The 144,179-nt window shown below is 33.5% G+C and overlaps 1 protein-coding gene across 2 annotated transcripts; it reads left to right on the top strand.

Annotated features, from left to right (window-relative positions):
• The first annotated feature begins 36,740 nt into the window (after positions 1 to 36,740).
• Klhl4 (kelch like family member 4) lies at positions 36,741 to 131,228 on the top strand. 2 transcript variants are annotated; one of them, XM_077106561.1, is made up of 11 exons: positions 36,741 to 37,305; positions 92,593 to 92,760; positions 93,149 to 93,285; positions 95,570 to 95,766; positions 99,882 to 100,094; positions 102,232 to 102,418; positions 116,335 to 116,559; positions 118,002 to 118,164; positions 120,248 to 120,460; positions 128,049 to 128,220; positions 129,870 to 131,228. In XM_077106561.1, exons 1-11 carry the CDS (start codon positions 36,884 to 36,886, stop codon positions 129,927 to 129,929), a joined length of 2,157 nt encoding a protein of 718 aa, XP_076962676.1. In that variant the 5' UTR covers positions 36,741 to 36,883; the 3' UTR covers positions 129,930 to 131,228. The 2 variants fall into 2 exon arrangements, with proteins under 2 accessions (XP_076962676.1, XP_076962677.1); XM_077106562.1 differs by lacking the exon at positions 128,049 to 128,220.
• Positions 131,229 to 144,179: the final 12,951 nt, after the last annotated feature.

Below are 144,179 nucleotides of genomic sequence, written 5' to 3'. Positions count from 1 at the left end.
GTCTGCCTTTAATACTGGGACATGTAATTCTATTGGGATATGTGGGATGTGTTTGTGGAATTCCCTGAGGAAGTGTTAGATGGAACTGTTTTGAATGGTGTCAGTTTGAAAGATTCATAAAAATTAATTTTCTGTTAATAATAGGCTTAAGTAATAAAAATATAACTCACTAAAGAGTTCTACTATTAGCTGAGATGATGATTGCATTATTGAAGCAAATCTAAAAAGTTGACCTAAAATATTTCAAAACCTAAATTTTGCACTATTTTAGGTTTTTCATTATTGTAAAATATTGTGTAATTTTAATGATAATATTCTTTACAATGGGCTTAGTGGACATTTACGATGATATACACACACAAGAGCAGTGTTACCATTTAATGCAAGTGGGTCCAAAGATCAATCAACTATGTCCTAAGCAAGTACTGTTGGTAAGGGACTTTGTGTTGTGCAGGAACCTAATAAGATACTTATGATCTAATTGAAATGATGAGAATAATACACTGTAACAGAACACTAGCAATGAAAGAGATCACAACTGTGCTAAAGAGAACCCTTTAGACAGTGGGTCTGGAACAATTTACCTAGTTTATATCTTTGAAAATGTCATCAAAGCTTTCTGAAGCACAGAAAATTGCTTAAAGCTTTTACTCATATCAGAATTTAAATCTTAGTTTACTGTATTTTGAGTTCAATTTGTCTCCTAATAAGAATGAAAGAAATGTCTTATAGACCAATAACCTCCTGAAACTCATTCATGAATCTTATAAGGATTAAAAATCTGGATATAAGAAAAGGAGGGATCACTGAATATGGATTAGATAGGATTTGAGTTGAGTCTTGAAAGATAAGTAGGCTGTGAATAATCAGAAAAGAAATGGGGCTTTTCAAATCATGGAGAATGGTGTGAGCAAAGGTAAAGAGGTAATAATGAACTGTTCAACAATTTCACAGAAATAAGCGGTCTCATTTGGGGAAATTGTAAACAATGTAAGTGGATTACTATGTTTAGAACATTGGTGGCTTGTTACACCAGGAAGTAAGATGACCAAAATAATCTTCACATCACCATGGAGAGCTAGGTCACATACTTTCTTCAAAACATTTACAGGCACTCTCTTCTTTCATTAATCAATGTCACTTTAAAAGTGAAGCAAGTACCATAAACTTTAAGAATTGGAGAAGAACAATCCCAACTGGATACTATTTTCACTTTCAATACAAAAGAAGTTTCTTGTCCCACATTTCCACCCACTTAAGTCTAACTTTTTACAAGCAGGGCCTGAGATATTACTCTTTTATAGTGTACTGTGAAAGATATATGCAATAATACACTTGGCATTCACAGAAATGACTCTTTTAGAAGCACAGAAAATTGCTCATGGTTTTTACTTATGTTAGAATTTACTGTGTTTTCAGTTGATATTGGATAGTTACATTTTAGTGTGCATGCAAATGGACAGTTTGTTCTCTGGGAGAATTGAGAATTATAAACATGTTGAATCATCATAATACCTGGAAATTATAGTGGTCCTATTACACTGCATCAAGTAATTATAATAGAACTAAATAATAATTTATTACATTAATTGAGAGGTGGGGTAGATGGAAAACCTATGGTATATAATCTCAGAAATTACTTTGAGTTTGTTTCCACTATTGTCAGACATTGATGCAGGTTGATTCAGTTTCTTAAGAGATTCTCTCTCTTCCCCCAGTCCCAAACATACAGAGTGTGAGTGAGGGGATCTGAGAATTTTGATGAGTTAGTCTTTTGAATTACTTCCACTCTTCTTGCAGCAACATACCTCCTGCCTTTATTCCTTCTCTATAAACCCAGGCTTTGGGTTTTTAAACCCCTCAAACAGTGTCAAAACCGTATACATTGGTATACTTGTTTTCCCTGAATACCTATCTCTATTGCAGACCTTACATCTTCATTTACCCACTGGGTACCACTAGTATATACTATACAAAGCCAAAATTCCACTAATTTCCTCATCAAATCATTTTTTTTTCCTGTGATTACAACTTGGTTGGTGAAACATCAAAGATTAATAAAATAGGATTCTGCAAAGTAGGATATCTACTCTCTTACATCACATATAAATTATAAGTGTTAAAGTCTTATTATCTTAGAAATGTGTTAGGTATATTTTCCTCACCTTTCTTTTTATACTGCTACTACCCTAGTCCAGGACAATGTCATCTCTTAAAATGATTAATATTTTTCCACCATCTTTATCAGATAAAACAGTCCTCATTTATCAAATCTCAATTCAACTGAATCAATAAATTATTTTTGTATAATTTTGTAAGACTTTACCAAAATGTGTATGGATGGGGCTATGATTTTATCTCAGTAGTAGAGTGCTTGCCTAGCATTTGTGAGGCACTGGGTTCTATCCTCAGCACCACATAAAAATAAATAAATAAAATAAAGGTTTTATGTCCATCTACAACTAAAAAAATTTAAAAATATGTGTAAATATAATTTGTGTTGCATTCTACTTGGTTTCAAATCTTTTTTAATCTATAGTAGATTACAGGATCTCAAAAACCAGTTGTCAAATATATATTTGATGAAATAAATTGAGTTTCATTTGTCACCTATGTGAGATCATAATCTCATATTATAGCAGTTTATATACATGACTTGTTTACCCAATTAGACTACATTTTTAAAAGCATAATTTTGTTAAAATTAGGTTGAAAACTAGATAATGGAACTTATCTAGTACTATTAAGAATGGACTATATGATAGAGGAAATGGGAAGTCATTGCAGGTTTTGAAGAAAGACTAGGACATGTTTTAATCTGTGTTTTTGGAAAATAAATATGATAAAGAATGAAACATGTATTAAAATAGTGAAGACTGAAGCTGAAGATTAGATGGAAGGCTTTTACTGTAGCCCAGGCTTGGGATACATTATAGGTAAAAACATAAGAATGCTATAATTTTTCCTGACTTTGGGGTGACTGGTAACATTGCTATGTCAAAATAAATAAAGTTCTTTAAGTTATATTCAATTTGTTTATATGAGTTTGTGTTATGAAACAATTACCAACTACTATTAATATTATTGAATTCTAGATTGTTTTTTTTCAGCCTTTAAATAACCCTTGTGTGTTCTTCAAAAATTTATCCTAAATTGTGGGTTATATATAAGAGTAGCATTCCTTGTTTGATTGTCTATCTGTGTGAAAATTCCAGAGGTGACTGGAAGATCCTCTGTACATGTGAGTGTACACACACATATATACATGGGATTAAATCTTTCAATATAGTTGTTACTTATTGCTTTCATTCTGTCAATTTTATTTCAATTTTCATCTTCTATCCAGAAACAAATATTCTTAAAAGTAATAAAACCAGCTGTAAAACTTCCTGTTGATACAGAGAGAAGTGAAAAAAAAATGTGGACTCTGATTAGTGCATAAGAAGAGTGCGAAGAGTTATTTGGAGACAATCTGGGTGACCTAGCTCACAAGAGAATGACACATATAAACTGATGACTAAAAAGCAAATGAAAAGAATGCACCAAAGACAAAAAATTGCCTACATCAAAATTCTCACTGGATCTATCTCTAACAAAGAGCATCTCTGTACTTGCTTATTTTGAGAACAATATCCATAACTCTCTTCCACCTTTTCTTGGGGGCCCAGACAAATACATTTCCACCAAATAAGGGAGAAAGAATCATGTTTCAGGACAATACATGATACTTACCCTTAATTGTGGTTTACTATATATTTACTTGTTTTGGATTCAAACTTCATACATTCCACAATGAACAACAACAACAACAAAAAAAAAAAAAAAAAACAAGATTTGGGTTGCTGATTTTATTTGAATTTCATAACCAATCTTTTTGAGATGATATGAACAAAGATAATTGTATTCTTTTTTTTCAATTCAGATTGTAATGATCTGGAACTGACTTTCACTGTGAAAATTTACAACTTTTTAGAGTCTAAAATTGAACCTATTGTATACAAAGTAAAAACCTACTTGCAAAGTAACTTCAAGAAATCATTTATTTTCTGAAGTGAATTGCATCCTATAGCAACAAGTGGAAGCAAGAAGAGAAAATTTCAAAGATGACAAATACACATAATACAGAATTTATATTTAGGAAAAATTAAAATATAAAGATTTATCTACCATCTTAAAAAACTATTGGGTATAATTGATCTCTAATGCACTCAGATTACACAAGCAGAAATATGGCTCCTATGTAAGGTGAGAGAATGGTCTTGAAACTTTTTAGATCATCATCAATCAGTAATTAATTTTAAACATGCACCCACAAAATATGTGTATTTCTTTTCATGTAATCATAAAACATATACACATAGTTATATTCATAATTAAACCTCTAAGAACTAGATGAAGATGAAATGAGAAATATTTTGAATGTCTTGACAGTTTAATGATTCCACACTTTTATTTTATTTCATGTATTTTTTTGTACTGGGGATTTAGTCGGAGGGTGGTTTACCCTTGAACTTGTATTCCCAGCACTTTTTATTTTTATTTTTTATTTTTGTTTTGAGCCAGAGTCTTGATAAGTTGCTGAAATTTGGCTGGAACTTGAGAACCTCCTGCCTCACCCTCCCAAGTTGCTGGGATTATAGAGTGGGTCACCCTACCTGACAACTCCACACTTTTAGCACATATGTTAAGTTATAATATACACTGAAGGTGAGGTTGATTGTTAATGATAGTTGGCATAAATTCATACTTAATATAGTCTTCATAATTTAGAATTTTTGGCTGATTTCCTGTTATATTGAAACCGATTAAAATTAAGGGCAACTTTCTCATACCGAGTGTAACAACTGAAGGTATGTCTATGTGTCTTCCTTCACCCCTGGCACCTGCCCCAGCCTAATGAGGGAAGCCACTGAAGCTAAGACTGACAAGTTTCTGATTCAAAGAGCCTGGCTAAATCTACATAAGTTATATTACCTGGCTTTTTTTTTTCTTTAATTTGTAACTGCTCCTGAGGGACTAGTGGGAAAAGTAATCGAGCTCCATATCCCCAATTTGAACAAACTGCATAAAATTTTATTTTTAGTTTTTTCTATTGTTTGCCTATTTCTTATGGTGATGGGCAGTCAAATATAGCCAATGAAGTTGCAGGCATAGTCCCTGGCTTAAGATGTCAGTAACAACATCTGATTAGTTAAGCTTTTTTTTTTTTTTCCTTAACCTTCTGATTTGGATATTCTCATCTGTTTTTATGTTGTTTGCATTTGTAATATCATTCTCATTGTCTCATTCTTCAATGCACATAAACTTTTGAAAAGCATGTTTATATTTAGAGATGCCTTATTTAATATCTATTGTTGATTTATTAACACTGAATTCATGGACAATAACACTATTACTCATACACAAAGTAAGTTTATTTAAGACATATTTTCCTGTAAGATGATCACAATTTTCTTGTATTTATCAAAATTAGACAGTACTTCAGCACTATACTATTTGAGGTCATTTAAAAAAGTAAATTCTCAGAGGGCACGGTGGTGCATGCCTGTAATCCCAGTAGCACAGGAGGCTGAGGCAGGAGGATGGTGAGCAACTCAGTGAGACCCTGTCTATAAATAAAATATGAAATAGTGGTGGAGATGTGGCTAAATGGTCGTGTGCCCCTGAATTCAATCCCCAGTACCAAAAAAAAGGTAAATTATCAATGAAAGAGCCAAAATGTAATACATAAAGCATTAAATAGACTGCAGAAAGGCATTCATTTAAAACATGAGAGCCAAAACAAGAAAGCAGAGCATGAACTTGTTTGAATTTAGCTGGGAGTATGTATATGCATTAAGCAACTAATTTTTCCATTCTGTACATGGTTGCAAATGATCATAAACACAAATATCAGTCTTGGTGTTACAAATAAATTTTGGATAGTAGACAAATGTGAAATTTGCTAGTGAGAAGAATCAACTGTGTTTGTATGTATATATATATATATATATATATATATATATATATATACACACACTCCTGTATATATGTGCCTCAAATATGATTGATTTTAAAATCTTTTCCATGGTTAAATTCTGATTTCATCTGCAACACTTTTGATTCTGACACATATATATTAATATATATCTATACAAACACTATGTATACAGTGTTACATGTACTATATATATTTTATACTGTATTCATTAATGTACATATTTTCACCACAAAGTCACTGAAACACTATAACATTGTTACAGAAATATCAGAAGTGAAAAAGCTTAGGTATTGCCAATTTTTCTGATCTTACTTTTAATGAAATGTATAAAGTGAAAATAACAGTTCCTGGTGTGAAACAAATGCATTTTGCCAAAAAAACTTCTCTGAATGTGTTGAAAGTGTGACTTTATTTTGCATGCATGTATAACATTTTATTAAGTTAAAATAATTATTCTTGATAATACAAAATTCCTTGGGCTAGTAAAGTAGCATATTTTAAAAGTCCACAAGAGTATAAAATCTTGCTGTAAGTAAATGGAATTTTTTTGTCCTCTTACTCACAAGCTTTCCATCTCTACCTAGTCTTTATGCTACTCATAATCAGTTTTGATTTGCAGTATTAAGTGTAGAGGTGAAAATTGTGTGTTACTGTAAACTCTGGAGGGGAAAAGAAGGGGATATATAATAGATGGGAAGATGAAAACAGATGAGGTTTTTCTGAAGTGTTTCAACCTGAGGAAAAACAGCTTGTTTTTTAGATAGTTTACAATAGATACTAGATTTTAACTTCTGAAGAGATAAAAAAAAAATGACATACATTTGAGAGACTGAAGTTGAAATTCATCACAATAAGACAAGGTGCCTCAAAGTGTTGAAGTACAGAGCAAATAATTTAACTTAGTGCTATGGTTTGTTATGGTCTGTTACCAAATTCAGTCCTCAATGTAACAGTGCTGAGAGATGGTGGGATTTTAAGAGGTGTTTGAGTTATAAAGATTTTACTCTCATGAAGATTTAATAGTACTCTCATAAGACTAGATCAATTATCATGGGAATAAGTTCTCACTCTTGGGGTACTATATTAGTCACCATAAGAGTGAGTTTTTATAAAAATAGGTGGTCCTTTTTATTTTGGTCTCTTCCATACATGCCCCCTTGCTATTCTGCTATTTCATCATGTTATGAGGCAGTAGAGCAGCCCTCAGCAAAAGCTTACTTGGAAATAGACTAATATAAGAAATCACACAGACTTTGGGCTAGAGAGATCTGGTGCTTTGCTTCTTATTTCCACCATTTAATATATGAACCTTGCATAAGTTAATTTTGATGATTGATAATCTCAATCATTAGAATGAAGATAACCATACTTGTTTTGAAAGACTATATTGAATATTAAATTATGTATATAAATTATTTGGTATCTTTAATACAGTCAGAAAAATATAATTCCTTATAGTGGGTTATCTTCCATGTATGAGAGAAAACATTGTACCTTTGGTTTTGGCCAGTCCCAAAAAACCAAAGGCCCAATGTTTTCTGTCAAACATGGAAGCTAACCCACTATAAGGGTTGGGGGAAAAATAGAAGTTCAGTGTATTAGACAAAGGGAAATAAGGGGAAGGAAGGGGTTATAGGAAAAGGAAAGCCAGTAGAATGAATCTTATATATGAATATATAACAGTGAATCTCACCATTGTGTATATCCACAAGAAATTAATTTTTTAAAAAATAAAATATATAAATTTTAAAAAGATGAAAGACACTGTTCATTACCTTAAAGCTTGTGGTAGATAGTAGATATCCAATGAAATATAACATTTGAAATTAGGAATGAAAAGAGTAACTGTTATGATTTGGATATGAGTTGTTCCTTAAAAGCTCACATGTGAGACAATGCAAGAAGCTTCAGAGGAGAAATGATTGGGTTGTGAGAGTCTTAACCATATCAGTTAATTAATCCTTAATGGGATTGACTGAGTGGTAACTGGAGGTACGTGGTATGTAGCTGGAGGAAGTGGTTAATTAGGAGTGTGGCTATGGAGTATATATTTTGTATCTGGAGAGTGAACTCTTTCTCTCTGCTTCCTGATTGCATTGTGAGCTGCTTCCCTCTCCCACACTTTTCCCATAATGTCCTGCCTCACCTGGAGCCCCGAGGAATGGAGCCAGCCAACTATGGACTAGGACCTGTGAAACTGTAAGCCCTCAAATAAACTTTTCCTACTCTACAGTTGTTTCTGGTTTGGTCACAGCAGTGAAATAGCTGACTAAAACAGTAATGTTGAGCATATGGCCTTCCTTTGTCAAGTCTCTGACATAGTTTTCATGGAAGACGTCCATGACTGAGATAATCGTGCTGTCCATGATAACATTTGTTCTCTTCTCTGCAGCTTCGTAACTATAATGTCCATTTAGTTAAATGACCTAAGTCCTCTATGCAATTATTCATAATATTGGTGGACAATACTGTAAATAATTACTGAATTTCTATAAGGTTTACATTATTTGAAATGACTTCTGTGACTTATTTTGCTTTTTTATGTTGCATGCTTTAAAAAAAGTTTATTGCTACAATTCAGATACCATAAAACTAATGAATTTAAAGTGTATAATTCAATAATATTAGTATATTTAAAATATATATGACATCTTCCAAAGATAGTCAATATAATTTTTACTTCATTCTATGTACATTTAATAGATAGCATAAGATGATAGAATACAACAATTTTGCTCTAAAATAGAGTACCTAAAATTTTTGCTTTTATTAATACTCCCTTTCCTGGAGGTATGTTTTTTTAGCATCTTACCTTTTACTCCATGTATAGCATCTGTCAGACTGCTGAATTTTTAGATTTAACTTTTACTTTGTGCATATTGGCAAATAAGGCTTTCCACCACACTTTGCTTTGTTTCATATGTTGATAAATTGTATAGTGAAATATTACTAGCTCATTTCAAAATGGATAATCAACATCTGTCATACATATAGAAACATATATTATAGTACACTCAAATTTGATTTGGATCAGTGACCTAGAGAAGCAATGGGGCCTACTACCAAGGGTGTGAATCATTTATGTTCCTATAGACAGATGTATACCCAAATCATGATGGATTGACTTATGAGACTTTTTTTTTGACTTTACAGTTGATCAAAAGTAATACCCAGGGCTGGGTTTGTAGCTCCGTGGTAGAGTGCTTGTCTGGCATGTTGAGGCATTGGATTCAGTCCTCAGCACCACAAAAAATAAATAGATAAAATAAAGGCATTGTGTTAATCTAAAACTAAAAAATATTTAAAAAATGATACCCATTCTATGAAAAACATATTTTTAATTTTGAACTTTTACCATCTGAGTTTTATGCATGCATGATATACTCTTATGACAAGGGGCAATGGCAGTGAACCACAGCTTCCAGTCAGCCATGTGATCACAAGAGTAAACAACCAATATGCTACAGTATACTGTGTAGTTAAGCTATAACGCTCAGTAGATTAGATATTGGATGCATTCTAAACTTAAAATATTTTCACCTTATAATGGGTTTATTGGGATGTAACCCTATTTTAAGTCAAGGAGCATCTATAGTTATGGTGTTTGAATAATAAGTTTATTTCTGAGCAACCTATAATTTACTATTAATTCAGCAATTCCAACATTTTTGAAATTATCATGTCCTATATTTAATTCCTTAATGCTCACTGCCTCCTCCTAAGAAGTGCTCTACAATATATGTGTTATTTTTAGGTGGAAGGAAATGCAAATTCACTTTATTTTGAGAACTTCAATATATTCCTTGAGAAAAAATCAGAAGCATAGGATTGTTCTATCCCCAGTAGCACACAAAAAAGGACAAATTAGGTTATGTCACTATTTATTTCACAGAATGAGAAGGTTTATTTTTTTGTTTATAAAATTAAGTTCTTGAAATCTATAGTATATCTGAATGATATTTGTTCAGAGTTTGGCATTGTCTCAAAAATAAACATATACACACATATAACAAGCACATTTGTAAAAATTTTTGTCAGGACAGAAAAAAGTTCTAAATTAAAAAATGCTCAATGATGGGAGAAATTTCCACAAACATTCTGATGAGAGCACAGTGCAACAAAAGGATAAATATTAATTCAATCAAAACAATAATGAGAGTCAAGTAGGCAGGAAGGAGAAGATAAGGGGAAGAGAGCAGGAGAACAAAGGAAGCCTATGACATTATAAAAAAGGCTTCATGCTTCAATTCTTGGGATACCAGGATACCAACTATGCCCCCCTTCTTCCTCCTGGGAGAAGTCTATGTTACCCCCTTTTAAGTAAACCCTGCTTTATATGCTAAAAAATGTGCTTTATAGGAGTGGGGCTGTCGCTCAGTGGTAGAGCACTTGCTTTGCATGCGTGAGGCACTGGGCTCCATCCTTAGCACCACATAAAATATAAATAAATAAATATATTGTGTCCATCTATAAGTAAAGAAATATTTTAAAAAATGTGTTTGATAACATTTACCACCCCCTCCTCTTCTATGCCAAATAAAGAAATAATTAACTCAATTTAGTATTATATAGTATTATATCAATCATAATTCCTACTATTTAAGCAGAGTCACTTAGTGTGAATAGATTTTTTTTGAGAAAATAACAATCCATAAGTATTTTTTACTAATACTAAATACTAAATACACATATGATTGTGTGCATATATTTGAAATATTATGAAATTTGCTAAAATGAGACATAGAAATATGAGTTGAGCACCAGCCATTGGGAATATGTCTCCAATAGAATTGCTTGATATAGAATTGCAACAAACATTCAGTTTGTTAAAATGTAGTATCTGTGAAGTGTGATAAAGTGAAGTTCAGTATGCCTATATTCTCTATCCAAATGTGAACTTAGTTAAAAAGAAAAACAATCTCTTCTTTGATCTAGTTTTTCTCATCTTCAAGATTATTGATGTCTTGGGCTGGGGTTATTGTAGTGATTGTCCTGTGTATTTGTATGGTGCTTAGCAGAATATCTGATCTCAATCTTATAGTTGCCTTGTAGTTACCAGTACCAATCTCTTTTCATTTGTCTACAAAATATGTCTTCAGAAACTATCAAAATGTACTAGGTTGTCAAAGATACCCCAGTTGAGCACCATTTATTAGAGTAACCATTAGGAAGTGGGAAACTAGGTCAAGATGACTGGTGACACTGTATTAGAACTGTAACTATCATTTTAAATCAGCCATTCAACATACATTTATGATCCAGGAGGCATTTTAGTGAATTTTGGGGCTACAGTGATGAACAAATAAACAGGGTCACTGTTCACATAAAGTGGATGATACAACATTAAATAATTATAATATTATGTAGCAATGATTCCCGCTAAGTGCTATGAAGGAAGTACCATGTGGAGAAATATTTTAAAACTACCTCCCCTTTTCTCTGATGCTATAGATTGCTTCCCTGAGGAAGTTATATTGAAGGAGAGAACTGAAACATTGATATGTATTAACTGAGAAGGTGGGTAGAATTTATTCTTGCCTTTAAAAAGGCATTTATATTATTGGGACACTTTTCTTAGATCATTTAACATATATAGCATGAAGTTTCCAAATTAATGGGGAACCCAGTTATTTCTCTTTAAATATTACATGTTGTAACTTTGAGAGAGTTTAATTTTTCATAATATATTATTTACTATTCATTTTGTTAGAATATTTTCTCTGGATATATATTTCTGTATTAATTTTTCTTAGCATTTCAAGGATGTTTTCCCACCGTCTTTGGTCCTTTATTGTTTTTCTAATGAGAGCTTAGTGATCAAGATTCTCTGTGTTTCCTTATCTTTCACTCTTTCTCTTGTTTTAGCAACTTAAGTTTTATAGGCCTGGGGATGGTTGTAATTGTATTTATTCTGCTTGGCATTACTGAGCTGCTTGAATTTGTAACTTTATGTCTCTAGTCAAATTTAGAAAATGTTTGTGTATTGACCCTTTAAATATTTTTGTTGGCCTACTTCCTTCTTCTATACCTTTGTAATTCTAATTATGCATTTATTAGACAATTTCATATCATCACACAGATACACATACACAGCCCAGTGTAGTTTTCAAAGTTTTTCTTTCTCACTGTTCTTCATATTGAATATTTTCTATGTTTCTCTTTTGAAATTACCTCTTTCTTCTCTTATCCCTTTTCATTGACAATCCCATCCAGGGAACTTTTATTTTAGATACTGTATTCTTTCCAACTCTAGAATTCCTTAGTTTGTTGTTGTTGTTTGTTTGAACTCAAGGGTGCTCTATCACTGAGATATATTCCATGACTTTTGTATTTTGAGACAGGGTCTCACTAAGTAGCCTGGGCTGGCCTCAAACTTGCAATCCTCCTGCCTCAATCTCCTGAGTAGCTGAGATTACAGGCATACATTACCATTCCCAGAGACTTTCCATTTAGTTCCATTTTACGGCTGTTTTTCTTCTAAGATTTCCCACATTTATTTACATCCTTGAAAATAGTTACATACCTGCTTTAAATTCTGATCTGATAATTCAAACATCTGGTTCATGTCTGCATTGATATTCCACAGAATATCTTTTCTGTTAAATATGTGTCATGTTTTTGTTTTTCATATGTCCAGTAAATTGAATTTTTATCTTGCACATTGTGATTTTATATATATATATGCATAGATTATAATTTTTTTATATTACTTCAAAAGTATTGATTTTTCATGTTTTTTTTTTTTGTAGGCTGAAATCAAACTTTGTCTCATTTCCAGCAGTAAAGAGCTTAAATCTTTGTTCAGTTTCTTTAGTCTTAACTGGGCTGCTAGATTCAACACCACACATGTATAGTTAAGCAAAATCTTTGGGTATGATAAAATTTCTATTTAGAATAATAGACCATTCTTTATGTCTACCTTATTGGGATTTTTCTCTACTTCTGGCCGTATTATGAAGTTAATATATACCCTATTCTCAACTTCTTTAAGGCAATAAGACTTATATACAAGTTGTAGTTAACCAGTAGATTTTATCTATTAAAAAAAACTGTTTGTCTCATTGATCTTTTGTATTTTTTAAATTTTTAATTTCATTGATTTCAGCTCTAATTCTAATAGTTTCCTGTCTTCTTCTAATTTTGGTGTTGGTTTGTTCCTTTTTTTTATAGGACCTTCATATTTAATTTTAGATTATTTATTTGTTATCTTTCTATTCTTTTGAAGTATGAATTCAATGGTATAAACTTTCCTCTTAGAACATCCTTCATAGAATCCTAGGAAATTTGATGTTGTATCAATATTTTCATTTACTTGTAAGATTTTTAAAATTCTGTCCTTCTCGTCTATTATGCACTCATTACTAAAATCTATATTATTTAATCTCCATGTGTTAGAGTGGTTTCTGTTTTTTATCTTATCATTGATTTCTAATTTCATCTCATCATGATCTGGTAGAATGCAAGGTGTAATCTCTATTTTTTTTTTTTATTTGCTAAGATTTGCTTTGTGGCCTAAAACATGGTCTATTTTAGGAAATATTCCATGTGCTTCTGAAAAGAAAGAGAATTCAGTTGTTGATGGATGAAATATTCTATAGATGTTGTTAGGTCCATATTATTAATTATATTTTTTAGTTCTGTAGAATCTTTACTTTGTTGATACCTGAATGATTTAACTAGTGGTGATCAATTCACCCAGTATTATTATATTGTAGTCTATTGGATTCTTAAATTTGTAAAGGGTGTTTTTTATGTATGCTGATGCATCATTGTTTGAGGCACAAATATTTACAATCATTATATCTTGTTGATATATGATTTCCTTAAGCAATAAAAAGTGACCTTGTTGTCTCTTCTGATTAATATTGGCTTGAAGTCAACTTTTTCTTGTATGAGAATAATAACCCCTGCTTGTTTACAAGTCCAGTTTGCAGGTATGTCTTTTCCCATATTTTCACCTTCAGTCAGTGAATGTACTTGCCTGTGAGGTGACTCTCTTGCACAGAGAATATTATTGTCTTGCTTTTTAATCCAATTTGCCAATCTGTGTCATTGGGTTGTAGAGATTAAACCATTTACATTCAATGTTTTTATGGAGGTAATTTTATTTTCTGCCATTTTTGATTTGTTTCTAATGTTTAAGTTGGACTTCATTCTCCTTTAATTCACTATTCTTCTAATGTAATTCCTTTCCAAGCTGTTGTTTTCATTTCTTCTTCATGAAATGTTGAGTATGTTTTATAATGTAGGCTTTCTAGTTATGAATTCTTTTATCTTCTGTTTATCATGGAAGGCTTTTATTTCATTTTCAATCCTGAAGCATAATTTTGCTGTGTACAGTATTCTTTGTTGGTACCCATTTTCTTTCAGAGCTTGGTATATATTATTCCAAGTCCCAGCTTTTAGGATCTGGGTTGACGAGTCAGTGGAAATCCAGGTTGATTTACCTCTAAATTTGATAATCCATTTTTTCTTATAGCATTTAAAACTTTATCTTCATTCAGTATTTTAGGCATTTCCATTATAATGTTTCTTACAGTGGATCTATTATCATTTTTTATATTTAGAATATTATATGTCTCTTGTTTTTGAATTTCAATCTCCTTCAGTTTTGAAAATTTTTCTCATATTATTTCATTGAAAAGATTGTGCATACTTTTTTCTTGTATTTCAAAGCCAAATCTATTACAGTCATTCTTAAATTTGGCTTCTTGATGTTATATCCAAATTTATGGAATATGCTCTTCATGTTTTCTTAACAACTTTTCTTTATGGCCAACCTTATTTTTAAGATTATATACTTGTCTTAAAAGCCTGAAAATCCGTCTTCAAAGTGGTCTAATCTATCAGTGGTGCTTTCTGTTGAATTTATAATTTTGTTTATTGAGTCATTTCCAGGATTTCTGTTTGGTTCTATTTCATAATCTCTACCTCTTTATTAAAGTGATCTTTCACTCCCTGTATTTTCTCTCTTATTTGACTTTTTACATCTTCTTTTAGGTCATTGAACATTTTAACTATGAACATTCTAGATTGTTTCTCTTACATTTGCTTAACTGTGGTGTTGATGGATCCAGCAATTTAAGTACTATGGGCTCTTTGAGGTGATTTGTTCCCTTGCATTTTCATATTGTTTGTATGTAAATCTATCTTTTGGGATAGTCATCACTTCTTTTATGCAAAGGACTACTTCATGAGCTTAAGAACACTGGGTTGGGTGACTATTCAGATATTGATATTTTAAGTCAATATGTGATCTCTGATGTTCTCAGTATCAACACCACTTTGAGAGATTCCACTGAACCCTATTTACTCTAATCACTTCAGAGCCAAGCCACATCCTATTCAACCTTACGAGAAACAATAAGCTTCTTGATATTGTTCTCCAAAGTTCTTCAAATAAAGACATAAACTTGTAGAGAAGTTCTGGTATAGGTAAAAAAGTAGTTATTAAATTTAGTAAAATTGCTATAACCTTAAAAAAGGAATAAAAGGGGAAAAGAAGAAATATTGGGCAAAAAGGAGAGGGAGCAAGAAAAAAGAAAAGAAAAGCAAGCAAGCAAGCAAGCAAGCAAGCAAGAAAGAAAGACTGATGGATTGATTGACACCAAGGTAGAAAGGAGAAATGGATGGGAAGTATTTGAGGTAATAGCAGATAGTGCAAGAGGATGAGTAGGCAGTAAGAGGAGTAGGTATAAACTAGAGGAAAACAAAGATAGGAAGATTGATTCCAATTAATGCTTTCAAGCATTAGATGCAATATATTCAAAAGGATTGAAGGTACAATTTTGGCTATTAGTGTAACAAATGTCTATCAAGTTAAAGAGTGATTTATATGATAAAAACTGACATTAGAATCATTTATAGTAAATCATGCTCAGGTGAAGAAAATTCTTGTTGAATTTTGGTTTGGATTTCATTAGGGTTTGGGACATTTATCAGATATCCATCATTCTTCTACTGAGGATCCCTTCAAAGTTGCTGGGGCATAAGAGCCACTTCACTTGTTGCCATTGACCTACCACTGGCCAGTTCTGGTTTGTCAGCACAGAGGCTTGCAACTCACTGCTTTGAGGATACAGGGTTGTGGCTTTGTTGTTTCTATTGTGTGCAGAAGTTCAGAATGCAGGCTCTGGAGTGTCTCATACTTGCTGTGGTCACTGTGTACTTGTTCCTTTCTACAGGATCCTTTTAATGGTAATGTAGATCCCGGTGGTTGTCTGTGAGTACAGGATTTCTAGTTGTGGATTTTCTGAAGGTGTTTTGTTTTGCAGAATTGATAACTGCACTCTGGAGTACTGTAGCAGAGGAATTCAGGTAATTTACCTGGGTTCTAGTTTCCACTGCCCCACGTTGTGAATGGCAGACATTGACTCCCTCTGTTGATTATGGCTGATACAAGGTCCAGCTATTGTCCAAACAATGCCCTTTCACTTGCCAGTTGTGACTACAAGGTAAGGCTTGGAGCAGTCACTTCCTATTGTTTTGGATCAAGAATTTTTCTGCCTTAACTGATCACATTCTGGCTATGTTTATGGGTGCCTTCTGCTTCAGTTTCCTGGGTGTCTTCAGGGAATTTCACTTAGCAGACTTCTGCCAGCAGCTGCTACCATCCAGGAACTGGATGTCTATGTCACTGCATATTCAGAGAACTTCCTTCCAGTATAGCTCTATGATTGAGGGGACAGTCCCTGAGCTTCCCAAGGTGCCTCCCTCCAGTGTCAGTGGTCAGAGCTGGCACAGTCCCGACGGATCCACTTTCTCCTGTTTGGAGTCAAAGTGTAAGGGTCCGGCGAACGTCGGAGGAAGAGACCACCAAGTGACCAACTCATGCAATAGCAAAAGGGGTTTATTGAGGATCCAATCCAGCGCGCTGGGGCTCCGTGCTCACTCAAGAAGGGAGAGCAGCCCAGAGCCCCGGGCAGGGCTTGAGCAGTGTTTAAGTACACTTTTTGGGGAGGGCGGGGGCTTTGCATACATCACAGTCTCCTTTAACAAATCATTATACACCGCGGGAAAATCAAACAACAATTCTTAGACATGATTAGTACATTTATTGGCGGGAACAGGTTGGGCGGGGGTGATTGGTCACTCCTAAGCGGGGTACACATTCAAACTGATTGGTTTTGGGCCCTGAATGCCTATGTGCCAGGCTACACAGGATCCTAGGTTATTAAACAACCAGAGGGTCAGTGGGAATATTTACTGGGCAGTTCGGGTATTGTCCTAACAGCTACAGGAATTTCAGGTTTTGGGGGTAGCAGAAGAACTTAACAATACCTGGTCCTTTACTTTTTAACTCAGGCCTTGCAGCTTAGAAACTTTACAATGCCCGGTCTTTTACACTTTAACTTTTACACTTTAACTTCATTTTTTTTTTTACCCTTACAAAAGCTGCTTTACTGCTCTATGACTATTTGTCTTGTTTAAGCTGTCTGTTGCTTTCTGCCTTTGTAAGGGATATTATAGAGCCTGTATCCTGAAGTCCTACACAGAACAGTCTGAGCAAAGTGCTAGGTTAGGTGCACATTCCTGACAGATCCACTCTACTGCAATCCCAGTGCTTGTGGTGAGATGGGGGGAGGTTTTCAGAAATTTTTGGCAAGTATCGCACCCTCTAGAAGGTTTTTTCTAGCTGGATTCTTAAGAGGTTCCAATTTAAGGGTCTTCCCACTGGTTTAATTTGCAGCTCTCTGGATGTGGGAACATGCTATGTTGAATTAAGAGGTGACTGGTTGGGAGAGACCTCCACAAAATGGCTGTGGATCCCCCAGCTCAGGTTTCCTGTCATGATTTGGTATTTAGCTGTTTGATCTACTTTGGAGACATTGCTATTCCTGCCATGCGTTCATGTGGGGTCTCTGACCCAGGAAACAAGGCTTGAAGATCCTGCAGTCAAAAGAAAATGTGAAGCATGGTGGGAATACTGGTCATCCTTTATTTGGAGGTGGCCACAGCCATTAGCCAGCCCCCTGAGCTGTTTTCATAGGTCCTTTTTATATACAGTCCAAAGAAATCACATTGCCAACAGGTTACGTAAGAGGAGGGGTGCATACTCACAAGTTAATGTTTATGACCTTGAGTCTGTACACTGAATCAGAGTGTTTCTTGCCTTGACTAACCATAACGTAGCTAGTTACCAGCCTTGTCTGCACACTAAACACATAACTGCCCACTGGAAGTCTTGGTGAGGGAGCCTAACTACAGCCATTTTGGGGCCTGCCCCAACAATCCACCTATTTTAGGTGCCGCAGTCTGGCTGGGCACAATTCAGGAGCCACTTGTCAAAAGAAACGAACTTTACTTTTAGAACCACACACCACACCACAAAGCTCCTCAGGAAAAACCTTCAGAGCCCAACTGCCACCACCGGCTTCCCACAAGCCTCTCAACCTCCCCCACTCCTTCTGCTCTTGAGGCTGATTGGCTGGGTCGCATGGGCAGAGCCAAAAAGTCCCCCAGTGAGAAGCTCCGTGGTCTGAAAGGGTGGGGAAACAGCCCAATGAGCATCACCGCAGAGGAGCCAATCAGTTGGCAGCTAGAAGTTTGCTGGGGCCTCTGTGAGCCAATCATCAGCTGGCAGCTGGAAGTTTGCTGGCAGCTGGAAGTTTGCTGGGGCCCCTTTCAGCTGTGGCTCTCAACATCTCCCCCTCTCTGTTTAAACAACAAGCATGTGGCTTAGGGACCGTGCCTGCTTTAGGTTGTCCCAATAGTACATATGGTCCTTACCCATTATCGGATGAGCTGACCTCAAGGTGTCAGCCTCCTGTCTTAGGTTGGTACCATTGCAATTGGATCTTACCTGTCACTGACTACCGGTCCAGTATACAGCCACACCTGTGCATAGGTCTTTGTACCAGCGGGGGGGGTGAGGTTCTTTGCCTCACCTCTGTTGGCCCCCAAATTTTAGCTGAACGACCATGACAAGCAGAAGGGAGGAAGATACACCAAGCCAATTGATGGCTCCTTTTGGAAAAATTGTACCACCGATGACATCATCAGCAAAAATACCCCAACACTACCACAAGTCGCTGCACCAATAGATAGTTCACAATGCATACAAGTGAATTCACAATGCATACAAGTGATACATAGTCCAGGCAAGTTCTGCAAGCAGTTCAGTGATGGCTATTGCAGAAGCTGTAGATTGGTTTTATCTTTGTCTTCACCGGCACTGGGATGAAGATAGGAATTCTGGCAATAATGGCTAAAGAAAAAATTATATAACATTCCAGAAGGCACTAAAAGACAACAATTTTCTTAACAATTTACATTATCTTGAACAGAATTATTAAATATAATGAAAAGGAAAGGTGAAAGTAAACAAACAGATCTGTTAACCTCCTTTTTTGTTCACATATTAAAAATATGTTCACAATCCTCAACAGTTGTTTACCCAGTTTAAATTAAACCATTTAAATCACGTGAATAAAAAAAAAATATTTGGATCCATTTTTTCATGAGTGCTCAAAATGACAAGAAAAACACCTATCATGAATGCTCCAAATATATTCACTGATGGGTCAAATAATGGTACAGCAGCAATAGTTACACCTGATCAAACTTTTACATTTTTAGTACCCAAACAATCAGCTCAAAAGGTAGAGCTTAATGCAGTACTACAAGCTTTTGTGATGTTTAAAGATTCTGTATTTAATTTATTTTCCGATAGTCAGTATATAGTTAATGCTATAATATGCCTTGAAGATGCTGGTAGGATTTCCCCTTCCTCTACTGTTTTCTCTTTGCTTTCCACTATACAAAGTCTAATCTGGGACAGAAAAGATCCATTCTTTATAGGACATATCAGGGCATATACAGGATTGCCTGGAGCCCTTAGTTTGGGCAATGATTTAGCAGATAAAACTACACATGACATACATATTTTCTCTACACTAGAAGAAGCTACAAATTTTCATAAAAAGTTCCATGTCAATGCTAATACTTTACAAAAGCATTTTAAAATAACTAAGGAACAAGCTAGACAAATAATAAAACAATGTCAAACTTGTGTGACCTTTTTACCACAAGTTAATATTGGAATAGATCCTAGAGGACTGATACCTAACCATATTTGGCAGATGGATGTCACACACTTTCCAGAATTTGGAAAATTAAAATATTTGCATGTTACAGTTGATACTTCTTCTGCATTTTTGATGGGCTCCCTTCATGCGGGAGAAAAAACTAAAGATATTATAGTTCATTGCTTACAAAATTTTGCCACTGTGGGCGTTCCAAAACAGTTAAAAACAGATAATGCCCCTGGTTATACTTCTACCTCTTTTAAACAATTTTGCTCATCATTTGGCATTACTCATATAACAGGAATCCCATACAATCCACAAGGGCAAGGCATAGTTGAAAGAGCTTATCAAACTATTAAAATGTACTTATTAAAGCAAAAAGAAGGAATTGGGAAGGGGTATATATTCCCCAAAGATAAAATTAAAATAACCCTTTTTACTTTAAACTTTTTAAATTTGGATTCATCAGGACTTAGTGCTGCAGAAAGGCATATGTGTCCAAAAAATGTACATAAGCCCAAAGTACTTTGGAGGATATTTCTAACAGGACAATGGAAAGTCCTGACCCAGTAATTGTCTGGAGTTGGGGTTCTGTTTGTGTGTTTCCACAGGGAGAACAGCAGCCGATTTGGATTCCAGAGAGATTAACTAAAGCGATTTCTACAGACCAAAAAGAAGATGATTTGGCTCAAATCCATAACAACTGATATCCAAAACTCCAGTTTGGCTATTCTTACATCTGTGACAGAACCAGGATGCTTTTTTCAATATCTATGTTATTATTACCCTTTCCCACATCATGAAGTTCTATTTTGTTTTTTGAGCTCATACAGACCTAGATTAATGTTTTGCTGATCAGTCCTATTTTTTGACTCTAGAGTTTTTAAACATTGCAATGAAGATTTCACCTGTAAAAAGTTATAAAGCCTTTACTATTATGTTATGTGTTGTGTGCAAACTTGTGTTTTAATTTGTATATTTGTATGTACATGTGTCCATATATCATATATGATGAGCGCTCATGAAAAAATGGATCCAAATATATTTTTTTTATTCACGTGATTTAAATGGTTTAATTTAAATTGGGTAAACAGCTGTTGAGGATTGTTTTAATATGTGAACAAAAAAAGTCCCCCAATGAGCAGCTCTGTGGTCTGAAAGGGCGGGGAAACAGCCCAATGAGCATCACCGCAGAGGAGCCAATCAGTTGGCAGCTAGAAGTTTGCTGGGGCCGCTGTGAGCCAATCATCAGCTGGCAGCTGGAAGTTTGCTGGCAGCTGGAAGTTTGCTGGGGCCCCTTCAGCTGTGGCTCTCAACATTAGGACTCCTCACTATACAATCTAGGCATCTGAAACTTTCCATAATGTTCCCTTAGCAAGGAGGGCAAGTCCTGTATCCAAAGACCGGAACGATATAAGCTGCAACATCCTACAACCAGGAAGCAAGCACTACCACCTAATATTACCAGGAGCCCCCTCCACATGGTGCTTAAACTAGCTTACCATTCCTGCAAAGGATCACTAGTTAGCTCCTGTATGGCTTCTACTTCAGAAGTCTTATATGCTAATGCCTTTCTAATGTTTCTGCAGTGATCTGGAAGGTATAAACAGCATTCAGTACTAAGCATGGCACATACCCCTCCCTGAGATGCTGTTAACAAATCAAGTGTCATATGATTTTGCAGCACAACTTTACATATTTGATACATTTTTTTTAAAAAAACAGAGACAGAGACTGTATTGTATGATTTATGTCTCAGGCTGTGTGCTCAGCTAAGGCAGTTATCTGCATCTTAGCCCCCAAAGACACCCCTTGTGGGAAGAACAAAGCCAAAGGATAATACCACTATAGCATCCAGAACAATCTGTAACTTGTTCTTAAAGTCTCCCATTTAGTAGATCTCTGAGGCAATGTTTGGTGTATGGATGCTGCAGGGTATGGATGACCCCATGTGCAGTGCCATAATTCAGTGGGAAGTATGGCCATCCATGAGTGCCACAAACCTACAAGGTGCCATGGGGCACTGGAATAACAATGATACCTGTTCTATGACATCAGATTGGATAGCCTGATAAAAGCCTCTAGGGATCCAATCCCTAGAAGATTCTGTACCTTTCATTTTCTCCAAACATCAGGGTACCAGGCTCCTTAATTCTACATTTTCAGCAGGGAGCCAGGCTATTCCATCCCAAATACAGTACCCCAACCATGGGAGGGAAGGATTAAGTTGTGTCCAGGCTGCTGTCATATGGTTGCCTTAGTTTCATCCAACATTGGAGCATTAGCAAAAGTCTTTTCCAGCCATGTCCACTAGTGACATAGTCTGAATTTTCCAGGGCAGTCTAGCAGCAGAACTCACAGGCACTTCAGTGCATACCCAGCAGGTAGAAGTGTTTGCTATTCTGATGTAGGTGTGTGCCCAGTCCACGATGGTATTGGAGGGAACACATCTAAGGACAAAAGGACAAGATAGTTACTGACACTAGCACAGGTAAATCATGTCTGTCTGAGATAATGCATCACAGCTTTGAATCTCTAGAAAGCACAACGACCACCTGTAGTGGCTTTCCTGGGTGGTGATACCACATTCATAAAGGTTGTTCCTGAACTATGGGCTCAGTGTACACCAGCACCAGGGAACTCATAATTGGGCAAAAGGAAATAACAAATGTGCCCTTTATAATCTGTGTCCCACTTGAGGGATCTGACCCAGTCATATGTACTCAGGAGGACATTCACTAGTTACCCATGGCATTATAGGGAGATCACATTCCAAGCCTCTTCCCCATGTGTTAACGGGGCTACTCAATGAAGGTAGGGGACCTTTATTGTCCAGGGCCATGTCTAATCCAAAATTCACCCCTTATTTAATCTAGTGGGAGCTGCAAAAGAAAATTCCCTTGCTTCCCAGACCCAGGCTTAAGTATGACATCTTGTTGTCATCTGGAACTGTATTGGTGCTACTGTGCCTTGCAGCAAATCTCTCACAGGAGTTGGTACCCCTTACCAGGTACATTCATTTAGAGCTCTCACAACTGCCCATAGGCTCTGTGCCCACCCCTTCATAGAAGATGGGTTGACTGCACTCCTAAACCCTTGCTTAAGCAGGCCATCCTATCCCTGTATCATGCCTGCAGCCTGTGGGTGATATGGAACATGAAGCTTCCACTGAATCTGTAACTGATTTGTCCATAGCTGCATATCCTGACCTGTGAAATGGGTATCTGTGAAATGGCTGTACAAGGCCATCAACATGGTCAGGGCATGAATCATATAACACGCTGATTCGCTTGACCACTAGGTCAGGCAAATAACAAGTCTGTAGCCATATCAAGTGCTATCAAGGCAAACGTGATTCCTTCTGATCTCAGTAAAGGGCCAGTGTAGTAAACCTACCATCTTGTCAAAGGGATGCATTCCTGCATTACCTGGCCATCTGTGGCTCCAAGGTTTTGGGGGTGTGGATATTCTTGAATGCAGACCAAAAACGCCTGGCAAGCCTCTACCAGGACATCCCAAATTAAAGACAGACCCCACTGTTTCACTACATTCTACAGTCTTCACACCTGCATATTGTAGCTGGCAGTGCTACCAAGCTGCCAAGTTGGTTGGGGGGGGCACCTTCTCTAACCACCACATCCTAGCCAAAGCATCTGCTTCATCATTCCCTGGGCTAGTCAGCAGTGCATGGCCAGTAACATTCCCTATATTAACCTGTTCCTGGTGGCTTAGCTCCCAAAGCTCTTGCCACAAAACCTCTCCTATTACATAGCACAATTGTCAGTAGATATTACTATGGGGAATGCTTCATTTGCTATCAACATTCAGCTCAGTTTGCTAGCTTCCTTGTCTTATACATGTATCAAACCAGATAATGTCTGTTTCTGACTCCATAGCCACTGCCATCCACACAGGCAGCTGTCCATGACTGGAGTCATGAGTGCACCAAACACTGAACAGTATAGGTGCCTTTTCTCCAAGGTGTGGGTTTATTTCTTGTTTACCTACATAGGTAATAGGCCCTAGCACTTCTCTCTTTTTTGGCCCCTGCTGGGTCTTAATACACTTGGGCTTTCTCCTGGCCTCAACTAGACTCTAGCATATCTGAGCTGTCTTGGCCCTCGCCAGCTTTTATACACTAGGCTTTCCTGGTCCCTCCTGGCCTCCATCACATCTGGGCTCTCTTGGCCCCTTGTGGATCTTAGCACACTTGGGCTCTCTCTTGTCCCTTGCTGGCTCCTAGCATACTTGAGTTCTGTTGGTCCCTACTAGCTCCTGGCACATCTGGACTTTCTGGTGCTTTCCAGCTTCTAGTGTACTGAACTCTCTTGGCACCTACTGGCCTCCAGCACATGTAAGTCACAAGGTTATGCAGGATCAGTAACAGAGCATATAGAGGGTCTTGCTTCTGTCAGTTAACAGTACCCCTAAATCTCACAGGCACAACAGAAAAGCAGCCAGAGATCTCTTGGCCTCTGTTCAAATTATTTTTTCAAGTCCTCCAACTCTCCTTGACAGGCAGAATATGGTGATCTTTGTTACCCAGGTGGGCCTTTCTGGCAGCTGTCCATTGGAATCAGCAGCTGCTACTGATTCATTTTCTGTGTTACTACTGGCTGGGCTTGCAGGCATTAATCTTCCTCCTCCTCCTGGGACTCCATCTGCACTATCAGGGAGGCAAAGGTACAGAGATCTTCCTCCAGTGACTGTACTCTGGCTCTCAAGTCCTCTTCCTTGTAACCCCCTCATCTTGGCAGTCTCTGGTAAAGCTGCATCAACTTTTACTCTCAGAGCTCTAAGAAACACTCATTCCATGTCCCCAGCAGCTATGTGTGCAGCTTCTCAGTCCATTTCTCTGTCTTATTAGCAACCCTGTTGCCATCTTGGTTGTTGGCTCCATGGTGGTGCATGGGCTTCCCTGCTAAGTTAACAATCTGCTCTGGCGGGTCCATGTTCACCACAGGGAAATCAGAGATCTTCTCTATGCTCACAGGGCACCCATCCATCATATCCCAACTCTACACAGGCATTCATGCTAATAGGAGCTTGGCAAATGAGTGCTACATGCTGCTTGGTGGTCACAGGTCCCTCCCATTCACTAAGGTTAAGGCATCTCTCACCTGTGGAATATCCTGCCAACTACACCAACTGTAATGTGGGTGCTCTGACCCAGGAAACAAGGCTTGAGGATCTAGCAGTTGAAAGGAGATGTGAGGCACAGTGGGAATATTGCTCACATTTTATTCAGAGGTGGCCATAGCCATTAGCCAACCCCTGAGTCTTTTTTACAGGACCTTTTTTTTTTTTTAAAATATATATATATTTTTATAACTTTGTTATTTACTTTTTATGTGGTGCTGAGGATCAAACCCAGTGCCTCACATGTAGAAGGCAAGCGCTCAACCACTGAGCTACAGTTTCAATCCCTTCATAGGACATTTTTACATACAGTTCAAAAAAATCACATTGCAAACAGGTTACATACGGGAGGGATGCATGCTCACAAGTTAATGTTTGAGTCTATACACTGAATCAGAGTGAGTTTCTGGCCTTGAGTAACTATGTTACATTTTGGTCAGGTCCCCCCCTCCCAATGGATGTCTAGTTGTTGTGGTTTTATTTTTTGAAAGGATTGTCCTTTCTCCATTAGAATGCTTTTTAATTTGTGTGTGTGCGTGTGTTGCTGTGGATTGAACCCAGGGCCTTGTACATGCAAAGCAAGGACTCTACTATCTGAGCTATAACCCCAGCCCTTAAAATTATTAAATTTTTTTAATTTTATTAGATGAAGGCAATATTATTTATTTTTATGTGGTTCTGAGGGACAAATCCAATCCCTCACACCTGCTAGCTAAGTGCTCTACCACTGAGCTACAACCCCTGCCCTATTTCCAAAAATTAGTTGTACATGCTTGTGTAGGTCAATTTCTAGGTTCCCTATATAGGTATTTTTTTTTTCATTTATACATTTGTAATCCTGATTACTTGATTACTGTAGCTATATAGGAAGCCTTACTGTTAGAAATCAAGTAGCCTGATTTCTCCCACTGTGTTCTTATTTTCAATGTTTCTTTTCATTCATTTTTTAAAATATGTTTTTTTAGTTATCCATGGAAACAATATATTTTGTTTATTTATTTTTATGTGGTGTTGAGGATCAAACCCAGTGCCTCACATGTGAGAGGCAAGTGCTCTGCCACTGAGCCACAACCCCAGCCCTCTTTTATCTATTCTTTGGTCTGAGTCTTTCCTACAGAATTTAGAAAAAAGTTTGTCTATAACTACAAAATTTTTGTTGGAGTTTATAATGATTTCAATTAAACTATGTAGCATTAGTGCATGTGTATATCCAAAATATATGTATATCATAAACATATTTCCTAATTATACACATGTGTCAATTATATACATATATATCAATTACATACATATATATCCCAAGTGTACATATATATACTTGTATATACATTGGGTATGTGAAATTTAAATTTTATTCACATATATACTATTCACATATATACTAGTATTTTTTCTAGTTTCATTCAATTAAAAATAATTCTGCAGTAAATATTTTTTTGTGTGTATTTTCATATGTAAGTGTGAAAATTTCTCATGGTCATATTGTCAGTGAAATACCTAGTCATTGGGTATGTGCAATTTCAATTTTATTCCCTTTTGCCCAAATTTTCTTAATGTATACCCCTAGTATAAATGGGAGTAACTTTCTGTTACTCCCATGTATAAAAAGCCATATTCTAGCCACTGTTCCACATTTTAAAGCAATTTAATGTGTTTCAGTTTAATGAACATGAAATTATATTTAGCTATTATTTTTATTTTCATTTTTGATCACTCATTTTTTTTTCATTTTATATTGGACATTCAGTTTTTATCTTCTGTGGATTATCTCTTCACATACATTACCCACGTTTCAAATGGTTCTTTAATCTATATTTTGTAAAGCAATTGTAAATAGTGTAGATTACCAAAATAGAAAAAAAAAACTGTGTATTTTTTTATGGGGAGGTAAAAGAGAGAGCAGATTTATGAGACTAAAGTTAACATTAAAATGAAGTTTAGTGAAGATTTTGATAAAACAAATATTTTTTTCTAACAGAAAAATTCTAAGTATCAATTATAGTTCCAAGTATCAGAAATAAAATGCTAACCTTTCATGTTTATGACTATGAAAAACTAGTATTTTTTTTTCACAGCAGAAATACTGCACTTCTCTACATTTTTTGTTACTTGCTTTGATCACTCTAAACTGGCAACCGTGCTTATGGGATTAGTTAGAATAGATAAATGACCTTACTTCCCTGAACTCTTAACTCTAGGAAGAATATTTATCATATTTTTTGTAGAAGTGCAACAATTTTTAACTATTACAATTCTTAACAATCCTTCCAATCATCCCAATATTTCTGTTCATCCCATAATATAGTAATCTTGTTAACATAGTAGCCTGTGAATTTTCTTGGTTTCTCATCACAGTACATGAAACAAGGATGCATCAAAAGAAATCTTTCTAACAATAAAAAAGCTCTGAAGTAATATTTTTGCAATGAGAAAATTTACTTCTACATTGTCTATTTCTAGCTGGCTATAAAAACCCTATAGATTAAATTGTCTTTCTTCCCATCTCATAAACTAATTAATAGGCATTTATTTACCTTTATAAAAGGGAAATCTGAGGCACAAAACAGCTTTTATGACTTTTCTCATACACGAAATCAGTAAGGGAACAGAGATAATAAGATCAGTTCAAAGATTTCCCTTTAGATATCATTTTGGCTTAGATATGAGTTGTCCCCCCACCCCACCAAGCCAAATTCATATGAAACAATGCAAGGAAGTTTAGAGGTGAGAAGATTGGATTAGGATAGTTTTAACCTAATCAGTGCATTCCTTCCTAGATAGGGATTAACTGGGTGGTAACTGTAGGCCAGTGGAATATGACTGGAGGAGGTAGGTCCCTAGGGGTATCCCTTGGAAGTATATATTTTGTCCTTGTTGATTCCTTGTTGAGTGGTGTTGTCTGTCTGCTTCTTGATCATCACCTCTTGCTGCTTTCCTTATCCACACACTTCTGCCATGATGTTCTGCCTTATATCAGGCCCCATTTATGGACTGAGACTTCTGCACTTGTGAGCCCCTGGGTCCCTGGGGCATGCCTTCAGGGAATGTATGTTTTCCTTGTTGGATTGAGCCTTCTTTTTGCTTCCTGGTGCCATGTTCCCAGCTGTGTTCCTCTGCCACACCGTTTTATCTTGATATTCTGCCTCCCCCTCTAGCTAAGAGCAACAGACTATCTATGGACTGAGATCTCTGAAACCCTAAGCTAGCCCCAAAATACACTTTTCCCACTCTAATTGTTCTTGTTGGGTCTTTTGAACACAGCAGTGAAAAACTAGCAGAAGTCTAGGATTATTCTAATTCTAGAATTGATCCAGCAACCAGGTGCCCTCATGAACCTAGGCTGTTCTTTTCAAATATAATTTTATTCCAAATATCTCAAGTAGAATCTATAAGCCTTTCATGGGACTCATCATTTCTACATGACCAAGGGTGTACTAATCAGATTTGAAAGAAATAAAATTTTAAATTTAGCTCTTAAATTACTTCAATATATACTTGTTCACTCAATCTTGCTATTAATTGAGATTTCAAGTTAACCTGTGGAAAGTGTCAGTTAAGCATATGTATTTTGTGAGCAGTTTCACCTGTTGTCACAATTCATATCTCCAGGACATCTAGAAATTCTGACTAATGCTTATCTTTTAAATTTCTTCATCTTGCACTCTGCATTAATAAGTAATTAGTATAAAATGATTTGAGATATACTCTACCTGTAACTATTTAGATGAAACAATGTGATATCTAAGCAGATACTGAACAGAATGGTCTTTAAAGCCTCTGACCTGATAACCATGAGCTCATTTCTGTCCTATATAGCATTATAATTTTAAATTATGCTAAAATTATTTGGAGTTTTATTATATTTAGTTCATCTAGGTTTTGATGTAACAACTTTATTTTGTTGTGTTCTTAATTTTGTTTTCATTTAACAACATAACCTAAAAACCTTTCCTTAACTCATACCTCTCTGTACCTCAATTTTCTCTTTGCCCTGTTACAGCCAAGTCTATTTGAGCTGATCAATGATCAACTCATAAAGTTTTTTATAAACTTTTATTTTGCTTTCAATTGACAGTATATATATATATATATATATATATATATATATATATATATATATATTTACAATGTGGTGCTGTGATACATGTTTACATTGTAGAATGAGCAAATTAGGCTAATTAGCATATCCATAACTTCAACCATTTAACATTTATTTCTGAGGAGAACATTTACAATCTTCTTTTTAACTATTTTGAAATATACAATGCATTATTTATAGACACCATACCATGCAATAGAACACCAACATTTATCCCTCTTATCTAACTGAATTTTTGTACCCAATTACCCATCTCCCCTTTCCCAGTTGACCCACTATTTCGAGTCCCTGTTAGTCACTTTATTCTGTACCTCTATTAGTTCAACATTTATTGATTTCACATATGAGTCAATACTGTATTTGTCTCTCTTGCCTAACCAATTCCATTTAATGTAACACCCTCTAGATTCATACATGTTGTCACAAATTGCAGAATTCTTATTTTTTTTCCACATTTTTGATGACTGAATAGTATTCCATTGAGAATATATTCCACATTTTAAATTCAATTATCTACTGATAAATTTATAGGTTATTTACATATCCTGGCTATTGTGAATAATGCTACAATGAACATGGGAGTGCAGAGGTTCTTTCAACACTCTGATTTCAATTCTTTTGTGTATATTGCCAGTAGTAGGAGTGCTAGATACATGTGATGCTGAGTTCAATTTTAATTTTTGAGGAATCTTCCTACTGGTTTCTGTAATGGATATACCAGTATATTCCTAACAACAGTGTTTAAAGGATCTTTTTTCTCCACATCCTAATCAACACTTGCTATTTTATCATTTTTATAAATAATAAGTTTGAAGTGATATCACATTGTGGTTTTAATTTCATTTCTCTGAAGATTGGAAATGTTGAACCTTTTCTCATATATCTGATTACAATGCTACATTGCAAATTCCCAGGTCTTCATCTCTAAACTCGATCTCAGAATTGAGATTTAGATATAAATTTGTGAAAACAAGCTCAACTTATCCGTGCCAGTATTTCATTATGATATCAAAACAAAACCTATTTCAAATTGAAATAATCATTACACCTCTACTCTTCCATTTAACCTGAAAATTTGTTCCTATTTTTCTGTTTCCCACTTCCTCATCAACCTTTTAGTTAAGTTCAGAGGTCAAATATTTATTTGTGATTCATGTCTTTGTGTCAGCATTCATGTTTAATTAGTCATCAGATTTTGTCCATGCTATCTTATGATTTCCTTCATGTTTTTCTCCAACTTCTATTTCCATCAATCTGTCCCAGGCCCCATCATCTCTTATCTACATTATTGCAGCAATCTCCTGATTTTCAGTTTTCCTCTCTTTTCTCTGTAATTCATCCTCTACATAATTGCTGTATATATTCTGCTAAAATTCAAATTCAAGCCTTTCTAAAATTTTATTCAAAGTTTTACTATAGTTCTTATTTCATCTTGCCTTTTATTACAGCTATTGTTCATGTATCTTTTTGCATACAGATCATAAACCTTTTGAAGTAAATGAAGTATAAATGTCTGCCATTATGTAGCAATACTTTGTTCATAGTAGGTAGGTAATATTTCCTGACTTGAATGGTCTTTGCAATTCTATATGTAGTAACTTCTGAAAATTCATGGAATGGAAATATTTACATAGTGAATAGATTTATATTGAAAACTTTTTCTGAAGTTGTTTTTGGTAAACATTTATTCTTAATACAACTAGAAAATCTAAATCAAGTCATTATAGCCAGAATATATTTTGAGGAAGTACTTGCAAAAAACTGATTACCTACCAGAGAGAAGTGGCATATTAAGTTGCTTCTATGTGTATTCTTATAAGAATGTAGTGCATGTGCATATGTATATAAACATTCTTTTGAATAAATTTCTGAGCCCAAAACCAAAGTATGTTGCTCATCAGATAAGTGCAATTTTATAGTCTAATTTTCATGTTCATACACTTGAGATTGATTTAATAGAAGTTGTAGTGAGTTCTTTACTTTGTGAGACTTCTAACAATGTGAAATCAGTGTGTGTATCTGAGAATATATGCATGACCATCAGCATAGTAATGTGCCTGTGTACCTCTGTCAGGTTCCATGTGCTTATCTGAGTACTATTGTATTGATGGGAAATGGACAAACTATCTTACTGCTTGAAGTTTTTAATTCTGTGAGACATGATTTAGATCATGATGTGTGTGTGTGTGTGTGTGTGTGTGTGTGTGTGTGTGTATGTATGTATGTATTAGGGTTCTCTAGAGGAACTAACAGGAGTTGTGATTATAAAAATGGGATTTATTAGATTGGGGCTCACAACCAGAAGGTAGATAGTCCACAATGGCTGTCTGCAGGATAGAGAGCTGGAGGAAAACAATAACTGTGCAGTCCAAGATGCTGAAGCCTCAAGACAAGAAGGATAAATGATGCTATCCCAGTTCAAGACCAAAAGCTCCTGGAAACTCCCTGGAGAATCACTGGCTGAGTCCACAGTGAAAGAGTGAAGATGCGAGAGTCTGAGAAACTAAGATGATCATAGCAGCAATCAAGAACCTGTTCAAGAAGAATCAAGATGGCATCTGCTGCTGCTTACTTGCTTTTCCAATTTTTATTCCATCCAAGCCTCTAACCTACTGGATGGTGCCATCCATGCTTAGGGAGGGTCTCTAGTTTATTTTCCCACATGCCAGTCATTCCTAGACACACCCTCATTGGCACACCCTCATTGACACACACAGAAGCCTCTTAATCTTCAGTATATCTTAATTCAATCAGGTTGACAGTTGAAATTAACCATTACATGTCTACTTCTTGTCAACTTGATATCCAAACATGACTCCTTACATCATACTTAATATCCAAGTAAACACAGTAACAAGGTCATAATTCCACCTCGTGTAACTATCCTTTGTACAATTGAAAACACAATAGTTCTTTCCCTAGAATGTAAGGAAAATCAAAAGCATTTTAGGCATCTCTTAATCCAATCAAGTCGAAAGTTCAAATTGACCATTACACTCTCTCTCTCTCTCTCTCTCTCTGTGTGTATATACACACACATATATATATACACACATATATATGTCTGATATATACATATATATGTCTGATTCTCTGCAGTTTTACAAACACAATCTGCATTGTACAATTCATGTTTATGAAACACTATACTATCCTATACTCAAAATTGTATTTTGTTTTTATGTTGAAATTTCTGAACTGTTTTTTCCAGGTATTTTTTACTAAAATTTTAGAAATTAAATTTAATTAAAAATCCTCATGGAAATTAAATTTTTATATTGGTACCTATACACATACATGTTATTGTTAATTCAGTCTAGCCTTTGCCTGCTTCTATTAGATCACATCTTATTTCTTCACCATTAATGAAGTATCTGATATTTGTAATTGAACTTCTAAATGGGGAAAGAAAGTGTTCTGTTGAAAATACCATATGACCACACACACAAACCAAGACTCTTCTGCTACTGTATTCTCTTTTTTAAGTTTATTATTGTGAAGTGAGGAAATAGACTTCAGCTTAAAATTTTAACAGTTGCCAAGGTTTAATTACATATCATTGAGTATAGTTTGTACAGTTAAATTTTTAATGAATTCATTCATGATGATAACTAATTTTGCATAATTTTGATATTCTTTCCTCCATATTGGGGAAGTCTAATAGTTCTTCATTCTGTTCTTGGTTTATAATGTCATTTGATCTTGCAAATGAATTTAAATAACTTAATATGAATTTTTATCTCAGCAAATCAAAATTTTCATACTTTAGTTCCTTAAAACCAAGTAAGAATTATTTTTGTGTATTTAATATTTAGGCACTTAGAAAGGTTAGAAATAAAGGATTAATTTTACAAAATTTTAGAACAATGTATGAGCACATATACAAATATTTATGATATTGTAAATATTTATGTTGGTAAACATTAACATGTCTTAATTTCATATAATTAAAGATTAGTTTCAGTCAGGATCACTCTGCCAAAAACAAAATAATTTTTAAAACACTTTTTTTAGGGGTAATATCTTGATCCTCAAAACACTAAAGCCAGTTTTGTTCAATTGAAAGACAGAAAAAAAATTTAACTCAGGGTAATCAGCTTGTAAAATAACCAACACTTTTTTCTCTTATACACTGCATAATGACAGAGATAAACACTTCTTTGTATAGTAAGATTTTATAGGCAGCTAGAGATCTGGAACTGAAGTAGAATTGAGAGAATTTTGTAGGAGAAAGATTTAGAAATCACTGATGTAGACATCACTGCTCAAACCTAGGAGCAAATAAAGTTTATATGAGAGCTAATATAAATGAACAAATGTAGTGAAACAAGACTGAAACCTGGTGCCTGCTCATATGTAGATGCCTGGCTGGAAAGGTGAGAGTGATGGATATAAAGGCATAGACAGGAAGAGAGAGATGGCAGATTATATTAGATAAAGAGGAGACTTCAAAAAAGAATGGGATTGTTAAGAGTTTATAAAAGATATGACTTTTGTGGACAAAGCAATGCAATTTTGCATCCTCATAGCCTGCACATAGTAGGTACTCAATGTTTTTGTCATATAAATTAATGAAAAACTTGTCAAAAGAAAGTTATATTTAACACCAAGAAACACATCATTAGTTACTTAAAAACACTGTTTCTTAAATTGTCTCTTGCCTTCCTACAGTTGTCATTTAAAGGCAGATTTAAATGACAAACTCCTGTTTGTCTCCAAACTGCTGAATTAGAAAATACATTTGTAATAAGTAACAGATGTAAATTCTCGTCTCAGGGAAGTTTGAGAACAGTTGCATTTGAATTTGTATAAAGGGTGAGTGATGGCAGTTACTTGTACGGGGATTAAGGGGGGAATATATGCAGAGGATGTATAAAATGCTTCTGTAGGTTGCCTTTAATTAGCTAATAGATAGAGGGAAGGAGGGACTAAAATCAAGTGGTGATCTTTCAAAGATGTGTATTAGCATACAAACTTGAATTCAGACACCACACATATTTTGATCATTTTAGTGCAGCCTAGTATATCTCATAGCAAGTGAATAGTTCCATATTGGGACCATAATAGGTTGTTGACATGCAGCTTTTATTTCCTGGAAGTCTGTGACTATGTTATTTTTATTTAAATTGTGTAATCAGTTAATTATGGGAAAGAAATCCAGTATTCCCAAGTACATTTGACTAATGTTAATTATTCTGGTGTCTTGGGAGCTAATTTCCTGAATAGGTTTGTTCTCAGAGTACTATAGCAAGACAGCTCATGGTTAAGTTGTGCAGAATAATCAACTGTCTTGCAGTCTTATTTCTTCACCTCTATAATCAGTAATTATTTAGACAGGTATTTTTGCTCCCTGAATATCCCTGTACTAAATCACTGCACAGATCCTAACTCTGAGGATCTTTACTTAGAATGCTACCTGCTAGATAGCAAGAAGATAATTCACGTTTACTTGCCAGTACTGATATGCCTTGAGTTTATCAAAAGAACTATTTGATATTTTCTACAATTATTTAAATGCTGAATGCTGGTAATAAACCAAAGAGAGATGATGATACTAACACTGGAGTTAAGAAATTGGTTGGAAAATAGATCAGAAAGGTAGAAATGAAAATAACTTGTTGATAATTCACGTTAAACTAAAGTATGTATCTTATCAGTGTCTATTTAATAACTTCCAAGTATGAGAAAAAAAAGAACAACTGTACAGAACCAAGAGGATGGCTGTGGGTTTGTGGAGAGAGAAATCCAGAGAGGAAAAGAGAGAAGGAGGAAGGGTTGGGGGGGAGGGGGAGGGAGAAAGAGAAGGAGGGGGGAGAGAGGAGGAGGAAGAAGAGGAAGAAGAAGGAGGTGGAGGAAGAAGAGAAAGAACAAGAAAAAGGAGGAGGAGTTGGAGGAGGAGGAGGAGGAGGAGGAAAGAAGAAAAGGGAAGAGAGAGAAAAGAGGGAAAGATTTATTACAAGAAATTAATTCACAGGATTACAAAGGCTGGCAGACTTCAAAATCTGCTGTTGGCAAGCTACAGACCCAGATGAGCCAATGGTATATAGTGCCAACCTAAATGCCATCAAACTTTAGACACACAAAAAGCCAATGTTTCAATTCAAGTTTGAATATGGGAAAATAGAATCCTTGTTCCAGTTTAAAGGCAGTCCAGCAAAAGAAGGAATAGTTTTACTCAGTGGAGAGTCAGTGATTTCTTCTATTTAGGTCTTCAGATCAGATTAGTCACATAATCAGATGAATCCCACCAAATTAGAGAGAACATTCTACTTTTCTCAGTCTGTCAATTTAAATGCTTAACTCATCCAAAAACATTCTTACAGAAATAATTAAATTAATGGTTAATCAACTACCTGGGCACCTCATATAACCCACACAAATTGACACATAAGTTAACCATCACACCTAAAAAACAAGAGGGGAAAAAAGGGAAAGATATAGTTGGATTTATGAACAACTCAAGGAAAAATGCCAGCCAAAAAGAAGAGTTCATTTCTCATTCTCTAAGTTCTTTTAAAATCTATTGTATGTTGATGCTAGTGGAAATAATTAACACTGCACAGATTAGTGATTCTGATTCAGATTTCAATGCACTTTGGCACACTATAGAGCAGTGTGGTGATACTGAATTAATGCAAAACATACCCTATTACATCCGTTCATACAGGCTTCTGAACAAAGAAAATTAAACATTAGGGTTGCCTGTAAAAGTAAAGGATATGATAAGGAGGTGTTTACATAGGATGAAACCAGAATGTACTATTCATTTTCAACCTTTGGTCACTGAAAGAAAACATCTCTTTAATATAACCCATTTAGAAAAGCACATGTAAGCTTAAAATTCCTACATCCCATAGTGGGGTGTGTATGAGTGTATAGGTGTTTATTAGTTTTTGTGTGTGTAGTAATGGGTAATCAACACTTTCTTAGGTTTCTATAATGGTTCAAAATTTCAAGTAAATGTTTATATAGAAACATTCACATTTTTCGATGAACTTTGGATATACCTACAAATATGCCTGAGAGAATTTGTGACATGATGCTTTTCCTTAATGAACTACTTTTTCAAAACTTTCACAAGAGGAATTCAAAATAGATTATAATTAATTCCCCTGTCACATATTCTCCTAGGATAAAGTGACATTTTCAGAAGTGGGCTACCCAAAAATTAGTCTGGCAGGGGGATGGGTGAGGAAATACAGAAGGAAGTGTGTTTTAAATACTTTGCTGTAATTCACTTGCTTAGGTGTAGGCTGCAGCTACTGGGCTTTGGTAGGAAAGAAGCTGGGCTAGACATTTGCAAGTCCAGACAGAGGGCTTGTGAGCTTGAAAATCTAGCAGCTGGGGTGTGTTGTGGTAGCTGCTTTCCTGTGCTAAGCTGATTTACTTGTTTAAGGTCTGACCTCATCATCCTGTCAGTATGGGTTCCCACCTACACTGTTAGCAGCAGCTTTCTGCTTCAGCTAGAAGGCTACAAGTATTCACAGTGTATTACAGGCAGAGGGGGAGGGGAGAGAAAGCAAGAAAGACTGCTCTCTTGTGCTTTTGTTAGTTTTGCAGAAGAGGCAGAGAAACAAGAGATAACAAAGGCTCGGTTTCCTTTCTGTTAGAGAAGGCTTTGTCTTTCCTTTTGCAACAATGTCTGTGTCCGGCAAGAAAGAATTTGATGTGAAACAAATCTTAAGGCTGCGTTGGAGGTGGTTCAGTCACCCTTCTCAAGGTTCGCCTAACACTGGAAGCTGCCTTCAGCAGGAAGGATATGAGCATAGAGGGACCCCGGTTCAGGGCAGGTTGAAGAATCACTCTCGGGACAGAAACGGACTGAAGAAAGGCAACAGTCCTGTCCACTACAATATACTGACACCAGTGTCCGGACCGGCCGCTGCTCATCAAAGAGCCCTTCAGAATTGGCACCAGCAAAACCTAATAGAACACCTTCAATCAAATAAAAATAGTCCTAAAGGAGGATCAGAGGAGAATTTGATCAAAGAAGATAGTGATAAACATTCACAAAATTTGAAGATGAAGCCTGATAACCACAAAGAAGATTCTAAAGCAAGGTAGGAGTTTTGGGTTATATAAGGGAAAGTCAGACTATTTTAACTTATTCTCTAAAACTTTCAGGTTTAAATAGAAGGTGTTATAATAATCTCTGAGTTTTTATGCAGCCAATCAAGGTCTCCAAGAAACTCCCTCCTCTAAGTTTATAAAGGAAAACTATAATAACGCATCTATTTTGATAATTAATAAAATTAATTTTAGGGTAGTGAGTTTATTTCTCCGGTTCCATCCCCACTCCATTAAGAATTGTTCCAGTTCTAAGAGATATTTTTGTAATTTTTAATTTTTAAAAAATACCTCTATGGTTCAGATGTTCAAATAGTTGTGATTCTTTGAGCAAGTGTGATAAATTATGAGAATTCTTCCTGATTTTGTGAGTTAGACTAACTTTGACAAAATAAAGGTTCTGGCTGCTCAGCATATTCTTATCTATTGCTTAATACACAGTAATAATAAGGACTTAAAAAATTATGTTATTGTATATGAGGATATGAAAACTTTCTTTGGCATTTGACATTCAAGTTATGCTACTTTCACAACTAGTTTGCAATCATGAAAATATTCTGCATAAAGCAAGTAACAAGATGTTGCTTACAGGGCTGAGGCTGTAGCTCAGTGGCAGAGTGTCTCCCTTGCACTTATGAGGTACTGGGTTTGATCCTCAGCACCACATAAAAAATAAATAAAGATAGTGTGTCTACCTACAACTAAAAAAAATTAAAAAACAAGATGTTGCTTACAACAATGCGATCTTAAAGTAGGAAATGGAATATGTCAGCTATTTAGGACATTAAAATGAAAGAAGAAATAATATATTGTGTTTGGGCACAGTCCAGAAACAAATTGATTTTTTGTTTACTTTTGGGTCCATTGGTCCTATTTGAGTTGAAAAAAATATACCCTCTAATATTGTCAAATATAATTTAATATAGTGAATTTTTATGTTTCTATTTCTTATTCATTATCAGAAATTTTTATATTAATATATTTTAGACACAGATGAAGACCCTTGCAATGTAATTAAGTTTTGAAAATGCTATAGAGCAAGACATATTTTGATCTGCTTAAAATAACAGTTCAGGACTAGGGTTGTGACTCAGTGGTAGAATGCTTACCTAGCATGTTTGAGGTACTGGGTTAAATTCTCAGCACCACATAAAAATAAATAAAGGTCCACCAACAACTAATAAAATATTTAAAAAAATAACAGTTTAACAAAAAGCTATGCAATTTTATTTGGAAATCTGGAAACTTGGCATACTGTGTCTCTGTGGAGGATGCAGAATTACTTCTTTTTTTTATTTATTGGTTGTTCAAAACCTTACAAATCTCTTGACATATCATATTCATACATTAGCATACATTAGCTTCAAGTGATTTATGAGCTCCCATTTTTACCCCAGATAGAGTTACTTCTTGATAAAAGTTGTCCCAAATGTGTTTTAAGAACACTGTCTTGCTTCCATAAATTGAAAAGAGAAACTCTAAAAATAACGTAACATTATGACAAAAGACAAATCAAATGTGCCAACTGACACCTTTATAAGAACTAAGTTTTGTTGAAATGTAAACACATAGAAGATTTTTTGAAATGACTTTAGTTTACTGTGATATAGGCTTCTTAAGAAATGAAGCGTGCACGTGTGTATTTTCTAATGTATTTTGTGTTTACCCGAGGAAATGCTATGTAAATACTCAGATTGAAAGTTGCATTTGGTACACCTAACAGGACTTTCACAATAATATAAAGCCTATATTATTAGACTTAACAATTTCTCAAATTATGTCTCCTTACTGTGAACAACATTTTTAAAAATGTTGAATTTGGAGATTAATGAAAGCATTTAACACACAGTAGACAAACTGAAAATGTTCACTGTGCTCCCCTGACAAAATTCTCTGAGTACTCATGAATTGATTTTACCTCATGGAAATGTTTACAAAAAATTAGATGCTAGAAGAAAATGCTGGCTAAGGTGTTGAATGCAAAGTATTACCATGTGATATATTTTAAAAAATAGTCTCTCTTTTGATTTTTCTGACTGTTTTTTTTTTATTATCTTTTAAAAATTATTCTGTTGGGGCTGGGGTTGTGGCTCAGTGGCAGAGTGCTTGCCTCACACATGTGGGTTACTGAATTCAATCCTTAGCACCACATAAAAATAAATAAACAAAATAAAGATATGTCCATGTGTAACTAAAAAAAAGTAAAAAAAAATATTCTGTTAATTATCCAGTGGTTTCAGAGGAAAACAAATATTTTCTTAAAAGAGGAAGTGGTTTTGTAAATATGCTAAGTATATCTTAGGCAGAAGGGAAGGACTAAGTTAAATGAAATATGATGCTTTATTACTCTCTCATTACCCAATTTGAATCTCTATGTCTTGCCCCAGGAAAGACTAAGAAGCAGTTGTCTGATGTCTTGAATCTCTAATGCCTTTATTCTTCAGCAAGATTGGGGAGCAGGATAAAAGGATTGTGGCAGTAGCCTGTATCCCCAAAATATAATGCCTCTGATTTTAAAAAGAAAACAGTAATAAGTATGTAGAATTATCACATTAGTTTGAGATGAGCTCTGACACTTATGCAAAGTAAGGATCTTTAACTATTCTATATTCTATAAATATTACAGGGAATGAATAAAGAATGGGATAAGTTTGAAATACACAATATTATATAATAACCCACAGTTAGTATCTCAAGATGTATTAAATCTAACATATTAAAATTATATATTGTTTTTGAAATTTAAAAATTCAGGAACATTTCTGTAGCATTGTATTATAAATATGTAGTGTATATGAGAAAAGCTCTACATCCTGATTCAGCATTGTTAAGTATGCTTTACTATTAGAGACCTAGGTTCAATTATCATTTTCTTTTTGTCCTAGTTATCTACAGACTCTGCATCTTTTCTTCTCTGTAACTACCTTGCTCAAGTGTTCTTTTTTTAGTTTAACTATAACTTCCAGCAAAACATTTTAGTAGTACATTATGATTATACTTTCTGTGATACAATATATGGTTATGAATCCATATATTTATATATATTTTTTATTTTTTTTCATTTTTTGAAGTTGTTAATAAACGATTGCTTAAGTACTCAGGTAGATGCCACAATGTTAACACTAGGCAACATTTTTCAAAACTGAATTGGCTAAGTCAAATGTGTGATGATATTGACTAAAATGCAACTGACCTATTTATGGTTCAAGAACATGTCTTAGTACAAAATTTGAGGTTCTCAAAACTGCTTATTTGAAAAGAATTGGCAGAAATGGGGATCATGATCTCATTCTATCTGTTAAGGATTCAGGCTTTTGCATACCCTGCCAACTTTACTGATATATTAGTTTATATATCTTTACCAGTGCTGCACTTTTAGAAAAGACTCCAAATTCCCCCTCCACTTGAGCTCTTTTGAATTTTCAAGTGAAGATTTCCTAGAAAAAAGAGCAAGTATCACTGTTTATGTTGATATCCCAAAGAAAGGAGGATTAGATGATACCCCAAAGGAAGGTGGCAAGATATAGAATTCATTAGTAATTCATTCCACATCTATTGAGCACCCTTTTTGTCAGGTGCTCTTCTAGTTTCCAGGAATAAAATCAGATTAAATCAGTTGTTTTCATGGAATAAACATTTTAATTGAGAGGGGCATTAACATAACCAAAAATATAATATTTAAGTTGTAATAAATAGTATGAAGAAAAATTAACTAGAGGGAAGAGAGTGAATGGGTTATGCTCCTTTGGATAGGGAAGGCTTTTCTGATGAGGAGATATTTGAGCACAATTATATGAAATGATGGAAGAAGCCAAGATGGCTGACTCAAGAATTTGAAGCAAATGAGAGGTTACTGCATCTATTCTGCAAAAAAGTTCGTAACTACCATACATCTTTTTCTACACAAATCTTTGCCAATTGCCCCACACAAAATCTATTAATTAATGCCTAAATATACCTTAATTTACTTAATAAAAGTTTTTCATTTCTGCATTTGCAAACAAGAATAAAATATGCCCTGTCCTTTTGTTCATTAGTGATTTTAGGATCATGTGCATGGCCCCTGGCCTCAGGGGTAACTTTTCAGTCATCCTATAATAATGCTGCCATTTTTTCTGTGGGCATCTTTGTATTCAACCAACAGATCATATGTTTCATTTACAGAGGCTTATGCCCTTTGTGAGACTTTGCCACATGGTAGTTTACTTCCTTTTTTATGAAAAATTTTCAGATAGAGACAAATCCATTGTGGATCTTCATCCTTCACAGAAACCCATCTGTGACATGGAATCTGGGAAATGTTTATGCATGAGGGAAATCCTGAATTGAAAATAGTGAAACTTACTATAAGATTCTTTTATCATAAAATAAAAATGAGCTGTGTTGCTACTTGAAGGAAGAGCTTTCCAGGAAGAATGAACAGCAATTTCCATTACCTTGATATAGGACTGTGCATGTTATGTTCAAATGCAAGAAAGTCAGTGCATCTGGAATAGAGGATTCAATAGAAAGAATGGAAGAAAATGATTTTGGAAAGATAACAATAATAAAGCAATAATAATGGAGCTACAAAAATTAAAGGTATCATTTATCAACATTTACTATGTGCCAGGCACAAAGTACTTTACATGTCTTTTCTCATGCTTTTAAGAAAAAATTTTGAAGGTGAAGATGGTGATCACATCTACGACTTATCACATGACAATGTCAGAATAAGTCTCTTGGAATTATTTTGTTGTTGCTAGTCTTCATGCAAGGCAAAAATAATGTTTTTTTTTTTTCAGATTTAGACCTACTTTGTACTGAATTATTTCATAGAGACTGTTTCAGAAAAAGAGATAAGGAACAAACTACAATTTTATTGTTTATAGAAAGATTGAGGTTAAATTTTCTTGCCTGTGCATTAGAACATGTTGTACAAAGTTATATAAGTAGTTAAATTATTTTACTAAATTTGTAACATTTCAACAAATAGTTTGAATTTAATGCAGTGGTTTCTAATGCTTGTTTAGGAATGGAACTTCATTTGGTTGATATTAAATTCTCATTAATTGTAGTATGTCTTTGGAGTGAAATACTCTGGTCCTCCTCTCTCATTTGGGGCACACAATTTAAGTTAGGATTTCATAACATATATTTAATATTTGAAAAATTTAGGACTCCCTTCCATTTAAGAATCTGATAATATTTTGTGGCCATGTTTCTTTAAATATTATGATTAAACACCTGTAGTCATTATTTCTGATATTTGAAATAAAAGTTTTTCATTTCTGCATTTGCAAATAAGAATAAATTATACAAAATATTTTATACTATTTAATATGTGATTCAAAAACAATATCACATTGTCCTGTTGCAAATTGCAGAAGTGTTTAGTTATCATAGTATTTTAGTTTGAAGTTTATTTCTTAAACTTTCATGTCTTCTTTATGACTCCTCTAAAATGTCTGCCCCTTGATGCTAATTTTTTTTTATACCAGGGATTGAATCCAGGAACACTTAACCACTGAGCCACATACCCAGCACATTTTGTATTTTATTCAGAGACAGGGCCTCACTGAGTGACTTAGGGCCTGACTAATTTGCTGAGGCTGGCTTTGAATTTGCTATCCTCCTGAATCAGCCTCCTAAGCTGCTGGGATTACAAGAGTCCACCATGCCTGGCTCTTAATGCTAATTTTGTTGATTTATTTCTTTTGATATTCTAAGCAAAAATAGTCGCATGTTGTGTGTGTATGTATATATATGCATATATATACATGTGTATATATATTAATGTACAGCTTTATCAGTGTCACTTTTTTTTATCTAAAGAAAATGTAAACTGAAATCAAGGGGGAGGATTAGAGAACACTGGATCCTCAATAAATATACTTAATTCAAAACATAATGTACTGCAGGATGAACCTGGAATACCTTGCAGTTTCAGAAAATAAGAAGTGCTGAAACATAATAGTGGATATGTGTCAAATGAACACAGGAATGACTTAAAGAGCCTCCTCCAATAGATAAAACTGGAACAATATGAAAAGCAAAATACAGTAGCATTAGTTTATGAACCGAAGTATAAAACAAACATTCATGAGTCCACATGGATATAAATAAAAGGTTGAATAATTAGAGAGATAAAGATAGGTCTCTTGAAGTGTAATTCCAAATAATTTACTTAGAAACTCTGCTCCCAAGGAGGTGAGGCAGAATACTTAGCTTTAAGGGTGAGTTACACATATTGACTTCATTTCAAAGAGTGATTACTGAGTTGAAAAAGGACAGGAAAAAATACATTTAAATTCTTAATGGTAGAGCACTTGTCTAGCATGTGTGAGGCACTAGGTTCCATCCTCAGCACCACATAAATGAATAAAATAAAGATATTGTGTTCATCTACAATTAAGCAATATCTATTTAAAAATTGTCAATGGAGAAAAATAACAAACATTACATTAATTGTATAATCATGGTTAATATCAAAACTGTTCAATTACATCAAATATACACAAAATGTACATAGTGATGAGAATGATATTTTATCTGTCTTCCTCCTCCTCAAAACCTATCCCCCCAATTTAATTATGAAAAAAAAAATCAGACAAATCCAAATAGGAGGACATTCTACAAAATACTCACTTATTTATCCTGTTGTCTTGTAATCAAGAGGAAAAAAAAGCCTGAAATACACTCATGACCAAGAGGAGCTTAAGAAGAAATGGCAATTCTATTCCTAGGTTTTTGAGGAATCTCTATCCTGGTTTCCAGAGTGGTTAAACCAATCTGCAGTCCCACCAGCAATGTATGAGTGTACTTTTTTCCCAACATCCTTGCCAACATTTACTGTTGCTTTTATTTTTTTGGTGGGGGGGATGTATTGGGGATTGAACTCAGGGGCACTTGATCACTGAGCCACATCCCCAGCACTGTTTTGTATTTTATTTAGAGATAGGGTCTCACTGAATTGCTTAGCACCTTACTTTTGCTGAGACTAGCTTTGAACCCACCATTCTCCTGTCTCAGCCTCCTGAGCCGCAAGGATTAAGGCATGCACCACCACACCTGACTTGCTTGTATTCTTGATTGTTGCCACTCTGACTGGAGTGAGATGAAATCTCAGTGTAGTTTTCATTTGCACTTCTCTAATTGCTAGAAATGTTGAACATTTTTTTCATATATTTGTTGATCATTTGTATTTCTTATTTTGTTAAGCATCTGTTCAGTTCCTTTGTCCATTAATGGGTTATTTGATTTTTATTGATTGGGTTATTTGATTTTTTGGTGTTAAGTGTTTTGAATTCTTTCTATATCCTAGAGATTAATGCTCTATCTGATGTTCCGGTGGCAAAGACTTTCTCTTATTCTGTGGGTTCTTTCTGCATGCTCATTTCCTTTGTTGCGAAGAAGATTTTTTGATAGCATCCTATTTATTAATTCTTGATTATACTTATTGTGCTTTAAGAGACTCATTGAGGAATTTTGTTCCTAAACTGACATTATGGGCCTAGTTTTTCTTTTAGTAGGTCCAGGGTCTCTGGTCTAATTAATATCTAGATCCTTGATCCATTTTGAGTTGAATTTTGTACAGGGTGAGAGATAGGATATAAATTTCATTTGGCTATGTATGAATTTTCAGTTTTCCCAGCACCATTTGATGAAGAGGCTATCTTTTCTTCAGTGTATGTTTATGCCATCTTTGTCTAGTATGAGATAACCTTATTTATGTGGGTTTGTCTCTGTGTATTTTCCAATGTACATATATGGATATACCACAGTGAATCATCATATCATGTACATCCACAAGACTGGATCCTAACTAGAATAAGACATAATTCATGTTTGTATGTATATGTCAAAATATATTCTGTTGTCATGTATAATTAGAATGCATAAAATAAAATACAAAGGAAAAGAAGATATTCTGAATATGTATAATGAGAAACAAAAAAGGAACCTTTGGTAAAAACTTAGAAGTCTGAATGAAGATGAACTTTATTTATTAATAAAATATCAACATTGGTTGCTTAACTATAAAATTTTTATTATACTAATATAAGAAATAGGAAACTGGGTGGAGGTATATGGGGACACTAAGCTATAATTTCACCATTTTAGCAAGTGGTATCTTAGCAAAGAAATTTCCTAAATAAACACTAGAGGACCATCCAATTGTGAAAACTTGGTGTTTTCCTTTTTGTTTTTCTTGTGCTTTTTGGCAAATGATTAAAAGGATACCTGCGGCTGTCAGTTGGTGTACTAACTTTAAGGGCCTAATGACTAATAAGGTCACAGTAAAGTAACTCCTTTTGATGCCATCTAAAACAAAAATTATTTTTACTCACTGATAATATCATGGATACCAATGAAGTGACATATATTTATTTCAAATAAAAGTGGCCTGCCACTTTAAAAAAAAATAATTAGTTGCAATTCTATTTCTGTTTTATCTTTGAGGAAGAAAACAGTGGAACATATAAGACAGGCTTTCTTATATAAAAATGTTTATTTTCTTATGCAAAATGATACATATATCCATTAAGTATATTTCATTTCTTGTGAATCTTTTTCATGCCCGCTTAGTGATATAGCAAGAATATTTTCTAAGTAGATTAAAAACTACCTAAGTAAAGGTAACTAGAAGTGAGAAAATGCAAAACAAATTGTTTTGAGTCATATGAAGACTTATGATGGAACAGGTACTTTTTAACAAAAAGAATTATAGATGATTTACTTTGGAAACACTGTAAAACATGTATTTCTTAACTAAATACATAAATATAATACTTATACATCAGTATAATTTCCATTTGAAAATGCAATGTGTATGGTAATGTTTATTGCAGGTAACAAGTGAATTTATAAGTTTTTTATTGATCCTGGTAAATTTTCTCATATTTCTCCATTACTCACAGGGATTTATCACTTACATACTTTCAAATGTATTGTACGGAATGTACCTCTTACCCTCTTTACTCCCTGTCTTTTCCTGTTGCTTCCTCAGTACCTATACTAAACATCCTACAATGTTTTCCAACAGTTCTTTAACCTAAGTTATTTGTACTTAATCATGCTACTGCTAGGTTACTAAATGGAAGCTGTCTGCTAAATCTCTTTCCTAATTTTTCCCTGGCTAACTAGACTGCTGACAGCACAATTAGACTTAGGTGTAATTTTCTGGTTAATGTTATTGACAGTACTTGTTAAAAGACCTAATAAACAACTGTATGGATAACAAAGTTTTACATAAAAATTTAAGCAACACAACTATTCATATTAGTCTGAAGTCTGCTGCAGCACTGAACAAGCCAGTTACTTAACTGAGATGTTGGCATTATTAATTATCTTATTTTTTTTCTTCCATTCATGAAATAAACCTTACACATTAAAAGGCAAAAAAAGAAACAAACAAAACAAAACGAAACAAAAACAAAAACAAGAAAAACCCTTCTGGCCAGAGAAACCTTGGAACACTTCACAGAAGAGATATGACTTGAAATAAACTTTGAGGAACAGGTAGCATCTTGATACAGATGTTGGATCCTTTATTATTTTTGCCTCCAAATTGTATCAGCAAATAAACTGTAAAATGAAAACATACTATAATTAATGAATTCAAGCTTCTTTTAAAATTTATTTGGTTAATAAAACATCTTTATATTGAAACATCTTAGTTACTTATTCTTGCTAGTGATGTTAGTGTGTTTTTCCCCCAGAAGGTTTACTTTGATGCTCGTGTGTGATCAAAAGAAATAAAACACCGAGAATTTATCATATCCAGTAAAGTAATCTGTCTCCTCCTTCTTACCTCTATCATTCTGAAAAGAAGATAGTTCTGAGATTTACAATAATAGTACTTACATAAGTAACAAACTGGCTATGTTTAAGTTTGCATATACCATGCTTGAAAAAAAAAATAAAGTACATTTAAAAGTAAAAGAGTAAACTAAATATATCTCAATATTTCCCTGGTATTTTTCCTTCAGTTAACATGTGAGAACCAAGAAATTGTTGATTTGGAGTAAATTATCCTTTAAAAACATATGTATTTGACTGCATCAAGATATGGTAAAACACAGATGATTTTTATTTTAGAACACTTATATGAATTCTAAAGAATGTTTTCTCCATATATTTGTCTTTCTATTAGTGTTTCAATATTATATGATTTTGTAGCTTTTCAACTTTAACTGCAATACAAAATGACACTATGATTTTATCTGAAGCTCCATGATACCATACAACCAATTTTATAGATATATAAATATAGATATACACACATATATACATTTTTCCTATAAAAGGTCAAACTTTCAAAACTTGTGTCTTGTTTCTAAAGTGTAACTAACTAAATATGTTTTGTTTTCCAGAAGAAATGCTTGAACAAACCTTAACTAGATTAAATATCAAGGCATCTTAATTTTTAAATTTTAGTTCAGTTTTTTTCCTACTTTCTTGTTTTTTAAATTATTTATGCCAATAGCTATATTCTTGTTCCCATTTAATGAAGAGTAAAAATGTGTAGTTAGAAGAGGGGGGCATGTTAAACAATATATTGATTTGGTCCTTATATTTAATGTCAGCTATTCTAAAACTGACTAGAAGACAACTTCAAACCATTTATTTGGTATTTCATTAAGAAATGTTTATGAGGGCACACATTAACTGAAGATGATTCTGGGCTTCAACAATACTAAACAACTTGTTTTTATGTTATTTTTCCATTTTTTTGTAGTTATTATTATTTTTATGAATGCAACTTTTTTCACATCATAGTCCTGTACTTAACATCAAATAATAACATAGGGATTAAAAGGATGAGAATCTCACTTCAGATTCCATTTTATGCCAGGTACAAGTGGTGTTTAAGTTCCCATTATTTTCTTTTTAATTTCCCTTCATTTTTATCTTCATCTTTTTCTTAACTCTCTGTTCTTTTTTATTATTTAATTCCTTTCCAAAGAGTGGATACACAGAAATAAGAATTGATTTATGGAGGAACATCTCAGCTGTAGTTTTTGTCCAAAAGAGTGACTTTATGATGCAGCAGAAGTCAACATTATTGACATGAGAATGATAAAGGAGAGTGTTAATCTGTGCTCCATATGTGTTAGTGTTGACTGTGTCATAAATTTAAGGTTGCATTAGAAACTGTGTTCTAACGATCATTTCTATGTAGCTGGGTGTATAGTATGAGGATGATTAAGATTATTAATATTTCTTTTTGGAAGCTACCAAATTTATACTAATAATTTTTGCTAGTTGGGTTAATTTTATTAGCAGAGGAAAATCATAATTTAAAGTGAGATAATTGGCCTTGAAAAGATGACAAGCTTTTTAAAAATACCTTCGTTTTATTTATTTATTTTTATGTGATGCTGATAATCAAACCCAGTGCTTCACACATGCTAGGCAAGTGCTTTACCACTGAGCTACAACCCAAGCCTAAGATGACAAACTTTTTAGAAATATATTACTGTAGTTAGAACATCTAATATATGTAAAAATGTTCTTTTGAAGTTTCTGTTTAATAAATTCCACTCAGAATCATACTGGGAAATCTCAACTGGATCACTTTGCTATTTATTTTTTATTTTCTATTTTTAAGTTGCAGATGACACAATCTATCTTTCTTATTTATTTATTTGTTTGTTTTTATATGGTGTTGAGGATCAAACCCAGTGCCTCATGCATGCAAGGCAAGCGCTCAATCACTCTGCTACAACCTCAGCCCCACCTTGTTAGTTTTTTAAGGAAGAGTTTTATTTTGATGTAGCTAGTGTAATACCACGATGAAACATAAGGAAAATTCCCAAATTCTGCTATTGTATATCATTCATGAAATTTCAAGCATTAGCTTCACCTAGCTCTGTAACTTTTACCTCAATTCCTTTGCCCTTCTTCATATATGGATTGAACCCAGTGCCTCACACATGCCTCTACCACTGAGCTACAACCCCAGCGCCTGCATTCATGTTCTTGAAGTTTACCAGTACAGTTAAGGAAATGATTCTCATACTTTGGCTCAGTGTAATCTAAAAAATATTACTTTATGATTACTTAATGAAACTTTATACTATACAGTCAGTTACAAATACTCTTCCTTCATTTGCAAAATTGAATTTATAGAGTAGTAATGTTCAAAAGCTAACACTTTCTCATAGTTGAAACGATGGATGGAATAAGAGAAATTTACAAAAATATTTAAAATCCACCTAATACATCATTGCTTTATTTGGATTGTGTAAATCAGTATAATAAAATGTAGGAAATAGGATGATAAAAACGTTTTAAGTCTTTGTTGGATATTCTAGAAGCATTTTGTGAGGCATGAATGTGATGACTGTTTTAGAATAAGGGTAGGTGAACATTTTCAATAAAGGGACTCAGAGTAAATATTAAGATTGTGTAGTCCATATGTTCTCTATTACAACTACTTAACTTTGACATTAGCTTGAAAGCTACCATAATATGTACATGAATGAGTGTGACAGTGTTCTAATAAAACCAAATTTATGGACATTGAATTTTGAATTTATAATTTTGAATTCCTCTTTTTATTTTAACCGTTAAAAAAGTAAAATGTAGTCCTAATTCAAAAGCATACAAAATTGATGGATGACAAGATTTGGCCCACATTCTATAGTTTGTCAATCTCTTTTATAGAAGCACTCTGTAAGATATGAAATGAATGCTTTCTACAAGCAAAAACCATGAGAGTGTTTTCATTTTGACCAGCCTTAATTGAGAAACTTATAGCTTTGAACCTTGTCATTGACTGATTCTTGCTTATTTTTCAGAAGTGTTTTGATTTTGCACTCTATTTAGACTCAGTTTTATATGTCACGATGCTAACACAACTGTTAAAGAAGCTAAAGTAAACCTGACTGCAAGTTTTTTATACTGATACAAAACAAAATAAGAAACAAGAGAATTAGTATAAATTTCTCTCATATCTAGAAAACAAAAATCCTATGAAAGTAAAAATTTTCCCCAAACTATACTTCCAGTTTTAAGTTTAGTTGACATTTAGAATATATAATAAATGCAAGGCACTCTGAAACAGAGAAAGATGTATCAAACAACTGCTTTCAATTGCTTATAATATACAAGAGAATATAGAATATTTATACTAATAACTGTAATGCAGTATAGAATGTAACAAGTAATATAATAGTAGTATAGCCAATAATCCACAAATAATGTAATTTTAAAGTGAATTAGAAAAAGACCCTTACACAAACCTTTCCCTTTATTTCAATATATTAACTACTGATGTATAGTGTGTTTATATGTGGGAGATTTACTTGTTCCTTTGGGCAATAACTGGGTAACTAATAGGTTCATATATAGCTAGCTCTTTCTCTGTACATACAGGGGAGATATTTATTTTAAGGTAAGGTCCAGATACCTAAAGGGAGATAGAATTTATTTGTAAAGCCCTTTAACAATGATATTTCACTCTTGCTTTAAGACTCCTTAAGGTGTATCCCTTAAGTAGGCAGAATGAAATTGAAGGAATACTAGAAAAAATAAACACCTCATGGTCCAAATATGTTTTTCTTATACGTTTTGCCAATTTCCACATTTATTTTTGGAGATTACATCCTCTTTTTCAAGGCTGCCATTGTCCTTTGTTTAACCATAAATAGCCATGGCTTCTCTGCTATTGCTTTGAATAGGGACACGTTCATTTTCAGGCCTCTAATAAAATTTTCCACATAAACTTGGTTTATTTTTAATTTTAGTGTGGCAAGACTGTTTAAAGAGAGACCTGCCTTCTTAACAATTACACCTAGAATAATGTCTTTCAGGTTCATTTATGTTCCTGCATATACAGTTTGATTGTTTTCTAAGACTAAATAGTATTTAATTGTATGTATGTACCACAATTTCTTTATCCATTCCACTGTACTTGGTGATTTAGGTGTTTACTCCTAAATGATGAGAGCTGGTGAGCTTTTTTTAAATATATATCTGTTAGACATTTGTATAACTTTAAAAAAGAAAAGTCTATTCAAGTCATTTACCTATTTTAATTATTTTAATATATATTGGTATAATAACTCTCTTTTAGATATAAGGCTTGCAATTTTTTTCTCTCATTTTACAGGCTATCCTAGCATTCTATTGATTGTTTCCTTTGTGGGAAGAAAACTTATAGTTTAATATAATACCACTTGTCTACTTGCTTTTGGTGTCATATCCAAGAAAACATTTGCTGGATCATGGGCACAAAGATTTTGTCCTTTATTTTTTCTTTATTGCCTCCTAGGGAACTCAAGTGTTATATTTAAATAATTGATCAATTTGAATTAAATTTTGTGTTATGTGTAAGATATTCAGTTTCATTTTTTTTGCATGTGGGTATCCACTTTTCTCAATACATTTATCGAAGGGACTATCCTTTGTTATTGTGTATTCTTGGCTCCCTGTGGAAGATCAGTAGATCCCATATGTATGGGTTTATTTCTGATCTACCTTTTCTGTTCCGAGGTCTATGTATATGGTTTTATGCTAGCAACATACCACTTCTTAAACTATATTGTTATTTATGTATTTTTTTAATATGGTGCTAAGGATTCAACCCAGTGCCTCACATGTGCTAGGCAAGCACTCCTCCTTTGAGCCACAACCCCAGCCCCAACATGCTGTTTTAATTACTGTCACTTTATTTTAAAACCAAGAAACATGCCAGTGTCACCTTTTTTTTCCATTAAGATTTCTTGGATATATAATCTTGAGTATTTTCTAAATCTATATGAATTTTGATTTTTTTCTATGATTGTAACAGTGCCACTGAGATTTCAATGGAATTGGAAGTTAATCTACATATGGCTTTGGATATTATTGACCTTTCAAAATATTAAGACTTGAAATCCATAAGTACAGGTTTCTTTCCATTGCTTTGTGTTTTCTTGAATTTCTTTCATCTATATTATGTGACTTTGAATATACAAGCGTTTCATCTCCTCGCTTTAGTTAATTCCCAAATATTTGATTCCTTCTTATGCTATTCAGAAAAAAAGAATTATTTCATTTCTGGGTAGTTCATTGTTAGATGCATGCTGATTATATATCTTGTAACATTATTGAATATGTTCATTCTATCAGTTTTTGTGACTTTATTAGAGTTTTCAACATGTAATATCATGCTATCTGCAAATAGAAATGATTTTGCATCTTTTTTTTTCTGGATTAAATGATGTTTATTTATTTTTCTTGCCAATTTCTCCAATTTAGGGTTCCAGTGTGATGTCAAATAAAATAGGGAAAATCTTTGAATTTTAACCCTTGGGTATTATGTTACTTATGGACTTTCATAAATGTCCTTAATGATGCTGAGGCAAATTCCTTCTCTGCTTAGTTTAGTAAGAATTTTTATCATAGAGGAATGTTGAATTTTTTAAGTACTGTTTGGCATATAATAATATGATCTTATTCTGTATTTTTAAATTTGTTGTATCACAGTAATTGCATATCATAGAACATCCTTGCAACTCAATGATAAATACCATTCGTATATGATATTTTAATGTGATGTTAAATTTGGTTCCTCTAGTGTTTTGCTGAAGATTTTTTCATCTACTAATAGGAATGTTGGTCTTTAGTTTTCTTTATTTATGATGCATTTATTTGGCTTTTCATATTAGTGTAATACCTCAGAAAGTGAGTTTGTAAATGTTCCCTCTTTATCAATTCTTTGAAAAGTTTTAAGAAGATTCATGTTAATCATTCTTGAATGTTTGGGATAATGAACCTTTAAATCTATCTGGTCATGATATTTTTTTTTTTAGTTAGATAGGTTTTGATTGCTGAATAAAACTTCTTTTTAATTATTATTCTGCTCAGATTATCTATTTCTCTAGAACTATATCTTGCCAGGATTTATTCCTAGTTTTTGTAGGCCATTCAATTTGTTTGCATTCACTTGTTTGTGGTAGTGTTTGATGAACTTTTTGTACATCCATGATATAAGAACAAATATCTCATTTTCATTTTAGATTTTATTCATTTGAATCTTCTCTTTTTTCTTAGTTTAATTAAGAGTTTATAAATTTTATGTTTTTTAAAAAGCCACCTCTTATTTTTATTGATTTCTCATTGTTTTCTACACTCAATTATATTCGTTTCTGCTCTAATTTTATTGTTTCCTTTCTTATGCTAACTACGTGTTTTGTTTTTGTTTTTGTTTGTACTGAGTATTAAACCCAGGGCCACCATGCTAGACAGTCACTTTACCACTGAATTAAAATCCCAGGTTTTTTTTTTTTTAATTTTTTGAAGTATAAAGTTAGGTTGTTTATTTGAGATTTTTCTTCTGTAATGTACCTGCTAATAGCTATAAACTTCCTTCTTGATAGCGCTTTAGATGCATCCCGTATGTTTTGGTTTGTAATGTTTCCATTTTGACTAATCTTGAGATATTTAAAATATTACCATTCAAAAAAACCCCTCTGTAAATGAAGTAAGGATATTTGAATTTAATTCTGAGATAGGGATACGCTGGAAATACAATTAAAACAGAAAAAAACCAGGAAAGAAACATCAAAAAGATTAAATTCCAGAAAATACCATTACATTTTTTAAAATTTTTTATTTATAGTTATAAATGGATAGAATGCCTTTATTTTATTTGTTTATTTTTAGAAAGATTGAACCCAGTGCCTCACCCATGCTAGACAAGCCCTCTGCTGCTGTGCTACAGCCCCAGCCCTTGCCATTACATTTTGAATATTAAAACATTATATTAAAAGCACGTAAAATTGTGATGTAATTGAAATACAGATACTGTGCATAGGTACTCTATCAAAATTATCATTAGGTTTCACTGCATTGGCAATCAAAGGACAGACATAAATATTACCATTTTATAGGATATTTCAAATATAACTTTTATAATCATATTATAAAGGTCTGTTGAGTTCTTGATTAAGACCATTGATTGTGTAATGTAAGTGCTATTATAGTGTTCACTTGTTGAAAACACAGCCTTATTTTTGTTTTAAAAAAGTAATGAAAGAAGAAACTTTTAAGATATTTAAGCTAGGAGAAGAAAGGCAGTTGTAAAATGAGGTAAAGCATAACTCTATTATTTGAAAACAGCTGGAGTTATTTATTATACTGTTTTAACAAGATAATTTTAAGTATGTTCAATATTGTAGCCTAACATGGATGTTTTAGCATTTTTCACATATGCCTACCTATATTTTGAAATCTGATGCAGTATAGTATACTTAGCCATTAAACTCTAACTCTAAATAAGATGACATTGAAAAGCGCATCCCTATCTCAGAATTAAATTTGTAGGAAAAAACAAACTTCTCTCAATAATAATAGTGAATATAAGTTGCAGAAGCTAGGCTCAAGCTTGTGATCCTCCTGCTTCAGCTTCCTGAGTCACTGGAATTACACTAGATGGTACCACACCTAGTGCTGAGGATTACATTTAGTACATCTTCCTTTCAATCTAAAACATGTTGCATGTTTGGAAAATAAATGATATAGTTAAGTTCCATGAGCCTACTGTGTTCAATCAGGGCCTTATGACTCTTTGTTTCCAGAATGTTTGTTCCCATCATCCCCACTAAGCTTCAGGAGTAGATGAAGTCACTCTCCTATATTCAGAGAGCCAACTATATTATTTTTCATAGTATGTCATATTTGTTAATGTTTAACTAACATCATTAGACTTCCAAGACAGAATGTCAGCTAGAGAGATGTCTCTTGTACTTACTAATATATTATTAGAAGGTAGCATCCTACCTTTTTTACAATAGGAAACAGTCTACACATATTTATTGACTGATTGATCACATATATACTTGATATATGCCTACAAATTGATTAGTACATTTTTGAGGGTCATGTACTGTTACCTCCTTTATTTTCCTTTTGTGCCAAGTATTGAACATAGGGGCACTTAAACATGAAGATACATCCCTAGCCATTTATTTATATTTTATTTAGAGACAGGGTCTCCCTGAGTTGTTTAGGACTTCACTAAGTTGCTGAGGCTGGCTTTGAACTCACAATCCTCCTGCCTTAGCCTCCTGAGCCACTGGGCTTTACCTCCTTTTTGAAGAATTTCCCAGTAATTCTAATTTGTACATGATATCTTCTTCCTCTGAAACCTATCCGTTTTGTTTGTACATTTTTAATATTTTTTAAACTTATCTAACCTTAAGTTTAAATAAATTTCTTTAGGAAAGTGACAATGTCTCAGCCTGTTCGCCTTTGCGATGTATTTAGCAGGATAATTAAACATAACAAATGAGAATAGTGAAAATTTCTTATTCATATTAGATTAACTCAAAAAAAACAACAACATATGATTGACAATTTTAACCACTTAATAGTGTAAAATTCAAGAGTATTTAAGACAGTCACACTCATGAGTAAATATCACCAGGTAGGGTATGGCTGAATAAGGAAGGTTACTGGGAGCATGACTTTAGGGTTTATATTTTGTCTCTGGTAAGTAAGACCTCTCTGTCTCTGCTTTCCAATGGCCATGTCCTGAGCTGCTTTCCTCCATCATACTTTCCTTCCATAATGTTCTACCTCACCTTAGACCCAGAAGAATGGATCTGGCCATCTATGGACTGAGACCTCAGGAATCAGGGGAAAAAAGAAAATTTTCTTCCTCTAAAATTATTGTGGCCAGGATTTTTAATCTCAGTGATGTAATAGCTGACTAATATTCAGAGGAATTCCAAAACAAACCTGAAATCTCTCAAATAGGTGAAGCTCACAAACTCAACCACCTAAATGAGAGTCAGGACAGAATTAAATATAGCAAATCAACCAGAATTGTAGGAAAAAAACAAACATCTCTCAATAATAATAGTGAATATAATTTTTCTCAACTCCCCAATTGAAAGACACAGATTAGGGGCTAGGGCTTGGGCTTAGTGGTAGCGCACTTGCCTGGCATGTGTGAGGCACTGAGTTTGATTATCAGCACTGCATATAAATAAATGAAATGAGCATCTATCAACAACTAAAAAAAATTTTTAAACAGAAAGATACAGATTAGCAAAATGTATTAAAAAGCAAGATCCAAATAAATGATATTTTCAAAAGACTTATAGGCAAAGTTTTCTATAAGCTGAAAGTAAAAGAATGAAGAGAGACATTCCATGCAAATGGATTCCAAATACTATTTTCATCCCTGAAAAAAAAACATATTTCAAGCAAAAATTATACAGAAAAATCAAAGAAGCCTACTACATATTGGTAAAGGGAACAATCCAAGAGGTTATAATGATAGTAAATATATATGTACCAAAAAGCAGTGCTTCTAATTACATTAAAAATAGTTTTTGACATTAAATCCCAGATGGACCCCAGTATGACAATACTGGATGATTTTAGCACATCCTTGTTCTGAATAGACAGGTAATCCAAATGTAAAGTCAAAAAATATATTTCACATGTAAGTAATACTATAAATCAAATGGACCAAATATACAGATACAGAAATTTTTCATCCTCAAATACTTTCTTCTTAGCAGCTCATTTAACCTTTTACAATATAGACAGTATTCTAGGTCCCAATGTATGTGTTAGTATATACAAAAAATAGATATAATCCTGTGCATTCTAACAGATCATAATGGAACAAAACCGAAAACTTACATCAGTAAAAGTAATAGCAATAAGGGCTGGAGTTGTGGCTCAGTGGTATAGTGCTTGCCTAGCATGCATACATGAGGCACTGGGTTCAATCCCTGGCACCATATAAACACAAAAACATATAAAATAAAGGTGTTGTGTCCATCTACAACTAAAAAAATTTTAAAAAGGAATATATAGATATATTTTATAGACTTTGATACTTATAAATCAAACATAAGGAGATTGAAATGTATATATATATAACACGTGTGTGTGTGTGTGTGTGTGTGTGTGTGTGTGTGTGTGTGTATTTTGGTGCTGGGAAGTAAGCCCTGGGGTGCTTTACTACTGAGTTACATACCCATCTCCTTTCTTTTTTTTTGTGATACTGTCTTGACTAGTTGCTGAAGGTAGCCTTGAATCTGTGATACTTTTATCTTAGCCTCACAAGTTACTTAGATTATAGGCATGTGCCACAATTCCCAGCTTGAAAAATACTCTTTTATATGAAGAATGCTGTCATAGAAGAAATGAGAGAAGAAATCAAGAAATTCTTAGAAACAAACGTGAACAGAGGTACAACATATCAAAATCTTTGGTTCACTATGAAACCAGTACTAAGGAAAAAACTGTACAGCATTCAGTACCTACATTTGAAAAAACAGTAAATAAGCTTATGCCTCACCTCAAGGCCTTAAAAAAGGAAGAGTGGATTAATTCCCAAATCAGTAGAAAACAGGAAATAGTCAAAACAAGAAGGCCAAATTAATGAAATAGAGAATTAAAAAACAAAGGATCAATGCAACAAAGAGTTGATACTTCCAAAAGATAAATAAGATTGATAATCCCTAGTTAAAGTAATCACAAGAGAGAGAAGATGCAAATCAACAAAATTAGAGGTGAAAAATGAAATATCATCAGAGACACTTCCAAAATTCAGAGTATCATTAGAAATCATTTTGAAAACTTATATTCTGAAAAACTGGAAATTCTAGAAGATATTAACAGATTTCTAGACACACATGACCTGACAACATTGAATCAGGCAAATATAGAAAACCTAAACAGATTAATATCATGCAGTGAAGTTTAAATAGCAATTGAAAGCCTTACAACAAAGAAAAGACCGGGACCAGATATATTACCAGATGAGCCCTACCAAACATTTAAAGAACTAGCACAAGTTTTCCTCAAATTATTCCATGAAACTTAAGGGGAAGGAACACTCCTAAATTCATTTTATGAATTTAGCCAGTGTGATCTCATACCAAAATGAGACAAAGAAATAAAGAAAAACTATAGACAAATGTCCCCAGTGAACATATGTGCCAAATGCCTTACTGATATATTAGCAAACTGCATTCAAATACACATCAAGAAGGTAATACTCCATAACCAAGCGGATGTGATCTCAGGCATATACTAGTTTCTTCATATCTGTTCTTTCTCAATCCAATGTTTTTGTACAATATTTGCCATGAGTACCATGGAAAGAGAAATATACCTACTTCTACTCTACTGGTATTCCCTACATCTTTATTATATTCAACCCCCATTTTTACCTTTTTTCCAGTTCCCACATATGAGAGAAAATATCCAAACCTTAATTTTATGAATTGCTTTTTAGTAGACAGAGTAAGGGGAGGAACCAGATCTGATGTGGTATAAATCAAACTCCATGAATGTACGATTTTGTGAAAATGAAAAAGTTAATTTTATATAACTATAAATACTCTGATAAAAAATGTGTTAGTCCATCAAATGGACTAAGCTATTAATGAGGTCAGATCCCTCATGGTCTAATCATGGCCTAAATGCTCCATTTCTGAACCTTGCCACATTGGGGATCATGATTGTAGCACATGAGTTTTGTGGGACATTCTGTGTCCAAGCCTTAACACCAGCTGGGGGGGAGATGACCTGGGCTCCAATTGCTGGTTCTGAGCTGCCAATGTCACCAACGCTTTCTTCAGTTTGTCAGAGCTAAACTATTCTGACAGGAACTCGTTTTTCAGTTTGTCTGTGCCAAACTATTCTGACAGGTTCAGACACTGCAATCAACAGATTTTGGTTGTATCTGAAACAGGGCTTGTCTCTGTCGGCCACATCAAATTCCTGTATATAAAGCACAAGTCCTCAATAAAATCTATACTCAGGACCTGAATCTGGGGGGCATGAGCTGCAGAGCTTGCTATAACAGCCATCTAGGCCAGCCCAGAACACTCCCATTAAAAAATAGTTCTGTGGCACATAGTATACTTAGACCCTCACTACTGTCCTAAACTAGAATTTTTCAATGATCCCCAAATGAAATCTATACTCAATAAGAAAGCCCCATTTTCTCCTCTTATCAGTACCAAAAAAAAATTACCTTTATAAACTAAAAAATAAAGCACAATTTCCTTCTCCTCTTAGTCCCTTTATACTCTCCGTTGCTATAATTTTGACTTTTCTAAGTACCTTATATAAATGGAATAATAGAATGAGGTCCCTTTTGTCTGGCTTATTTTAATTAATGTAATGTCTTCAAGATTCATCTATGTTGTAAGATTTTTCAGAATTTCAGGCATTTTTAAGGCTTCATAACATTTCATTTTATGTTTAAATTAACTATTCTTTATACAGTTCATCAGTTGATGGATGTATTTTTCTACTTTTTGTTTATTGTGACTAATTCTTCTGAGATTATTTTTGTACAAATATCAAAACATTACTTTCACTTGTTTGGGTATATACCCAGAATTATAATTACTAAAACATACAGAAATTCTTTGTAAATTATTTGAGGAGCTGCCATAGTGTTTTCCACAAAGGAATTGTTTTACCTATTTACCAGTAATTCACAGGAGTTCTAATGTCTCCACATCCCCACCAACACTTATTATTTCTTTTTTGCTTATTTTCTTGAGTTTTCTTCTGTTGTAATAACCACTGTTAATGGGCACAAAGTGATATCTCATTGTGTTTTCATTTGTATTACGTATAATGTTGCCTGTTGTTTCTCACAAATCCCCTTTATCAAGTTTGTACTCCTGGTTTATTTTAATCATTATTTTAGCAAATTCTTTTCTGCATCAAGATTGTCATATGTGTTCTTCCTCCTTATTACATTATTATAGTTTGCCACAGTAGCTGAATTTTGAATATTGAATCAATTTTTCCAAGATAAATATCACTTGGTATTTTTGTGTAATCTTTTAATATGTTACTGGATTTGGATTTGTAGTGTTTTGTTGATGATTTTTATATTCATGATGAACTTTTAATTTTTTTTCTTTTTTAATTATTTTGTCAACATAGTGTTATAACCCCATAGAATAATTGTGAAGTGTTGTCCCTATTTTTTAGATAAAACTGAGAAGGATTAATATAAATTTTTAATGTTTTGGTAGAATTTGCCAGTAAAGCCATGTGATCCTGGCTTTTTCTTTTTCTTTTTAATTGATTTTATTTTTTTTAAATACATGACAGTGGAATGTATTACAATTCTCATTACACATACAGAGCACAATTTTTCATATCTTTGTATATAAAGTATGTTCATACCAATTCATGTCTTATACATGTACTTTTTTGTTACATTACAATTCTTATTACATATGTATACCACAGTTTTTCATATCTCTGTATATAAAGTAAGTTGACACCCAATTTGTGTATTCATACATGTAATTTGGATAATGAAGTTCATCACATTCCACCATCCTTGCTAATCACCTGCCCCCTCCGTTTCCCTCCCACCTCTCTTCCCTATCTAGAATTCATCTATTCCTCCCATGCTTCCCCTCCCTACCCCACTATGAGTCAATTCTGGATTTTTCTTTGTGGGGAAATATTAATATTCAACTTTTTGTTACAGGGCTGTCCAGATTTTTTTCTATTTCCTATTGGGTCTGCTTGAAAATTTGGTATTTCTACAGATTTGTACCTTTTATCTAGGGAATCAAATTTGTTAGCAATACAATTGTTCATAGTCTAATAATCACTTATATTTTATATGATAAATGATAATACCATGTTTAATTTCTGAATTTAATGAAGTTTGATTTCCTTCTTCAGTCTGTCTAGCCAAATGTTTGTAAATTTTATTGATCTTTCCAAAGAACCAACTCTTTGTTCTATTGTTTACCATTATTTATTGTGTTTCCTTCTCTTACTGGATTTGTATTCTCATTGCTTTTTCTTTTCTATTTAAGGTATAAAGTTTTTCTTTTATAATGTATGTGTTTATGACTATATAATCTCACCTAGTCACTGCTTTCCCTGCATCACATAAATTTAAGTATGTCATCTTTTTTAAATTCATCTAAAAGCATTTTCTAATTTCTCCTGTGATTACTTTTATTCATTGGTTAAGTGTGTATTCTTTAATTTCTACATATTGGTGGATCTGACTCTTTTAATTTTATTATTTATTTCTAATTTATTTCATTGTATTCTGAGAACAAGTTTACTATATTTTCATTTAAATTCATCAGGTCGTCTTTTTCGGCATAAGATATGATATTTTCTGGAGAATGTTCTATGTGCATTTGAGATGAGTATTTTCCAATTTATGGGTAGAGAATTCTGTGTAGTTATGTTAGATATTGTCAGTTTATAGTGTTTTTTTCATGTTCCTTAGATTTGTTTTGTCTTATTGTTCTCTCATTGAAAGTTGATGGTGAAATCTCAAGCTATTAATATTAAATTGTTTACATCTGTTCAATTCTGTTAGTTTTTGCTTCTTATGATTTGTTGTTATGTTGATAGGTGTGTATATATTTATAATGTTATGTCTTCTTGATAGATTATCCCTTTTTTCCAATATGTAATGTCCTTTGTCCTTGTAGCAATGTTTTTACTTAGGTATATTTGTTTGATATACTAGTCCCTTCATATCTGTTGTTTCTCTTAACATGGAACCCATGGTAAATATTGTACCAAAACATTGGATTGAAAATTCCAGAAGCAATTTATAATTTTTAAATTGTGTTTCATTCAGAGTACTATGATAAAATTTGGACTACCCTACTCTGCCCCAGCTGGAAAGTGAATCATCCTTTTTCCAGCACATCCAGTCTGTATACCCTGCCCTTCCATTAGTCAGTTACCAGATCAGATATTGTGATTTTTGCAGTGCTTGTTTTACATAGTAGTATTATGTTATATTGTGATGCCTATATCATTCTTATTCTCATCATATAAGCATTATATCATCTCATATAATCATGAGCAAAAGAAGAATGTGTGGACTACAGAAAGATATATTGATAAGGGGAGAGGAAGACTACATTTGCATAATTTATTACACTATATTGTTATATTTGTTCAATTTTATTATTTGTTATTATTTATCTCTAATGTGCCTAATTCATAAGTTAAACTTCATCATATGCATGTGTATATATAGTAAAACATGTTATGTACACACACACACACACACACACACACATATATATATATATATATATATATATATATATATATATAAATGATTCTCTATTGCCTGCTGTTTCTGCTACCCATTATGTGTATTGGAATGTATCCCCCATGGATAAGGAGGTATTTATTACTATAATCATAATCATGCCCGTTCTTTTGGGGTTTGATTTTAGTTGAAATTTTTTTTTCTATTCACTTTCAAACTGATTGTATCTTTGCATCTAAACTGTAAGGATTCTGACCATGGAAATGTACAGGGAAGCATTCCCCTGGTGAGCAAACTCCTCGGGGGTAACAGACAGGAATTTGTAGTCTCTCTTAGGATCTAATAATATAGCTAATATTTGTGCAATATCTAGCTGCTATGGCAGTGCCCAGAGATACCTCTGTGTTAGAGCCTCATCAAGCCTCGACCTTGATTCCAGGCACATAGCTCCTGGGAACAGAAGACCTTGTTTGGTAGATAACTACAATGTTTCACCAAGCTCTGGTGCTCCTGGAGCTACCCCCCTATCAGTAACTTCAGACAATGGACTTTCTTGAGAATTGCACAAAGCTCCTAATATTGCATATTGTAACTATGAAATGTAACTGCAGAATAAGCAACTTTACTGATACTCTAAACAATAATGTGGTTATGGTACTAATGACTTAATGTAACCTATGGTATAAATAAACTTGGCCATTTGGACAAGGAGCCACTCTGCCACCTACCCTGCCTCTGCACCTTGTCTCTGTCTCCTCTTTATTATTATTTCCTTACACTAAATTGTGCCTTTTTTAGAAAAAAATGTATATAGCTTTAAAAAAAAACCCATACTATAATCTCTGCCATTTAATAGGAGATATTATTCCATTCACATTTAAAGTAATGTTCCCATTTTGCTAATTTCCTATATGTATTATATCATTTTATTTTCGATTTCTCAATTACATTTTTCATTTGTGTTTGATTTTCTCAAGTATGCCATTTAGATTTCCTTCTCATTTCTTTTCATGTATTCTTTTCTCATTTTATTACAGGTTACCCTGGTGATTATATTTGACATCTGAAAATACATAACAATCTAATTTTAATAGCATTTTACCTTTAGTAGTATAAAAAACACTATTTGTATACATGTCCCTCTTTATAATATTATCATCACAAATCATCTTTATGTGTAGTGCTTTCACTAATATAGGTTTAAAATTATTTCATGAACTTGACTTTTAAATTATATAGATATAAATAAGAATTACAAACTAAGAATACAATAAAACCATATCCACTTAATCTTGATAATTACCTTTACCAGGGTTTTTATTCCTTTGTATGTCTTCAGGTTATTATCTAGGGTTCTTACAATTCAGACTGAATAATTTCCTTTTGGAATTGTTGTACATCAGGATTACTAGTGACTAATTCTATTCACTTTTATTTTTCTGGAAATGTCTTAATTTCCTCCTTGTTCTTAAAGAATGATTTCAAAAGTAGAGAATTCTTGTTCAATTATTTTTCTTTCAACATTTTAAGTATATCATTCCACTGTCATTTGTCTCCAGCCTTTTCTAAAGAGAAGTTTGCTAGTAATCATTTTTAGGAATACTTGCATGTTATGAGTTAAGTCTCTCTCAGTGCTTCCAAGATTCTCTATTTGTTTGTGATTTTTGGCATTTTGGTATTATATCATAGAATCTTAGATAATCCTACTGGGAATTTGTTGAGTTCCTTATATGTGTAGATTCAGATCTCTAATTAACTTTTGAAATTGTTTTAATGAATATTTTTACTAATATCTTGTCTGTCTAACCACATACGCCTTTTTTGGATTTAAATTATGCATTTTTAGTATGCTTAGGGATACTCTTAGAATGTTCATATTTCTTAATTATTTTAACTTTCTGCTCTCAGAATAGATCATCTCAATTCAGATTCTGTTTTTTCTCCTGCTTGCTATTACCATTAATCCAAGGTAGTAAATTTTTCATTTTTGTTATGCTTTCAGCTATAAAATTTCACTGGAATCTCATTAGAATTTATTTGAATCCATTTTACAAGCTCTATCACTATATTCATGTTTTGTATTTGGTAGACTATTTCCTCTAGCTTCCTTTAATTCTTTGAATATATTTAAAGCTGTTGATTTAAAGTCTTTGTTCAATGTCTAGTCTTAATCCCAATGTCTGGGCTTCCTTAGACAATTTGTATTGATAATCTACCAACAACATAAGTGGATCATACTTTCTTGTTTCCTTGTTTGCCTCATAATATTTTGTTAGAAAATGTCACTTTACGTTTTAAAATGTGACAACTCTGAAAATCAAATCACCCCTCTCCAGTGTTTCTTTTTTGCTGTTTTTTTGTGGGTTGTATTTTTTCTTAGTGAATTTCTTAACTCAATTTTAACTTATAGTTCATGCATGGTCACTGAAGTCTGTATTCTGTTTGCTTTGTGGGTAGTTAGTAATTTAACAGAGATCCTTAAACTCCTGGAAAAAACAATGAATTCTATTCCATTGCTCTTTGCAGATTAGCTTTGGGTTGATATCCTCTTTCACCAGTTAGCAAGTCCATTTACAACTTTGTTTTATCCTACATTGCCTGCTTTTACAGAGCCCCTGTGTCACCCACAGTTGAAAGCTTATGGTTTTCTGACACCTTTTCTGAGTAGGTATTCATCCCAGACTTTGTGAGATGTGTGCTATATTTCTAAGTATATGTACAAAGTCCTTTTTATATGTCTTCTTTTCTTGCCTCTTCATTCTTACACTGTTTGAATTTTATGCTGCTTGTCCTCTTATCCTTTGCCACAGGAAAATACTGCTAGTGTATTTTCCCTTTAAATGACTTAAATAATTAATAACCAAGTGACTGACCCATTCCTAAAAACCCATTGAGATAGGCATAACAAAGATAAGCCCCTGAGCCCATGCTATAAGGAGCCATCAGAGAGGTCCATATCTACAACCACAAATCTCAGAGATCAATGTCCATATTGTCCCTTGTGTTACCAGCACTTCCCACCAAGAATGTGTGCCATCATCTTCATATCCATCATCTTGGGAGAGAGTTAGAAGCTGTTTTGAAATAATGCCAATTGTCTATGTTTCATAAAATTATATCTCAAGGCATATGGACAATGCATTCATTCACTTAAATATTAGAAACACTTGGTTTTTAAAATATATATTTTACCTGTTTAATAATTATAAAAATAAAATATCCATTAAAATAAATATTTTATTGGTTATATAACAAATGAGATCCTGCAATCTGTACACGTGGAAAAATGAGAATTCATACCCTATTTGAATCAAATGTATGATATGTCAAGATCATTCTATTGTCTTGAGCAACTAATAAAAAAATGAAGGTGAACCAAAATATATATATATATATATATATATATATATATATATATATATATATATAAACAAATAAATATTTTATTTCTCTGAAAATGAGAGAGTGGTAGAATATAAATGGTATATTTAATCTCTCTGTGTAGCTGAAGGAATTGTTATTGTTTCAGTATGAAATATTTCATAAAATCTCATGTGAGATAGTGCAAGAATTTTCAGAATTCCAATGATTAGACTATAAGTAGTGTAGCCTGGTCAATAGAGTAAAAGTGACTACCTGGCAGGTAGAGTGGCGCTGGTAGAAGTTGGTCAGGTGAAGTGTGCCTTTAGGTTTATATGTTTTTCCTGGTGAGCAGAAGTCCCAGCTTCTTGTTTGTCATATTTGGATCTGCTTTTCTTCCCCATGTCCTTTGGCCCTGATATTCTGCCTTACCTTAGGCCCACAGCTAAGGAGTTGGCCAATCATGGGCTGAACCTCTGAAACTGTGAATCAAAATAAACATTTCCTCCTTTTTATTGTTCTTGTTGGATTTAATGATCACAATGATGAAAAGCTGACTAAAAAAGATTATGACACCTTTATGTGATCTACATAATTCTGGATACTTGTGAACAAAATGCATTTGTTCAAGAAGTTAAGCAAACTTTTCTAGTTTGAATTATTTACATTACATCTTCACATAAAAGGAGATGCAGATTTTTGCATGCTTTTTTATAGAGTGTTTATAAAGGAAATATTAGTAGGAAAATTTAATGATGATCTTATTACTATATATTCACTTTCAAAGGCCACTGCATGAAGTTGAATTTATAATGAAATTATTACCTAGTCTCAATGCACCTGTGAATGATCCAGTGAAGCAACTTCCAAATCAGGCTGGCATTGTTTTATTTTTTTCCTCTTGTGAATTCAACAGTATTTTATGGAGCCTTTCATTTCATTTCTTCCTATGCCCTTCTTACTTTGATTATTTCCAAAAGACTACATAAGACTAATCTCTTTCTTTCTTTCTTTTTTTTTTTAGAGAGAGGGAGGGAGGGAGAGAGAGATAGAGAATTTTAATATTTATTTTTCAGTTCTTGGCGGACACAACATCTTTGTCTGTATGTGGTGCTGAGGATCGAACCCAGGCCGCACGCATGCCAGGCGAGCGCGCTACCGCTTGAGCCACATCCCCAGCCCCCAGACTAATCTCTTTCAACACAGTCAAGTAAAAAGGTCCATCCCTTTATTTTACCACCTTCATTGTGGGATGTCACAAACAAGTTTGTGTGATCTGCAATCCTACTCCCTTCTATCAGAGACTACATGTTGTTGCTGCAGTAGAAATCCATTAGAATCAATTGGTGTTGATTCTATCCAGGTTATTCCATTATTATTTTTTTCTTATTAGATTTCAAAACCACCAGAAAAATCTCTTCTGGTGGGATCTAGCTCTCTTGTCCCACCTGTAAGTAAAATAAACAGAGACACAGACACAAGGTGCAGAGGTAGGAAAATGTCTGCTAATCCAATTGGCCACATTTATTTATACCAATAGTTTACATTAGGGCATTAGTGCCACAACTACATTATTGCTTATAGTATCAGTAATGTTGCTTATTCTTCAGTTACATTCTGCAGTTTCAATATGCAATATTAGGAGCTTTGTGCAGTTATCAAGAAAGTTCATTGTCTGAAGTTACTGTTAGGTGGGCAGATCTGGGAACATGGGAGCTTGATGAAACATTGTAGTTATGTAGCAAGCAAGTTCCTTTACAACCAGAAACTATGTGCCTGTAATCAAAGTCGAGGCTGATGAGGCTCCAGCACAATGGCTTCTCAAGCAGGTCATTGCATACCAACTAGAAGTTGCACATATATTTAGTTATTTTACTAGAGCCTAGGAGAGATTGCAGGGCATTCTAAGGGTGGGAGACAGAGCACCTGTTACTCCACCCCCCCCTCAAGAGTTTACTCCTGAGGGGAATGCTTCCCCATACATTTCCATGATCAGAATTGCTACACCACCAGAAGAAATTTTCTTGGTTTATGCTTAAAAAATTTCCACATGATTTTCTAGGAACCTCCAGGCTTTTAAATATTTTATTCAGAACAAGGAGTGAAAACCTCTATATTTCACAATGTCATATTATGAGAGTAAGCTATGTTCCAGTGTCCAGTAAAATGTTATCATACATTTTATCTCCACCTCTCCTTTCTTTCAGCCTCTCTTTAGGTGATCTTTAGTGCTAAATCCCCAACTTAGCTTAAGAGGGTCACAAACAGTCTTCAAAAGTGTTTATTTGGAGAGATTCACTTAGGCATTTCTTCTTATACCTTCTGAAATACTCTACCCCTATACAGTAGTATGTGTGTATAGTCTTTGTGATTATGGAGCAGAGTTTAAATAAGCCCAAAATTTCAGCCTATATGTACTTAATTGAAAATTGTTAGTGCAAGGATAAATTCTATCCTAGTCTGAATTCTTAGTAGTGTCATATATTATTTTATCTGAGATGCATCATACCCATAAATATAGTCACATTTTCTCCACCTCCTTTTTCTGGAAGACAGAAATCTTTCATTTTTCATCAGGTCCTGTCCAGCACATTCTGTGTACTTGTTTCCATGTTTACAGTATCAGAAATTATAAAAATACATCTAAAATACTACCCAATTAGATTTCTGTGGAGTAAACTAATAAAACTAAATACATATATGTAAACTTTAATGTACATAATATTTTTTTTAAAATGTACATATATGTAAATTATATTCTGAAATTGTTCACGGGTTATTCACAAAAACATGAATTTTTGTGTCACTTAATTTTATATGGGGCACAATATTTTGCCACATAAAACCATGGATGGAGGAAGACCTTATATATATTTCTTCATTTTTTGTGTATATTCAATAAATATTTGTTAAAGGCATGAATACATTTCTATATTTGGTTTAGAAAATAATTATAAGTTAGAGCCTAGTTTATTTTCAAATACAGTATGGTATGGATTCATGATCACTTCCTTTGCAATTGACTTAAAATTTGGCTACAGGAAGGCAAGATACAACTGGTAAGACTTTTAAAATTTGACTTTTTGTGTATTGTTGAAATTATAATTTTTAATCTCTCTGTAAGAGTCTCTTGGGTAACCCAAAAAGTTCTGAGGTAGCTGAAAGACTCTTGCATGTGCTAGCTATTACATTTATTTAGATCCTGGCAAAATTTGAAGTATTTTTAGTCATTATTGATTTGCATTTAATCTCCAAAATCACCAAGAAAAAGGCAAATTAGAGAAGAAATTCTAGAAAGATAAGTTTTATTTGTCTTTTTTTTTTTTAAGTTATTAAGACTCTGGCCCTCTAGAGAGTCTACCTAAATTCAAATCCCAATTGTGACTTTGAGTGGCTTTTCCACCTTTCAGCAAGTTACATATTTACTCTGCATAGCTTATTTCTACATCAATAAAATTAGTATGATGATGTAGTTAGTTGTTGAGAGGGTTGAATGAGGTACTTTATATCAACTATTCTGAAAAGTACCTGTCATATAGCAATTGATTGAACTGATGAATGACAATTATTATTGATATTCACACACTATAGTTCATTCCAGAACAGAAACATTGCTTGCTATGATTTGAATATAGATTGCATCCCCAAACATTCATGTGTTGGTAGCTTTGTCCTTCCTCAGTATGGTGATATTAAGGAGTTGTGAGATCATTAAGAAGTGGGACTTAGCCAGCATGGTGGTACATGCCTGTAATCCCTATGGCTTGGGAGGCTGAGGCAGGAGGATTCCAAGTTCAAAGCCAGCCTCAGCAATGGCTGGGCACTAAGGAACTCAGTGAGACCCTATCTCTAAATAAAATACAAAATAGGGCTGGGGATGTGGCTCAGTGGTCAAGTGCCCCTAAGTTCATTTCCCAGTACCAAAAAAAAAAAAAAAAAAAAAAAGAAGTGGGATGTAGAGGAGGTCATTAGATCATTGATAGCATATCATTGGAAGGGATTAATGTAGCCCTCATGGGACCAGAGTCTTTCTGTGATTGTCTAGCAACATAGGTCTCTTTCTTCCTCTCACATGTGCTTCCACAGTGACACCCTCTGCCATGATGTCAAAGAGGCCCTCACCGGAGTTGGTACCATGCTATTTGGATTTTCAGTCTTCCAAACTGTGAACTAAATCAACTTCTTTTTTTCATAAAGTGTCCAGCCTTGAGTTTGTTTTGTTTTGTTTTGTTTTAAAAAGGAATGGAAAATGGACTAATACATTGTCTTAACACAAGGAATTGACATTCTCATTTCTGCACCTCATCTTACTTTCTTTAGGAAAAAAAATTACCATCTAGGTTTGTCCAGAAGTCTCTGCTTATATTTCCAGTTGGCCCAAGTATTAACACAGAATTTTCTGCTATAAAACTTGTTTAAATGAGCCATTTCAATTCTAGGCTTTAACTTTATCTAACTTTGTTAATCTTGTATTTGTTACTAATATTAAAAAATGTTTTAATGGATGTTCAGTGAGGAAAATAAATTTTGGTGAGTTTAAGGCTTATAAATTATAGAAATGGGCACAATACAGTACTTACTTCAAGATATCAGTATTCCCTTTGGTTTATATTTGTTTTAGTATATGCATAAACTGAAGATAATATTATTTCTTAGGCATCTGACTACAGAAAGTGATGAACTGTTCACATATATCATGGTACATTGTGTGTCAGTACAGTGTTTTGTGTATACTGGCTATTGAATATTTGCTGAATTGAGTAGAACAGTGTTTTAGCTCTTATTTTCTACTAGTATTTATAAAGTAACATCTTTCTACCAATTGTTATTTTGTGCAGAGGTATCATCGCCATACACTTTGTAATGTTTTTCATGAATAGAAAAAGTCTGTTCAGGTTTGATTCTTTTCACTAGTTGGCCTCCCAAACCCCGCAGTTGATAGTTGGGATTCTGAGACAGGATCTCAAGTATTAACATGCCCTGTATTTGAGGTAGGAGGGCAGCGAATTTACCATGCTTTAAATTTCAAAACAGTGAAGCAGCTAAAAGAGGCTGTAACAACCTATGGTCCTCAAGCACCCTTCACTGTAAGCTTGGTCGAATCCATTACCAACTTGAACATGACGCCAGCAGATTGGGCTAATATGTGTAAAGCTGTGCTAAATGGGGGACAATACCTGTTATGGAAGGTTGCCAATGAGGAATTTTGCAAGGAGACAGCTAGGCGAAATGCAGCAGCTGGTTATCCTCAGAGAAATCTAGATATGTTGTTAGGAAAGGGACCTTATGAGGATCAGCAGCAACAAATTGCATATGATCCTGGTGTATATTTACAAATTGCTGTAGATGCAGTTAAGGCATGGAAGACTTTACAAGGACATGGAGGTTTACAAGGTCAATTATCTAAGATAATACAAGGAACTAATGAATCTTACGCTGAATTTGTAGATAGGCTTATTCAAACAGCTACCAGAGTTTTTGGGAATACAGAACAAGCAATGCCATTAATAAAACAACTGGCTTATGACCAAGTGAATCGTTGGTGCAGAGATATCATTAGACCATGGAAACATGAAGATTTAAACACATATATTAAATTATGTAGAGACATTAATGAACAAGAGCAAGTCATGGCAGCTGCATTAAAACAGGCTTTAGATGCCAGAGACATTAATGAACAAGGGCAAATTGTGGCAGATGCAGTAAAACAGGCTTTAGATGCCAGAGACATTAATGAACAAGGGACGGGTAGAGTTGGCGACCCCTGCGGTTTGCTCCGCTGTGTGGGGGAGTGGCTTGTGGGAAGCCGGTGGTGGCAGTTGGGCTCTGAGGGTTTTTCCTGAGGAGCTGTTTTGTTTGGCGTGTGTGGTTCTAAAAATAAAGTTAGTTTCTTTTGACAAGTGGCTCCTGAATTGTGCCCAGCCAGACTGCGGCAGATGGTAAAACAATGTAGTAAAGGAATTATGATTTCTTTTGAAAAGAAAGGAAATTACATTAAATGCATGTTTTCTACTAGGAATATTAATTTAACATCTAGTATAGGGTTCTTTTTTAATTAGTATATCGAAACCTAAACTATTGTCTGCTGATACAAGTATTACATTTTTGTTAATGTAAATTAACATTCCTAATGTCCATTTAAGCATTGTTTTCTCTTTATTTGGTGTTTTCCTTTCCCTTACTTAATTTCTTTAGTAAACTCTTTTCAACATTAATAATATACCACCTATTTCAAGTATTACAAAATCTGAATTAGTGTACATCAAATTAATGAATTTTAACAGGATAATAATAATAGTTAATGTGCTTATATAATCAGAATATAGAATGTACAGATATTTTTGACAGTCTGTTTTAGTAAAAGCAAATGGTTATACACTCTTTTTAGTGCCAACATAAATAATGTAGAACAATTCAACATTCTAATGGAAATGAGATAATAAAATCTTCTTATTTATATACATAAATTAATTTTTGGTAAAGAGATTGAAAGAGGATTATATACCATTCTATGGAAGAAATAAAAGATAGGTAAATCACTAAGCAATGCCAGGCATGGTGGTGCAAACCTGTAACCTCAGCAGTTTGGGAGGCTGAGACAGGAGGATCACAAGTTCAAAACCAGCAAAGTGCATTGATAAGAAAAAATATATTATTATTATTTTTGGTAGTGATGAAGATTGAACCCAGGGGTTGTACATAGTAGACAAGCACACTACCACCAAGCTATATCCCCAATCCACAAAATAGATTATTTTGAGAACTGTTGAAACTCTCAGATTAGCTTTTGACTGAATCAAAAAATGAGACCCTAAATTTAAATCCTCACAATGATGTTGAATTTAAAAAAATATATTAAATTAATATATTCTGATAGTTTAATTTAATTTTAATTTTTTTGCATTTGAAACTAGGAAATTAGAAAATCACTCTTTGCCTTGTTTTTCCAAATTTCTGTCTGCTTTATTCTTATCTATCTTCCTGGATAGCTGACCCTATTATTTCTGAGATTTACATTTAACATGTTCTCCTGGGGTTCCTACTGCCTAACTAGATTGTGCTGTATTGCCTTACCTAGATATTGAAGTGCCAAATTCAGAAATACTATGAAAGGAAAAATAGTCAAGAAATACTCAAATCAAAATATAGCCTACTAATGTATTTTGCTTTACTAGATTTATATTCAATCCATCACTAAGAACATAAATAATGCATTATTATGATTTTGCAAAAACATATGTACCATGTATGAATTACATTTACCTTTTATTCTATTCAGAAAATATTTCTGAAAAAATACTATTTGTGTTTCTTTACTACAGTTATAGATCCTGAGTATTTTTTACATCTGAAGTAAACATATTATCAGACACACTTGATTCTGTAAATGGTTTGTAAATCTGAGAAGCATAAGTAGCTAACAAAACAATGATGTGATTCTTAAGAGATTGCTAACCACAGACTTGTACTGCTTTTAATAGAACATTTTCATATCACTGATAAAATGTGATTATTTTAGCTCAGCTTTTCTACTTCTGTTACTTCCCCATTAGAGGCTCTACTTTGGATTTGGCAATTGCCCTACCACTTGAAAAAAGAATTGAGGCAAGTGTATGTGGTTCAAGTGCCCAAATAAACCATTTATGGAGATGTAATAAATCTATCCCTCTTAGAATATGAGTTGGCCCATTATTTTGCTTTTGTTTCTTCTTCTTATTCCTACTTTACAAGTAAACTACAAATCCAAGGCTTAACACAGGAGTCTAAAAATAGAAATGAAAATTAAAAATCATCATCATTAATATGAAAATATTATTTCAATGAAAAACACTATTTCTTCTTTTCATGTGTCTCTTCTAAAATCTGATAGTAAGGAATACATTATTTTTCTTTAAAATATCGATAGAAAGGATTAGATTAATTCTAGATAAGAAAGAGGGCTGAGAGGGAAAGGGAGGAGGAAGGGGATTAGCAAGGATGGTGGAAAGTGATGGTCATCATTATACAAAGTACATATATGAAGACTTGAATTGGGTGTCAACACACTTTATATACAAACAGAGATATATAATAACTATGGTATATATGTGTATTAAGAATTATAATGCAATAAAAGTACATGTATAATGGCATAAATTGATGTGAACATACTTTATATACAGATATGAAAAATTGTGCTCTATATGTTTAATAAGGGTTGTAATGCATTCCACTGTTGTTGTGTATTTAAAAAAATAATAAAAGCAATTAAAAAAGGATACAATATTTCAGTTAGATAGAAGGATGTGATGCACAGAATAGTGAGTGATGTGATGCATAGAATAGTGAGTATAGTTAATGATAATATATTGTATGTTTCAAAACAACTAAAAAGAGAGGAATTTCAAAGTTCTCACCACAAAGAAATGATATTTGAAGCTATTGATACACTGATTAAACTTCTTTGATCATTTCACGATCTTATAAATATATATATGTATCAAAGTACACATTGTAATCCATAAATATGTACAAATATTTTTGCTAATTACAAAGATAAGTAGTGTTAAGATAAATAGGTGAAAGTAAAACTATTCAAAATTATGATTTTTTTAGAAAATAGCTTCAAGAGATCCCCTTTCCTAAACCAACTTTTAAATGTAAAATGCTAAAATTAGTAGGTCAGTAAAGGAAACTAGTATATTTCTCAAATGACTTCTAAGCCAAGTGATTCTTAAATCTCTTGTCTTCCTACCTTCAATTATATTGAGGTAAAAATATGATTTCCAGGTCACTAACTTATAATGCTTATATTTTGTTATTGTAATAAGCAATTTAAGCAGCTTTCATAAGTTCATTCTAATTAAAGTTTTTTAATTAAAGTTTTTCTAAGGTTTTCTTTTAAGTAAGTATGCATTTATCAGTAACAGCATAACTTAGATCTGTTTAGAAGACAGTACAAAGATTCAAAATTACTATTAATTAAATGAGCAACTTAATGTAAGTATTTAAATGGTAGTGTGAAATAATGCAAAGTCCACAGCCTTAGGATTAGAGAGACCTTGATTCAAAACCCAATGTATTTACCAGCTCTCTAATATTGGGCAGGTTTATATCTTTCTGAGCCTGAGTTTCCATACATGAGAAGTGGTGATAAAATTTAACTCAAAGACTGAAGATTAAATGTATTAAAACCTAAGAAATTATGCATATTGCCTGGCTTCTAAGTGAAATTCAATAGTCTATTATTATTAAATTAGTAATATAGAAGGGTGAGTAAGTCTGTCTTTCTTGGCAACTGCAAACAAAAGTAAAAGATTGTATTATATTTTTATTAGAATGCTTTTTAATATTTATCTTTTTGTTGTAGCTGGACACAATACATTTATTTTGTTTTTTTTATTTTTATGTGGTGCTGAGGATCGAACCCAGGGCCTCGCACGTGCTAGGTGAGTGCTCTACCGCTGAGCCACAACCAGCCCCAGAATGTTTTTGATAACTGAAGTAAGTTATAAAGTATACAGTTAATTATAGAATGGATTTATATAGACTGCTATTAAATTATATCTCCTAAATCATAGCAGCTCTTAAAAATATGAAGCCATGAGAGAGATATGCCATAAGGAAAACGTGAGTTATATCAGCCCCCAATCCAGCCTTATGATGGGGTATTTATTTGATTATAATGGCCAAAGTTCTTTATATAAATATAACTTTTAACTTACCCATAATTCATTTAGGCATATAAAATGAATCAAAAATCTTCAACTGTGTCCCAGAATGAAAATAGAGGGGTCACAAGTGCAAGATGAAAAACAAGACTTTAAGAACCAACATTTTTTATAGTACTTTATTATTAAAATGCACTATCAATAGCTTTCCTTACTTGTCCTGAATTTTTCTCTTAGATTAAGTATTATTTCAGAGTTAACAAAGACAATAGCATAAAGCAAGTCGTATTTAGAAAACAAGCCAAATTGAGGATTTACTTTGATTAGGTGATAGTACTTATGTTTCCACATTCTCCTTAGAAATTTTTAAAAATATTATATTTTTGTCTTTATTTGATGATTTGTGAGGCCTTAGTATTGTTTACCCCAAATATGGCTTTATTGCATTTTCCATCTAATCTTTGACTTAATCTAGATGTAGATTGCTAATAATTGGTATTATGTTTTAACTTAATATAAATAGAACTATGATGTATGCATCTGTATACACATCAACACAAAGGTCAAATCATTTTCATAATGTAACATTAAGTTTATACTAAAAAAGTATGGGAAAAGAGATGTTAATGAATCCTTTTACATAATGGATATGAAAAATAACCTGTATCTTAAGATAGCAACAAAGAAAATAATTACATGCACACACATGGGAGATTCATAAACATATTTGAAACAAGAATATTTCTTCAAATTTGAAAGACTTTAATATGTTCTATTTTCAGTTCTAAAAACTTTTGTGGTTAATATGACATTGAATACTTGATAGACTTTATAGATCTACTATATTACAGGAACTGTGGAAAATATGCTTCAATTATAAGAATGTATCCAAAATGAATTTTGTACATTCATGTAGTGATATTTAGTGATTTTTTAATAACATAAATTATTATATTAGATTTTATAAATTATTAATCAGTACTACTTAATTGTCATTTTGTCAGTAATTTAAAATTGTTATTTTGGGTAGAAATACACTCACATATAATTGTAATGGTTTGGATGTGAGGTGTCCCCCAAAAGCTCTTGTGTGAGATAATGAAAGAAGCTTCAGTGGAGAAATGATTGGGTTATAGGAGCCTTAACCCAATCAGTGAATTGACTCCCCTGTAGGGATTAACTGAGAGGTAATTAAAGTGGTAGGGTGTGGCTGGAGGAGGTGGGAATTGGATCTTTGGGATATATATTTGGATATCTGGATAGTGGACTCTTTCTCTCTGCTTCCTGATTGCAATGTGAGCTGCTTTCCTCTGCCACACTCTTTCACCATGATGTCCTGCCTCACCTTGCGTCCCATGGATCTGGCCTTCTATGGACTAAGACCTCTGAAACTCTGAGCCCTCAAATAAACTTTTCTTCCCATAAAATTGTTCTAATCTGTTCATTTAGTCACAGTAGCAAAACAGCTGACTAAAACATTAATATAACCTTGGGTAGAAGAATATATGTAAATTCTGTAAACAAAATTGATGTATTAAGATTTGATCAGTCAAAATAAAATGTTAGGTCTTTTAAAAAGTTCTATTAAAGGAATTTTGTTTTTCTTTTTTTTTTTATGCTGGGGGGTGGTTTACCAGGCATTGAACTCAAGGGCACTCAACTAGAGCCACATCCTCAGTCCTATTTTGGTATTTTATTTAGAGACAAGGTCTCAATGAGTTGCTTAGCACCTCACTTTTGCTGAGGCTGGCTTTGAACTTGTGATCCTACTGTCCCAGGTCTTCTGGGATTATAGGCACGTGCCACCATGTCCCGCTTGTTTTTCTTTTTTCTTTTTTTTTTGTGTGTATATGTGTGTGTGTGTGTGTGTGTGTGTGTGTGTGTGTGTATTGCTGGGGATCAAACCCAGATTCTCTTGCACGTTAGTCATGTACCTCACCACCGAGTTAAATCCTCAGCCCAGAAATCCTAGTTTTAATGTAGAAAATTGGCATCTGTTTTAAAGGAAAAACAGTCACAAATTTCTTGAATTTTATAAAATAGATGAAAAATGATAGCATTAAAACATTCTCAGCAGTGTTTAGAAAAGCAGTAAGTGTGTTGTATTTAAAATGTTGTCACATTAAACAATAAGTAAGAAAACATTTTAATGGTACTTTAAATCTGGTTGGAGAATTGCAGCTTCCTTTTACTTCTACCACTGTAAGACCCAAAGCTTTACAAATTGCTACAGTAGACTTTCAGAAACTTCAGCCAGGTTAATGAATCCATCTTCATATTTAAGGGGCTGTTATTTATGTATAGATTGTGTGAAACTGATCTTTTGGATTCAATAACCTTGTTTCAGATACTTTTGTCTCAACAAAGTGTAATCAAAAATTCATGAGGTTCCCTGCAGTTAAAATTCTCCCAAATTAACAACAACAAACAAAAAGTGGTTGCATGATTTCTGTTGACCCTTCATCTGTTTAAATCACAAATTTGTCATCTTCTTTCTCATTAAATCTAATGCTTGATTATTATTTGTTGCTCTCATTTTTGTGACTCACAAAAAGTATATAAAATTGATAAAATGCTGGTGTTAAACATACTGTGCACATTTTTTTTCTTCCAGGCATCTGGTTCATAATTGTCTAATTTTACTCAGGGATGACCTTCAGCCCACTGAAGGCAAGTGCAAACTACTTTCACTCTCTTTCTTTCATGGTCAAATTCCTGTCAGTTTTAATTTCAAAGACCCCTCAGAATAACTAATTCTGAGCATCCCTTCTTGTTGGCTCAGTTCCTCATCCCAGATTTTATGTTTTTTTCTTTCTTTTTTTTTCCTGTTGTCACTTGTCCATAAATGTTTGCTAAGTGGCCTATGATTTTCCTGTGTTTAGCTTTGTTAATAATCTACTTTTGACTCTGCTACTTACAAGTTTTTTGTATCATCTATAAGTAGCCTAGCTGGGACAAATACCAACACCATTTATAATAGTTACACATTCGTTCACCCTGTTCTTCATTTCTTACATATTTTTCTCATAGTGTACTGTTAATGCAGGCTATACATGTTCTTTAAGACTAAACGTATCTGTTTTTTTTCTCCATCCTTCTAAGGATACTTGGTAGTATATCTTTGCTTTCACAATTAATGCCAGCTCTGGTGATGATAGTGTGATGATGATATCTCATTTTTAAGGAGTGCTTTTTGTTTCATTAAAGAAATTCATATGTGGAAACTAAAAATGCCAAAGTCATGGAAACAGAGAGTTAGAATGGTGGTTACCAGAGGCTAAGGACAAAGGATCAGGGGTCATGGAAGGGAAAGGGGTGATGGTGGTCAAAGTTCAGTTTCATTTCAGAAGAAATAGATTCCAGTGATCATATTCCAGTGATTATATAGCATAGTGTTTATAGTTAATAATGATGCATTTTATATTTTTAAAGAGCTAAAAGAATTGTCTTTAAGAGGCTGGGGTTGTGGCTCAGTGGTAGAGCACTCATTTAGTTCTTGCAAGGCACTAGGTTTGATCCTCAGCACATAAAAATAAATAAATAAAATAAAGGTATTGTGTCCAACTATAACTAAGAATTTTTTTTTAAAAAAAGAATGGTCTTTAAATGTTCTTACCTCAAAGGAAAAAAAAAGAATTTGAGGTTATGAATATGATAATTAGCCCTATTTGTTTATTCCATAATGTATACTTGCATCAAAACATTACACTGTACCCCATAATATGTGAAAAAATTATTTCTCAACTAAATATAAAATAAAACTTTAAAAATTCCCCTTGACACATTTTTAGAGATGGAAGGAGTTGATAATAAGGGAAATGAACTTCTTAGCCACTTAATTTACATGTTGGAACTAAAGTTAATTATCTGAATCCAAGCCTAAGCTCACAACAACTATACCATACTGCCTCCTCTTGAATTTTATTTTTATTTTACAATACAATTAAGGTAACGTTTCATAATTTTTTTACATCTCTTGTGATGTTACAGTATATTTTTATTAAGTACATATATTTACTTTCAGTAAGTATTTATAAGCTAATGGGAAAATTTACCTTGAAAAAAATATATATGAAAGTTTCCCCTCTCAAGATACAAGGAAAAGAATGAAACATGTTGCCAAACTCCTGGTCTGTCATGAGCTACTAAAAGGACTGGTTTCAATATTGCCTGACTTACAGTTCAGAAGACAACAGCAGCATAATTTAAATCTCTGATTGAAAATCACAGTAGGAAGTAATGGGAGTGTCACTTAAGTGAAAACTGCTGGCAAACTACTGACTCTTGGTAAATTAGGGCTAGAGATTATAGGTAAAACAATACAATGGACTATCTCAGGCACCTAGTAGAAATAGAATTGAGATTTAGGAAAATTGATACATTTGAAAGAAACCTGTATATTGTATAAAAACCTGTATATTGCATAAAAGCCTACACATAGGTTCACAGAAGTTGCATAAACCAAAAAGTCCTGAAAGCACATAAAGCCTTCTTGTTAGCAAGATAAGAAAAATACTTTTCCCACATATAGCCATTGTCCCAAGGCTGGAAGATGAGTTTTTCCCCCCCTAAGTACAAAATTTTCAATGAAACAGATAATAAAAACAAAACAGAACAATGAAGCATGTTTTATTAAAAGGGGCAAAATAAATATACACAAATAGACCCTAAAGAAGCACAAGTTTCAGATTTACTAGACAAAGAATTTGTTTAGAAATCTTTCACAAATATGCTCAAAGAGCTAATGGAAAACAGAAAACATTAAAGGAAATCAGAGAAGCAATATATGAACAAAATTGAAATATCAAAGAGGAGATGACAATTACAAAAAGAACAAATCAGAACTTCTGGGGTGTAAAAATACAATAACCTAAATGAAAAATACCTAAATGAAAAATACAGGGTTCAACAGTAAAGTTTTAAGTAGTGCAAGAAAGTCTGTGATCTTAAGAGTATGCATATTAAGCAGACCAGTGTTCATACAACTGGAATCTCCAAAGGAGAAATGAGAAAGGGTCACAGAGCTTCTTTAAAGTAAATGGCAGAGAGTTTCTCAAAATTGGAGAAAGACATATATTGACAAATACAATTAATTAATAGGACTTCAAGTTAGATAAAGAAAAATGATTCAGTTACAACCCCATCATAGTTAAGTTGTTGAAAGTCTGATATAATAAAGAGATCATCCTAAAAGCAGCAATATGACCCATAATGTAAAAAGAATCCTCAACAAAATTATTAGTGTATTTTTCAGAACAAACTTAGCAGAATAGAAAGCAGTGAGATGATATAAAGTGCTGAAAATTTTTTAATCAACCATAAATTCTCTGTGAAAGAACATTGTCATTCTAAATTGAAGGATCTTTTGAAAACAGAACAGTAACCATGTGTGGAGGTACACATCTGTATTCCCAGTAGCTGAGGAGGCTGAGACTGGAGGCTTGCAAGTTCAAAGCCAGCCTCAGAAGCTTAGTAAGGCCCCAAACAACTTAGCAAGACATTGTCTCAAAATTTAAAAAAAAATAATAATAAAAAGGGCTTGGAATGTGGCTCAGTGGTTAAGCATCCCTGTGTTTGATCCCTGTTACCAAAATTTTAAAAAAGTAATAATAAAACAATTGGAGATGTAGCTAAGTGATCATGAACCCCTTGTTTCAATCCCTATTACATAAAAGAATATGGTAATGAGTATACAATATATAAAAGGAAATATTATGTCCCTAACATTATGGGAGGGGCATAGCTATAAAATGAGTATAATTTTGCATATAAATAAATGTTAAATCAGTATTAGAGTACAATGAATTTTTATAATGTCATGATGTTATAAGGAATTTCTTAGTAACTACCAAGAAAATATATATTGTGGCTCAGTGGTAGAGTGCTTGCCTAGGATGTGTAAGGCACTGGGTTCAATCCCCAGCACCACATAGAAAACTAAATAAACAAATAAAGGTATTGTGTCTATCTATACCTAAAAATATAAAAAAGAAAATATATACATAGTATTCACAAATGAAAATGAGATGAGATTCTATATAGTGCATAACAAAGAGTTGAAAAAAGAAGACTGATGAAGTAAATGAAAGACAAATCTCTCTATATATGACATATATATGATGTATATATATATATATATATATATATATATATATATATATATGCACACACACATATATATATATGACATTCAGGAAATAATAAAATGAAAATGACAAATACTAATAAGTGTAAGTATAAATGGGTTAATCTCTTCAATCCTAAAGACATGCATTGGCCAAGTTCTTTAGGGAAAAAAAATCCAAATATATCTTTGCTAAAATAAAGTCTATTCAGTATAATTTCTATGTAAATACATGGTATATATTAACAAATAGTGACATAGTGACCTGGGTTAATATACTCCTATACTTTAATCAAACAAGATATTTTTTGTTTGTTTGTTTGTTTGTTTGTACCAAGGATTGAACCCAGGAGCACTTAACCACTGAACCACATCCCCAGACCATTTTTTAAAAATTTTAATACAGAGTCTTACTAAGTTGCCTTGAACTTGTGATCTTCCTGCCTCAGCCTCCCAAACCAATGGGACAAGATACAAGAGACAGGGAGGGATATACTGATTAAAGTGTCATTTCACAAATAAAACAATTATGAAAGAAATATGCACAACACCACAGCTTCTAAAGAAAGTAAACAATTATTGACAGAATTTAAGGAGACTTAGATGGCTTTACTCTGCTTTCAGAAGATTTAAATATCCCAATACACGTAATCTACAGGAAAATCAGTTATAAGATCAATAATTTAATTACAGCCTTAGACAACATTATAATCAAGTGGACCTAAAAGATAATTACAGAACCATATACCCTGAAACTTTGCCAGCATAATGAGGGACTATATGAAAATATCTCAACTAACATCATATTGAAGGTTTTTCTTATGCTATTAGGAACAAGACAAGGATGCCTACTTTCACCATATTTTAGTCAGCTTTTTGGCTACTATGACTAAAAGACCCAACAAAAACAATTTTAGAGGAGAATAAGTTTATTTGGGGACTCATGGTTTCAGCAGTCTTGTAGTCTTGTAGTCTCTTGTAGACGGGATAGCTCCATTACTCTGGGCCTGAGGTGATGCAGAACATTATGGAAGACGGGCATGACAGAGGAAAGCAACACAGGACATCACACCAGAAAGGAAAGAGAGAGAGAGAGAGAGAGAGAGAGAGAGAGAGAGAGAGAGAGAGAGAGAGAGAGAGAGAGATATCTCCAATCAACAAGCACAAAATGTATACTCCAGAGCCATATTCCCCAGGGACCCTCCTCCTCTAGCCACATTATCTGCCTATATAGTTATTACCACCACTTAATTCCCAACAGGAGATTGATTAATGCACTAATAAGGTTCAGCTTCTCATAAACTCATCATTTTACCTTTAAAATTTCTTTTATTATCTCAAACATGAACATTTTGGGGACACCTAATATCTAAATCATAGCATTCAATCCTGGCCTCCAAAAAGCTCATGCTTATCTCATAATGCAAAATACATTTATTTAGTCTGTTTTCAAGAGTTCCCATATTATCAAAAGTCCAAGCATTGCTCAAAAGTCCAAGTTCAAAGTCTCCTCTGAGACTGAAGGCAAAATCTCAGTGTGAGCCTTTGTAAAACTCAAAAGCAAGTTTCATGTATCCAGTATATAAAAGCATATAGTAATATTTCCATTCCAAAATGGAGAAATAAGGGCATAGAAAGAAGGGATGGGACCAATGTAAGACTAAAACCCAGCTGGGCAAGCAAATACTGTAGTTCTTGGTCCAGGTTCCAGGGCACATACCATCATGACAGTCTCTCCAAAGGGCTTGTATCTCCACACTCACAGTTTTCCTGATTGCAGCCCATATGACTCCTCTCTTGGCTTCTCCCTGCTCAATTCTTGCAGCTTTACTCAGCAGAAATTTCATGGTATTGGCATTTTTTGATTTCAGGGAATCTCCACTGCAGTTTCTGTTTCCTTCTCACATCTTTGTGCTTAATGACCTGCTCAGGGGCTGCCCACAGGAAATAGAACCTTACTGTCCTTTGCCTGACCTCCCAGGCCTTCCTTTGAAATCTCAGGAGATGCCTCCATGACCACGTAACTCCAGCATCCTTCATTTCTACGTGCAGTACTGGTACTACATAGTTGGTGCTAAGGTCTGCTACCACTCTGAGCACTAGCTAAGCCTCTATAGATCGTGACTGAAGCAGCCTGTGAGTGCCTGGGTGGCTGAGTATGGTGAAACAACTTCCTAGCACCCCCTGCCCACATAGCATATCCTACTCCTTTCTTCTCAAAAAAAAAAAAAATTGGCACCCTTGAGCCTGAGATATGTGTGTCCTTGCCAATTTCTGAGATGCCCACAGCCATCTTTCCTATTGTTTCTGTGTAAAGTACTAGCAGCATATCTTTAGCAGTTGTTTTATCTTTAATTACAACAACTTCCTTAGTTCCAGTTTTACTCACAATTTACTGGGAAAATTTCAAGTTTTTCAAGTCTATTTGCTTTGCTTTCTGCTCCTGATTATCACAATAATCTTGGCTACAAACTGCCAGCAATACTCATGCCACCCCTGAAGGCTCTGCTGTCTTGAAATTTCTTCTACAAGTTTAAGAAGTCTGTCAAGTTTAAATTCAGGCTTACAGAAAGTCTCAGACATGAGCAAAATGTAGACAATTTTGCCAACATAGCATGAGTAGTGTTTATTCCAATTTCAATTGCAATAGAGTCTTCCTTCTCTGTTGAAACCCCATGAGCCTACTTTTTACGACCTAGAGTCATATCAGCATTCTGCTATTATGAACTCTCATGAGAATCATCCACTCAAGTCAACCTATGACATTCTAAAGCTTTTGTAGCTTGTATTTCTAAATTTTCCAAAATTCCTCCCACAAATTCCAAAAAGATCAAAAAGCTTTTGAATCACATGGTTAGGTTAGTCACAGCAATGACCCCACTTCTTGGTACCAATTTCTGTCCTAGTAAGCTTTTTTGTTACTGTAACTATAAGACCTGACAAGACACATTTTAGAGGAGGACAAGTTTATTTGGGGCCTCACAGTTTCAGAAGTCCTAGTTCATAGATGGCTGGCTCCATTGCTCTGTGCCTGAGAGGATGTAGAACATCATGGAAGAAGGGCATGACAGAGGAAAGCAACACAGGACATCACACCAGAAGGGGGGGAGGGAGGGAGGGAGGGAGGGAGGGAGGGAGAGAGAGAGAGAGAGAGAGAGAGAGAGAGAGAGAGAGAAAGAGAGAGAGAGAGAGAGAGAGATCCAATCAACAAGCACTAAATGTATACTCCAGAGGCAATTCCCCAGGGACCCACCTCCTTTAGCCATACCATCTGCCTATATAGTTACCACCTACTTAACCCCTATCAGATAATTGATTAATGCACGAATAAGGTTCAGCTTCTCATAACCCAATCATTTCATCTCTAAATTTTATTTAATTGTCTCACACATGAGCTTTTCGGGGACATCTAAAGCTTTTTAAAATTTTCCTGGAAGTCTTTCCATAGTAGTTAGACCAATAAATAATCAAACATGTTTCATCTAATTGAAGAAGAATAAAGATATATTTACTAACAAACTTAAACAGAAGTTTATTTAAAACCATTTAGGAAATGCAAATCCAAAAAACTAATGTATCAGCTTGCATACACTAGGATGGCTATTATTAACAAAAGGGGAAAAAGCCTAAAAAATAACATTTTTATTGAGCAGGTCTATAAATGTAATTTTTTTAAGTTAGTGAGAATGAAAAGTTGTGTAGCCACCGTGGAAAACAATATGGCAAGTCTTAAAAAATAGAACAGTACATTTACTCTATGATCCAGCAATTTCACTTCCAGGTATATTTATAGAATTGAAAGCAAGGATGTGAACAGATACTTGAAAATGCATGGTCATAGTGGCATTATTTATAATAGCCAAAATATGGAAACATCTGAAGGGTCCAACAATTGATGAGTGGATAAACAAAATCTGATATTCAGTCTTAAAAAGAAGGAATTTTGACACATGCTACAATGAGGATTGACCATGTAGCCATTATGGTAGGAAAAGTATCCAATCACAAAACACAAATACTGAATGATTTCACTTATATGAGGCACTTAGAGTATTCAAATTCACAGAGGCAGAAAAGTAGAATTGTGTTTGCTAGAGGAATGGAAAATGAGAGTTGGCTGTTTAATGATTATAGAGTTTCAGTTTCACAAGAAGAAAAAATCTCTAGAGATTTGTTGCAAAGTAATGTGTACATAATACCACTGACTGTTCACTCAAAATAATTAAAATGTTTTATAAGTATTTTACAATTTTTTAAGTTGAAGAAGACTAGGTGTCAGAGTAGTGTGATATGAAAGTCTCACAAAATTGCTAGGTTTGAATACAGGAGGGGAACATAAGCATCTAGCTCTAGATCCTTCTGAAAGTAATGTAGCTCTGCCAACACCTTTGGTTTAAATCAGTGAAATGCATTTTCAGACTTTTGTCTTCCAAGAACTATAAGAAAATAAGTTTGAGTTATTTTAAGCTAAATAAACAACAACAAAAAGATTAAACATAGAACTACTCTATTAGCCTGCAGATCAAGAGATCAAGTTTTAGGTATATTTAAAAATAATTAAAAGCCAAAATCTGAACAGATAATTGTGCATCAATATTTATAGCATTGTTAGTTAAAAAATCTACATGTAGAAAGAACCAAAATGACCATTGACATGTTCATGGGTAAACAAATTTTGGTATATTCATACAAATAACTCTTACTTGGCCTTAAAAGGAAGACCATGAATGAAATTTAAAAATATATGTTTTATGAACTAAAACCATCACAAATTGGTAAATACTGTATTGTATACTTAAATGAGATACCTATAGTGGTCACATTCATAGAGACAGAAAATAGAATGGAGGTTGCCAGAAGCTGGGGGAGAAGGGAATGGTGAGTTATTATTAAATGAGTACAGAGTTTTGAATAATAAAAATATATATTATGGACATGGACGTTAGTATTGGTTGCAAAACAATATGAATGTAATTAATGCCACTGAACCATATACTTACAATGGTGAATATGGTAAATTTTAGGTTATGTACATTTTGCTACACATTTAAAAATCAGGAATAACATAATACAAATCCATTCTCAAGTAATACTTGCAATCTATGTCAGGAAACTGAACTGATTGTGTTTTTAAAATGGTTAGGAGTTTGAAGATTCTTACCTGCATTCTGAGATTATTAAAGAAGAAACCAAATAACTGGCATTAGGCATACCAGCATTCTGGGCTGTGACAGTGAATAAAGCACGAAAGTTTTCCATATTAATTTTATAGAATCTGATATTTAATTGTTATTTAGTATGTTTCTTGGATAAATGCATGGATAAATCCAAATTACCTTTTTTCATTAATTTTTTTATTTGTAGTTGGACACAATACCTTTATTTTATTTACTTATTTTTATGTAGTGCTTAGGATTGAACCCAGTGTCTCGCATGTGCTAGGCAAGCACTCTACCACTGAGCCATGACCCCAGCCCCGCAAATTAACTTTTATATTACTATTCACTTGTATATTTCTTTATGTTCCTAAACTTTAGTGTTAGTTGATTGAGGACAGATACTTCGACTTTTTAGTTATTTCTATAGAAGGTAAATGTAAAAAGAGTAATACAAATCATTATAAATTTTCAAATGAAAGGGAATATTACATATTTGAACAATTTGAGGCAGAAGAAACTGCCTCAGTAAATAAATATGGAGTGAGAAATTGCACAGAGACAAAAATTGAATCAGCAATGTAATGAGATAATGTACAAGGGATAGTCAAAGAATTAGTAGAAAATAGCATACACTATGTAAAGGAAGATGTGATAGGGAGTATAAATTGAGGCCATGTTGCAGTTGTAAGGTAAGAAGTTTGTACTTAACCTGGTTAATAATTGTAAACTATTTAATTGTTTTGAAAATGAAATGGATTCATGGAGGTATGTTTTACTAACAGTAATCCAGCAATATCTTACAGATCATTTAGAGAACAGGAAGTCATAAGTATGAATATTAATTGAAAAGCTGTAGAAAGGAATCAGAGCTTACATCAGGCTTATAACAATTCATAGAAAAAAAGAAATTAGAGAAAGTAAACTAAAATTTTTAGTTGTCATTTACTTTTATATACTTTCATAAATATTTAGAACAAATCTGGAAAGTAAATTAATTATTGTTTTATAAAGAAAAAGATTTGGTGGCTGGGGATATGGCTCAGTTGGTAGAAGTTGGTAGAGTGCTTTGTTCACATGCACAAGGCCCTGGGTTCAATCCCCAGCACCATTAAAAAAAAAAAAAAAAGAAAGAAAGATTCCACGGGATTAATTAATTTGCTTAAACTCACAGACCTAGTAGTAGCAGAGGTATGGTACAAGCCTAATATTTTGTTATAAAATGCATAATCTTTTCACCATACCATACTTCATGAACCACAGTATAGAAAAATTTGAATAATTTATTATGGGTCAAATAGGAGAATGAGGTGTATCATATAACTCTTAACTTTGGAAGGAAAAGATGGAGCTACTGTGTGACATACTAAGTTTGACATACTAAGTTAAATCTTCCGGTAGAAGTGTCAGACTGGCCATTGGAAATGTCTTTAGCTTAACAGAGAGGATTTTTATAAAGATTAGAATTCATAGGCATTTGATTAATAGTTGGTCATGACAGTGGATTAAATTCAAAGAGGAAAGAGAGAGCTAAAAATACAATCTTCAGGATCTGGACATTTTGGAAATTGGCAGAGAAAGAGAGGCTGGTAGAATATATATATATATATACATGTCATAGAAACCAGAGAGGAGACAGATTCAAATAAGAGGGCATTGAAAATAATGTTAAGACAATGGGATCTGATTACAGGAAGAGGGACTCTAATACACATTTTCATATAGAATTTTAACTGGGATTTCAACATGTACTCAGAGATGTGGTTTTAACATTTTTCCAAAGATTTTCATTAGCCTTAATTTTAATGTGTGGGACTATTACATAAACATGTTTATAGTAAGCTTTGAACTGTATCTGAAAGTGCTTAAAGCAATATTTCTAACAATGATCTTTGGACTCTCAGTCTTTCACAAGCCCATTTAAATACAGAGCATTTCCTTAGAGGAATGTGGTTTTTAAATTTTACAACACAATTTTTTGTTTGGTACTGGGAATTGAATCTAGAGCCTCTTGACCATGGAGACACATCCATTTTTACTTTTTATCTTTAGAGAAGGTCTCAATAAGTTGTTTAGGGCCTCACTAAGTTGCTGAGGCTGGCTTTTAATTTGTGATCCTCCTGCCTCTATTTCCCTAATTGCTGGGATTACAGGCATACACCACAACCCCCGGTACACTATGAATTTTTTAAGGATATGTTATTTTATTTTTCATTGACATCTATGCCAAAACCACTATAGAATAATTGTATTTTGGCCATCAATTTTTGCCATATTTCAATTTTTACTTGTTTTAAAAATCTCATTGCAGTTCAATTATAGTACCATCCTGAGTTTAGACTCCAAGGGGAAAATAGTTTTTATTTAAGTTGATGATGATTTTTTTAAGTGCTGCCTAAGAACAAACATTATAAAATCCTAGTGCATTAAAGTAATAATTGAATTTTAATCTTAAAACTCAAGTTATTAGATTAGTATATATACATGTATTCTCTTACTCTGATGAGACCCTAGAAGCAGTCATACCTAATAAATTAAGCACACCTAATACCCAAATGTTGATTTCTAATATAATTAACCAATGAAAAGAACTTAGGATACTTTCTGAAATGTCTGATTATACTTAAAAAAAGTAAGCTTATGGCAACTTCTAGTGTCAGGCAGTAAGGGAAATCTAACAATAATTCTGTGATAATAAAATATGTCAAAGGGACAGATGAGCCAGTTGTAAGAGCTGCTAATGTTTAAACCTTGAATGATTTAAGCAACAGAATGAATGAAGCAGTATTAGTTTTTAAACCAAATTATACAGGAAAAGTCTATGAGCTGATATTTATATAAATACATCATACATTTATATATATATATATATATATATATATGTACATAAATATGTTTATATTATGTAATTTTATTACTGTTCCAGAGGAAAATGTATATTAAGTTATAAAAATTCAATGTAAGAATTTTTAAAACATTACATATTTATGTAAGTAAATCTTGTCAGTTAACTTAAGACTTAACTTTGTACATAAATCTTTCATTTCCATTATTTCATTTGGTTCTTAGAAGAGTCTTGTACCATAAACATAATTGCTGGTAGTCTTAATATTAGTTTCATCCCCATTTTGTAGGATAAATTTAATAATTAACAAGGATAATGTGACTTGGCTAAGATCACTCATCAAGTATATAGCAAATACTGGACTTAAATTTAAATTTAAGTATTCTGCCTTCAGATCATAGGATCTTTTCATTCCATCATCTGCCTCCCATGTTATATCCTGTAGTTACTATACAATAAGACAATGGGACAAATATTCTCTAATGCAGTGGTTTCCATTATAACCTCTGACTTGACATTATGATATCTAAACTGGAGACAAGAGAACTATACTTTATGAGCTGTAGGTAATTACTATGATTAGGTAGGTAAGTATCAATGTACTAGCTTTCCTGGTGGTGATCATTGCATTCTCCTTAGATAATAACCAAGAGTAGATTATAATTTTTTGCTTTATTTTATATCTTTAGATTAATATATTTGCTGTATTTTGAATGCTAGTATTTTGATTTACTCATATCTCTGAGCACTGATTTCTTATTTTAAAAATATTTTTAATTGTAGATGGACACAGTACCTTTATTTCCTTTATTTATTTTTATGTAGTTGCTGAGAATTGAACCCAGTTTTTCACAAATGCTAAGCAAGTGCTCTACCACTGAGCTACATTCTCAGCCTTGATTTCTTATTTCTTGATTTGACAAAAGAGTTGTGTCTGTATTTTGAAGCATAAGGAACTTATGTGTGGTTCATATTTATTGGATTTTTAGATTATTAAAAACCTGCATTTTGATTATGAAATACATTTCAGATATATAATAATTTCATTGTGTCCAAATAAGAGCATCCTAAACTAGTTTTAATCCTTGTCCAAGTTAGGGCTGATAAAAAAAAATAAGAAAATAAATTGTTCCCTCACCAAAACTTGCCAAACATACCTCTTCTTTAGAAAGTTCCACATAATTGCTGTATACATGATGGTAACTAAGATAATAAAACATTGAATGCTTGATTGACAAAATTAATGTGAATTTAACCATTACAGTTGCAGAGGAAATATTAAAATAATGTGAGTTAAGTATAACCTGAATGTTTTCCTTTCAGTGGTTCCAAGGGATTTTTCCTTTCTAGAATTAGTAAAGAAGATTGCCTCTAATGGGAAAATATAGGAAATTATTAGGCTATCCTTATCATATGTTAAAGAAAAAATAGTTAAATTTAGCAATGTTTATTTGAGAAAAAAAGGTTGTAGAACAGATTAAATTCTTTATGAAGATGATTTAGAATGTCTTACCTCCAATGTGGTAAGCTATATTTATAGGCAGAAAACCAGGAAAGAGCATAGCGATGTTATCTGATTGGTGTAGTTCAGCCCATTCACCTCATTTGATCATAATTTTCCAGCCTTTTTCCTGAGATTGCCTGAAGGTCCATCCTGCTATATTTGGATAGGTCTCAGTCACTTGATTTCAAGGTTACTATTTATTTGCATAGCAAGCTATGGTTCAGTTCTCTATGAATGGAGGCCACTGTTGGGACAAAATTTATCATCAAAGTATGGAGATTGGTTTAATCCAATCTTAATTTAACACATGGTACCCTGGTTGTTAATACATTATTGTAACTTAAAAATTCTTTAAAGTTAAGAAGATTCAGAGAGGAATCATTTATTTGAGTTATATATAGAGAGAGTAATATCACCGTGGATCAGTTTTCTGTAAAACAACATAGGCTGTGTTAGAGTTGAGAAATTTAAAGCTAAACCTAAATGTTGGTTGGAATATGATGCCCGGAAACAAGAAAGGTAATGAGCAATATATTTAATTCTGTTCATTCAACAATCAAATTTGTAAAACTCTACCAATTATAAGACTGTGTGTTTCTATAGGCATTTAGATTCCTCCACTGTGTGAAATTCAAAATACACTAGTACAGCTTTCATTATTATAAATACCACAGTGATCATATTTTCCTAAATATTAAGCAATAAATAGTGGAAATACATCAAGTTTTCTCATAAGATTGACATATTGTAAAGAAAGTTACAAGGACTTTCAGGGCTAAAAAATCTTCAAGAAATATTTCTGATGGTTAACGAGTAGCTCATAGACAAAAGTGGAATGAAAAATTTTTTTTTAATTATTTTGAAGAATGTCTAAAGGTTATGTGTTCTGTGACATAAATTTGATACCCATTTAGATTCAAAGAACAGTGGTATTTTCATGATTATATTTGTGCATATAATAGTTTTTACTAGGGTAAAGCATTCATGATTATGATTACATTCCAAATATAAATACTAACCATGATTCTTCACTTTAATGGAGAGTGAGACAGTAATCGTATGAACATATTTAAGATTACAGAGCTAATTTTAATTTTACTTTAATCCAAAATATTATTTTCTGAAGATTACGTGCCTAAATTTCTACTAGTGTTGCAGGATTCTCTCACAGAGAGATAGGAAACTGGTTTATTAGTCCCAGCACTGGCACAGTGGATTAATATCCAGAGGCTGAACACTATGCACAGCCAGGGATTGCCTTACATACCCCCATTACATGTTAGCTGCTTTTTCTTCCCTATATGGCAACATACATTCTGATTAAGTATTCTATACTATAGAGTTAGAACAGAATTGGACAGTGTCACCCCATAACAGAGTTGCAACAGAGTTGTGGCAGTGTTACCACAGAGTTAGAGCAGAGTTGCACATGCACACTGAATATACCATGTTGCTTTCTCTTTGTTTTTGGAGTATATGCACATAGCTACTGAATGTGTCAAGTTGCTTTCTTTTTGTTCTGAGAGAGCCCTTACCACACTAGATATGTGAATCTCTCTAGGAGAAACAAATGCAATTCTTATAAAATGTTATGATAAACTATATTATCATTTTCTTACCTTTCAGACTGTATTCACAGTATACTGAAGAAATGAATACCTCCAGGTCTGAGGAGCAATACCACGCTAAAAACCATGCAGAGCAAACTCTCTGTAAAATGGAGAACTACTTGAAAGAGAAACAACTGTGTGATGTACTACTCATTGCTGGACACCTCAGAATTCCAGCACATCGGTAAGTATACTTATGCAGACAGAATATACGGACAGTAGGGCCAACGTGAATGAGGGAGAATAAGCAAATTGCTCATAAATTGGAACACTGGACAAATAGATTTATTTTCCCACATTGAAAAAAAAAACATTATATGATCCAATTCTTCATGCAATGTTTAGAAGAACCAAAGTTCAGAGAGATTGTTGAAGGAAACAACACAAACTCTCTGAAAGAAGACCAGTTATTTATCTGGCCTTTCTAACTTCATTACATTTTATAGAATTATGAAAGATCTATGCAAATTCCAAACTGACCAGATTTACAAACTTATTGAAGAATGAATTTCATCTTTTTTGGTGAGATTATCAATTTGATTTCAGTTCTTATGAAACATTTCTATTTATAGGTTGGTTCTCAGTGCAGTGTCTGATTATTTTGCTGCCATGTTCACTAATGATGTGCTTGAAGCCAAACAAGAAGAGGTCAGAATGGAAGGAGTAGATCCAAACGCACTTAACTCCTTGGTGCAATACGCTTATACAGGTAAGTTCTGACATGAATTAACTCATTATAATTCTGCATTATATAAACTGTATTATTATTATTATTATTATTATTATTTTCAATCTACTGAGGATAGATGAGTTAAGTAACCTTTCTAAGGTAGTAAGAAGGGAGCTTACGAGTATTGAATCATAACAGAAAACAACGAAAGGTAAATAACATGCAGTAAAGTATTTTACCATGATAGTAGAGAATTATTTTAGCCCCCAATATAAGAAGATATCCCTCTTGAATAAAGTTAACAAATTCTTGTTTTCAAAAGAAAAGTGGAAGTAAATTTTGACTAATTCTCTACTATAAAATTATGTTCTAATTTTATAGTAGATAATTAGTCTCTTCCTTTGGGATTATAAATTCATATTTACTCAAATTCTAAAACATGACTGTGGGCCAACAAAGTATTTTGATCTTTTCTTCATAATGATTTGTTTCATCTTTAGGATCTCCTACTATTTAAATACCTTTATGTAATTATATATTCATAGACTCTTCTAAAGGCTACAAGTGTGCATCTTAGCTTTCTCCAGGAGAATTGTTTTCAAATAATTTTGTTTACATTGTGCCTAAAATAAATTTGAAAAACAAAAAAATCCCCTTAAACTTTTCATCATTGACTAAAAGTTTTTTTTTTTAATTTTAAATAGTTGTAAGGTGTAAAATTCATAATATGTTTTAAATATTGATATCTTTCAAAAGTAACAATTACACTTGCATATTAAATGTATCTGTTGATATCTCCACACTTTATCAATTTAGTACCAGTAACCATTCATTTGAAAGTATATGTGTAGGGAAATTTATCAAAAATTAAACATATTTTACTTACAACTCAGAGATTTCACTTTTAAATATATGTTCAAGAGAAATGAAAATATATGCACCCCAAAATGTGCACACAAATGTTTATAACAGCATTATTCATAATAATGAAAAAGTAGAAACAACCAAGCTGTTTATAAAATCTGAATTGATACACCAAACTTTGTAAGTGTATAACATGTATATTAATAGGCAATACAAAAGGAATGATGTTCTGATAGATGGTACAACAAGAATGTAACTTTGAAAACATCATACCACACAAAAGACCACTTATTGTATTATTCCATCTGTCTTAGGTGTCCAAAATAGGGAAAGTCATAGAGAAAATGCATAGTGTTTGCCAGAGTATAGGCAAAACTGGGAGTGACCATTTGCAGATATAGTTAATACTTTTTTGCATCTTATGAGATAATGTCTGGGTTTTCTTTTCAAACTTCAAGAAAAGAAATAACACAAGAAAATGTATAAATGAACCAGATTACTTTACAACATATTTCACAGACTGAATTAAATATAGAACATGTCACAAAATGCTTATGGTTGTGCAGTCATATTGATACATATTAAGTTATTTTTAGAAAGAAAAACTTAAAGAAATAGTCACTTTGGCTAAAACATTAAAAGTGGGGGTATATCTTAAAAATAACAATGTTTGCAATAAATTATCAATAATGCTTGCTCTAAAAATTGTAGATATATCATGATAAAGGAAATGATATAAATTACTTCTGATCCCATTTTTAAAAATTATTACATATATTTTTAAACAAAGTCTATTTTTTATAAAAGCAAATACTCATATAAGCAGTTATTTATATGTAGACCCTGTGCAACATTCTCTTCCTTTTGAGTCACTTGTAGGGCTCAAGTCCATGAATAATATTTGGGCAAAGATACCTTTACCAAATAATAGATCCAAAAATTTGGATATAAATTGCTCTTCTCATTTACCAAGATCTTTAGCTTCTCACAAATGACAATTATTGTATATGGTCAATGGTATAATCTCTGTACAAAATGACATAATGTGCCTTGATTCATGATGTAGACAATTTTTACAGCTTTATTTAGGTATGATTGACCATTAAAAATAATATATTTAGGGTGATGTTCTTATGAATACATTAATAATAAATGACTGAGATAAGATTTAAATTCAGACTTAAGAAAAAACAATTTGTAGTTTTTGTAATGTTAATATTCACTGTTCACTTACCATAGTCCTTTTGATATTATACTTTGGCTCCCTTCAGTCCTATTAGTGTTTACACTCAGTCTTCCTTATGTATATCAGGCTCAAAACATATTCCTAGAGTATAACTACAGTATAGGAAAAAAAAAAGCCTTAATTTGGAGGAAAATGGAAAATTCAACTAACTAGCACATTTTTGCCATTTTTTATAGGAAACATAATCATTGTTTACTTTTTCAAATAATTTAGGTGTCCTTCTATTAAAAGAAGATACCATTGAAAGTCTGCTGGCTGCAGCTTGTCTCCTGCAACTGACACAGGTCGTTGAAGTCTGCTCCAGTTTCCTCATAAAGCAGCTCCATCCTTCAAATTGCTTAGGAATTCGATCATTTGGAGATGCCCAGGGCTGTACAGAGCTCCTCAACGTGGCACATAAGTACACCATGGTAAAGTCAATTGTTTCAAAATAACTTGTACAAGTACTATGTAAATACTGGAATAAAATTAAAAGCAATATATAAACATAATTTACAGGTGACTTGCACATAATAGATAAAAATATTTGTCTAGTTGAGCAATACTCAATTAAATTTTGTTAATCTTTGGAACCAAAAAGTTTTATTAAATCTCAAAACTTGGAGAAATGAAAATAATGCCAAAATTGAATTGTGCACGTATATATCGCAAATCAGATCTATATTATTAAGAAAAATATTAATTTGCTGATGCTTTTGCATAATTATTTAATTTCTAAAATTGACATGTTATGATTTGTAATGAAAGATAAATATCACTCAATAAGAAAATGCTAATATTAATAGATTAATTGAAAGAGCTTAAGAATTACCAAAATTAATAACTCAGACAATTTTTTAGAGCTCTTACTTAAAATGTGCTATGCACTGGGTTTATACTCAGCACCACAGAAAAGCAAACCAAAAACCCTCTACAATTCTACTATTAATTATATTGAATTAAATGAAAGTGTCAGAATGCTAAACAAGTGCTCTATCACTGAGCTCTGTCCCTAGCCCTATCAGTTTGTGGTAATTATTTAAAATTTCCATAGAATGAAATGATCTTTATTTAGTCAGGTGACAATCACATGAAATATGAGTTGTAAAGAGGCAAGGAAAACTGGACAGAGAATATAAAATAAGCCTTAGCATTAATGTTAATACTATCCTGATGCAAAGAAGAAAATGAACTTTTTTAACCTCTGAGAGTACTGACTGACATAAGAGATGGATCTATCTATGAAACCTAATAAAGAATATTTTAAACAAGAAATGTTTCCAGTTATTTAAGTTTTAAAAAAATGAAAGTCATGTGATTACAAGTGAAAAAAGAGAATGGCATGTAAAATTGACTAGTAAATGTAACATTATTTTAGTGTAAAGACCATATATATATATTTTCTACAGTTTTACCCTGATCATAAAATTTTCAAATTTCTAAAATTTGCATTCTCTAAAAATTTCTTGTAAATTTTTCTTCTTCCTTCTTCCCACTCCATATCATTCCTAAACATTTGAAATTGCAAATATATTCCTTAAACAGTACCATTGTGTGGTAATCACATTATAATGGATTTGCATTTTAAAATGTGTCATTTAATTATGCTATTTGTATTCATGTGTCCTAAATACACATGCAACAGAATCTAAAGGAACAGCAGTTATGTAGTTCAAAGGTTAATCTTACCCACAAAAGCCAAACATGAAAACTTCCTGTTAAATTACTTAAATTCTTGAACTAAGTATTAACAGTTTCCTGCCTGGTATCTTACTCTTGCAGACAAAATAAGTTCTGATAAACAGCATGAATTATTTTTGTTACACAAAATGAACTTGTCTTCCTTTTCCTATTATGTGTCCCAAACTGAGTGTTAAAGCAGGATGTGTATAAAAATACAATGGTGTTGTCTCCCTTAATCCTCCTTTAGTATTATGTTAGTATCTATTGTGAGTACAATAAAATAGGTAAAGGGTTTGCTATAATAGTACTTTTGTAATACTGCAAATAATTTTAGACCATATAATAATGCAAATAATTTTTTAATATTTGTTTTTAGTTGATGTACCTTTATTTTTTATTTATTTATATGCGGTGCTGAGGATCAAAATAAGTGCCTCACACATGACAGGCAAGTGCGCTGCTACTGAGCCCCAGCCCCAACCCAAATACTTTTGATATCTAAGAATAATGTTAAACAATTTAGAGATACAATTACAATCAGGTGAACTGCTAGATTGAATAAGCAGATTGTCCTTTATAATGTGGGTGGGCTTCATCCAGAAATACCCTTAGGGCGACACCCAGAAAAATATTTGGTCAAATGTCTGGGCACTCTGTGACCTAAACAAGTTCACACATAAAATTAACCATTTCAATCATGTAAATAGTTGTCTGTACCAATGAATCATTCAGCAAGCATTCTATATTCTTTTGTTAAATTTTATAGCAATTTAAATGTAGATCTGGAAAAGAGTTTAATAGTGAACACAAGACACAAAAGAAGATTCTTGGGAAGGTACATAGAAGAAAAAAATTGTTTACCTTAAACAAGGAGCAAAATAATTTCAAAATCAAAAATTTAAAATCAGACTTTAGGGCTGGGGTTGTGCCTCAGTGGTAGAGTGCTTGCCTCACATGTGTGAGTCACTGGGTTCAATTCTCAGCACCACATATAAATAAATGAATAAAATAAAGGTCCATCAAGAATAAAAAAAATATTTTTTAAAAATCAGACTTTATGCATTACTAATTATTTGTCTACATGTACTGAATACTTCAGTGTCATATGTTGATAATTTAAAATAATACATATATTTGTTATTTAGACTTATCCATATTGCCCAGCAATTTTCAATAGTCTTATAAGACAGCAACTCGAAGTCATACAAAATTTTATCAGAAAATCAAATTTCTGATTGTATGTAGTATGAACACCAACTAAACCATTTCTACTACTTTCTTTACTCCCTCAAATGTATAATCAAATTTAATAGACTATAATCCACCTTTTCCATTGAGTAGGCATCTCTTTCCTTTCTTTGTTCCTTTTGTGTCATTGTAAAATAGACACAAAGGAGAATGAAACAATGTTTTTCCATTATTTACCATAGTTTCAGAGCTTATGTAAATGCTGGCTATTGGTACCCCTACGTTTTACGTTTTACTAACTCTTTAATAAAAATATTTTATTACTTACCAAAAAGTTTTAGCATTTAAAAAATGCCATAGACATTATGTTAGAGGGTTACATCTAAGTCCAGATTTTGCAGCTTAATAGATCAAATAATATGTACTGCTGTCTTTCTCATCAGAGTAATTTCACTTCCTCGTAAGAACATATTTTGGAGGGTTTAATGCTTGTGAAATATTTTATTAAAGTGTGAAATGCAGTATGAATGAGATATATTAGTAACACTATTGTCATCATTTTCTATGAGTGAGAGGATTTTCAATATTTCTTTTTAATAGATGAGTTAGTTTGAAACTTTATGACAACAGAGCTTCCTTAGGGATCTATCAGCCTTGAGAATGCTGTATGGATAATTTTGTTATTAGGCTAACTCAGTTCTATAATGAGTAATGTACGAGTAGAGATGAGGGATTGATTTGATTCATCCAGAGTCCTCAGATATTCAGAGTCTGTCTTACTCTACTCTCAGAATATCTGTTTGCTGTGTAACATAAATTACCAGGTGCACATGTTTATGTCCATTTCAGAAGCATATTTTATAGCATTCAAAACTTCATATCTTCATTGTGAAAAATATTGTAGATTAAAATATTTCAAAAATATGTAATATTTATAAACTAGAAAATATGGTGGTATTTTGATTAAAAATGGAAACACAGCTGTTTAAAATTTGATACTTGCCAAAATACATGAGAAAACATTTATAGAAGGGACATTGGAGATATAACAGAAATTGAAATATAGCCCTACTCTTGTCTGAAGGAACATTTCATAACCCCTTTCAGATTGTCAAATCTGTTGACTGTGATGCATTAGAGAAGGATCCATTTCCCTTGGTCAATAGTAGATTATTCTCTTCCATAAGAGGAAAGACTTTTTCATTTATCTCCTTTTATCATCTCAAAAAAGTACAATCAGTTGCTGCCTCAAATACATAGCTAGAGTTAACTCTCCCAGACCTTCAGGATTGCTTCCACCTCAAAACTTTTCAGCCTTTCTTTGGGTCTTTTTACTAAAGATCAACTAGGCAGTCAGTTCTGGAGTCAAAAACTCTTTTTGTCATGTAAACAGCTAGAAGAAAAAGCAGTATTATGAGCTCTGACATTCTTCATTCTTCCCATGTGGCCTGTGAAGTTAAAGACTTTCCTTGTGTTCATTAAATAATTCCTAGTGGAAGCACTTGGACCCTAAGTTTCAGAAGGCTCCAATACTTCTGTCAGCACCTATTTCTATAAATGGATATATATCTATCTGACATTTTTAAAGATTAATAAAATGAAATCCTTTGATATGCTTGTTTCCTTAAGAAAATTCTAAAATACAAAATTTCAGTAGATGACCTTTCTTTTCTAGGAACACTTCATTGAGGTAATAAAAAACCAAGAATTCCTCCTGCTTCCAGCTAATGAAATTTCAAAACTTCTGTGCAGTGATGATATTAATGTGCCTGATGAAGAAACCATTTTCCATGCTCTAATGCAGTGGGTGGGTCATGATGTTCAGACTAGGCAACAAGACCTGGCAACGCTGCTTTCTTACATCCGACTGCCATTACTTCCAGCACAGGTATGGAAATTTCCCCAGGTAATGTATATTACAGTTCTAAACTACCTCCAGGCACCAATCCATTCTTTTTGAAATTATTTTTTTAGTTGTAGGTGAACACAATGCCTTTATTTTTATTTGTTTATTTTTATGTGGTGCTGAGGATTGAACCCAGTGCCTCACCCATGCTAGGTGAGCACTCTACCATTGAGCCACAACCCCAGGCCACCAATCCATTCTTTGATTGCCTATTTATTCAGGGAATATTCAATTTAGTGCACTCAGTATTTATTTCACAGAAAGTCATATTCAGCCTTTAATTAGAAATATTAATATGGAAAGAGAGGAAATATGGATCAAAATACAGATAATCCCTACACATCATTATGTTAATTAGTTTCAGTTTCCTCTCTTGCTAAATAGCACTTGTACCAAGCAGAGAAAATAACTAGTCTGACGCTTTTTCTTTTACTGCTCACCTTCTAGGCAAGGTGTTTATAATAAGTATAAGAGCCTCCCACAGGAAGGTCTAGAAAAGAATCTGATTCTGGATAATATCTACCACCATGAGTAATTATCTGCTATGATTGAAAGCATATTTTCAGATACACTAGAGCATCATTATAATGGCATCCTCATCAGGCTTGCCAAACTGAAGGAATATAGCAAGGATGCTTCTAAGCAAACAACATTGATTTAGCCCCAAGGTTGACTTATCTCTTACTGAATCTTCATATTTGCATTTTAGTGAGACTGCAGTGCAGTGCCACTGCATAATTCCATCATTGATTGTAAGCACAATTTTTTTCTTTAAAAATTTATCAAAATAGATATTATTTATACTATATATAAAAGTATATTACCCATATGCATTTCATATTTATTGGTTCTGTTAAAGTCCTCAAACAGCATCCACATCAGAAAGAGGAGTCTTGTCTAGACTTAGATAGCTTGTGATAGTTTCATAAATATTAAAATTAATATTAAAATTAATATTAAAATTAATCCATTTTTCAACAACATTGTTAACTGAATGTTAATATTGAAAAAAGATTGTTAATCCACTGATAGTTTCTCCATATATTACTTTTAGCTGTTAATTAAATCCCATGAAACTACATTCTTGCTTTTAAGACTCCATACATGTGCAATACAATAACATTGATCACCCTTCTAACTATATAAATTTATCCAAAGGGCAAGGCAATGGTAACACCTAAAAAAGAAACATTAACATATATATGTAATTTTAGACCCACAGTTCTAAATCTAGAATCGATAGATTAACTTCATAAACTATAGAAATTTTATGTTTATGTGAATATATGTATGCTTATGTGTGTTATTCTCAAGTGATTTATTAGATTCTCTTAGACAGCACCATTTAAAATGTTATTGTCCCAGAGGAGGAAGGAGGGAAGTGAAAGGAGAAATACTAGGAATGATACTGGCCAAATTATATTGTTATATTATGTGCATGTACCAATATGTAACAATGAAGCCTAGGATTATTTACATCTATTTTATACTAATAAAAATATGGAAGAAAAATATGTTCCTGTCCTAGCAGTACGGCATTACCTAGGTGCTTATTAGAAACAATTTCTCAGGCCCATTTAAGCAATATTTGGGGGTCATGTTGAGAAATTTATATTTTTAAAATCTCACCAGATGAATTTTAGACATGGAATTTTAAGATGCACTGGTGGGTATAATATATCAGAAGTCTTTAATTTTACATTCCTTTAAGTCTGTTTGACTTTTTTAGCAAAGTAATTTAGTTTGAAGTTATTTTATTGGCATGAAGGGAAATTTCCAGCTCAAACATACAACCAGTAGTCTTTTGTACTCTTATCTCTGAGTACGTTCTGTACCTATAATATGGATTATTTAAATAATAATAGTAACAATAATAATTTTATAAGTGCTTTTTTATATTCCTTCAGATGATATATGTACAAATTCAAGTGGAACTAAGTTGCAATAGATCATTGATACTACTATGAAACTTCTAGTCATTTACATGATAAGTGAAAATAAAAATATCTTACTAATAAGAAACTTAAACTAAAAAATAAACACTTGAATTAGCTTCAGTTATCTTCAAATTTATATAAACTTAAATATTTTCTATATGCCATGCATCATTACTTTTCAGTTACTGGCAGATCTAGAAAATAGTTCCATGTTTGCTGGTGATCTTGAGTGTCAGAAGTTACTCATGGAAGCTATGAAGTATCATCTGTTACCTGAGAGAAGACCCATGATGCAAAGCCCTAGAACAAAGCCTAGAAAATCAACTGTGGGGTCTCTTTATGCTGTGGGAGGCATGGATGCTATGAAAGGTAAAAGAGAGAAATAGAAAGTGCCTTCATTCCAGAAAGAAAAGATATAGTAAACATTCTCCAAATCAGGAAGGTGGTACGAAAGCCATGTTAAATGAGTATATGTATATATATGTGTGTGTGTGTGTGTGTGTGTGTGTGTGTGTGTGTGTAAATTTTCATAAATAAGTTATTTAATGTAATTCTGTGACCTATTTTTTTCCTTTTCTTATGAGATATAATGCTTTCACTGATGTTGACTAAACTCCTAATAGATACTTTCAATGTATGCAAGGAATTTTCAATTTGAATATTCATATTGCTATATGAAATGTTTTCAAGGACCACTTATTTGATGTTGGTCATAAAGGAAAAGGACAAGGACCTTCATATTTATTTTTTGAGAGAAAGAGTAGTTTCTAGATCATGTTCTCAAATTCTTGTTAGATAGATATTCAAAGACTAGTTAAAATAATCATGAAATGCTGGAATTCAAATCTGAAAATAATGATTTTTTATAAGAATTTCATCAAATGTTATAGGGGACAGTTCCTGAAGCCATTATATCCACCAAAACCCTTTGTAGAACTTGTTTTCTATAGTTCTGCCTCTTTACACTTGATATCTCAGTCTTTCAATCCATATTGCTATAATAGAAAAAATATTTCAAATTGAGTTGGTTGCATATAAAATAAAACCATCAATCTACTTAAAGATAAAATTTATTAGTAAATCATACATAGAATGGCTACGTTGTAGAAAATAATACAAAACTAAAAGTTTTATACTACTGGAAACATATTTTTTCCTCTGATAAGTGTAACTGGAAATTGGAAGAGTACACAAGAAATATTCTGATTAATTGTAACCTTGTTGTTTACTTTCCTGTTTTATGTATGGGAATAAGTTAGGTAATTTTTTTTAACTTTCTTTTTTTTTTATTGGTTGTTCAAAACATTACAAAGCTCATGATAAATCATCTTTCATACATTTGACTCAATTAGGTTATGAACTCCCATTTTTATCCCAAATACAAATTGCAGAATCACATCGGTTACACACTCATATTTTTACATAATGGCATATTAGTGACTGTTGTATTCTGCTACCTTTCCTATCCCCTACTATCCCCCCTCCCCTCCCCTCCCATCTTCCCTCTGTACCTCATCTGCTGTTGTTCAATTCTCTCCCTTGTTCCCCCCCTTTCCCCTCACAACCTCTTATATGTAATTTTGTGTAACATTGAGGGTCTCCTACCATTTCCATATGCTTTCCCTTCTCCCTTTCTCTCCCCCAACTCGTCTTTGTTTAATGTTAATCTTTTCCTCATGCTCTTCCTCCCTGTTCTGTTCTTAGTTGCTCTCTTTATATCAAAGAAGACATTTGGCATTTGTTTTTTAAGGATTGTCCAGCTTTGCTTAGCATAATCTGCTCTAATGCCATCCATTTCCCTGCAAATTCTATGATTTTGTCATTTTTTAGTGCTGCGTAATACTCCATTGTGTATAGATGCCACATTTTTTTTTATCCATTCATCTATTGAAGGGCATCTAGGTTGGTTCCACAGTCTAGCTATTGTGAATTGTGCCGCTATGATTATTGATGTGGCAGTATCCCTATAGTACGCTCTTTTAAGATCCTCAGGGAATAGTCTGAGAAGGGCGATAGCTGGGTCAAATGGTGGATCCATTCCCAGCTTTCCCAGGAATCTCCATACTGCTTTCCAAATTGTCCTCACCAATTTGCAGTCCCACCAGCAGTGTACAAGTGTACCCTTTTCCCCACATCCTCACCAACACTTATTGTTGTTTGACTTCATAATGGCTGCCAATCTTACTGGAGTGAGATGGTATCTTAGGGTGGTTTTGATTTGCATTTCTCTGACTGCTAGAGATGATGAGCATTTTTCCATGTACTTGTTGATTGATTGTATGTCCTCCTCTGTGGAGTGTCTGTTCAGGTCCTTGGCCCATTTGTTGATTGGGTTATTTGTTATCTTATTGTTTAATTTTTTGAGTTCTTTGTATATTCTAGATATTAGGGCTCTATCTGAAGTGTGAGGGGTAAAAATTTGTTCCCAGGATGTAGGCTCTCTATTTACCTCTCTTATTGTTTCTCTTGCTGAGAAAAAACTTTTTAGTTTAAGTAAGTCCCATTTGTTTATTCTTGTTATTAACTCTTGGGCTATGGGCGTCCTATTAAGGAATTTGGAGCCTGACCCCACAGTATGTAGATCGTAGCCAACTTTTTCTTCTATCAGACGCAGTGTCTCTGATTTGATATTTAGCTCCTTGATCCATTTTGAGTTAACTTTTGTGCATGGTGAGAGAAAGGGATTCAGTTTCATTTTGTTGCATATGGATTTCCAATTTTCCCAGCACCATTTGTTGAAGATGCTATCCTTCCTCCATTGCATGCTTTTAGCCCCTTTATCAAATATAAGAAAGTTGTAATTTTGTGGATTGGTTTCTGTGTCCTCTAATCTGTACCATTGGTCCACCTGCCTGTTTTGGTACCAGTACCATGCTGTTCTTGTTACTATTGCTTTGTAGTACAGTTTGAACTCTAGTATCGCCATACTTCCAGATTCACACTTCCTGCTTAGAATTGGTTTTGCTATTCTGGGTGTTTTTTTTTTTTCCATATGAATTTCATGATTGCTTTATCTATTTCTACAAGAAATGCCATTGAGATTTTGATTGGCATCGCATTAAACCTGTAGAGAACTTTGGGTAATATCGCCATTTTGATGATGTTAGTTCTGCCTATCCATGAACAGGGTACATTTTTCCATCTTCTAAAATCTTCTTCTATCTCTCTCTTTAGGGTTCTGTAGGGTTCTGTAGTTTTCATTGTATAAATCTTTGACCTCTTTTGTTAGGTTGATTCCCAAGTATCTTATTTTCTTAAGGATATTGTGAATGGAGTGGTTTTCCTGATTTCCATTTCAGAAGTTTTGTTGCTGATATACAGGAATGCCTTTGATTTATGCCTGTTGATTTTATATCCTGCCACTTTGCTGAATTCATTTATTAACTCTAGCAGTTTCTTTGTAGACCCTTTTGGGTCTGTTAAATATATTATCATGTCATCCGCAAATAGCGGTAATTTAAGTTCTTCTTTTCCTATTTTTGTGCCTTTAATTTCTTTTGTCTGTCTAATTGCTCTGGCTAGTATTTCAAGAACTAAATTGAATAGAAGCGGTGATAGAGGCCATCCCTGTATTGTTCCAGATTTTAGAGGGAATGCCTTCAGTTTTTCTCCATTTAGGATGATGCAAGCCTGAGGTTTAGCATATATAGCTTTTACAATGTTGAGGTAAGTTCCTGTTATCCCTAGTTTTTCTAGTGTTTTGAACATAAAGGGATGCTGTACTTTTTCGAATGCTTTTTCTGCATCTATCGAGATGATCATATGGTTCTTGTCTTTAAGTCCATTGATGTGGTGAATAGCATTTATTGATTTCTGTATATTGAACCATCCTTGCATCCCAGGGATGAATCCTACTTGATCCTGGTGCACAATTTTTTTGATATGCTTTTGAATCCGATTTGCCAGGATTTTATTGAGAATTTTTGCATCTAGTTTCACTAGAGATATTGGTCTGTAGTTTTCTTTCTTTGAAGTGTCTTTGTCTGGTTTCAGTATCAGGGTGATGTTGGCTTCATAGAATGAATTTGGAAGAGCTCCCTCTTTTTCTATTTCCAGAAATAACTTGAAAAGTATTGGTATTAATTCTTCTTTGAAGGTTTTGTAAAACTCTGCTGTATACCCATCCGGTCCAGGGCTTTTTTTGGTTGGTAGTCTTTTGATGGCTACTTCTATTTCTTCCTTTCTTATTGGTCTGTTTAAATTGTGTGTGTCTTCCTGACTCAATCTGTGCCAGATCGTATGACTTAAGAAATTTATTGATATCTTCACTATCTTCTATTTTATTTGAATATAGGGTTTCAAAATAATTTCTAATTATCTTCTGTATTTCTGTAGTGTCTGTTGTGATATTACCTTTTTCATCCCGTATGTTAGTAATTTGAGTTCTCTCTCTTCTTCTCTTCGTTAGCATGGCTAAGGGCCTGTCGATCTTATTTATTTTTTCAAAAAACCAACTTTTAGTTTTATCAGTTTTTTTAATTTTTTTTTGTTTCAATTTCATTGATTTCTGCTCTAATTTTAATTATTTCTTGTCTTCTACTACATTTGCTGTTGTTTTGCTCTTCCTTTTCTAGGGTTTTGAGGTATAGTGTGAGTTCTGTTATTTGTTGGTTTTTTCTTTTTTTGAGGAAAGAACTCCAAGAAATGAAATTCCCTCTTAAAACTGCTTTCATTGTGTCCCATAGATTCCAGTATGTTGTGTCTGTATTGTCATTTGTCTCTAAGAATTTTTAATCTCCTCCTTTATGTCTTCTGTAACCCATTGATCATTCAGTAACATATTGTTCATTTTCCATGTGATGTAGGATTTTTCCTTCCTTCTTTTATCATTGATTTCCAGTTTCACTCCATTATGATCAGATATGGTGCATGGTATTATCTCCACACCTTTATATTTACTAAGAGTTGCCCTGTGGCATAATATATGGTCTATCTTTGAGTAGGATCCATGTGCTGCTGAGAAGAACGTGTATCCACTTGATGATGGTTGATATATTCTATATATGTCGGTTAAGTCTAGTTTATTGATTGTGCTATTGAGTTTTGTAGTTTCTTTATTCAGCTTTTGTCTAGAGGATCTGTCTAATGGTGAGAGCGGTGTGTTTAAGTCACCCATAATTATTGTGTTGTAGTCTATTTGACTCTTGAACTTGAGGAGAGTTTGTTTTATGAACATTGCAGCTCCATTGTTTGGTGCATACAAATTGATAATTGTTATGTCTTGTTGATGGATGGTTCCTTTTAGCAGTATATAGTGTCCTTCTTTATCCCTTTTTATTTAACTTAGGTTTGAAGTTGATTTTATTCAATATGTGTATGGCCACTCCTGCTTGCTTCCGAGGGCCATGTGAGTGGTATGATTTTTCCCAACCTTTTACCTTCAGCCTGTGTATGTCTTTTCCTATCATATGAGTCTCCTGAAGGCAGCATATTGTTGGATTCATTTTTTTGAGCCAGGTTACTAGCCTATGTCTCTTGATTGGTGAGTTTAGGCCATTAACATTTAAGGTTACAATTGAAATATGATTTGTACTTCCAGTCATGTTTTTTTATTTATTTATTTTAGTTTGACTAGTTTTTACTTTTCGGTTATTTTCTTCCCCCTTTACTGAGACACCTCCCGCTGTTAGTTTTGGGCACTATTTTTCAATTCCTCTTCTTGTAGTATTTTGCTCAAAATGCTTTGCAATGCTGGTTTTCTGGCTGCGAATTCTTTTAGTTTTTGGTTATCATGAAAGATTTAAATTTCATTGTCAAATCTGAAGCTTAATTTTGCTGGATACTGTATTCTTGGTTGGAATCCATTATTTTTCAGCGTTTGAAATACATTGTTCAAGGATCTTCTCGCTTTCAAAGTCTGTGATGAAAAATCAGTCATTAACCTAATTGGTTTACCCCTGAATGTAATCTGCCTCCTTTCTCTCGTAGCTTTTAATATTCTATCCTTGTTCTGTATGTTGGCTATCTTCATAATTATATGTCTTGGAGTTGGTCTATTACGGTTTTGAATATTTGGGGTCCTGTAGGCTTCCAGATTTGGCAATCCATTCCATTGTTCATCTCTGGGAAGTTTTCTAGAATTATTTCCTTTAATATGTCGTCCATTCCTTTGGTTTGAATCTCTATGCCTTCTTTTATCCCGATGACTCTCAAATTTGGTTTTTTTATGACATCCCATATCTTTTGAATAGATTGCTCGTGGAATTTAAGCATGTTTTCTGTGTTGACTATATTCTTTTCAAGTTGATAAACTTTGTCTTCATTATCTGATGTTCTGACTTCTACTTGATCTAGTCTATTTGTAATATTCTCGTTTGAGTTTTTAATTTGGTTTATAGTTTCCGGCATTTCTAGGATTACTGTTTGATTTTTTTTTAAGATCTCTATCTCCTGGTAAAGTTCATTCTTTGCCATTTGAATTTGTTTGTTTAATTCATTTTCAAAATATACTTTTATTGCTTGGACTTGCTGTCTCATGTCTTCTCTAATATTCCTTTCCATCTGAGATAGGTATGCCTTGAGTTCTTTCCCTATCCATGTTTCTGATGCTTCTAGGTCCTCCTGTAGATTTAAGTTGTCCTGCATTGTTTGTACTCCTTTTTTCCCTTGTTTTTTTATGATGTTCACATTACTTTCCAGCTCTATTTGATTGCTGTGTTTCTGCTCTCTTCTATAGATTTGTTTTGGTTTTGTATATCTCTGTTGTCTCTCCTTTGTGTTGGTAGACTATGCCTGCTAAAGTGGATTCCGCTTGGAAGGAATTCCGATGGCCGAGCTCCAGTGACGTCACCTCTCTGCTATGGCGGGCCCCAGGCTCCTTGCCAGGATGTCTGAAGGTGGGGGGGGGGTGGGACTGGACTGTCTCTGGTTGGTTTCAGCTCCCGGTTGGCTACTTCATGAAGGCCTGGCTATAGACCTCTTCCTAGAGTCTCTGCGCCGTACCTGCTGGGCCACACCTCGGGGTCTAGCCACGCGGTCGCCGGCGGGCGGGCGGTCCCCAGCCACCTAGTTGCGTGGGCAGCGGGTGGGCTGTCGCTGGCGGGCATGCGGTCTCCAGCCACCCAGTTGCAAGGGCCTGGCCTCTAGTCCCCTGGTTTCTCCTGGTAGACCAGATTTACCCTGAGTGATGCCTCTCGGCAGTTCAAACTGTACTCTGGGCCTGCCGTTTGTTGGGTGTGGAGGGTGGCTATTGGGAACCCCGGCACTCTATTGTTTTGATTTTTTCCGCTTGCCCCTCCCCCAGTGCTGGCAAGACAGGTTTCGTTTTCGCTGCTGATGGGAGGGGGATTTGAAGGTCAGGTGTCTCTAGTTTTCCCCACGTCTTTATGCAGGCTCACTCTGATAATCCCTCCCCGGGAGCCTAGGAAAGATTTTATGCGAATTCCCCGCTGTATGGGAGATGAGCTGAGTAACACACACCTGTTTTATTGTTGCAATCTGTCGGAGAGTGGCAGTGGTTACTTCAGCTCTCCAAGATGGTGGCCGCTGGTTTCCTTGGTGGAGTTTCCATTGTGGGGGATAGAACTGTACCGCTTCCTTCCCCGTCTGAAATCCCAAACTCAGTCCAGGGCTCAGTGAGGGCTCAGCCGGCAGGATTCCACAGAGTCCGCAGCAATATTTCTCCCTGCTTGCTGGTCGCTTCTCATCTGCGCCCCACCGTCTGTAGCCGCGGGGCGCGCCGTGTGGATCAGTCAGCCCGGATCTCTGGTCGCACAGTTGGCTCATGTTTGAGACTCAATTACTGGACCTCGGTGCTGGAAATCCTTCCTCTAGGTTTCGGTGCACCCCCATTTTGCTGTAAGTTCCTAATAAGATAGTTTTTTGTTGTTCTAACTCGTTATTTACCTGCGCAGTGGCACAGTACATGGGGTGTGATGCACTCTATTCGCAGCCATCTTCCCAGTCTCCCAACATCATTCAGGTTTGGGTCCCTTCCCTTTCTATTGTATTTCTTGTATTGAGACTATTGTGAATGTAATTATTTTCCTAATTTCTCTCTCAGCAGAATCATTGTTGGAGTACAGGGAAGTCATTGACTTATTTATTTTGATCTTGCATCCTTCTGTTTTACTGAATTTGTTTATTGGCTCTATATATCTTCTGGTGTTTTTTGTAGTCTTCTACATATATTATCATGTAATCAGCAAACAGATACTTTTACTTATTTTTTTCTATATGTAATCCTTTTATTTCAGTCTGTTCCCTGAATTCTCTAAAGTTTCAAGAAATATATTGAATAGAAGTGATGAGAGTGGACATCTTTGTCTTGATCCTGATTTTAGAGGATATTCTTTTAGTTTCTCTCCATTCATTATGATGTTTGCATTGGCTTTATATTTGTTGTATATAGTTTTTATGATGTTTAGGTAAGTTCTTTGTATTCCTAGTTTCTTCAGTGTTTTTAGCAAGAATGTGTCCTAGACTTTTTTGACTTTTCTGCATCTATTGATAAGACCATGTATTTTTTTGTCTAATTCTATTTATTTGGTGAATCACATTTATTGATTTGTATATGTTTGACCAACTATGCATCTCTTCAGTGAAATGAGCCTCATTATTATGTACAATCATTAATATGTTTTTTTTAAGAGAGAGAGAATTTTTTAATATTTATTTTTTAGTTTTCGGTGGACACAACATCTTTATTTCACTTTTATGTGGTGCTGAGGATCGATCTCACTGCCCCGCGCATGCCAGGCAAGCGCACTACCACTTGAGCCGCATCCCCAGCCCCATTAATATGTTTTTAAATGTATAATGCTAGCTAATATTTTATTAAGAATTTTTATATCTAAGTTCATCAGGGATATTTGTCTGTAGTTTTTTTTTCCTTTACATTTCTTAATATGGTTTTGGTATCAAGTGTGTTACACACTTCTTAGAATAAATTTGGGAGTGTCCCTTCCCTTTCTATTGCATGGAATAATTTGAGGGTTATTGGTATTAGTTCTTGTTTACAGATCTGCTAGAACTCAGCTGAGAATCTACCTGGTTATGGAGTTTTCTTAATTGGAAGGCTTCTAATTATTGAGTCAATCTCATTTGTTGATATTGGTGTGCTTAGGTTTTCTATATCCTCCTGGTTCAGTTTGGGTAAGACATATGTAACTAGCAATACCCTCTAGATTTTCCAGTTTATTGGAGTATAAATTTTCAAAATTGTCCCTAATAATCCTCTTGATTTCACAAATGTTTGTGATATCTTCTTTTACATTTCTACATTTATTGATTGGGTTCTCTCTTTTTCTTTTGGCTAGTTTGGCTAAGTATTTATCAATCTTGTTCATCTTTTCAAAGAACCAATACTTTCTTTCATTGATTCTTTGTATTTTTTATTCTCAATTTCATTACTTTTGACTCAATTATATCCTGTCTTTTGTTGGTCTCAGAATTAGTTTGTTCTTGCTTTTCTAGGGCTTTGAGATTTAACATTAGGTTGTTTATTTGTGGTCTTTCTCTTTTTTTTATGTAGACACTCAGTATTATAAACTTTCCTCTTAAAACTGCTTCATAATGTCCGGGAGATTATGTTTTATCTCTATTCTTGTTTGTAATAATTGGTTTGGTTTCCCTCCTGATTTCTACTATGAACCATTTCTCTTTAAAAGTACAATATTCAAATTCCATATATTAAAATGATTTCTTTTTATCTTGTAATTGATTTCTAATTTTATTTCATTATTTTCTGACAATATGAAAAATTATCTCTATTTTTTATATGTTAAGTCTTGCTTTGTGTCCTAAAATATGGTATATTTTGGAGGAGATTCCATATGTATCTGAAAAGAAGGTGACCTCTGTTGGAGATGGATGAAATATTATATAAATGACTGCTAGGTCTGTTTATTTAATATTATTTTGTAGGTCTGAAGAAACTTGATTTTTTTTATGTGGATGAGCTATTTATTGGTGAAAGAAGTTTGTTGAAACAACCCAGTAGTATTGTATTTGGGGATAACTGAGTCATCATATATTGAGTAGGGTTTGCTTTATGTTAGTAAGTGTGCTAATATTTGAGGCACAAATATTCACAATCATTATTCTTGATGAATAGTTCCTTCACCAGTATAATATGGTAAAGACTTTTTATAATGTATATAAAAGAATGAAAATGAATAGAATGTTCTAAGCAGGATCAAGGTTGAAATTTAAAAATGGTAAAATGATAAACTTTGTTTATCTTGTATACAAGCTACTAATTAATGTTTTATTTATCAAAATAATGAATTATCTGTCTTTTATCATTAATTTTTACTCTAAGTCAGCTTTGTCAGTTATGAGAATAGCTACCCTTGTTTGTCTTTGTACTATGTTTGCATTATGTATCTTTTATTATCCTTTCATCTTTAGTCTATGCCTCTCTTTGCCTGTAAGGTGAGCCTTCTGTAAATAATCCATGGGTACATCTTGTTTTCTAGTTCATTCTGCCAGTCTATATCTTGTAATTTGAGATTTGAGACCTTTTTCATTCAGTGTTATTATAGAGAGATGATTACCATATTATGCTATTTTAATTTACTTCTAATATCTAATTCTTTTACTTGGCTATACTTGTAATATTCATTCATTTGCTGCTCTAACATTTGTTTTTCATTATATCTACATGTAATATTTTATTGAATATTTTGAATAGTACTTAATTTTTAGTCAAAATTCTTTTAGTTTCTGCCTATATTAGAAGGTTTTTTCTCATTTTCAATCCTGAAGGATAGCTTTGCTTGATATAGAAATCCTGGTTGTCAAGCATTACCTCTCAGGACTTGGTATATACTGTTCTAATCTCTCCTGGATTTTAGAGACTGAACTGAAGATGAGGAGTATTTTGTATTTACCTCTAAATATGACCTGCCATTTTTCTCTTGTGGATTTTAAAATTTTGTCCTTTTTCTGTGTAATAGGTATTTTAATGTGCCATGAAGAGAATCATTTCTGATCTTATTTATTTGGGATTCTAAAGGGTTCACATATTTGGATTTCCCTCTCATTCCCAAGCTTTGAAAAATATTTTGATATTATTTCACTGAAAGTATGGTAAATTCCCTTAGTTTGTATTTCAGTATCTTTTTCTAAGCTAATATTCTAAGATTTGGTTTCTTAATACTTTCTCATTTTTCTTGAACACTCTGGCCATAGTCACTTATCATCTTTTCTTTTTTGTTTACTGGGCTTCAAGATTATATTCTTCATTTGATGCCTGAAAATCTGTGTTATACATAGTCTAATCTCTTGGTTATACTTTCAAACAAAAATTTTAATTTGATTTATTGAATATTTCATTTTCAGTATTTCCACTTAGTTCTTCTCCATAACCTCCATCTGTTTATTGCAGTGTTTTTTCACTTTCTGTATTTTCTTAGTTCATTCCTTAGATTATTTTTTTAGTTCATTGATCAATTTAATTATCAACTCAATTTCATAAAATGAGTAAAATGGGAGCCTATAATCCCTAGTCTCTGTTACCACAGTTTGTTATGGAAAGTAGAGACCATTATTTTGAGACCCTTTGAGTTCCTACTAAGTGGCGACACTATAAATGTCTCTATGGGATGTTGCAGATTGCTAGAAGAATACTTAAAGTTCCAACTTTTGAGTACCCTATCCTTGATTGTCATTTTCAAACATCATTTCTAATCCTTACAACCATACTGCAAGAGAGGTTTTATTACTTCTCATTTGCACATATTAATATTAGTTAGCCAACCCAAGGATAAACATGGAGAAAGTCTAGAAATTGAATTCTGAATCAAATTCTGTGTGTGTCTTTTTATACTACCACTATTCTAAAAGGAAGAACAATAGCAAAACACTCTCTTTCTTATATGCCTTAGAATCTCTTGAAAAATAAAAAGTGGGGTAAAGAAAGAAATATAAAAAAGAACATTAAAATGTAACATATATTTATATAAATCAATATTATATTGAAAAAATATGTCAATTACCATTCTTTCATAAAACTATAAAAATATTGTCTATAATTAGAGCTCTTATTGTGTGTTATTTCAGTTATTTTTTAAAGACATAATATTTTGGAGCTTTCACCTTTTGATGTCTATTAAATATAGTACTTCCTCTGTTTTTAATTTCCTCTCTGACTCATGCAATAAACTCAGAATTAATTGCTAAATATAGATACCACCCAAATGACTAGGGTTAATAATAACTTTTAGAATGTATCTGAAAGAATAATCAGAAAAGTTCTAAGTGTGAACAAGGTTGAAATTTTACAATGGTCCAATGATAAACTTTGTGCATACAAACTATTTAGTAATGATTTATTCATTAAAAGCAATGAATTCTAAGAGACAATACCTCAGATGACAAAGGAAATTTGATTATAGTCACTTTTAGTTCATTTTAAAATAAATAAAGGAAATCATTAATTCATATATATTCACAACTGCAGGAAATATTGTGTTCCCAGCAGTATTACAAAGTTTAATGGGATTTGTTCATTTTTGCTAAGATTATAATTAACAATTGAGCTTCAAATGACTTGAGAAACTGTATTTGTGACATTCTCAGCAAAAGAGTGATCTCCACAGAAAAAATACAAAAAAAAACCAAAATATAATTTATGATTTTTTTTCATGAAATGTGGAGCTATCATAATAAACTAGCTAGAGAATTTACATCTTAATTAGTTGGCACATTAGTGGGTATGGGCAAATGGGATAGGGAATTCTCCTGAATTCAAGATACCAAACTACTGGTTCATAAAAATTCATGATGGCAACAAAGAAGTGAGAAATAAACTTATTTAACAGTTAATATAATTCCTGGAAATATTAACCTAGCATAAGGCAAATGTCTGCAACTTTCAGTGTAATCTTTCTGTATACAGATAATTAATGTAGCTTTGTACAGTTTCCTACCTAATTACTTCAACATGAATATCACCATGATATCAATAATTAATGCAGCCTAGATTTTGTGTCCTAATCTAAATTGGCTAGCTTGTAAAGTCCACTAATGGAAAGAGTAAGAAGTAAAGAAGTTAACATATACTAATGTATTCATGTATATGTATGTATGTATGTATATGTATGCATATATGTACATATACATATATGGAGAAAGATTTTGGAAAATTGGAATAAGGAAATATAAAAATATGAAAACATTCAGAGAAAACTAGTTGAAAGCAACTGGAGTGAAACTAGATGTGTTTGTAGATATTCAAGTTTGAACAGTGTCATATGAATATGTTTAGTGCAGAAATGATAATCTAATAAAAAATGTAACCCAACAAAAATATTCAGATTTAACAAAATATCTAATGTGTACTATGATCAAATTTTGACTTGATGTTACCCCATACCATAGCCTTATAACTGCCATAGAATAAACTTCATATATTAATTTTTCCATAATAACTGATGGATTTTTTTTTCTCCACAAATCTCTCAGTAAAGGGAGAATTAGAAAATGTAATTTTCATATCTCTGTTCTTAGCTTTGTGCAATTGGTAGAAAGATTCCTAAACTTTCCACATAGTATATTAGGAACACTATTGGTTTGAGTAATAATTTTAGCATTTTCCATCATAGTACTGAAAGAAGGCTCTATTTTGAGCAAAATCTTCTTTTACTGTATCAGCAGCAATTATTAGTGAATGATAATCAAGAATTGTTTGCAGAAGTTACAATTTATTATTACTTATAATGATGGTAGTGGTAATTTCCCATGGCCATAAACATTTTTTTTAGTAATAGAGTAGAAATTGAAATTTTATTAAAATCTAAAGTAATACCTCAGATTTCTATATTCTTAACCATGATTTGTGATACTACCATGAAACATTGTGTGTATCAGTTCCTTGTTCTTTAGTCATTTGTTTTTTAAAACACACATGCACACACCTTACAACCTGAACGGTGGAGCAGAAATCAACATACCCAATGCTCATATGTAACTAAAACTGTAAAAGATGTGTAAATGTTGAATAACAGAATTCAAGGTATGTTTTATAAAGTATAATATGTCACACATGTATTAGTACTACCAATAGCACAATATTGCCAAATGAGGTATAAATATATAATATATATGCCACATGTATTATTTTATTCTGACTTTTCCATTTTGACCCAAAAGTGGTAAGTAAATATTTTACCCTTTGCTTTATCTGTCATGTTGTAGTGTCATCTGGGCTACTTAGTGCAGTATGAGCTGCAATCCTTGATAATTTACTATAAGTTGTGGATATAAAAATATAATGTGAATTATGTCAACTTAAAATTTTTAATATAAATGATTTTTACCATTGTCAAATATCCCTTTAACAGGTACCACTACAATTGAAAAATATGACCTCAGAACCAACAATTGGCTGCATATTGGCACCATGAGTGGTCGTAGGCTTCAGTTTGGTGTTGCAGTTATTGATAATAAGCTTTATGTTGTGGGAGGAAGAGATGGTCTAAAAACTTTGAATACTGTGGAATGTTTTAATCCTGTTGCCAAAATCTGGATTGTCATGCCTCCCATGTCAACACACAGGCATGGCTTAGGTAAGAATTAATGCTATATAGTTCATTAAGAATGTATAGTAAATATTTAAAAAAAAATGAACCATAGTTGTACATTTTTGGACTTTAGTCAAACTCTAGGTCAAAATGACTCTAAATGCTGAAAAGCTTAAGCAAATATTAAAAACCCATGAAACTCTTTAAATGTAATAGACTACATACTTGTTAATCCTGCTTCCTTTATACCATTTTAAAAAGAGGATTACATTTTAACAAAGATAGCAACTTTAGGTAGGTTATATTATTGAGGAACCTAAAATTACAACAGGAAGTTTTCTCCTAAGCTCAATATAGAGAGGAGACCATTTGATGATAGAGAGATATTATGTTTCTAGTTAGATGAATTATGTATCTTCCCACAAGAATCAAATCTATATTTCTTCAAAACTCTTAGGATGTGGATCCAAGGTAAAGTTGTTTCAGAGAAATACTTTGGTTGAAAACAATTTTAACTTTTACATTGCCCAGCAGTTTCCAAGAAGTTTAAGATAAATGAAGTAAGGACTTATGGAATAGTGGGAAATATTTATTCTCCTGAATATCTGTCAGGATACATCTTTCTTCATACTAGATTCCATATGTTTGAGATGTCATAGTGTTGATTAAAAAACACCATGAGAATTGGCTTTTTTAATAATGAACTTTTTATAGCTGAAATATGGCAGAACCAGGACTGGTATCACCTCTGCCAATTATCCGGATAAATTGTTTCTGTCACATATGCACTATGTGATTATTAAGATTGGTTATGTCAGTATAGTTATTACAGATAAGAAATCATGTCCTGTAGAAAAAAAATCAGAGCAAGTTTGATTTCAATATAATTAATGTTATTAAAGAGGTAGGAAAGAAGATGAAGATACATCACTGAAAGGTGGATTGAGATGATGAATAAAGTGTAGAAAAACTCAATGATATGATTTCTCAGAACAGATAGGAAGCAGAGAACAAACTACTAATTAAATCTTAAAACTCAATGTCTGGTTAATTATCTCACAGTACTCTTTTTTATCTATATATTAAATAACAAGAGTTAAAAAGATATGGTACATTCAGTATAAAATTCCAGGTTTTTCTAATATTGAATATTTTATCTACCTCTTGCATTAAAATAACACATTGACTTTATGCCAGAAAGAAAATAGTTTCCCATTTTTTATTGCATACCTAGAAATGGTGCATTCTGTGACTTCTTTGACTTTAGTAGCAATGATACCTTTCTATGGTAAAGTAGCTATAACTAAAAGTTTTCTAGGGTTAGAAGACTATATTTAGCCTGGGATCAAATTGAGTAAATTATTTCTATGAAAGCAAAACCATTTGAGAAGTATAGCAATTTTTGAGTAGTAGGTTGCTTGTGAAATGAAACAGTGCATATTGTGAATGACACTTAGTTGAATTCTCACACTATATTTATCTTATAGGTGTAGCCACACTTGAAGGACCAATGTATGCTGTAGGTGGTCATGATGGGTGGAGTTATCTAAATACTGTAGAAAGATGGGATCCTGAGGGACGCCAGTGGAATTATGTGGCCAGTATGTCTACTCCTAGAAGCACAGTTGGTGTTGTTGCATTAAACAATAAGTAAGTCCAGACATACATATTCTTTGTTCCCAAGTCATGTAATACAGAACTTCATAAACATGATCCATCAATAAATAAGCCTTTTAAGTGTTCAGAACATGTTTGTTATCTATCATAAAAGCATTTTGTTGTAACTTTCCAGCCATTAAAATGAAAGTATTTGTTTAAAATAGATATGTGATAAAATATTCTGTAGACCCTTGATATTCAGAGTGTGGTCCTAGGACAGGCAACATCAGCATTTCTTGAGGTCCATTCAGTAGTGCTGAATCTTTGTGTCAGAATCTATATGTAACCAAGATCCTCAGTAGAGGTATAGGAACATATATCTGACACTCACTTTTGCAGCAATGAGGTCTATTTTTACTCTTAAGAAGCTAACACTTTTATATTAATATTTACTCTTTTTAAAAATATTTTTATTTGTAGATGGACACAACCAATACCTTTATTTTTTGTGGTGCTGAGAATCAAATCCAGTTCCTCAGATGTGCTAGGCAAGAGCTCTACCAATGGGCTACAATTCTAGCCCTAATATTTACTCTTGATTTATAAAAATTTTGTCTGCCTCTGTTTGTACAAAATTATTTTTGTAGTTGTTTGGTTTTTGGAGTTTTTTTGGTTCTACAGTTGCTTTCCTGAGTGTTCAGCATTTCCAACTATGGAATCCCACTTAGTCTCACTCTTCCTCAATATTTGCCTTTTCTTGATCACTTCCCCAAGAGAGCAAGCCAATATACTTAAAACTGATAATGTTAAAGGTTTTCAAGTGATTGAATTGTTACCAGATAGTTACAGGCTTTTTGAGATGGAACCTTTGGAGACAAATGATAAGCATATAGAAAGGGTTTGCATGATAATGTGTAATAAGAATTGTAATGCAAAAAAAGTACATGTATAAAGACATGATTTGGGTGAACATACTTTATATACAAAGATATGAAAAATTGTGTTCTATATGTATAATAAGAATTATAATCATTCCACTATTGTGTATTTAAAAAATAAAATCAATTAAATTAAAAAAAAAGAAATTGAAAATATCAAAATAAAAAAAAGAATTTCAAACAATAGGGTGGATCAGTGGCAGGAGACTGATCTCCTGCCACTGATAATTATGAATAATTAGTCTCTCTGTACTAATTATTCATAAAGCCAATACCTCAACATATAAATGATTTCAATGAAATTTAAACATAAATGGATTTTAAAATATTGCACAAAAAGACACAGGAAATTTTTATATGTTAAAGGAGATCTATATTTATAATGTTTTAGAGCTTAAATTACATCTAAATCTATCTCTGGTATGACCCAAATGATGTCAGGTGATTCAGTAATATGATCTTCAATAGAGAACAGGTTGAAATTATCAAATTTGATTCATTTAATTTTGTTTTGATGAGTTGCTGTTATTTAAAACTCATGAAAGTTATTTATAGACATATGGTTCTATAAATGTTTATCATCTTTATTGTTACAAGAATAAATTAGATTAAAAATACTGTTCATCAAAAAAATTGGCATTTTAAAGTTAATGGGAGAAATACTATAGTCTAGTTATTTTCCAAGCTAGAAAAATCCAGCTTATGTGTTTTTTCCTATCCTTTTAATTATTTATTAAGTTAATAGCTTCTTAGTGATAGATATTTTCATAATAAATAAAATGCTTCATGTCAGGGATTCTGATACTGAGCAATTGGACCTAACTAAAATCGCAAGTTTACTAAGGTTGGTCTTTGGAACCATTTTCCCAAAACTTTTGGTATCTCCCTCCCTTTTCTGATAATTTCCCATGGGTTCTTTTATCTATTTGTTAAAGTTATTTTGATGAAAATGGTGAAGGAGAGAGGATTAGGGTAGGATAGACCTTTACAGTTGCCCCCAGATAACTATCCATTCACAAACTCTGTTACAAAATATTTAGGGTATTTAGAATATGAAAGCAGAAATGTCAGAAAATTTAATTACTTTATATGAGGTTATTTTGCTTTCATTTCTAGGCATGCACTTTGTTTATACACACACACACACACACACACACACACACACACACACGTATGTACAATTATATTTTTTCTAGGTTATATGCTATTGGTGGACGTGATGGAAGTTCCTGCCTCAAATCAATGGAATATTTTGACCCACATACTAACAAGTGGAGTCTGTGTTCTCCAATGTCCAAAAGACGAGGAGGTGTGGGAGTTGCAACATACAATGGATTCTTATATGTTGTAGGGGGTCATGATGCCCCTGCTTCTAACCATTGCTCCAGGCTTTCTGACTGTGTGGAAAGGTAAATTGTTTCTATTTATTTTTGTGTGGGATCATTTGCTTCTTCATTGTTTCAGAAATAAATAGATTTTTAAACAATAAGAAAGTAATCTTCCAAATAATTGTTAATTTTTTTTTCAAGTGGATTAGTCCTTTTTCGGCACTGGGGATTGAACACAGGGGCACTTAACTACTAATCCACATCCCCGGCCCTTTTTTAATATTTTATTTAGAGACAGGTTCTCACTGTGTTACTTAGGGTCTTGCTAAATTGCTGAGGCTAGCTTTAAACTCACCATCCTTCTGACTCAGTGTCCCAAGACACTGGGATTACAGGCATGTGCTACTCTGGCTGGCTTCTACTTGCTCTTACACTCAAAATATTTTGGAAAAAATCCTCCTCATGCATTTTGTAGTCAGCATAAAACCTTAAAAGTATGATATCTTACTGTGTGATAATCACACAAATAGAGACGAAAGTGATGAAAGAATAAGGAAATTGTATCCTAAGCTACATCAGTCAATTCATTTACCAGAATCAAATGAAATTAAGTTTATAATTTCTAAAATCAGATCAATCATCAAAATTATAAAGACTTTGCTTTCTCAAAATATACAGGGAAAACTCCAATAGAAAGGTGTTAATAGTTTTCGGAATGTTGACTCTATTGCAATAAGTATTTCTTTTCCCATAGGTAAGTTCTTTGAATGAGAGACATTCATTGGGTGAATAGTGTGGTATGTTGCTGAAAATAACCTGTACTTTGTAGTTCTACTAAAGTAGGTGGGAATTTCTGGTCTAGAAAAAGGCCAAGGAGATAAAAGGAGAAAGCTTTGTAAATGAGAGCATAAAGTTTGGGTTGAAATATAATTTGAAAAGGCAATTTGTTAATAGCAGATTGTCATATGACTTAAAATAACAAAGTAGACATTTTGGGACTTAATCTTGAAGACAAAGGAATATTTAAATGTGAGGGAATTTAAATATCATAAATAAAGCAGTTTGGATGAAATTTATCCAACTATGGTATTGAAGCATAAACTGTAGTAAGAAAAGACTTAAGGAAGAAAACTAATATTTTACTTGTGGGAAGCATTAATATTGAATCATAATAAGTAATTATATCTAATAGTTTCTTACTTACATATTATTTATTAAACAATAGCCATCCCAATGGTTGTGAAGTATTGTCTCATTGTGGTTGTAATTTCTATTTTCCTAAGGATTATTGATTTTGAGCATCTTATCAGATGCTATTAGACTTTGGGGTATCTTTTTTAGAGTAATGTCTGTTGAAGTGCTTTGCAATTTTAAAAATAAGGATGTTTATTTTTGTTATTCAGGTAAAAGAATTCTTTACATATTGTGGAAATTAATTGCCTGTCTGATATGTGATTTTCAAATAATTTCTCCATTGTATTTCCTTTTCACCATATTAATAATGTTTGTGATGCAAAACATTTTAAATTTTGATGGGATCCTATTTATCTATTTGTATTCTTTTAAACTATATTTTTGGTGCCATATCTAATAATTTCTTGCCAAAAATAATGTCAGTAAGCTTTTCATCTATGTTTTCCTCTTAGAATTTTATAGTTTTTGGCTCTTTGATCCATTTGAGCTAATTTTCATGTGCAGAATAGAGATCCAACTTTATTTTTGCATTCTGATATCCTGTTTTCCCATCAGAATTTGCTGAAAAAATCTCCCCTTCCTCATTAGATGGTCTTGGCTCTATTGCCCAAAATTATTTGACTATGAATGTGGGGATTGTTTTCTGAGATCTCTATTCTGTTCCACTGATATTTTCTGTATTTATAGCAACACCACACTGACTGCATTAGTGTAACTTTACAGAGAATTTTGAAATCAAAATGTGTGAAATTTCCAACTTTGTTTTTCAGTATTATGAATCATCCCTTGTTATCTCATGTGGAGTTATGATTCATTATTATATTTCTGCAAAAAAAATGTCATTTATGATTTGTAAGGGATTGTAATTGATCTGTAGTTCAAACTGTGTACTTTGGCATCATAAACAATATTAACTCCTCCAATCCATAAGCATGAGGTATCTTTTCATTCATTAGTAATTTCTTATTTTCCAGTTTGGATGCTTTTTCTCCTTCTCCTCCCCCTCTCCCTCCCCTCCCCCTCCTCCTCCTCCTTCTCCTTCTTTCTTCTTCTCCTTCTGGCTAGAATTTCCAGAAATGTAGTGAGCAGAACTGTTGAAAATGAGCACCTTTTCTTGTTCCTGACCATATAAGAAATTCATTTCATATTAAATACAATATTAACTCTGGGTTTTCCATATATAGTCTTTATTATATTGTGGTGTATTTCTTCTGGTTTTATGAGTATGTTATCATGAAAATGTGATTAATTTTGACCCATACTTTTTTCTATATCAATTGAGATGATCATGTATATATTTTCCTTCATTTTGTTATACTGGGAGTTTTTTGTATATTAAAACATCCTGAAGTCCAGAAATAAATTTCACTTGGTTACAGTTATTCAATAGGTTGTATAATTTGGTTTCCTAGTATCATGTTGAAAAATTTTACATCAATATTTATTAGAGATATTGTTCTGTAGTTTTCTTTCCTTGTATGGTATTTTTGACTTCATAAAACTTATGTAGAACTGATAGAGTTTAGAATTATTACTTTTTATTCAGTTTTTTGGGGCATTTGAGGATGAATGTTAATTTCCTTTAAATTTTAAGAAAGCAATATAATCCTAGAGATTTCTTTGTTGAAAAAATTTTGATTATTGGCTGAGTCTCATTTTGTTGTTAATCTATTCATATTTTCTACTTCTTCATGATGCAATTTCAGTAGGTTGTATATTTCTAGGAATTTTCCCATTTCATCTAATTTATCCAAATTATTGGAGTAAAAGTATTCATACTAATTTCATTTATTAATCTATTTTTGTATTTATCAATGGACCTGTATTTTATTTATTTATATGTGGTGCTGAGAATAGAACCCAGTGCCTCACACATGCTAAGCAAGCACTCTATTACTGAGCCATAACCCCAGCCCCTCCTAGTAATTTTTTATTATTTCATTTTTCTGTAAAATTAGTATTGATGTCACTCATTTCACTGATTCTAGTGAATATTTTCTCTATTTGCTTATTATAAAAGAATTAAAATTTATAAACATTTTTATCATTTCAACGAACCAACACTTGCCAAGCATGGTAGCATACATCTGTAATCCCACTTACTCAGGAGGCAGAGGCAGGAGGATTTCAAGTTTGAGGCCAGCTTTAGCAACTTAGTGAGACCCTGACTCAAAATAAAAAGAACTGCAGATGGAGACCAGTGATAACACACCCCTAAGTTGAATCCTTAGTGCCAAAAGGAAAAATAATGAAAAAAGAAACAAGTTTTGGTTTCATTCATTATTAATATTCTTTAGTTTTTCTGTTGGCTATATTATTTATTTCTGCTCTATATTATTTCCTTACTTCTGTGCTTTGGGTTTAGTTTGCTTAATTTTTTCTAGGTTTTAAATGTAAAGTTTGTTGATTTGCAAACTTTGGTTTAAATACAGCATTTTTAGTTATAAATTTTCCACATAGCACTGTTTTCATTGTATCACATAGGATTTGTATATCATGCTTTCCTTTTCATTTCTATTAAAATATTCTATAGCTCTTCTTGTGATTACTTTGTTTTATGGCACTGGGGATTGAACCCAGTGGTGCTTTATCACTGAGTAACATCTCCAATACTTTTTATTGTTTACTTTGAGACATGGTTGCTTAGGGCCTTGCTAAATTGCTGAAGCTGTGCTGGCTTTGAACTTGTGATTTTCCTGCCTCAATCTCCCAAACCACAGGTATTACAGGTGTGCACCACCACACCTGGCTCTTTGTGACTTTTGGTTTGACTCATTTGTTCCACAGGTTCATGGATTTTTCAGTTTTATTTTTTAATTTGCAGTTTATTTTCTTTGTGACCAGAAAAGAATATCTTGGAAATTTTTAATGTTTTCGACTTATTAATATCTACTTCGTCTCCTAAAACATACTCTATTCTGTATGATATTCCATAGTCACTTACATGTTCTGCTATTGTTGGCTGGAGTGGTACATAGATGATAGATAGATAAATTTCCTATCGAAATACTGACATCAAATTTTATTGATAATACATTGACAAGATAAAAAATTACAAAAATGTCACACTGAATTTTCTTTATATATAAGGATGAGGCTTATGTCTGTGTTCATTGTTTATATACATCAGCAACAACATTGGAATTATTATAGTTTCAAGTGGAAAAGACCTTTAAGATCTAGTGTATCCCTATCACTTTACAGATGCAGAAGCTGAGGCCTTCTCTTGTTAAATGAAAAACAGTAGCAGAAGGATTTTTCATACATGTGGAGTTTGTAAATGTATGAAACTAATCATATTTGACTTTCCATTTTCATGTAAAATCAAATTTGTTGTATTGCATTAGGACATTTGACAGAATTCAAGTCAATAATTTCTTCTTTTATTCATACAGAATTTCATGATAAAATTATGAAATTTTAGGAATTGTGTGTATGCATTGTGTGTGTGTGGCTAGAAGGAATCATGGTCTCCTTTTAGAAAGACCCAAAATATGTAGTAGATACAGTTGTTAAAGGAATATTGAAATAAATTAAAATAAGTGTAGAAATTTTAAATTACCTGGATAATTTATGGATTCCTTTTGTAAACCTCAAAAAGTTAAATACATCTACAATTCATAATTTCTGCCTGTCAGAAAATTTACATATACATATATATAATATATGTATATATGAAAAATACATATACAAACTTGTCATAAAATACATATCTCTAGTTTTTTATTTTAGCTGTACTGAGGAATTGAATTATATTTTTATGTAAAATATTTATGATTCTGTACCTAAGAACCATGTGTTTGCAAATTTTTAAAGTATTTTTTAGTTGTAGATGGGTACAATACCTATATTTTATTTATTTATTTTTATGTGGTGCTGAGAATCTAAATCCAGTGCCTCACATGTGCTAGGCAAGCACTCTATCACTGAGGCACAACTCTAGCCCTCTATAGTCTTTTTATGAGATTGTAGACAACACTAAAACATCTATAATATAAACATAATATTAATATAATATTAGGGAAAACATTGATCTAAATCACAAAGGAATCCATGGAAAATGATTGTTATTTTAAAATTTTATTAGTGCTTAAAAACTATGGTGAAATGTGTATTAAGCAATATCCAGATAATAATAACATGAGTAAGATTTGGGTTATTAGTTATAAGCATGCAGAAAAGTCTTAGGTTGTTGGATGCAAATCTGTAAGGAATTCCTTTAGTGAGTTCTGGTTCACCATTCCTACATGTTTTTACATTGAGTGTTACTGAATGCAGCCTCAGTTAATAATAGCTGGTGTTTCAAAGATCCACATAGCTAGAGCAAATAACTATGGATATTCTGGTTGTGGGTCATCTTATATCAGAAATCAAGTTGATATACTACATAACAATAAATTTTAATGGGTATTGAAGTTATCTTAGTTACTTACTGTTTTCTAATAGTATTAAGTATATTCTTGGATATGAGGTCAACTTCAGATAGAAGCTGATATCAGATGATTTAGAATATAATTAAAGGTGCAGGGCATGGTAGTGCATATCCCAGTGACTCCAGAGACTAGGCAAGGGGATTGTAAGTTCAAAGGTAGACTCAGTAAATTAGTGAGGCCATAAACAACTTAGTGAAACCCTGTCTCAAAACATAAAAAATAAAAAAAATAAATAAAAATAGCTGTGGATGTAGCTCAGCAATCCTCTCAGAATGGCAATTATTAAGAATACAAGTAACAATAAATATTGGTGAGGATGTGGGGGAAAAAGGTTCATTCATATATTGCTGGTGGGACTGCAAATTGGTGCAACCAATCTGGAAAGCAGTATAGAGATTCCTTAGAAAAGTTGGAATGGAACACCATTTGTCCTAGTTATCCAACTCCTCCATCTATACCCAAAGGACTTAAAAACAGCATACTACAGTGATTCAGCCACATCAATGTTTATAACAGCTCAACTCACAGTAACCAAGCAATGGAAACAACAAACATCAATGGATGAATGGATGAAGAAAATGTGGTATATGTCCACAATGTAATATTGCTCAGCCATAAAGAAGAATGAAATTATGGTATTTGCCAGTGAAAGGATGGAACTGGAAACTATCATGCTAAGTGAAATATTTTAATTCTAAACAAAGGCCAAATGTTCTCTAATTTGTGGATACTAACCCCAAACAGGGGAGGTTGGGGAGAAGGATAATAGTAAAACATTGGATTAAACAAAAGAAAATGTACATAAGGGTGGGAGAGGGGATTAGGAAACACTGAATTAATAGGTCATAACTTTCCTAGCTTTGTATTTGAATACATGACCAGGGTAACTCCACATCATGTGCAACCACAAGAGTCTGATCCTAAATAGAATAAATTATGCACTGTATATGTACAATCTGTCAAAATGCATTCTATTGTCATGTAAAACTAAAAATAACAAATAAAAATTAAAACAAACATAAAAATATAAATAAAAAGGGCATGGTATATAGCTCTCTCTCTCTCTCTTTCTTTCTCTCTCTCTCTCTCTCTCTCTCTCTCTATATATATATATATATATATATATGATATTAAAAGAGGAGACAATATGAATATATAAATACATTAATAGATGATAAATGAATGTTTAGTTTATAAAATTAGCCATAAATAAATCTTTAATTGGGCCTTTATAACTAAGTCAACATAAAATTAGAGAATTCCCAATATAGTTTTGTGAATTTTCTTAATTTTTAATCCCTTTTAAGTCTTAGTGTTATGTGTGTTTTAAACAGGCTTTACAGTTTAAGAAACAATTCCTAGAAAGTAATTTAATTAATATTACTTACTGAATTCTCGTTTGCATACTGAAAATGTTTTGATATAGGAGTTAGACTAAAATGGAAGCAAACAAACAAACAAAAAAACTCCTAGACTCCTGTATAGTTGAATAAGTACCCTCAGAAGAAAAAAAAAACAGGATAAAATTATACTCATTCTAAGTGTAAATAATATTAAAAGCAAGGTACTACATTTTATTCAGCAAAAGTAAGATTTTTAAAAATCAACAATTGTCTTTAGGTTTACTTTGAAATGTGAGCTTTCATGTAATCAGGATTAGGCTTCTCAAGAATAATTTTCATGAACAAAGAATATGAAATTAAATACCTCCCCAACCAAAACACTAAATGAGAGAGTGGACAATTTTTATATATGCTATGATTCCAACATGTGAATTTTCTTCAAAGATAATCTGAGTACAGAATAAAGAAATTCATGGTATTTAGGAAGCACTTCTTTGATATGCTTTGAGAGACCTCTGGTGGCTGATGAGAATTCTGTTATGTATGTATCCTTAACACTATTAGCCAACTAACACTTGATATTTATAATGTGTTTTTAATTTTGTGTTTTAGATAAATGTGCATTTTATTAATGCCCATTATTTTATATTTTAACAATATTGCATTTTCTCTCTGAATTGTCTTCCTAAATCTCTTAAGATATGATCCAAAACATGATTCATGGTCAACAGTGGCACCTCTGAGTGTTCCTCGAGATGCTGTTGCTGTCTGTCCCCTTGGAGACAAACTGTATGTGGTTGGAGGATATGATGGACACACTTATTTGAACACTGTTGAGTCATATGATGCTCAGAAAAATGAATGGACAGAGGTACTCTCATAAAAATATTCAAATTAGTATGTTTCAATTTTAGTAAATTATTTTAAAATTTGTTTTTGGAATTAATTTCATTCTTTTCCTTTCTAGGACCTAACCTGGCCTTTTGTTGAGATTGACTTAGAGAACTTATAGTTGCTTTAGAGAATTGCTAGGTTGCTTTAGCAGATCATTACTAGGATACAGCAGCACTTATATGAAAGAGAAAAGGCTTGACTCAGTGGAAGCATTACTCTCACAGATAGGAAGTGAATCAGCTGGGCACGGTGGTACATGCCTATAATCCCAGTGGCTCTGGAGGCTGAGACAAGAGGATCACAAGTTCAAAGACAGCATCAGCAATTTAGCAAGGGCCTAAGCAACTTCGACTCTGTCTCTAAATAAGATACGAAAAAGGACTAGGGATGTGGCTCAGTGGCTAAGCATCCCTGGCTTCAGTCTCTGGTACTGGGGGAAAAAAGAAAATAAGGCAGTGAATCAGATTGAATAATTCAAGAGCTTCACTCTGGGTAACATTTTATGTTTGTATTTTAAGTTAAGAAACAATGATCAATATCTTATTCCACAATGTCTGCCCTAATAAGACAGTTGGTAACTAGAAGAAAACCCTTCAATCTTCTCCTCATAGAGACTGTGTAAATGGCAATACTCCTAACTTCAGTCATTCAAGGAATTTAGTACACAGCAAGAGACCAGAATTAAACTCAAAAGAGCTGAGGATCTAATAGAACAAATTCCAAGGATGCAAAAAAGAAAACTGAAAGTACATCTTGGAGATTGTAAAGAAAAATGTGACTCTTTGACCATTTTGCCAGTGACTAGCCCTAAATTGATCCCAAAATATATTTTTATATTCTGCCAAGTAAATTGTGGGATGATAAAAATTATATAGGATTAACTCTTTACCATCAATGCAAACTGGCAAATCTCCTATTTAGAACTCAACTTTACCTTGCATGAAACTGACTTCATGCCACATTGCATTTTGTTGTGCTTTAAATAAATATTTGTTAATATAATGACAACTGATAATGGGTTTTCTTCTCCTTCCTCCAAAAAGTTGAAGAGTCTCACACCCTCCCATGTAGGTAACTTCTTATTTAGCAAAGCTTGGTACCAATCGGAGATGGAAAAAAAGTAGCAAATAAGGTTTTAGTTCAAATACAACAATCAAAATATTTGACTAAACTTATGGAATTGAATTTCCTGAAGATAATAGACCAGTATAAGAGAACCCCATTCTGTTTCTGGTTGTCACTGTTATATTGTGTGATAATGAAAATAGGGAAATAAATACCAGGGAGTAGATTTACAAATATATATGATAAATTATTTTCATTAATAATTTTATTCACCCTTCAAAAACATTGAAGTGTTAGTGTTATTCTCAGCAAGTTTTCAAGTATGAAAATTATCAGAGAGGTGAAACTTACCAAAGATCACTTAATCCACAAACTCAAGTTTATGCCATTCTAAAATCTATTTTATTTTCCCTACACTACACTGTTGTCTGGTCTATAGTTTCTCTTATATTTCTGTAAGGTGAAAGTTGGATCAAAATAATCGCTTTTCTCAGTCCCAACATTCTATGTTATGCTAAAGACAGAATTCAAACCTTATTTCTTTTCATGTTTTTGTTTTAGGAGGTGCCTGTTAATATTGGAAGAGCTGGTGCATGTGTTGTGGTGGTGAAGCTGCCCTAAAGCTATCTTTATCAAATAGAATGAAACTGGATAACTGCAAGAAGCATAGTAGAAAAAAAGGGAGAAATAAGTAATATGTTCTTTTCTAAAATTAATAAGCAAACTCGAAATTTGTTTTGTCATTCTAATATATACTTAGAATTGCTCTCATTTTTGAAGTCAACATAAGTTTTAAATATGAATTGTAGACAAATATTAAGTGCATATTTTGTCATAGTTAATAATATAGAGAAATCCAATAGGCTAGGTTTAACCTCATTAGTATAAAGTGGTAAAATACTTAATGAAAATTGTTAGTGATCAAAGTGTGAAGATAATATAAGCATTAAGAATTTTAAAATTAAGAGCCTGACAAGTGAAAAACACTTTATCTTTAAAAAGGTACTCTATTATCCAAAATATAACAATATAAAATAATGCCTGAAGCTTAAAATATAGAATATGATTTTCATCAAGACACTATAGTCTTATTCAAACCACACCAAAATAATGATATTATATCTTACATTTCTCAAGATGAAAATATTTCCTGTGTCAACTCTAAAAAATGGTGCACTGTTATAATTTGTTATGCTGATCACAGTATGTCAAAATTTTCACAAGCTTCATTACTCTTTTCAGTGACTATTTACCAGAAAATGCATTCAGATTTGATAGTTCTTACCATACTGTGATATGAATTTAGTTACTAGTAAAATATTATTGTGATGTTACATATATAATCGTAAAACAGTGAATGTTTATCATATTGATACCAATTGTGACTTCAACTTCAGTATATCAGGTCCTCCCTTACAAGAAAAGTATTATTCTCCTCAAATATTTATGTAAACTCAGTAAACACATACCATTAAGTTAAATGGGTTTCAAAACCAACAATTTTAAGTGCATTAAAGTTGAGAAAATGTTACACAATATTCACACATGGAAACATCAAAATGTTTTATATGCATAGTCCATGGTCCATTTTGTAGCTATCTTTTATGCACCAACACATGATTTTCTGTTAACATTATATTTATCCAACTGAAAAAAGGATAATTGTAGTAAAACACTTTTCAAATTAATATAGAGTAACAAAAATAGCTATTTGAATAGTATTTTAGACTTAAATTTCCAATTGGTCCATTTAAATATAAAGCTATTAAGGGAAATTTTGGGAAAATTCTTTATGAAAGCAATTTTTCAGGTAAATGTTCAATTTTAGAATTTCTGCAATATGTTCTTTTAAAATGGCTTTGTATTGTAGATTATGAAAGCAGCAAATAAAAATCCAGAGAAATACTTTTAAAATGTACTACTACCTATTAAATTTTTAAAAACAACAACATAAGTTGTACAAAGATATTTGTACTTTGACAAGTTGAATTTAAATAAAACAAATTTCCTCTGGTTATAAAGAATGTGCCTTTAGAATGTGTCAATGTGTCCTAAATATTCCCTTGAAGTTATATTGCCACAGTAGCTGAAATATTTAAATTCAAAAATAAAATCCCCTTCCTTTGCTTCTCACACTTACCATTGTCTCTAATCTAAATACAGGATTGTAGACTTTTCCAGTTCTAGAGGGGAAGATGGAGACATAAACAAGCCTTAAAGCACACATGCAGCCCGTTGGATCTTCTGAATTGACATTTTATCCAAACCAATACTAAAGTAAAGTTAAACATTTATACATAGCACACTAGTTGGCCTATCAAGTTAAATGAGTTCAGTAAGTAAGGGACAGAACAAAAGACCTATTACACCCTGGATGTAATAGGTCCAGAAACAGTTATGTGGCACCAATATGCATACTGTGCCATGCCTGGTTAAGCAAACTGAGATTGAATATCATCTTCTTGATGGTCGAGATGGGCTTGCTTCAGTTTAAGCATATTGACTTGTAGGAGACAAACATATGTTACCCAGGGCTACCACTAAACAGCTGCATTTGAAAGTCACATTCAGGCTACTGAGGTCTACAGTGAGATTCCAAAATCTGAGATTTTTGAGCAAAAGGAATGGAGAGCTGCAGAGGCCCAGGGCACTAAAGCATAACTGTGCTTGTGTTTGTCAAGGTTAAGTGATAAAAGGAGGAATAGGGATAAGGCACTTGGTGCCATGCCTTAGTTGATAGTTTAATCACACAAATATAGGAAATGGAGTTACTAATTTATATATTTTTTCAACAAGTATAGAGGTTGACACATTTAGAAACTATGATTAGAAAATGCTGTTTCTTGATTTAATCACTATGACCATGTTCAGAATCCCCTGGGCATCATCTGATCAACACCGTAATTAATGTCTCTATTTCTACAGAGTATACAGGAACTTCTAAATACCTTATCTACCATACAGCTGTGGCACTAAACTCTAGTCATACCTTGCATAACTATGCCATCCATCAAGTGGATAGATGTGGCTCAAATGTGGCTGCTTCCTCGTTTTGATGTGGAGGGAACACTAAAAGACAATTTCTTCTGAAGTCACAAATGCAGTTGTAATATTGTAAAATATATGTTGTGTTTGTCTCCATTTCCTTACATACCAATCCTAAAATCCTTTGAATCTCCACAGTGAAGAGTGATGACTGTTTTTTTTTGTGTGATAATAAGATAACTGATGGCTTGAAGCCTCTAGGAAACTTCGGGATGGATCCTCTCACAAAGACCAAAGCCATCAGAAGGTTGAGAATTTTCAGCCCCATCTCCAACAAGTAGTGGAGGGTCTAAAGTTTATCACTAATGGTCAATGATTTAATCAATATATATATATATATATATATATATATATATATATATATATATATATATATAGAGAGAGAGAGAGAGAGAGAGAGAGAGAGAGAGAGAGACACACACACACACACAACACCAAAGACGGGTTTGGGGAACTTGTTGACTTTTGATCACATGGAGGTTCCTGGATGGTGCTTGCTCAGAGAGGGCCTAGGAGTTCCATACTTCTTCTTCCATATCTTACCCTACCTATCTCTTCATCTGATATTCATCAGTATCCTTTGTCATATCCTTTATAATAACCTAGTGAATGTAAGTAACAATTTCCCTGAGTTCCGTGAGTCATATAGAAAATTAATGGAACTTGAGGAGACACTAATAGGAATTCTAATTTACTGCCTGCAGCCAGCACAGGCAGCTAAACTAGAGGTCATTCCAGTGAATTTCCTAAGGTATCAAATAAAACACAGACACACAATTTAACTTTCAATTCAAGCCCCAGGATGGCTCCTCTGCGCTCGGCCTCAAGCTCCCCAAATGGGAGAGCGAGGAATGTCACAAGAGGCTGGTGAGAGAGAACTAGCACGTTTTGGAGTGGTCTTTTATTAGGGGGACTCTGGTTCTTAGAAATTTCCATCCAGAAAAAGGTCAAGAGGGGCAGGGTTACAAGGATAGGTAAGGTAACTCGATCCCTGGGGATGTAGGAAGGCACGCCCACACATGAAGACACATTTGTCTGCATTTTTACTATTCTCAAGATTGGAGCCTCTATCTATAGCCACTTGAAATTGGCCAGACCACTGGAAGTGACCAACAGGGCCTCAACCAATCAGGAAAATGCTGGTCACATGACGTGGAGGCCTCCCACACTAATTTATATCCAGTGGATCAGAAACATGAGTGAAACAACTTAGGGCTTGTAATTGATTTCTAAAAGTGGGGACAGAGTACTGAGAACAGAGACCTCCAACTGTGAGAGTTGATGCTGTCAACTGTGAGATGCTGTAAAGTTGAATTGAATTAGAGGACACAGAGTTGGTGTGTCCACTGCAGATCTGATCACTTGCTTGGTTTCTTTGGTGGGAAATCCTCCACATTTGATAGCAGCAGTATTTTGTGTTGTGAGAGTACAGTGTGGAGAAACTAAGTTTTTTTTTCCTTTCTATATCTACAGAGTGATAGAGAACAAAACCCCATGGATTTTAGATTTGCTCTTGTTTTAGTCATTTCTTTTTTCTGTGCTATGACTAAGAGGACCCAACCAGAACAATTACAGAAGAGGAAAAGTTTATTTGAGGGCTCACAGTTTCAGAGGTCTCAATCCATAGACAGCAGCCTCCATTCCTCAGAGCCCAAGGTGAGGCAGAACATCACAGCAGAGGGAAGCAACAGAGAGAAGTGGCTCACATCATGATCAGTAAGCAGGGAGAGACTCCATTTGCCAGATACAAATATATATCCAAAGCCATGCCTCAATTCCCACCTCCTCCAACTTCGTCTTACCACTTCAGTTACCAATCAGTTAATCCCTATCAGGGGGATTAATGCACTGATTGGGCTAAGACTGGAAAGATTAGAGTTAAAAGAAAGAAAATTATGTGTGTCTACTGAATCACACCTTCTCTCACTAGGGAAAGTTAATCAGCTTTGGACTGGCCAGGACTCTCATATGAACTCAGATGGATTTCCAAGTCTAATTGACTCTTTTTTTAGCCTCTCTCAGATTTGACAAAACTGACATAAGTCTAAGTGAATTTATGAAGGTATATATTTCAAAAAGATCTGTCTGATTTTATCCCTCCAGGCCTGTTTTAAAATAATGTGAAGTGTGCTCTGATGACTAGAATTTCTGTTATCACTAATTAATATTGTGATATATGAATTGATACCAAAATAAGAATGTAAAAAGTAAAACCTGTACAATGCTTACATTGAAAAACCTAGAAATGTTCTCTTTCTTATTGTTTTGGAAATCTTAGCCAAAGTCCCTAAATGCTGATGCCCTTTCTCACTAACCTGACTTGTTAACTCAGAAATCTATTCCACTCACTAATTTTGTTAGAAGGAAAACACCTTTACTGCTACTTGTGTGCCAGTGTAATGAACTGACCTTTGAGTTGGGGTTTTCCTTACTTCTGAGTTTACTCTTATCCTGTAACCATTTCCACTTTAGGCCATTGTAGTTCCAGTCAAAGTTCTAAAAATAAAATCTTAAAAATTTTTAAGGTTGTAAGCATAAAAAGTTTCAATAAAACATTTTAATGAAAATGTATATTAAGTTAAAAGCAGGTGTTTAGGCTTCCCTACTAAAAAATACATAAAGATACCATGGGCTTGGAGGGAATGTGCCTTGGGAAGAAGATTGATGACAAAGCAAGATAGACAAGAATGTATGTGGGGCATAGGAAGAACTTATCATATCCCCATCTTCATTGACTAAGTGATAGATGCAAATAAATCTCCTGGTAAATTTCCCAGAAATTTTCTAACATCAAAACTAGGGTGACAGCAAGCTTTAGCACTATGTAGAAGTAGATGTAAAATAAAAATAATTGTGTAGCATGTATAGGTGAAAAAGGACTGAAAATCACCTCTGAGTTTCTTGTGATCATAAGTGGGGTAGAGGAAAGTCCATGAATTTACCTGGCCCCCTAAATAGGTGTAAATATACCTATAGACCTGCAGGGTGGTCTTGTAGCTGGAACAATAGTTTTCCTGATACATAGTATATGGAATTGAACAACAAAAAATGACAATTAGAAAAAGAGGACTTTATATTTATGTACATATGACAGAATAGTAACACAGAGAAGCCCAGATGGACAGAGTTTCTCAAAATGGTTGAGATCATATGATTCATTTCTGTAAACTTTAAAAAATCATTATATGTATATGTGAAAATACAAAACAATGAACTGCAAGAATATACATGAACCTCATAGTAATGGCTGATTCATACACACACACACACACACACACACACACACTCCTCCAACCACACACAAAGACCAGAAATAAATATGGCAAAATTATCAGAATTATGCTTATATCAGAATTCAATATCTTGTAGTGTTTCATTCAGAAAGAGGAGTGGGGCCAACCCTTTAATTTTTGCAGGAATCAAATAATATGTTTTGTTATGAATTGCAAAATCTCAAATAAGTAATTACATATGTGTTATAGTTATGAATTTGCATTCATAAAGTCAGAAGGCATGTTTGTTATTTTAAAAGTAAATCAATGGATACAAAGTTGGGATATTTATTTTCATGGCTCTCTTCCTGTCATGATACATTTTGGTATTGGAGTGTTTTATAGAAAACTAAAGCTTTTGATAAGCATCCATTTCTCATAACTACATATTTATTTGAATTTCAGTAACTATTTCTTCCTCTTATCTTTCAGGTTTAGGGATACTTCAGATTACCTACCATTACCAGTTCTTGGATCCTTTGTTAAACATTTTTTTTCTAAATATGGTGTCTATCTTTCATTTGAGCTGCCTTCCATACAAAATAGACTTTGGATGGATTCATCTGCATCAGATGTTTCTTAGAATAGCGATTTTTCTATCATTATGTTAGAATAAGGCAGAGTTTGGACCAAGGTCAAAATCATCAAATACACTGGGTACAGAAAGTGGTACAGGATATCCTCTTCTACACTGAGCTGACAGCTAAATTGTAGTAAATGCATACTATTTTCTAGGTATTACATTAAATAATCTCCATGCATTACTTCATTTTAATCCCATTACATCACTAGAGAGATTGATTTTAGTCACATCTTACAGATGAGATAACTGAAATTTGGATATTAAATGACTAGAGAACTACTAAGCATCAGAGCCCTGTTTGGCTCTTAAGAACATGAAAATGATATTAAGTACCTTAGAGATTTATTATCTGGAACTGATAGTTGAGAGGCTAAAAAATCAATAAGATAGAAATAGATGGCCATATGTGAATAACCCACATAAAATATTATACTCAATAGTGAAATACTAAAAGCTTTCTATGGTCTGAGTTCAAAACCAAGATACAAATGCATGATTCTATTCAACATAATACTGGAAAACTGGACTACAATTAAGTGGGGAAGTGTTTCCCTATATGTGCAAGGCCCAGAATTTAAACTCCATCAGAGAAAAAACAAATCAAATGAACAAAAACATAGTACTAAAAGTCCTAACCAGAGTAATTATGCAAAACAAAAATAATAAATAAATAAAATAAAAACTACCCAAATTGTAATGAAAGAAGTGAAATTGTCTTTGTGTGAAACAAAGGTGATCTTATATGTAGACATCCCTAAAACTTTCCAATACTACAGGGACACAGCCACATCAATGTTTATAGCAGCACAATTCACAATAGCTAAACTGTGGAGGCAACCTAGATGCCCTTCAGTGGATGAATGGATAAAAAAATTGTGGCATATATACACAATCGAATTTTACTCAGCAATAAAAGAGAATAAAATCATGGCATTTGCAGGTAAATGGATGGAGTTAGAGAAGATAATGTTAAGTGAAGTTAGCCAATCTGTAAAAAACAAATGCAGAATGTTTTCTTTGATATAAGGAGGCTGACTCATAGTGGGGTAGGAATAGATGAAGGGGGAGGGGGAGAATGGGAGGAATAGATGAATTCTAGATAGGGAAGAGGGGTGGGAGGGCAAGGAAGGGGGCAGGGGATTAGCAAGAATGGTGGAATGTAATGGAAATCATTATCCAAAGTACATGTATGAAGACATGAATTTGGTGTCAACATACTTTATACGCAAACAGATATATGAAAAATTGTGGCATATAAGTGTAATAAGAATTGTAATGCATTCCACTGTCATATTTAAAAAAAAATAAAATCAATTAAAAAATAACTGGTATAACTAATGCACAAATATAGCAAAGTTGTAGAACACAAAAACCAGTATCACTTCTATATACTAATAATGAACAATATGGAATGAAGTTTTGGAAAGTTGTTACATTTGCAATACTATCAAATGAATAAAATACTTGGGAATGAATTTAAGCAAGTAGGTGAATCACTTATATGCTAAAAACTATAAAATATTGTTGAATGAAATTATATGAGGGGAGGATCCAACATGGCGGCGGGCAGAGAGGCTGCGCTTTTAATGCACTCCCAGTGATGGGGTCATAAAGTCGCAAGGATAACTCTTGGTTTCTACCAACGGAGATTCTCCTAGCAAAATTCCACTGAAGAGAGAACGCCTGGGAGCTACTAGGATTTTTTTGAAGCGTCTGTGTGACCCGGACGAGCGGGACCCTGCCAGAGACGCGGAGTTCCAAATCCACCAGCCACAGTCCAGGCACCGCGGGCACAGCTGCAGATCCGTTCACCCGCCTGCAGCCAAAGTGATTGGGTCCTGCTAGACGCCGAGACACAGCTTGGCAGGAAGAAGTCTTTAGCCAAGCCTCCACAAGCCAGGAGCTGAGGCGAACCGGGCCGGACCAGTCCCACCCCTCCCCTCGGACACTCCGGCAAGGAGCCTGGGGCCCGCCATAGCAGAGAGGTGACGTCATCGGAGTTCGGCCCGCGGAATTCCTTCCCAGCAGAATCCACTTTAGCAGGTGCGTGACTCCCCATACTGATACAAGCAGCCAGGAAACTTCATTGACTTCTCAGGGGTCGTGTCCGTAGGGAAGCAGAGGGGATCCCAGACCCCCAGACCCCAATATCACCAGCGGTGAACCCCAAGGTCTTAGCCGCCAGTTTACCACAGCACTGGGGCTTAAAAGGGACACGCGGTGGGGCTGCAAGTGTAACTAGATCTCGGGGGAGTCACTTCTGGGGAACAGGACCTGGCTGGCAGGCTGGCAGGAGGAAGGGGGTTAAGAGCTGGAGAAGTGAAATGGCTCTGGACTGACAAGTCTGAGAGACCCCCAGGAGACGCCCTACAGAGATAGCTCTCGGCAGGTAGAGAGCAGACGCTCCGCTTGGAGGGCACAGCACCGCCTACTGGAAGAGAAGAAGGTGGATCTCTAAGACTTTAATTTTTTTGTTGTTGTTGTTGCTGTTGTCGATATTTTTTTTCTCTCCTTCTTCTCTCCCTGTTCCTTTCTCCCCTTTTCCTTCTCTCTTTCTATCCCATTTCAAGTTTTATTGTTCTTTTCATTCCCCTCTAATCTATCTTTCCCTCTATCCTTTTTCTTTTTAACAGCACCTTCATTCCCCTAACCCCCAACTCTCATCCCAAGCATTACATCTTCCATTGCATGTAATTGTCTAAATGCAAATAGGTGAATGTCTCAAGGCTGTCTATAAGACTCCTAAATACCTAGCTACTATCAACACCCTGATCCAATTGCCTGGTAGTACCCACCTTCAGTGGAGCAATCTTCTAAAGTAGCCAAGACATACTAACCATCATTCCACCAGAGCACCCAACCTAAACATATAGTCCTAAGAACAAACAGCAAAACATTATATGCATACAGAACCTAGAAGCCTTATATGAATTGAATGAATCAGCTTTAAAGTACAACAAAGCCCAACATTTCTAGGCATAATCTCCCACCACAAAAGAGAGACAACAGAGATATACAAAGCCAAAACAAATGTATAGGAGAAAGCAGTTACTAAGCAGTCAAACAGAGCTGGAAAGCAACGTGAACAATATGAAAAAACAAGGGAAAAAAGGGTTACAAACAATGCAGGACAACCTAAATATACAGGAGGACCTAGAAGAATCAGAAACATGGACAGGGAAGGAAATCAAGGCATACCTAATTCAGATGGAATGGAATATTAGAGAAGACATGAGACAGCAAATCCATGCATTGAAAGTATATTTTGAAGAGGAACTAACCACACAAATTCAATCCGCAAAGAATGAGCTTTATCAGGAGATAGAGGTGTTAAAAAAAAATCAAGCTGCAATCATAGAAATGCAAGAAAACGTAAATCAAATTAAAAGTGCTAATGAGAATATTACAAACAGACTAGATCAAGTAGAAGTCAGAACATCAGATAATGAAGAAAATGTTTATCAACTTGAAAAGAATATAGTCAACACAGAAAAGATGCTGAAATCTCATGAGCAATCTATCCAAGAGATATGGGATCTCATCAAAAGACCAAATTTGAGAGTCATTGGGATAGAAGAAGGCACAGAGAATCAGTACAAAGGAATGGATAGCATACTAAATGAGATAATACTAGAAAACTTTCCAGAGATGAAAGATGGAATGGATTGCCAAATCCTGGAAGCTTACAGGACCCCAAACATCCAAAACCATAATAGACCAACTCCAAGACACATAATTATGAAGATAGCTAACATACAGGACAAGGAGAGAATACTAAAAGCTACGAGAGAAAGGAGGCAGATTACATTTAGGGGTAAACCAATTAGGTTAATGACTGATTTTTCATCACAGACTTTGAAAGCGAGAAGATCCTGGAACAATGTATTTCAAACACTGAAAAATAATGGATTCCAACCAAGAATACTGTATTCAGCAAAACTAAGCTTCAGATTTGACAATGAAATTAAAATATTTCACAATAAACAAAAGCTAAAAGAATTTGTAGCTAGAAAACCAGCACTGCAAAGTATGTTGAGCAAAATATTACAAGAAGAGGAATTGAAAAATAGCACCCAAAACTAACAGTGGGAAGTATCTCAGTAAAGGGGGAGAAAAATAACCAAAGAGGGAAAACTAACCAATCTAAAATAAATAAATAAATAAACATGACTGGAAGTACAAACCATATTTCAATTGTAACCTTAAATGTTAATGGCTTAAATTCACCAATCAAGAGACATAGGCTAGTAACCTGGATTAAAAAAACAAATCCAACAATATGCTGCCTTCAGGAGACTCATATGATAGGAAAAGACATACACAGACTGAAAGTGAAAGGTTGGGAAAAATCATACCACTCACATGGCCCTCAGAAGCAAGCAGGAGTGGCCATTCTCATATCGAATAAAGTCAACTTCAAACCTAAGGTAATCAAAAGGGATAAAGAAGGACACTATATACTGTTAAAAGGAACCATCCACCATCAAGACATAACAATTATCAATTTGTATGCACCAAACAATGGTGCTGCAACGTTCATAAAACAAACTCTCCTCAAGTTCAAGAGTCAAATAGACCACAACACAATAATTATGGGGGACTTCAACACACCACTATCGTCATTGAACAGATCCTCTAGACAAAAGCTGAACAAAGAAACTATAAAAATCAATAATGCAATCAATAACCTAGACTTAACCGACATATATAGAATATATCAACCGTCATCAAAGGATACAAATTCTTCTCAGCAGCACATGGATCCTACTCAAAGATAGACCATATATTATGCCATAGGGCGACTCTCAGTAAATATAAAGGTGTGGAGATAATACCATGCACCATATCTGACCATAATGGAATGAAACTGGAAATCAATGATAAAAGAAGGAAGGAAAAATCCTGCATCACCTGGAAAATGAACAATATGTTACTGAATGATCAATGGGTTACAGAAGATATAAAGGAGGAAATCAAAAAATTCCTAGAGATAAACAACAATACAGATACAACATACCGGAATCTATGGGACACAATGAAAGCAGTTTTAAGAGGGAAATTTATTTCCTGGAGTTCATTCCTCAAAAAAAGAAAAAAACCAACAAATAAATAAACTCACACTACATTTTAAAACCTTAGAAAAGGAAGAGCAAAACAACAGCAAATATAGCAGAAGACAAGGAATAATTAAAATCAGAGCAGAAATCAACGGAATTGAAACAAAAAAAACATTGAAAAAATTGATAAAACTAAAAGTTGGTTCTTTGAAAAAATAAATAAGATCGACAGACCCTTAGCCATGCTAACGAAGAGAAGAAGAGAGAGAACGCAAATTAGTAACATACAGGATGAAAAAGGCAATATCACAACAGACACTATAGAAATACAGAAAATAATTAAAAAGTATTTTGAAACCCTATATTCCAATAAAATAGAAAATAGTGAAGATATCGATAAATTTCTTAAGTCATATGATCTGCCCAGATTGAGTCAGGAAGACACACGCAATTTAAACAGACCAATAACAAAAGAAGAAATTGAAGAGGCCATCAAAAGACTACCAACTAAGAAAAGCCCGGGACCGGATGGGTATACAGCAGAGTTTTACAAAACCTTTAAAGAAGAATTAATACCAATACTTTTCAAGCTATTTCAAGAAATAGAAAAAGAAGGAGCTCTTCCAAATTCATTCTATGAGGCCAACATAACCCTGATCCCAAAACCAGACAAAGACACTTCAAAGAAAGAAAACTATAGACCAATATCTCTAGTGAACTTAGATGCAAAAATTCTCAATAAAATCCTGGCGAATCGAATGCAAAAGCATATCAAAAAAATTGTGCACCAGGATCAAGTAGGATTCATCCCTGTGATGCAAGGCTGGTTCAATACACGGAAATCAATAAATGTTATTCACCACATCAATAGACTTAAAGATAAGAACCATATGATCATCTCGATAGATGCAGAAAAAGCATTTGACAAAGTACAGCATCCCTTTATGTTCAAAACACTAGAAAAACTAGGGATAACAGGAACTTACCTCAACATTGTAAAAGCTATATATGCTAAGCCTCAGGCTAACATCATTCTAAATGGAGAAAAACTGAAGGCATTCCCTCTAAAATCTGGAACTAGACAGGGATGCCCTCTCTCACCACTTCTATTCAATTTAGTTCTTGAAATACTAGCCAGAGCAATTAGACAGACAAAAGAAATTAAAGGCATAAAAATAGGAAAAGAAGAACTTAAATTATCGCTATTTGTGGATGACATGATAATATACTTAACAGACCCAAAAGGGTCTACAAAGAAACTGCTAGAGTTAATAAATGAATTCAGCAAAGTGGCAGGATATAAAATCAACAGGCATAAATCAAAGGCATTCCTGTATATCAGCAACAAAACTTCTGAAATGGAAATGAGGAAAACCATTCCATTCACAATATCCTCAAAAGAAAAAATAAAATACTTGGGAATCAACCTAACAAAAGAGGTGAAAGATTTATACAATGAAAACTATAGAACCCTAAAGAGAGAGATAGAAGAAGATCTTAGAAGATGTAAAAATGTACCCTGTTCATGGATAGGCAGAACTAATATTATCAAAATGGCGATATTACCCAAAGTTCTCTACAGGTTTAATGCAATGCCAATCAAAATACCAACGGCATTTCTTGTAGAAATAGATAAAGCAATCATGAAATTCATATGGAATAACAAAAGACCCAGAATAGCAAAAACAATTCTAAGCAGGAAGTGTGAATCTGGAGGTATAGCGATACCAGAGTTCAAACTGTACTACAAAGCAATAGTAACAAAAACAGCATGGTACTGGTACCAAAACAGGCAGGTGGATCAATGGTACAGAATAGAGGACACAGAAACCAATCCACAAAATTACAGCTTTCTTATATTTGATAAAGGGGCTAAAAACATGCAATGGAGGAAGGATAGCATCTTCAACAAATGGTGCTGGGAAAATTGGAAATCCATATGCAACAAAATGAAACTGAATCCCTTTCTCTCGCCATGCACAAAAGTTAACTCAAAATGGATCAAGGAGCTTGATATCAAATCAGAGACCCTGCACCTGATAGAAGAAAAAGTTGGCTCCAATCTACATATTGTGGGGTCAGGCTCCAAATTCCTTAATAGGACTCCCATAGCCCAAGAGTTAATAACAAGAATAAACAAATGGGACTTACTTAAACTAAAAAGTTTTTTCTCAGCAACAAAAACAATAAGAGAAGTAAATAGGGAGCCTACATCCTGGGAACAAATCTTTACTCCTCACACTTCAGATAGAGCCCTAATTTCCAGAATATACAAAGAACTCAAAAAATTAAACAATAAGATAACAAATAACCCAATCAACAAATGGGCCAAGGACCTGAACAGACACTTCTCAGAAGAGGACATACAATCAATTAATAAGTACATGAAAAAATGCTCACCATCTCTAGCAGTCAGAGAAATGCAAATCAAAACCACCCTAAGATACCATCTCACTCCAGTAAGATTGGCAGCCATTAGGAAGTCAAACAACAATAAGTGCTGGCGAGGATGTGGGGAAAAGGGTACACTTGTACATTGATGGTGGGACTGCAAATTGGTGCGGCCAATATGGAAAGCAGTATGGAGATTCCTGGGAAAGCTGGGAATGGAACCACCATTTGACCCAGCTATCGCCCTCCTCGGACTATTCCCTGAGGACCTTAAAAGAGCACACTATAGGGATACTGCCACATCAATGATCATAGCAGCACAATTCACAATAGCTAGACTGTGGAACCAATCTAGATGCCCTTCAATAGATGAATGGATAAAGAAAATGTGGCATCTATACACAATGGAGTATTATGCAGCACTAAAAAATGACAAAATCATGGATTTTGCAGGGAAATGGATGGCATTAGAGCAGATTATGCTAAGTGAAGCTAGCCAATCCTTAAAAAACAAATACCAAAT

This window comes from Callospermophilus lateralis, chromosome X (genome assembly GCF_048772815.1).
Source record: "Callospermophilus lateralis isolate mCalLat2 chromosome X, mCalLat2.hap1, whole genome shotgun sequence".
In the NCBI taxonomy this organism is placed as follows: domain Eukaryota; kingdom Metazoa; phylum Chordata; class Mammalia; order Rodentia; family Sciuridae; genus Callospermophilus; species Callospermophilus lateralis.
Note: the sequence above shows the minus strand (reverse complement) of the source record. Positions and strands in the feature narration are given on the sequence as shown.

What these genes read in the sequence shown, in the direction of transcription:
- Klhl4 (XM_077106561.1), top strand. Translation starts at nt 36,884, where the DNA reads ATGTCTGTGTCCGGCAAGAAAGAATTTGATGTGAAACAAATCTTAAGG. An exon ending in AAAGAAGATTCTAAAGCAAG is followed by an intron (nt 37,306 to 92,592) that starts GTAGGAGTTTTG and finishes CTTACCTTTCAG; the next exon opens with ACTGTATTCACAGTATACTG. An exon ending in CTCAGAATTCCAGCACATCG is followed by an intron (nt 92,761 to 93,148) that starts GTAAGTATACTT and finishes TTCTATTTATAG; the next exon opens with GTTGGTTCTCAGTGCAGTGT.